At 45.8% G+C, this 142821-nt stretch overlaps 3 protein-coding genes across 5 annotated transcripts; 1 reads left to right on the plus strand and 2 right to left on the minus strand.

The window, feature by feature from the left end:
- Positions 1-4737: 4737 nt before the first annotated feature.
- CDC40 (cell division cycle 40) lies at positions 4738-42732 on the minus strand. Its single transcript, XM_054174009.1, has 15 exons — positions 42044-42732; positions 32641-32727; positions 31016-31145; positions 24619-24702; positions 22980-23119; positions 21790-21886; positions 20762-20901; positions 20530-20604; positions 19923-19968; positions 17909-18010; positions 17255-17370; positions 17037-17170; positions 9043-9119; positions 6678-6822; positions 4738-5817 (listed from the first exon to the last, which is right to left on the minus strand). Exons 1-15 carry the CDS (start codon positions 42233-42235, stop codon positions 5640-5642), a joined length of 1743 nt encoding a protein of 580 aa, XP_054029984.1. The 5' UTR covers positions 42236-42732; the 3' UTR covers positions 4738-5639.
- Positions 42733-43345: 613 nt separating this feature from the next.
- Positions 43346-105510, plus strand: WASF1 (WASP family member 1). 3 transcript variants are annotated; one of them, XM_054174133.1, is made up of 9 exons: positions 43346-43571; positions 87486-87644; positions 91324-91458; positions 98353-98506; positions 99182-99299; positions 100412-100581; positions 102427-102606; positions 103355-103992; positions 105259-105510. In XM_054174133.1, exons 2-9 carry the CDS (start codon positions 87512-87514, stop codon positions 105414-105416), a joined length of 1686 nt encoding a protein of 561 aa, XP_054030108.1. In that variant the 5' UTR covers positions 43346-43571; positions 87486-87511; the 3' UTR covers positions 105417-105510. The 3 variants fall into 3 exon arrangements, with proteins under 3 accessions (XP_054030108.1, XP_054030106.1, XP_054030107.1); XM_054174131.1 differs by having other exon boundaries at positions 43347-43571; positions 100409-100581; positions 105259-105509; XM_054174132.1 differs by lacking the exon at positions 43346-43571 and adding an exon at positions 44180-44379 and having other exon boundaries at positions 100409-100581; positions 105259-105509.
- A 19715-nt stretch (positions 105511-125225) lies between these two features.
- On the minus strand, positions 125226-126619 carry GPR6 (G protein-coupled receptor 6). The gene has a single exon (XM_054174056.1). It carries the CDS (start codon positions 126576-126578, stop codon positions 125583-125585), a length of 996 nt encoding a protein of 331 aa, XP_054030031.1. The 5' UTR covers positions 126579-126619; the 3' UTR covers positions 125226-125582.
- Between the last annotated feature and the right edge of the window lie 16202 nt (positions 126620-142821).

Genomic DNA, 142821 nt, shown 5'->3' on the forward strand with positions numbered 1-142821 from the left:
CCCTCCACTGCCTTGCAGCACTTGAAAGGAATCATCTGTGATAACCAACAGATCTCTTCCCTCAAACACAAGTCCCAGGTCACAGCACAGTTTGACCTGCCTGTTGTAAAGAGCTTCAGCTGGTTCAGAAAGACCTGTGTGCAGGGCCAGCCCGTGCTGTGTCCCTTATCCTGATGGCAGGACAAGGAACAATGGATGTAAGCTAGAACACAGGAGGTTCCACCTCAGCATGAGCAGAAACCTCTTTACTGTGAGGGTGCTGGAGCCCTGGAACAGGCTGCCTTCTCCAAAGACTGCCAAAGCCAGCCTGGATGTGTTCCTGTGTGACCTGCCCTAGGTGATCCTGCTCTGGCAGGGGGGTTGGACTCTAGTATCTCTGGAGGTCCCTTCCAGCCCCTAACAATCTATGATTCTATGACCTTACATGAGGTGAAAGTGGGAACCTGCTGTGTGCTGACTGGAAATGACAACTCCAGCATGAGGACCAGTGCAATGTCCCTGCTCTTCTCAGGGGACTGCCACCTCCCGTTTGTTTCTCAGGGGTTTCCAGCAGTGTACAAACCTTGTGCAAGCAGCTGAAATGCTCCTTCAGCCCAGCTGGAATTTTGCCTTCTATATTTGAAGTTCCCTTTCTGAATCAACCCCAAACAATCTGAGTCCCACCCTTCAGGTTGTCACCACCAGCAGCAGCAATAGCATCAGCTGTGCCCCAGGACCACCTGTGTCTCTTCCCTGAGACCAGCAGTTGTGACACTGTGTGAAGAGTGCCTAGCCCCACACTGACCTCTCCAACTGCCTTGCCAGGCAGGAAAGGCCCTGAAATGCCTTCCAGCTACTACTTCTTGGTGAAGGGAAGGAAGATTGTCCCAAGAAACAGGAGAATTTGGCATCTGAAGAAGTATTCCCAAATATTATTTTATTCTTTGAATATTGGAGGAATAACAACAAAAAGCAACAAAACCAACTCACCCCCTGCCCCAGGGTGCTCCAGAAAGGTCAGCACCAGGAGAGGAGCTGCAGAGAAGCTGTTCTGACAAACCTGCATGGGTTTGAAAGCTCCAGGGAGGAGGAATGAGCCTTGCTGCTTTTTCTTGTGGATCTCTGGCCTGAGGACTGACTTCATCCCGAGTCTGACTTACCTCTCTGTCTCCAGAGCAAGGAATATAGGAAGGGATTACCTTGTACTGAGAACACACAGAGGAGCTGAAGGAGCAAGGTGGTCTGAGGATGTGGAAGCAAAATATAAACCACTGGCCTGGGTGAGCAAAGCCACAGCTGCATGGAGAACCTCGCCTGGCGCAAGCTACGGTAGGAAGCTGAACTGGTGCAGCTCTTCTAGGACAGGGGTTTGGTTTGCCTCTTGTCTTTAAAAAGCTGCTTTGCACTGAAAAAAAGAGGCTTTTCCCCAATGAAGAGTTGAGCTGGGGAGGTAAGAGCAAGACATCAGCTGCAGGGAGATTGTGCTGGGAGAACTGGGAAGATTTCCAGCTCCCAGAACCACGTCCAGGTAACTGTCAGTGGTCTCGAAGCTCCATCAAGTTCTTATTACTGAAATGACTCCCTGCCTTTCCCAAGCCAGAGGAGAAGCAGGCTCAGTTAGTCTTGACACCCTTCAGACTAACACAAAGCCTCAAGGCCTAATGAGGGTCTCTTACTCTGCAGGACAAGCCCAACACATCTGCAGTAGCACTTCATCTCAGCAGCCTGCCGGTGCCACGAAGCACAGCAGGTTCAGAGGGGGCTCAGGCAGGCTCAGTGGCATTTCACACATTTGAAATGTTCTGTCCTCCAAACAAGGCAAGCAAGAGGTCTGAGGTCAAGCTGCCAGTACCCCTGGCAAATTTAGGAGGTCCCAGCTGAAAGTCATGGCAACTCTCTTTCTGAAAGCTTTAAACTCTGCAAGGAGCTTCTGTAAACAGCCCCCTGCCACAAGCCATTTTCGGAGTGCTGTGAGACAGCTGTGGTGTATCTGGGGTTTTATCAGCAAGCCTGACAGAAAGAAGTATCTTTTACTGCAAGGTATAAGGCTTCAGCTCTCAGTGTATGCTAATGAAATCAACCTACAGCAGCAAGTCCTGAAGTACTCTCCAGAGGAACAACCTCCCTGGCAACGAACGCTTCTGGTGTAGAGGCTCAACTGTTTCAAGTCTTCCAAGGAAAACTGCCCTCCCTCCTCAGCTCCCTGCCTGTTCCCCCTGCTGCAGGCTGCTTGTCACGTGGAGCAGGATTTTGTACTGGCCAGCTGGTACAGAAGGCAAGTACATAGTGTGTTACTGGGCTGTCAGAGCTGCAAGGCTCACTGTTTAAATCAGCCTTCAAAGAGCAGAGTGTTAAATGGTGTGTTGAACAGCTGCCTGTTGCTAGGAATTGGCTCTTTACAAGGCAATCTTGGGCTTTTCTGGATGTGCAGTCGTTCAGAGATTTGCTCCTCATAATGAGGGCAAGGACTGCACAGCTCCATCTTCCTGGGGACAATTATAAACTCCGAGCAAGACAGATGCCAAGGCCATCTGCTTCAGGAAAGAGCCTCCTTACCAGCAAGTTGCAGGAGGATCTGTGGGATGTTTCCCTCTTGCTTAGGAGAAGAAGGGGAAAAAAAAAATCCAAGAAAAAGCTGGCAGAAGGCCAAAGGAACTATCAAGTTTCCCAGGCAGAACTCCAAGAATGATGGAGACAGTTCACTTATCTGTAAAGCTACCACTGGAACAGTAATTGGTATTACTCTAAGAGGCAACAGATTGGCACATCCCTTCTGGAAGTTGCAGATGCATGATCAAGGGGAAACTAAACATTGCTGCTGTGACAGCAGCCTGCACTCCAGCTTGCATCTCCCTTCCCAGCAGTGCGCTACGCTTGCCTCCAGCCCACCCAGGAAGCTCCTTTCAGCTTCACTTTATTGCATTCTCCTCCTGAAGTTAGAGAAGAATGAATTGGGGGAGCTCAAAACAGCCTCTTCCCTGGCTCTGCTCACACACCAGACTCAGCCTTGGGGTCTCAGTTCAGACTTGCTCTGACCAACTTCTGTAGCAAGCCAAACGTGAAATGGTGACGGTAAGAAAAGGCCAGGGGAGCTGGGAGGTCCCTTCCAACCCCTACCATTCCATGGCTCTGTGATGTGATTGGGGTTAATTAGCCCAGCAAGAAACCTTTCCCCAGGTGGCTGCAGGAAAGACAAGTCTAGACTGACACCACACAGGCACAGAGGGGCTAGCCTTCTGCACAGCAGACGAGCTGACAACGTGAGCTTTGGGGTTCACATCTCTCAGGCTGACAAGGGAGAATTATCCTCAGAAAAATTTTCCCTGCAGGCTTCAGTGCAGATGTGAGAAATTCCACAAAAGATTAAGAGGGTGGCCAGCTGTGAGGGACAAAGGATTTCATCTGAAAGATTCTAGGGGGATTTTTGATTCTGGGCTTGTGGCAAACATTTAATCTCAATTCATCAGCTCCCAGCAGAATTGATTTGAGTCAAAGTTGCTTTATCTTTGTGCCCTGCAGGCAGTGTTCAGTGTATTACTACTGAAGTTGATATGTTTGGTTTCATATGTGGAATATAGACTCCTGTGCATAGCTATTTCTGCCTGGTGGGTGACACATGGGAAAACACAGGATCAACTACAGAGCCAAAACACTTGGAGCATTAGGATTTCAAGGCTGTTAAGCATTGGGGAAAGATGTTTCTGACATGGAAGCTAATAGCTAATATTTATTTCTGCAAGAAGTTTCTGTATTTGCTCTATTCCTCCTGCCCAAGTCCCCTGTACTTACAAGCTGTTAATGGCTAGGGCACACTGCCATATATCCATTTAGGAAATGGATTTGGAGGCAGAACACTTTGAAATGATTGCAGCCCCTTTTCTCCTGAAGCAGCACTCAGGGCACAGCACACACCAAAGCTCAACTCCCAGCTCAGGAGTCAAGGCCTGCCTTGTGAAAAGAACATCAGACATTCACCCTCTGAGACATGGCAGCAGCTCACTCCCCCTTGTGCCCTGAGGAGTCAAGAAACAGGAACAGCCTTTGCCCGCAGAGGGTACAGTCCTCAGGATGTGCTGGACCAGCTCTTTCTCTCTCTCCAGGCTCCAACATTTCCTACCCTTCAGTGCTCGTGTGGGTGCAAGGTCAGACAACTCTGTTAGCAGCTGTTATACAGCTTGTGAGAACAGCTTGTGGAGTTTTCCAGGCACAGGAGGCTGCTCAGGTGAGGAAGTAACAGACACTCGGTGCGGTTCCATGACTTGTGTGAATGGACACTGGAAAGACCCCGAAGCTCAGATTTAGAGTTGGTCTAAGGATGTGTAAGTTCTGTGTTCCCTCCCAAGGGCCTACCTTTAGCAAGTACCCCTTGCCTGGTTTATCAAGCAAATCAAATCTCCCCAAGCTCCCAAAAACCCCAGCAAATCACCAGCCCCTTTCCTCCCACCTACACAATTTGAGCTGCATCTCCTCTCCAGAAGCAACTCATCTTCTATCCTGCTGTCAAATTCAGGCAATTGCTCCTTTGCTCCTGTTTGGAACTGATGAGCAGATTGGATTTATGGTAAAACAATACAGGGTAAGTCAAGACTGTAATTAAAAACTAATCACTGGGATAAATCTGTTACACATTTCCATTCTATGCTCAAAAAGAGAGGGGGGAGGGAGTTAAAAGGATTTCCCCCCCCCCCCCCTCTTACTTTCAGCTTGCATTAGTTACTTTATGAACAGTGCAGGAGTGTGTCTGCCTGCTGGGACAGGGTAAGGAGTATTTTCTATGGACACTGCTAGACAAAGTGAAGGAAGAGAAGCAAAGCTTTTACAAAAGGCTTTATTAAAAATAAGTTCTGTAAAGAGGAGAAAGTGTGCCATGTATGTACAGCCAACTGTCCAAAGCTCTCTGGGGCTTATAATACAGCATATTCCAAACTGAACAAGAGACATTCACTTCTTGGTTGTTGTTTTGTCATGCTTGTTGGAACAGAGCAGCACAGGGGAAGAGGGGAAGCAACACTTGACACAACCCCTGCAAGCACAATGTTGAATCTGAGGGGTACTTCTAAAGGTGAAACTCTGTGATCAGCAGGATGCTATTAAATACAAGCAGGAACCAAGGGGTTATGAAGAGGCTTCAGTTTATACAGTTTTATCTGATGACTTCTAGCTTAATTAGTTCTTCTACTGCAAATCAACAGATCTTAGCAAGTGGAGCTGTGGTCTATAAAGACAGAACTCTCCTGGGGACAATGCAATTCAATACCACCCTGAATCCAGGTAAACAAATCATTCCCAGCTCTGCTGCAGCCGAGAGCAAAGACTTCTCCTTAGGAAGAGAGTGACAGCATTTCCAGTTCCCTCCTTTACCAGCCAGAATCACAAAAAGAAGTAAGTTGTTCTGAGAAATTGTTTTATTTTCCATGAGTGTTTTGCACAAAAGGTGACACCACAAACACTTGATGCTGCATGCTTCAGAGGACCTCACCTTCTCCTTCTCAGAGGTCTGATTTGGGACTGCATCCTTTTGGTCGTGACTTCAGAAGACTTCCCATTTTTAGTGCTATTTACAGAACTGCAGGACTGAAAGTGTCTGCCCCCCCAGCAGAACTCCCTCTGGTATCAGGTGGATGCAGGACTTGCAGCTTTAGCTCTCTGTAGCACCCTCTTTAGTCCCATAATTTAATAAGACCATCCCAGCCACACGTGATGACTTTAGATGTCTCATGTGGATGCCACACTGCACCAATACAGACTTTGTCATGTGCTTTTAATCTGCTGTAGAGTTTTGTTGTCTTCCAGTCCCAGATGTTCAGTTTCCCATCTGCATCTCCAGATATCACATAGCTATGGTAACAGGATGGAAAGAAAAGTTGGATCGTGGCTGAAGACTGCTTGGCCTATCATACTTTTTACACTGAGCAAAGGAAGAGAGCTTCACCCAATGAGCTTTGTGCCTGACAGCCTGCAAACACACCTAGCAGAGCCTCAGCATCCAGGCTGAGCTCCAAGGCACACAACTCCTGCAGAAGGTGACTGTTCAGCTGTGAGGTAAATGTGCTAAGCAAGGCCATTTTACCATGCACTGTGTCATGAGGCTGCAGAGAGCACAGCAGCAAGAGACAGTGACAGCAGCTGCTCAGAAATTTACAGACACTTTGGTTTTCCCTCCAGTGTTGCTGAGGTTTTTCCCCAGTTTAGAGTAATGAATGTCCTGTGCAGGCAGAGCACTAAAGGTATGGGCATATTACTAAGCAAACTGGAGGAAAAAGATGGTTCTTTGGACAATAAATGAGGCTACCCAGAATGGGCCATCTCCAAATCCCTCTCACTCCACACAAGTGCACATTGCAGGAACAGACCCTGTGCTGCACCACAAGGCCTGCACAAAAAAGACCCAGGTGCAGGTCAAGAAGCAAAAGCCTCCCTGTGCTGCATCAGGGTCAAGCAACAGGAGGGGACTCTGGGGCTGCAGGAGGAATAATTTTTGCAGAACAGGGAACCTGCACTACCTGGGCTGTTTCCTACGTGTTGCTCAGAGCAACCACTGAGTACAGCTTCATCTGTCAAATGGCAAGAGTAAGCTTTCTGCTTTTGGTTACAGAGCTCTGGCTGTGCTGAGTTACCAGGGAGGCTGGACTGGAGACTGCAGAGACAGTCAGAAAGAGATCTTGTGTCTGTGCCAGCTTGTTCACACATACACTCACCTCATGTCAGGTGAAAAATCCACTTGACAAGCGTAGCCAGCAACCATGTGACCCTTGAAAATCTTCTTTTTGTTTAACCTGAACCTGTTCTGAGCTCCAAAGATCAGAATTTGGTTATCCATTGACTGGCAAGCCAACCATTTCCCTGCAAATGCAAAAACCAAAGGTGTTAGCAGAGTGCTGCACCCCAAGAAACAGACTTAACTGGAATGTTTTGAGACATTTTCCTTCACTTTTCTTGCACTGCCTTAATCCTGATTTTCATTGTGTAGCAGAGTTCTGGGGAGCAGCTGATACTGCTTCTGCCTGGCTCGACTGCCAAGAGGCAAAACCTTATGTTTGACAGGATTTGAGAGACCTGTTACTACAGGATGTGCTCTGGCTCTTAACAACACTGTGCTGAGAAGTCTTCAAGCCACTGAGCAAGCTCTGCTGGTGCCCATATTCAGGCAATTCAGAGGAGGACAAAAACCCCTCTATCTAGCTGCAATTTCACCTGCTTTGTGAGTACTCTAAGATGGGACAAAGAGGTCTAAGGCAGACTCAGGAGTTGGAAAATCATATTTGTGCAACTCTTTAGTACTCTCTGCCCTAGTGGAAAGCAGTTTAGTAAAGGCACTGTAGTGAAAGAAATAACTTTCCTAATCTGAACTCCATCTCATGTTGCATCTTGGCACTGCATTAACTCCTGCCTGAGAACCCAAAGGTGCTGGTGTGCTGCAGAACACCCCAGAAAAGGGACTTCTGTCTTGAACACTGCTTATCATCACTGCCTTGACAGTGGTTTATGCAAGCAGTGATAACAAAGTGTGCTGACTTGACTGTAAATCTCATCACACTTCCAGCTACCAGCTTGGAATTTGAGGATTATTTTTTTCCAGCCTCCCAAAGAAACAAATCAAGTGTGTATCCCAAGCAGGCTCTTCTCCTCTTTAGAAGGTCTCTTTCCTGCATTGCTCAGGAAGAAAAAATTAATTGATGAGCTTCCTAAATCTCTAAGTTCCACATCAGTAAAACTTTCCATTTACTTTTCTTTAAAGGACTCATTTAACTCCAAAATGATGCATGATGTGTCTGGCACAAGCTATATGTCACCTATGTGTCAGACACAAGCACAACTATCCTGAAAGATCTCTGTGTGTGAGAGATACTGGCCTTCTGTAGGCAAAGATGATGTTAGTTAATGTGATAGGTGATGTCCTGAGCTGAAAAGATGACTACTTCATTCCTAATATCATTTACTGCATCATCTCAGTAATCAAACACTCAAATATATCTTAGAAATCAAATGCTCCAGCCAGAATGGGGTGGGGGGGGGAACAAAACCCCAAACCAAAAGAGAAATCCAGTGTAGCAATCTGGAAGAATGAGATGAGCTGAAAAACTGGCTGAGAATACAGCAAGTTGTGCCACAGCAGAAAGAGGGACTGAAAAAGGCCAGTTGGGGAAGCTTAACATTTTTACATGCAGCTACTCTTTCCTCTAGAATCTTCCTTTTTCTAGTGGCAAGCCACTTCTGTTGTTAAGAATGAAGTGTTTACACTGCAAAGCAAACACACCTTGATGCTGAGAGCTGGCTGGAAACCTCAGCTGTGCAACAAGTTGATCAGCCACTGCTCAGTGTAATGGGATTGTTAACTGTAAGTCTGGCAACACTTTAATAATGCTGACACTAAACCTGTTTAATTTTGGCCAAAACAGATAGAGATTTTGTCCTGTTGGGAGGATTTTCACTGATTACTGAGTCACTGAACCTTTATCCTCCTTCAGTTTGATTCTAATTGAAGAAAACAAACATTAACATAGAGAAACACTGAGATAATTTGGGTTATTTGGGCTAGATCCAGAACTGAAAGGTACAGCATTAACAGGTTCATCTGCAACATCAGTTGCTGTTTTAAGGACTTCTGAACTTAGAATCATAGAATCAACAAGGTTGGAGAAGACCTCAGAGATCATCCAGTCCAACCTATCACCCAACACCTCATGGCTAACTAAACCATGGCTTCAAGTGCCACATCCACAACTTGCTTACAACATTGCAGCCATCAGCAGTTCCCAGCCTTGTTTCTCTCAATGTTTTAAATACAGCAGAGAGCACATCACAGCTCTACGAAAAGAGAGTCCTTTGGCCTGGAGTGGCTGAAGCTCTACATTTAAAGTGATACAGTCATCCCGAGGTAACCCCTTCATTTGGACACGTTTGTTCTTCCTAAGGCTTTTAAATCAAAGCCAGATCTAGTCCAGTCTTGGATTTGAGGGGGTGGATAGTGTGGGGAGAGAGGAGGATGCACCATCAGAGCTATAACCAGTAAGGCATGCCTATGTAAACCAGGCTTAAGAAGGCAGAAAAGTGTTAACCTACCATTTGGAGACAAAGTCACAGCTGGCATCGAATGCATACTTGGCTCAGCTATGTACTTGAAGTCTACAGGAATGTCCCTGCAAAAGGAAGAAGTATTTGTGTTATGAAGCCATGGAGATATTCCAAAGGGCTGTCTCCAGTCAGCTGATTTACTCTGTCACTGAACTGTGGAGAATCTATGGTGGTGGCTAAAGGACACAAGAAATGCAAAAGCTCCAAAGCATTGTGAATGTCCACCCAGAGAGCTCCAGCTGTGGAGCCACCTGCAGGGTAACCTCGGACAGAGTGAATCTACCCCAAAGCCTAAAGCAGAATCAGAATTCCATCTGTTAAGGCTGTAACACACAGATACTCTGCTGCCTCCACTTCAACTGCAGCACTTAGAAGATTCTTCTATAGGTAGCAAGAACAAAGTGGTAAATGCAGGTATCTCACTGCAATGCCTTGCTGGTGGGAGTTTTGTTTTCACTAGAATATTGCTACCTTCTCAGGGTTGTGTTTATATACACAAACACCACCCAACCCCAACCCCAACCCTAAACAACCACCACCAACCCCAACCCTAAACAACCACCACCAACCCACCCCAAACCACCAACCCACCCCAACCCCACAAAACAGGGAGCTCTTGTGTGGGAGACTGACTGACAATGCTCTTTCAGGAGTCTCTTTCTCTTGTCTCTCTGACAGTGCTCTTTTCCTCCTGCTCTCCCCAAATGGGATGCCAATCAATTCCAAATGTGCTCAGCTGAACTGAACCATGAACTCCACAGTCTTGACTGAGTACAGGACTGTGTCAGTGGATGTTAGGAACAGCCTGCCCTGTACAAAGGCCTGGGGACAAGAACAAGCAGAGTCTACCCCTTGCTCTGCACAACTGTCATCTGGGTTTGACTACACAAATTGAATTACTAACGCTCTGTGCAGATTCAGTGTTCCTCATACCCCACCCCAGAAGACTGGAAAAAGGGAAGGCATGCACATGGCTTTCTCATTAAGCAAAAGAAAGCTCCAGCAGAAAATAGATTTGATTAATGTATTCAGCAGAAAAGGCATGCAAAATGTTCTGCAGCAACATTAATTAATACAAAGGGGGTGGGTAAGATTTTCATTGTCTGCTGCACAGGGTAGAAGGGCTGCTGGGGCACTGCTGGAGCAGAAAGCGTGGGTGGCTGCCTTGTGCTGGCTGGCTGAGCCTTGCTGGATGGCAACACAGGCACCATTAGCAAGGTAATTAGAATTCTGCTTTATTGTGGAGTAAGTTATTTCCTGTCATCTTGTGTTAAACAATGTGCACATGAGCAGCAGGGCAAGGAGCTGCTCTGTTGTCAGGAAGCAACACAAATGTTCCTGCGAGTGAAATGTTAAAGTGATTTACCCCTTGGAATAAGAAGGGCAATGCCTTTAACATGCTCTGTGGGTAAGAGCAGAGCTAACTGGCTTCCCAGTGGGCAGACCTAAGACTACTGTGGGACAGTACATCTGTAAAGGAACAACAGGAAGTCCATGTTATCTCTGAGGCTGACCAGCATGACAGAGAAGCTCCCTGTGCCCCATCGTACCCTTTTGCAGCTCCCAACCAGCTCCAAAACCCACAGAGACACAGAATGTCAGGGGTTGGAAGAGACCTCCAGAGATCAAAGTCTAACCCCCCCTGCCAAAGCAGGATCACCTAGGGCAGGTCACACAGGAAGGCATCCAGGCAGGTTCTCAAAGTCTCCAGAGGAGTAGACTCCACAACTTGTCTGGGCAGCCTGCCCCAGGGCTCCAGCACCCTCACTGTAAAGAAGTGTCTGCCTGTGTTGAGGGGGAAGCTCCTGTGCTCTAGCTTGTACCCATTGTTCTTGTCCTATCACTGGGCACCACTGAAAAGAGCCTGGCACCCTCATCTTGACACCCACCCCTCAGATATTTATAGACATTGCTAAGGTCCCTATCTGCAACAGGACACAAAGGCATCGCTGCAGTAAGGACAGAACGTGATCAGCTGCCACCACCCACCACTCCCACAGGCCCCCTGGAGTTCTCAATGCCAGTTAAAAGCAATCCCACTGGAAGCCCCAGTAAGAGGCAGTCTCATGGCAGAAGATGCATGTCCACTGCCTGAGTACTGCAGTGAGAAATTCATAGAATACATAGAATACATAGAATACATAGAATAAACCAGGTTGGAAGAGACCTTCAAGATCATCGCGTCCAACCCATCACCAATCCAACACCGCCCAAGCAACTAACCCACAGCACCAAGCACCCTGTCAAGTCTTCTCCTAAAAACCTCCAGTGATGGCGACTCCACCACCTCCCCAGGCAGCCCATTCCAATGTGCAATCACTCTTTCTGTATAGAACTTTTTTCTAACATCCAGCCTGAACCTCCCCTGGCGCAGCCTGAGACTGTGTCCTCTTGTTCTGGTACTGCTTGCCTGGGAGAAGAGACCAACATCTGTCTGTCTACAACCTCCCTTCAGGTAGTTGTAGAGAGTAATAAGGTCACCCCTGAGTCTCCTCTTCTCCAGGCTAAGCAACCCCAGCTCCCTCAGCCTCTCCTCGTAGGGCTTATGTTCCAAACCCCTCACCAACTTTGTTGCTCTTCTCTGGACTCGTTCCAGCAAGTCAACATCCTTCCTAAACTGAGGGCCCCAGAACTGGACACAGTACTCGAGGTGCGGCCTAACCAGTGCAGTGTACAGGGGCAGAATGACCTCCCTGCTCCTGCTGGCCACACTCTTCCTGATGCAGGCCAGGATGCCATTGGCCCTCTTAGCTGCCTGGGCACACTGCAGGCTCATGTTCAGTCTACCGTCGACCAGCACCCCCAGGTCCCTCTCAGCCTGACTGCTCTCCAGCCACTCTGACCCCAGCCTGTAGCTCTGCATGGGGTTGCTGTGGCCAATGTGCAGAACCCGGCACTTGGATGTGTTAAATCTCATGCCCTTGGACTCTGCCCAACTGCCCAGCCTGTCGAGGTCCCTCTGCAGAGCCTCTCTACCCTCCAGCAGATCAACTCCTGCACCCAGCTTGGTGTCGTCAGCAAATTTACTGATGATGGACTCGATGCCCTCGTCCAGATCATCAATAAAGATGTTAAAGAGCAAGGGGCCCAGTACTGATCCCTGGGGCACACCACTGGTGACTGCCTGCCAGCTGGATGTGGCACCATTCACCACCACTCTCTGGGCTCGGCCCTCCAGCCAGTTCCTAACCCATCGCAGTGTGCTCCCATCCAAGCCATGGGCTGACAGCTTGGCCAGGAGCTTGCTATGGGGAACGGTGTCAAAGGCCTTGCTGAGGTCCAGGTAGACTACATCCACAGGCCTCCCCACATCCACCAGGCGGGTCACCTGATCATAGAAGGAGATCAGGTTGGTCAGGCAGGACCTGCCCTTCCTAAACCCATGCTGGCTGGGCCTGATCCCTTGGCCATCCTCCAAGTGCTGTGTGATTGCACTCAGGATGACCTGCTCCATAATCTTTCCTGGTACTGAGGTCAGGCTGACAGGCCTGTAATTCCCTGGCTCATCCAACCGGCCCTTCTTGTGGATGGGTACCACGTTGGCCAGCTTCCAGTCAGCTGGGATCTCTCCAGTGAGCCAGGACTGATGAAAAATAATGGAGAGTGGTTTGGCCAGCTCATCTGCCAGCTCTCTCAGCACCCTAGGATGGATCCCATCTGGTCCCATGGACTTGTGGGGATCCAAGCTGCTGAGGAGAGCTCCTATCACTTGCTCATGGAACAAAGGGAAACCATGCAGCTCCCTGGCTCCCTCTGCCAGTTCTGCAGGCCAGCTGTCTGGTAGACGTTCTTTCCAGGTAGTAAAAACTGAGGTAAAGAAGGTGTTAAGTACCTCTGCCTTTTCCTCATCCTGTGTTACAACATTTCCTTCTATGTCAACCAAGGAGTGGAGGTTGTCCCTGCCCTTCCTCTTGCTATTAATATATTTATAGAAGGACTTTTTGTTGTCCTTCACATCAGAGGCCAGTTTAAGTTCCAAATATGCTTTTGCCTCCCTAATTTTCCTCCTACATGCCCTAGCAACCTCTTTAAACGTTCCATGGGTTGCCTCACCTTTCTTCCAAAGATGATACACCCTCTTTTTTTCCCTTAGTTCAATTAAAAGTTCATTACACAGCCAGGCTGGCCGTCTGCCCCGGCGGCTCCTCTTCCGGCACATTGGCACAGCCTGCTCCTGAGCCTTCATCAGCTCTTTCTTGAAGCAGGTCCAGCCCTCCTGGACCCCTTTATTTTTAAGGGCTTTCTCCCAAGGAACCCTCTGAATTGTTTCCTTGAGCAACCTGAAGTCCGCCCTCCGGAAGTCCAGAGTGGAGGTCTTCTTGCTGGCCCTCTTAGCTTGACTGAATACTGAAAATTCTATTATTTCATGGTCACTGGCCCCTAAACAGCCTCCGACCACCACATCACCCACCAGCCCTTCCCTGTTGGTGAAGAGGAGGTCAAGCAAAGCCTTGCCCCTGGTAGGCTCACGCAGCACCTGGGATAAGAAGCTGTCCTCCATGCAGTCTAACTGCAGTGCAGGTCGTCCTGCCTTCTCCCCCTCACCTACTGCAATTTATTCAAGACAGCTCTGTGTTAGGTTGAAGCCCAGCAGACAGGCTTGGGGCAGCTGCAGCATCTGCTGCATTAAACTAAGAGTTTAATACATTCATGTTTCACATTTGCTTCCAGCCAAGTTGCTAAATAAGTGCCATCAGCCAGCTCCCTTCAAAACAAAACCAAACCAAAAACCCTTGGAAAAAAAATCACCCAGAAAGATGCTGTGCTGGCTGCCTGGCCCCAAGACTCATGTGACACAGTGCTTGCTGACATCTTTACATGGAAAGATCTTCAAGTCCTTTCCCCACTTCACAGCATTTCAAAGGCTGAGAAGGTTTAACTATCAAAAGGACTGTCTGCTAGCCCAGGTTTAGAAAAATGTTCTAATACCACTGCTTTCCCAAGTAGGAGAGAGAAACAGGCCTTTAAGGAGAGCAGGAAAAACCCCAAACCAACCAAACCAACCCAATCCAAACCAATCTGGGGATCCACACATCATGAAGAGCTCTCTGAGAGCACGACAGCATCTCTGCCAGGAGTGAGGGAGAGATGAGGCTTGCTGAGGAGTGTAGAAGTTTACAGAGAGAAGACAAGCCTCCTAAGCCTGTCAGGACAATAACTAAGCTACCACTGCACAGCTCCTGCTTTGCTAGAGGACTTGAAGGTAAAAGGAAATAAAAGCCTCCCAGATCAATTGCCCAAGTAATTCTGCTGTTTATCCAAGTAGGAGCAGAGCCACATGAAGGAGACACAGACAAACCAGTATTTTACATTTCTAGAAAGGAAACCAGAGATTATGACACCCATGCCAACTTGACTACCCCTGCTGGGACACAATCCCATAGAATCAAAGAATTGTCAGGATTGGAAGGGACCTCAAAGATCATCCAGTTCCAACCCCCATGCCACGGCCAGGGACACCTCACACTAGAGCAGGTTGTTCAGAGCAACATCCAGCCTGGCCTTAAAAACTTCCAGGGATGAGGCTTCCATCACCTCCCTGGGCAACCTGTGCCAGTCTCTCACCACCCTCATGGGGAAGAACTTCTTCCTGACCTCCAATCTGAATCTACCCATTTCTACTTTTTTCCCCATCCCCCCCAGTCCTATCCCTCCCTGACACCCTCAAAAGCCCCTCCCCAGCTTTCTTGTAGCCCCCTTCAGATACTGGAAGGCCACAATAAGGCCTCCTCGGAGCCTACTCTTCTCCAGACTGAACAACACCAACTCCCTCAGTCTGCCCTCATAGGAGAGCAGCTCCAGCCCTCAGCTCATCCTCATGGCCTTTCTCTGGACACCTTGCAGCACCTCCAGATCCTTCCTGGAGCAGGGGCTCCAGAACTGGACGCAGTGCTCCAGGTGGGGTCTCACTCATGTGAAAGCAGACAAATGCTGATGTATGCCCATGAAGATTCCCAAAGACATCATTTCCTGCACACAGTCTGTGCTGCACTTGCAGCCCTTCACTGCACAGCAGAGTCAGATCCTCTGCACAGGATGAACTCCTGGGCTGTGAGGAAGCACGACATGGCATCCCATTACCAGCTCTGGCCAAGTCAAAAGTGTTTACAAAACATACGACACAATTCCTCTAAACAATTGAATCTAAGCAATTAGATCAGCTCTAATTACTGCCTTTGAAGGCCATACTCTGGTCACAATCAATTCTGCTTTGTTTCTGTAGGCTACTGAAGAAATACTGTGCTGGAGAACATAGGGGTGAGTTGGGCATCTTTCTTCATAAGCTGCAAATCATTTTCCTTATGAACTTAGGAAAAGAGGATTTGAGGTGCAGCATGAAATAATTGGCCATGGAAGATTTCATGCTCCAAAAGCTTCTCTATAACCTCTTTTTCATGCACTGGAAAAATCTGGATCTTGAAATTGCAGGAATATGCCTAGAGACTGATTAACCTGTACCATGGCAGGTTGTGGAGAAAGGTTTCCAAGTTGTGCCTAGGAAGACAGCCTTACATTTGTGTTTTAGAAAACCCAAATAATCCCTGCTGACTGTATTAGAAGAGACTATGGCCTACAGTTGGGTTCCCTACTATCTGAACAAGAGAAACTCTTTCTTCAGTGTACAGCAAGCTCAGGAGATAGATGTTTCCCTTTTTTTTTTTCCTTCAGAAAGAACAAAAACCTTCTGCTGCTGGAACAATCAGGTTGCAATGTTCCCATGCCAGAACCCTTTTTGCCTTTCCAGCTCTTCCCCACAGTGACTAAATCCACCCACTTTGCTATTTATTTCAGCCATCAACACAAAGCTCACAAAACAAGGGCAATCCAGTCTCAAGGAAGTAACAGATTTGTGCAAGCAAGCTCATCCTCCCACTCGCCAGGGAGGAGACATTCCTTAGCAGACATCATATTGTACAGATCTTTCTGCAAGGGGCTCAGTGGATGTATGTGCCTAATTAGGAAGTACAGAACAGAGGCTCTCTTGCAGTGACATATGGTGACAGCATTACATGTCTAGCCTAAGCCTGGGCTCCCAGACTTTGGTCATTACCACTGCTGCTACTGGCAATGATAGCAGTCGATCACAGACATGCTGAGGGCTTTGCTGGCTGCCTGGGTAGCATTTGAGGACCACAGATTGGAGTCTCTTGTCTAGGTTTGAAAAAAAACCCAACAAAACCCCAGCCAAGCTAGGAAGGAACTGATTAGTCACAGAGCTAGTGGCTGTATTGTGCAACAGCTCTGCATGTGTGAACAGCAGAAGGAAATGGATACCTAAAGGTATGGGAGTGATTACTGCAAAAAGATACTGGAAATCCCAGAGAAATCTTAAGCCCTAAGCTGAAAATCTTAGTGCCCAGACCCCATTTCAGACAGGGGAGGTTTGTTTTCTCCCCAGATTTGTTTAAACATTGGAAGCCATTTAAAATGATGTTTCTTGTGAGCTTTTCTTGGATAGACTTTCACTTTTCTGTCGTCTCTTGCTTGGATAATTGTCACTTTCCTGTTGTCTATTGTATTCACACTGTGGGTAACAATGATTGCCAACCCCCCCCACCAGACTACCAGAAAACCAGAAATAAGGCTCCACTGAAGCAGCTATTTCATACATGGGCCAAATATTATATAACAGTGTGCACATCCAAGCTCAGAGCATTCAAACCCAACACACACTGATGTAACAGAGCAGGCATTTCTTTAACAGATTAATTTTAGGGCTACTACACCCTTAGGGAAAGGGGAGAGAATAGAGATCACTAATAGAGTGCAGCAGGCATCAAGCTGACAGGGCTGTCTTATGTCTTTCTCTGAGAGAAGAGGAAATCCATGAAGTGTCTCCAGCATTAAGCCAGCTCTTCCTCAGCTAGCTAGACTCCTGTACACTCCAGAATCCTAAGTGCTATGTACACAGCCGAAAATAAACTCACTTCTCAGCTTGCTCATAACACACTTGAAATTAAAACAGGAATTTTTAAACTTACCATTCCCAGACTCTCAAGCTCTTGTCATCAGATGTACTCACAAACCTTCTGTTTTCATCCACAAACACAATGGTGTTGACAGCTCCCAAGTGCCTATCGTACTCCTGCACGATCTCGCCGCTTCGGATATCCCACTACGAATGAAAGAGTCAGAATAAGACCTTCTTTTTTCCCTAAGCATCAGAACTTTTGAAGGAGGGGATACTAAGCAGACATACCTGCACAATTTTCTTATCTGACATTCCTGCAACAAAGAGATTTTGTTTGTCTTCATCAGGATTGAACTTGACACAGTAAGGAACCTTCCTGTTTGTGAATCTTGAAATGCATTGCCCTGCAACAGAAAAGTCATTCATAGTGCATCCAGCTGGAAGCTCTTTGGGCTGATTAGTGCCAGGGGAGGTTTAGGTTGGGTATTAGGCTGTGGTGAAGTGGGTGTTGGCTTCTTCTCCCAAGGAACTAGCAATAGGACAAGGGGAATCAGCCAGGGAAGGTTTAGGCTGGGTACTAGGGAAAACGTCTTTACTGAAAGACTGGTCAGGCATTGGCACAGGCTGCCCAGGGAGGTGGTGGAATCACCATCCCTGGAGGTGTTCAAGAAATGTGTGGACATGGCACCTGGGGACATGTTTTAATGGCCATGGTGGTGGTGGGTCAATGGCTGGACTCAGTGGTCTTAGAGGTCTCTTCCAACCCAAGCAATTCTATGATTCGGGCCAAAAAGACTCTTCCTGGTGTAACGAGAAGCCTAAACACTGAACCACAAGCCAACATTATGGATAATTGAAAAGAATCTGACTGATAACATATCTTGATATTTACTGGTAATTAAACATGGTGCCAATTAACAGTGCCCACAAGTACAAGCCTACCTGTTTCAGTGTCCCAGAGCTTCAGGTAGCGATCATATGCGGCACTAAGAAACTGAGTGCCGGCATTATTGAAGCAGATGTCTCGAACAGCTTTGCTATGTCCTGCAACACAGAGACATTGTGATGACAAACTTTCATCCATCCATGCTTAGGATTAATTGAAAAAAACCCCACAACATTAATCAAGTTAAATTTGCCTGCCTTTAACAATGCAAAGAGGACAAGGAAGTTGCTCACTGAAGTTCTTTATGAGTGAAGAACGATTCAAGTGAGAAAGATAAATCAACTCCTAAGGAGCAACGAGAGTAAGCACAAACCCCTCACCCCACCCAGGCCCTGGGGAGAGAAACAACAACACTGCACAGAACCAGCCACAGTGCCTCAGTCAGAAATTGATATACAAGCAGAACTTTAAATACTATTGGCTTCAAAGGCTGTTTTGGTCACAGGTAAGAGATGCAGGAGAAGTTTAAAACACTGTAACATCAGTATCTAATGAAGAGGAGGAGAGACAAACACTACAGGAGACACACTGAAAGGAATAACTTTTGTAATTAGAAAGCTGGTGCAAAATATGGGAAATAATAGATCAGAAAATGAAGAATGCTTTCATCTGGTGTTAACTTTACTACCCCTCAACCCCAATACTTTCATCTGACCCCTGCTGTCAGACTCGTAGGAGATCTCTTTAGTTAAAATCTTGGCACACAGTAACTTAAATATAGCAGACCAGCAGGTGAGTCTGGTTGGTAATAAGGACCTTTGGAGAAGAACAGTCAAATTGTTCAGAAAGAGCAGTCTATTGAGAGGGAACCTTTTCTGAGCCATCAGCTGTCATCAGAAATATTAGGAGAAAAAAAGACTTCTTTCTTGTTACTCAACATACATTCACTGAGTGTTCCAGAAATGTTCCTGTTTCAAAGGGGGAATCAGCTGCTTTTGTTCAGCATTCAAGGCTGCTATGATGTACATATTTCTCTCTCTCTGTCTCAGGTATCTGCTTGAAAAAGCACTTGTTACACTGACAAAGAGCAGCTGAACCTCACAAAAATTTCCCAGGCTTTTGCACTAGAAGGGGCCACTTATTTTAGAGGGGATCATCAGACCATGAGATGCCCTTACTGAATACATTCAGAGAGCTGCTGCTCTCAACATGAAGATGGGACAATTTCATGTCATCATTTTGCTTTTGGAAAGGACTCCTGTGTAAAGAATTGATGACTGCAGTACACTAATGTTTTGCTTTCAGGATCATAAGGTGTTCTACATCAACATTAAATTGCCTGGAATAATGACAAAGGTTCACTAAAAATGTGCACCTTTCTTCATTCTTATTGCCAAGAACATAGAATCACAGAATCAACCAGGTTGGAAAAGACCTTAGAGATCATCAAGTCCAACCTATTACCTAATACCCAACATCATCTGACAACTAAACCATGGCTTCAAGTGCCATGTCCAATCCCCTCTTGAACACCTCCAGGAATAGTGACTCCCCCACCTCCCTGGGCAGCACATTCCCATGGTCAATTACTCTTTCTGGGAAGAACTTTCTCCTCACCTCCAGCCTAAACTTCCCCTGGTGCAGCTTGAGACTGTGTCCTCCTGTTCTGCTGCTGGTTGCTTGGGAGAAGAGACCAACCCCCACCTCTCTACAACCTCCTTTCAGGTAATTGTAGAGAGCAATAAGGTCTCCCCTGAGCTTCCAGGTTAAATAACCCCAGCTCCCTCAGCCTCTCCTCACAGGACTTGTGCTCCAGACCTCTCCCCAGCCTCGTTTCTCTGGACACATTCACGTGCCTCAATATCCTTCAATTGAGGAGCCCAGAACCAGACACAGCACTCAAGGTGTGGCCTAACCAGTGCTGAGTACATTCACATAGTGAATACCATCTGCTTTGGATGCCTCCAAGCCCACTCTATGAGAAATGAATAAGCTACCCTAAATCATATATATTCAAAACATTCCTGGAAGGATATCAATGAAAAAAGAAAAGAGAAACAAGACTCTTACCAATGAAGGTTCGTAGACACCTTCGATCACCATAAACCTCCCATAGCTTGGGGGGAAAGAAAAAGAAGTCAATTGTTAAACAACTAAACTACTGAAATGAAGTGCAAACACATACAGCAACATCTTTGAAGAAATGAATTCCAAGCACATGACACCTACTGATTAGTCACAACTATCTACCCAGAAATTCACAAGGATGCTGCCACCTTCTTGTTAGCCAAACTCCCTTTAAATCAGCTTTCTAGTATGATCTATGCTGGGCTGAAATGAGATCAGTTCAAGACCACAAATGCTTCAGTAAAACACTCCAGATGAAACCTATTGGTAGCTGTCAAAGTAGGCTTTACAGAAAATGAATTGCTGTCATAAAGGCAATAACCTGAGGAACTTGCAACCTTCTAAATGCTATTACTAAATGATTAACACTGTCCCAACGCCCACAGTCTTGTGCATGACTTCAGGCTTCCTTCCAATGAACAAAGTGAGGAAAGTAAAAGCCCCCCAGACAAAAGGCAGAAGTACCAAATGTTTAATTATTCTAAACTGCATTGTCTGTATTCAGAGAGGGGATAAAATTACATAGATTTAATCAGAAAAACAAACTCACCTTAATTTTGCAATCCATGGAGCAAGACAACAGGATGTGTCCAGAGAGGGGAAACAATCTCACTGCACTGACACCCTGTATGAGGACATCATTAAGACAGTAAGTGGAGCACCCAGGTATTTCCCTCAGTTCACTTCCCCTCTTTTCTAAGCATAAAGCTAAAGCTGATCTTTGTAAAACCTACAGATCCTGTACCTTGAAACCCACCCAGGCCCCAGACACGACTCCCTACCTTTGTGTGTCCAGACCAGACGTGGATTTGTTTCTTTGGAAGATAGCACTTCTCAGGTGGCACTGTAGAACGGAGATTAACTCCAACATCTTGAGGGACATGAAGATAGGATCTGCCCTGATAGTCATACATCTCCTTAACTGAAAAGATAAACACAGAATTCTGAGCATCCTCGAAAGGCTCAACTGCCACACGCAATCATAAAGTTTTCCTCAGCAGAGCTGCTCTGCTGCAAAGTGGAGGGAAAGAACAAAAAAGAAAGCCCCACTTCACAGGGTAGGGATGTGGAATCTTATTTGCAGCAACACATCTCATAGCCACTTCTTTACTCTATGTGAGAAAGGATGCTCCAGCTTGTGTGAGAGAGGCTGGCTGCAGAAAGTGGTTAACAAAGTGAGACTTAGTTTACCTATCTGTGCCAGGTGGTACAAGGCAAAATTCTTCTGCAATAGAAAGCTGAACTAAGTTCTCTTAAGTTTTACTTATCTGTCTTTGAAGGTACCACAGGGTATAGGCTTTTGTTATTTGATACACAATTATTCATAGTATGACAGCAAGAACATTTACATAAAGAACTGAGGAGGCAGAAAGTCCAAGTGATTTTCTAAATTGCATGCAAGTCATTACTCAAAGCACTACCTGCTGATGGAAGCACTGACAGACAGAACTGCAGCAGCTCTGAAGCTGAAACTGAGCCAAACTCACAGCTTTAAAATGCTTTAAATGCTGTGTGAAACAGGAAGGGGATAGATGCATCTGCTGACATTAAAAAATTAAATAAATAAAGCCAGTACCCTGAAGGATGACATTTCCACACTGCTCTGCACAGTATGAAGTGGAATCAGATCAAGTTTATCTCTTTCCCTGTCCTTTATGCTTATGCCTATGAGTGTTATTACCTCCAATGCAGGAACATCAAGGTGCCTGAGCAAAACTGCTGAGGCTCTCTGCCATCCTTACTAATTAACACAGCAGGCAAGAAAACACAGTGAGTAAGAAAATGAGAGCAGGCAGGATGATGCTATTACCATGTAATATAGTCTTTTCCTCTCCAGGCTTATCATCTTCTACTTTTCCTCTCTTTTGCCTCTTAGCTGTTATTTCATCCAACTCTTTCTGTTCTTCCTGGAAAAATAAAATATCACAGAATCAGTCAGGGTTGGAAGGGACCACAAGGATCATCAAGTTCCAAGCCCCCTGCCATGGGCAGGGACACCCCACACTAGATCAGGCTGGCCAGAGCCTCATCCAGCCTGGTCTTAAACACCTCCAGGGATGGGGGCTCAACCACCTCCCTGGACAACCCATTCCAGGGCTTCACCACTCTCATGGGGAAGAACTTCCTCCTCACATCCAGCCTGAATCTCCCCACCTCCAGCTTCATTCCATTCCTCCTAGTCCTATCACTACCTGAGATCCTGAGCAGTCCTTCCCCAGCCTTCCTGTAGCCCCCTTCAGATACTGGAAGGCAACAATGAGGTCACCTCGGAACCTTCTGTTCTCCAGACAGAACAGCCCTAACTCCTACAGTCTGCCCTCATAGGAGAGGTGCTCCAGCCCTCTACTCATCCTCATGGCCCTTCTCTGGGCATGTCTTTTAAACACATCTGGACACCTCTTCTAAAAATTCAGTGTTCAGAACCAGAAGGCAAAATCCAGAACTCTCCTGGATCTCCTCCACATTTGCTCACTATTAAGGGCACATTTACTTGATAGAAGAGATTAGAAATACTTCTAAGCATCAGTGAAGAGAATACCTTTAACAAAAGCATAAATAAAGAGAATACCTTTACCAAAAGAGTTTGAAAAGCTCTGCACACTGAAAAGAATTAAATGTTATCCTTTTATGCACAGACCACTGCCTGAACAGGAAGAATGGTTGGTGGTTGCAGGGCTAGGGGGTGGTGTTATTGTGGGGTTATTTTGCTTGGCTGTTTAAAAGAAGGAAAAAAACCCAAGTTTTACTTTCAGCTCTTTTCATGCTTCTAAACACCTTTTAATCAGACTCTGTACACTTCCCACAGATACAAGGAATTTTATATCCAAGCAGTTTTGGAAACAACTGAATGTAGACTATTTGGAACACCTTACTTGGACCTACCACCTGAAATGTTCTGTCATAGCATAGCATGGAGCAGAAGATCAGAAACTGCTAGCACAGCTGGATCTCTGTTAAACCCACTGCAATGTAGTAATTTGTGTCAACAGTAGTACTTACTTCTGAAGGTTTGGCTACTTCTTTTTCATCAACATACTTTGCCCATGGCCCCAGAAACCCATCAATATTGGATGCATCATTCTCCTTAAATTTCTTCCTTTTTTCAATTTTCTTTTGTCCTGTTTCAAACACTGTTAAACCTGAAGAAGGAAAGCAAGACACTGCCTAGCTGCTACCACAGCACACATCATCACAGGTCACCACATAGTCAGTTCAAAAGAAAAGACAAAATAAACCCCAAACAAACAGAAAAACCTCAATCATCCCCACCAATACACACAACAAAATGCAAAAAGCATTGGAGCAAAACTGAGCAGAGCATTGCTAACTTTTCTAGCTGCCATCACTGCTAGCTGTGCACAGTAGCAGAGGAACCACTTAAACTGTGTGTCATGCTTTGCTAGAGTATTTCAACACTAAGTCTGCAGACTCTAAGAGAGCATCAATTTTTGTACTTCAAGCAGTGCAGTGTTTGAAAGCAGAGACCTAACCATTGGCTTCTGACCCTCCCCACCTATCTCAGTTCCAAAAATCCTATCAAACCCCCAAAACAAACCCCCAAACCAAAATAAGTCTCCCACAGCCCCAACCACAACTGCATATTACAGTTCAGTAACAATTCATAGAATGGATCAGGTTGGAAGAGACCTTTAAAGGTCACCCAGTCCAAACCCCCTCCAATAAGCAGAGCTACCTTCAACTTGATCAGGTTTCTCCCCATCCAACCTGACCATGAATGTTTCCAGGGATGGGGCACCTGCCACCTCTCTGGGCAAGCTGGGACTGTGTTTTTCCACCCTTACTGTAAGACATTTCTTCCTTACAGCTACTCTGATTCTACCCTCTTTCAGCTTATTTTCTTTATGTTACTTTGAAAGACAAGAGCAATAACCTTGGATGCATTCCCTGGAAGAGGACACAGAAATAAGGAGCCTTTGCATGGATGTGTGAATAAGATGTTAAAAACAGACATGTAAGGGAAAGCATAACCATAAAGTTCACACAAGTACTACTTCCCAGGGCAAACAAGTCACTCTGAGTGTTAAGTGTCTTGTATCAAGGTATTAATTACAAACCTCATGCCTCTGGTAGTCAGTCCTCTCAGTGGCAGGCCACACCTTTCCCATTTGGCAGCCTTCCAATGCTTTTTTCTTTTCCAAATAACCCAAACAACTGTGTTAAGCAGAGATAAGGTGCAACACCCAATAGGAGTGCTAGAGCTTGCACACAGAGCGTCAGTTTGCTCCTGAGGAGCACAGTGAAGTCGATTAGCCCAACACACAGCTACCCCAATGCAGCTATGTGATACAGTTTTCACCAAGATGGAATTTAAGAGGTCCAAAAAGCTGTTTCAGCTAGACAGATCAGCTCCATTCATGCAATGGCACATGCTGGGTTCCACTTGCAAATCCCAATTTCAGATTTGACAGCCTGAAATATCTGCTACTTCAAGAAAACAAAGCACTCCAATCCCCCTCTCTTCCCTCTTCACATTGCAATTGCAACTCTGCTTTCTTCATTGTGTCTTTGGACACGGGCAAGTCTCTCACAATTCCTTATTTTGCCAATACCTATTTCCATTTCTCCTTTACCAAGTCACCAGCTGCAAGTAATTTATATCAGATCCTGAATTCATTACCTTGATTTTTTTCAGCTTCTTCTACAGAACCAATGTATTTGGTGGCGACTTCAGCATTGTCTATAGAGGGATCTAATGCATAACCTAGAACAAGAGAGGAAAGAAAATGCTGTTATTTCAAGCTGCTTAGTTTTGTACAGCTTGTATTACTCTGCCCTCCCCCTCCTCCATAAGTATTTTCCCCTCTGGCTCTCAAGGAGCTAGAGATTTCAGGAAGGGTTGTGGCATTTTGGAAATCTCATCCACATTTCACTTGGCCTGAGTGTTAAAGTTACTACAAAGGATTACCATGAGGTCCTTGAGTAAGAATTGCTGCCAGGATGCTTAAATTTGCACAAGACACAGAAGCACACAGCTGTTAACAGGCAATAGTTAAGACACAACAAGACAACAGTTACAGGAAGCAAAGTCCTGGTGGGAAGGGACCTCAGAAGGCCCCTGGCCCAATACCCTGCTCCAAGAGAGTTCAATGCAAACACTAGACTTTGAAATGCTGTAGCAGCTTCTTGTTGGAATATGGCATGAGGAAAAGACTTGCTGAAAAAAGGATATTTTAGTAATGTGATTCTCAGTAGATGCTGCTTCAGTTCAGGGCACTGCTCCTGGGTTTGTGAAGACAGTAAGGCATGCTGAAACCAGCCCATAGCTTATGGACACAAAGCCCTACAGCTTTATCAGCAACCTCTGTCCCTGCAGCCCCCTGCTTCTGCTGGGTCAAAAAGAGCATTGCCATCTCTGGCAGTCCTGGGGATGGTGATAGCTGGAAGGAAGAGGATGGAGATGGAGGGGAAAAACTCAAAAGCAAACCAACTTTTGTAGGACTTTGTGCATATTCTGTGTCCTCCAGCAGATATTTTTCCATCCTCCTCCTGCCAGAGTTGGGAAAGCTTGTTCCTTCAACTTGGAAGCCATTTAACTAGCATGGATGGTGTCAGAAGCAGCAACAATAGCCTTGAATTCTTAGGAGAATTAAGTATTCACATCTTCATTTCTTGTTTGCAGCTCTTGAGTCTTGTTTAAAAAAACCACCCCCCAAACCAACAAAACACAAACCCCAAACCTGCTGAACCCAGCCTTGAAAATAGTCTACAAACTGTATCACCATTTCATAGCTATTCAGGATGTTTACCATTTTTGATGGTGAGGTTTTCATTTTAATAAGCACATCTTGCAGTTTCCCCTCTGTTTCTCCTGCAGTGACTAGCATGATCTCACATGAATGAGACAGACAAATTCACCTAGCTTCCCAGGAACAGGTGCACTGAACGGTTGCTGACCACCATGGCTTTCTTTTGGGGAAGACTGCACCCTGCTGGACACAGCACTAATGCTTATTAAATATTATTCAGGTCATAAAATGTCCCTTGAGGACCCAGTGAGAATTGCTCTGTATCATGATGGGAAAACGAAAGCACAGGCGAAAGTAGTCACACACCCAAAAGCAAAGAAATCCCACAGCACACGATCTGACTCTGACATCTTTGTTCACAGGGACAATTATGAGCAGTGGGAGATCACTCAGTCCACCCCAGAGACCAGAGGCCCACCAAAGCACTTGAGTGCATACAAGTTGAGAATGTGTCCATAACCAAATCTATCCCAATAACCAAAGGAGATCATTTCCCTAAACATTTCTCAGGCCTAGTTCATTTCTTTTGAGATGCTGAGAAAAACAAACAAAAACCAGATATAAAAATGATTGTAATTGGTAGAGGAGCCATTCCAAGAACACAGCCAAGTGCTTCCATACAAAAGTGTTCCCAATACAAATCCCCCTGCAGAGCAGCTACAAAATCTGGTAAGACCCAGTTGTGGAACAGCATATGGCCTGATGCTCTATGACTATGATACAAGGAGAGAGATACACACCTATGTCCTCTTGTGAGCTAGAAGTTCCCATCATACCTAAACCAAACAACAAACAAAATTCTCCTAGGCTATTATTAGGATTTACTTCCACAGAGAAGCAAACTGAGCAGGCACTGGAGCTGGACTTTGCTAAGTGCCTGCTTTTATTAAGCCACTATTTCAATTAGCTCTCTCCCAAACTCAAGGGGTTTTCTGTTAACAGTAGAGAGATATTGCTTTGGATTGATGTCAAAATCAATACAGAGGTTTACTTGTCCTCCAACTGTATTGACACAGTCTCTGGGACTCTATTTGATACTTGTAAAAGAGGGACAGTATTCCTATGAATAGGGCCCCTGGGCCAAGCACAGCTTCCCGTGGAAGCGGAGGCTTCTTATAGCTGGGTTGAATTTGGTCCAGCATCATTCTCATTTGGTCTAGCATCATCCTCATAGAAAAGCTCTGAACAATTTCTACTTTCTAGTGGAGATGTGAAAGAGAATCTCTTCTTTCTGGCTGGGACTCCTCAACACAGCTGCAAAAGACAGCTTGCTTTTATCCTTCTCAGCTGGTCTGCCATCTAATGTGCCCTGGCTTCTGTCTCTCCTTCAGTTTTATTTAAGAGGCAGATATTTCATGCTACATTTTAGCAGGGAAAGGAACAACTCCACCTACATCCACAATTTCAGTAGGTCTGAAAACAGTTGGTTAAATAATCACACTTTGATGTGCATTCCAGAAAGACAGCTAATTAAAGTATGTTTACAGCATACTGTGCAATGCAGCATCCAGAGCCCCAAGACAGCTGAGGTATCTGGAAAAATACAGCTGGACTAACCCATTCTGAAGGCACTGGGCTCTGCAGAATCTAAGTCATCAGAGAATAAAGTGCCTACAGTTGTAACAGGTAACTGGAGGTGTTGCATGTAACGTGAGCAGATGACAAAAAGATGAGGAGTGTTACTGCATTTAAGATCTTAAAATAGCAGTTTGACTGCTGAAATAATCCTGCTCTAACCAAGTTACTGAACACCCAACAAAGAGCTTGGAGATTCACAGACAGAAAGTTGTCTCTTATTAAAAAGGACAGCAATTGCTTGTGAAGGACAGACTTTAAAATACAAATGCTGCATGAATGAAGCAGTTCACTTCTAGGATGAACACTGATGCTGAAACAGCTATGGAATTGGGGGAAGGGGGAAGGGGGAAGGGGGAAGGGGGAAGGGGGAAGGGGGAAGGGGGAAGGGGGAAGGGGGAAGGGGGAAGGGGGAAGGGGGAAGGGGGAAGGGGGAAGGGGGAAGGGGGAAGGGGGAAGGGGGAAGGGGGAAGGGGGAAGGGGGAAGGGGGAAGGGGGAAGGGGGAAGGGGGAAGGGGGAAGGGGGAAGGGGAAGGGGGAAGGGGGAAGGGGGAAGGGGGAAGGGGGAAGGGGGAAGGGGGAAGGGGGAAGGGGGAAGTTATAAAAAAGAAGGAAAAAAGAAAGAAAAAAAAAAAGGAAAAAAAGGAAGAAAAAATTTTAAAAAGGGTGGGAGGGAAAGGAAGTCTGAGATTTACTGCAAAGGGGAAAAAAATATAAAGCATGGAACAGTACTGGCAAGGTCTGACCTAGATCCAGCCCCTAGATCTAAACTGGTCTAATTCAGTTCTGAGCAAAGTATTTAGAAGAAAAACTTGACTAAAAAGGAAGAGCACCAGCAACACACTGCGGGGGGGAGGGAAGCCCTGGAGAAGATTGAAGAAACACACTTGTCAGTCTAGCCAGAGATGAAGGACAGAAGGCAAAAAATGATGTGCCCCAAGGCAGTGTCAATATGTGAAGCATTAGAGACAACAATGACACATGGCTTGATAGGGCTGCTGAAGGGAACATGAAAAATAGTTTGTATTTGCAGCACTGCAGGGTTGGGGTGGTAGCAGGAAAGTCTCAACGATTACACAACCAACTACAATGTTTATGTAGATTTTAAACCCATGCAAAACAGTAGGAAACCAGGAAAGCAGCAATTTTACACCATGCACTTGTACTGTGAAGCAGTCAGAGATGCACATGACAAAAAAGCCATCTGAGCATTGCAGGAAACTTGATTTTAAGACTCTTCTTTTTTTAAGGCTAGACATTTTAACAACAGCCCTAATGCACTACATATCAACCCTGTTGAGGAAGCAAAGAAAGACTGGAAGGACTCTCAGTCAATGCCAGCATGGATGCTCTGAGCTATGCAAGCACCACAGGGAAAAAGTATTTTGGATGGTAAGTATTTCCTGCAGGAGAAGTAGGTGAGAAAGACTGTTTGCCAAAAACTACTTGGGTTGGTGATGAGAGATGGAAGTTTCTCACTGCATATGTATTAACTTTCAAGATGATATATAAAGCTTTTTCTGAGCTGCTTTAGATACATGGTCTCATTTACCACCATCTCTGACTTGTACCACACTCATCCTTCACTTGTAGCCACTGCTTATCTAGATGCCAGTCACTGCAGATTTGTGTGAGACTGCCTGCCTTACAGCACAATGATGCTAAACTGCCCAACACAGGCCAGAGGTCTCAAGATCTGCAGCTTTTAATGAAGAGGTTTACTCCCTGTTCTTCAAGCATGGGGTAACATAGTCATTAAGCACATGTTGGACTTAGATTTATGCCTGGCTATTATACTTGGGGGTTTTATACTTGGTCTCTTCTGAGGAGACATTTATTTTCTCCTTCCAAATGGAAAAGAGAATATTTGACAACTTTCTGACAACTTAAAGGAGTGCTGTTTTTAACAGACCTTCTAGACAGCCAGGATATCATGCTCATTTACTGCATCCTCTAGCTTGAACTCCAGCCTCTCAGTGCTCATTCTGGCAGTTTAAATTGTCTGTCTCAGCCTTTTCATAGCTCCATTTTCACTGTACCCAGATCCTTATCCATGGAATGTTTCTGGAAAGTTGAACATGATAGCTGCACAGTTGTCAATGTTACTGGTCTTGAAAACACATTTTTACTCTCTTGTAATACAGCTTTCAAGGCAACTGCTGTACACTGATGACACAGAACAGTAACAAGCTTTGAGCAGACTTACTAATTCTGTTTTCTCCCAAACACAACATCACAGGCAAAGCCCCAAGAGCAAAGACTGTATGCCTACAGACCCTTTTCCCCAATATTTATTTTACACACCCCAAAAAATGCACAACCCACACAATGCAGCATTTCACTTCACAGAACAAAATCTAATCTGTTCAGATCCTGCACAGGCTCCTACCCACACTGTCTGTCAAATTCAAACAAAAAACCTGCAGTCAAATAAGTTAAAATTATGGTATGGAATCAAGGTTGTAGCCAGGTGGGGGGTGGTCTCTTCTCCCATAAAACCAGCACCAGAACAAGAGGACACAGTCTCAAGCTGTGCCAGGGGAGGTTTAGGCTGGATTTTTAGGAAGAAGTTCTTCATAGAAAGAGAGATTGGCCTTTGGAATGTGCTGCCCAGGGAGGTAGTGGAGTCACCACCATGGGAAGTGTTCAGGAAGAGACTGGATGAGGCACCTGGTGCCATGGTTTAGTTGATTAGATGGTGTTGGGTGATAGGTTGAACTCGATCTCAAAGGTCTTTTCCAACCTGGTTAATTCTATTCTACTCTAAAGTGACACTTCAACTGAACACAAAGATTCCTATTTGCAAGACAAGCCCTGGCAGACAAGTTTAAAAGAGAAATGAAAGTTTGAAATGAAAAGTTGTCAATGAAACCCATTAGAACAATTAACCACTGCTATATGCAATTACATGTTACACATTACTGTTATATGTAGTATATATTAGTTATATGCAATTACATGTAACAGTTTTGTCCCTTCAAACACACCCAAAAGAATGTTTAGAATCCATAGCCTTTCCATGTCTTCCCTATTAAAATTCCATTTACCTTACAATCCATAAAAAGGTCTATTTGAAACTCAAGCCTTTCCACAACTCCAATGTTTCACATTTCAAATGCAATTATTTTCAAGTGAAAGGGGCTCCTCAAGGTTAAGAAAGCAGCAACCATAATGACCACCAAGATCGAGTTCTTTGGATCTGTCTTTGCTAAGAGCATTCCAGTAATGTATTCCCACTTGTTACAATTCCTGTTCATTCAGCTTGTATCTCAAGGCAACCACCTTGAAGAATCTGACAGTAAGGATTCCTCTTGGTTATGAGAGAGCTACCTTTAGCTCAAATCACATGAAAGAGCCTATCTGCATCACAGATCTACAGCTATTTGTCACGTGAGAAGTGTGAAATTCTGATCTGTGTTGTCTACACTGATGCAACTAATGGAAGGATTAATTAAGAGGGGTTTGGTAGGAGGTCATACACTTGATTACATTTTCAAAGGGAACTACAAAATGAGGTTTCCCAAATAAGTACTATGATCTCCAGCTGCATGGGTTCTCATGCAAAGACCTTTCTCCTTTTTAGTGAGTCTACTAAAAAGCCATTTATGCAGCTTGCAGTCCTATACAGCACAACTTATTTATCCAGCTTGGAGAGAAGAAAGGTGGAGGTGAATTCCACTGTTAAGGACTTACCATAGGTTGCAAATGTTCTTCTTTGCTGTTCAAACATGAAATCATTGATGTGAGCTGGTTCTGCGTATCCAGAAAGCATATTTCTAGGTGCAGCCATTTGTTGAGTCCTAAATGGGTTTTCTGGTCCAAACTACATCAACAAGGTTAAAAGAAAGTGTATCAGAATGACTAATTTCTGAACTCTGTGTCACTCAAAACCTGTAATGCAAAATCACTTCAACTTTATATTTCTTTCTGACTCCTGAATGAGCTTCTTAGTCTGTTATTTCACACAGTAATCTCTTACACAGTTGCTTTGAATAGCTCATTTCATGACTGAGCTTTCTAGCCTGTGTTTACTGGTACAGAGGCCAAATCAATATCAACTACTTGACACTAAACACTGCCATTCAGTATGCTAGCAGTACAAGTATTCAGGTGACAAAACCACACCATTTTGTCCCTTGTAAGGGGCAGACATCAAGAAATAGATATCAGGTCCTACCAAACTCATGCCCTTAATGCAGAAATGACACTGCCAACAATACATTGGTGCAGGTAAAAAGCAACTGGGGACTTGCTGTATTATCCCAGAAAATCCACTTATGGAACCCTGCCTTCCCTTTCTTCCTGCAAGGCAACAAATGTCAGTCTTCCTGACCACACCATGGTTAGGGGAAAGAACAGTCAATACAAACAAATGCAATGCTCTGAGACTAACATCAATTAAATGGGACTGTAAACCCTATGCACACCATATCTGCAAACACCTGAGACTCTCCCAGCATTAGGCTTCCCTATGCAAAACATACAAGGTAATACTGTAGTAAGTTTACATCAGTCTTTTCACTCACACACTTCATGCCACCTTGCAAAATGCAAACTTCCTATGCAAAGGACAAATTGATGTGGTTCCACAAAAGATTTTCTGAGCATGAAGCATAACTGTGGCAGAAATTTCAGACTGATGCAGCCTCTGGCCACCTAGCACGGGAACCCCTGCTCTAACAGAAGACAAACTGTACAAAGAAGTTGAAACACTGAGAAAAAGTTAGATGGTTGAACATCTATTTTTATCTTGCAGATAGCCTGGCAGTTATAACATAATAGAAAGTGGTTCACCAGGCAGTCCAAATGCAGCCTGAAATGGTTCTCTGCTACACGCGTTCAGAATAGCTTGAGTTACTAAAATACTTGGAGGTGAATAATTCTGCTGAAGGTATTTGGATCTTAATGGTAAATCCTCCTCTTAAAAGCCATATAACCACAAGCCTGAAAACCATTCACTTAGATCAAAGTAGCCTGATGCAAAAATGTTAGACTAGTAAGAGACTAATAGAGTTCATGTTTCACTCGGTGTCTCCATAATGCCATTGTCCTAGCTTGGGTTTTCATTTCCGTAGCTATAAGCCTGGTAAACACTTTCAAGATTCTCCTTAGAACACCTTCAGGGGGAATATTGTAACTGAAGCATTAAAAATACCAACACACCTGTGCAGTATCTTTCTCCAGTCTGCCCAAACTAGGTTCCAAAACACAGCAAGCACCCAAAGGAGGAATATCTTACAGGAATTTCGTAAGAGAATGGAATCTCTGACCTTTAAGCCAAAGGCATTTCTGTGCTCAAGAGGGATAATGTTTCTTACCTCAGGTGCAAACATGGTTTCATAAGTGGGATTGTACTGAACTTCCTTGATAGCAGGATCAAGGTGGACTCCTGTTTCCACATCTTCCTGAAATAAAACAGACATATTAATAAACCACTTCTGAAGCTATGGCATTGCCCCATGTCAGACCAAACTAAGGCTGTAGTTGAAGCTGACAGTTTCAGTGTTATGAAAGGAGGAGAGTACCTTGGCCAAAGTTTCTGTCTTTAAAACATACTAATTGCAGATCCAATGCCCAGCCCTCACTGAGACATTTGTCTAAGATACTTGTGGCATTTGGCATGTGCATTATCACTTTTTTTTTTAAGACTTCATGCACACATTGTAAAACAAGCAGCAAGATTGGAGGCAAGCTTTGGGTTTCTTTTCCCCTGAGGAAGTCTGAAAAGTAGACCTTGTGAAAAAGAGCCATTTTAAATGGTCACAAATGTGATATAAAGGGGTGAAGAGTAGAGTTCTATAAAAGGCAGGAGGCACAAGTAACTGTTCTGAAAGGTAGCTGGGGGAAAAAAGTATTAGACATCATCACAGACACTTGTGTGAGTTTCAGAGAATCCAAGGAGCCCTTCTCTCCAAGTGCTTACCAAAAGGTATAAACATAATTCAGCTACAGTATTTCAACACGTTTCCAAACCTTCTGTGACTACAATTTAACTCACTAGATGAAAGGCCAAGAAAAAAGGGGCTAACCAAAAGAGTAATTTCTCAAGCAACTCCAAGAGGCACATACAGCTGAAGTGGAAGACAGAACATGGCAAAGAAAATGCCTGATTAGGTGGCAGTGCTCAAAAAGACCTTGTTTCACAGCTCTACAAAGGCTCATTTAACATGGATGCTCAACAGTCACTATCTTACCCCCCTGCCCTCCCCATTCCCCTCTCAAGGGCTCAGTCTAAGGAGGAGAATGTTATCTTGTGGTATTATGACTTGTATGGCTTCCTGCATCTTTAATGCTAGAATGAATGCATTTGAAAGGGATTAACAACATGCCAGTATATTGATAACACCCCTAGTAATTACACTGCAGAAGGTCTCTTAGCATCAGTGTTCAATTAATGCTCACCCACAGTGTTTGTCACTCACGGAAGGAAGTAGCCGCACAGCAGAGGATTAAATTTTAGCTGTCACTTCATTGATACAGAATTACCTTGACCACACTGATGTTACAGCAGCTTTCCAGTACCTGAAGGGGGCTACAAGAAAGCTGGAGAGGGACTTTTAACAAGGGCTTGGATGAGGGGCAATGGCTTTGAGCTGGAAAAGGGGAGATTTACACAAGCCCTACGAGGAGAGGCTGAGGGAGCTGGGATTGTTTAGCCTGAAGAAGAGGAGGCTCAGGGGAGACCTCATTGCTCTCTACAACTACCTGAAGGGTGGTGGTAGCCAGGAGGGATTTGGTCCCTTCTCTCAAGCAACCAGCACCAGAACAAGAGGACACAGTCTCAAGCTGCACCAGGGGAAGTTTAAGCTCAAAGTGAGGAGAAAGTTCTTCACTGAGAGAGTTGTTAGCCATTGGAATGTGCTGCCCAGGGAGGTGGTGGAGTCACCGTCCCCGGAGGTGTTCAAGAGGGGATTGGATGTGGCACTTGGTGCCATGGTCTAGTCATGAGGTCTGTGGTGACAAGTTTGACTTGATGATTTTTGAGGTCTCTTCCAACCTTGGTGATTCTGTGATGAAATTCTTTACAGTGAGTGTGGTGAGACCTTGGAACAGGTTGCCTATGAAGGTCATGGGTGCCCCCTCCCTGGAGGTGTTCAAGACCGGGTTAGATGAGTCCTTGAGCAACCTGGGCTAGTGGAAGGTGTCCCTGCCCATGCCAGTGGGGCTGGAACTAGATGATCTTCAAGGTCCCTTCCAACCCAAACCATTCTATCAGTTTATGAATTACTAATGTGGTAACATTTCTCTGATCAACTGCCAGCGATACTAAACAGTTATCAGTTTACTTGAAAGGAAGACACTGCAAAAGTGAAGATACCCAGATTTGCAAGGATGTCAGGAATTTTTCAGTGCTGCTATTTTTCCTCCTCTTTTTCTCCCTGTTAAGTCCTATGACATGCCACTCAGCAGCTGAGAAAAGAAACAGATTGTGCCATGAAAGCTGATCCTCTGCTGGATGATTATAGCAATTCTGGCTCTCCTTCGCTGCTGGTGGAACAGTGCTGAGTCACTTGGAAGCCACACAATATGCTCATTCCTAGACCACCACAGGCATCGTCTTTCTGTGTGAAAGCCACCCAGCCTTGAAATTGAAGCACATGTTACATTTATCAGAGCTGCACTCCCCAAAACCTCCAGCCTTACCCGTGCTTTCATAGATTCGGGCATCAAAGGACGCCCTGTTAATAGGCTGCCGAAGCACAACGCGGTCATCGCTTCTCTGTGCCGCTTTGCTTTAACCTACAGAATCATTTGAACCTGCCTCAACTCCCCACTTCACCTTCTTACTGTTTTACAAGCCTGGAAACCTTGGTTGGAGAATAATGAATTGACACAATATATTCTGAAATGTCAGGCTACACACAGCAGGAGTTCCAGCTGCAGCAGCCAAATGATCCCGGAGTCAACACCTAATAAATGCCATTTTGTACTGTGTTACGAGATTCTGAGAGGTGGCAAAAACATTAAAAGTATTAGCCCAGTCCATGAACCATTTCACAAACAGGCAAGCAAAATGGTTAGGTTTGGGGGGGCTGTTTGGTTTTCTTTCTTATTTGTTTGGTTGTTGGCTGGGGATGTTTTCCGGTTTGGGTTTTCTGCTTGTTTGTTTGTTTTATACAAGAGGAAAAAACTCATCCCTAACCTCTGCATGTGGTGGAGATCACTGGGGACAACTGCACACACTGCCAGAAGACCATTTCAGCAGAACTCATATTTCTAAGGCAAAGAAAGCATAAGAAAAGGAAACTTGCAGGTCTTACAACTCTGTCCCTTTATGCTGGCTGCTGTCAGCAACAGCCAACAGAACTTACCTGCATGCATTGTAGATGCATTTGCCATAGCTACAGCAAACAGGGAAAGGATCAGAGAGCAGCAGTCTGGCAGAGCTGTGGCTGAGATAAGGTAATCTAAGGGATCACATCCCTCTGCTGGGCTGCAGTTTTTCCTTTGGTCAGACATGACATGCTCTTGATTTATCTAAAAGTCTAAGGTGAGCAATCCATCATGCAGCTTTATGTCCCCAGTGTGACACAAGTGGCTCTGAAGAATGGAAGACTATCATCAGTAGCTAGGCTGAAGGACAAGGGCATCTGTGAATTCTGTGATGGGCTAAAGTGTTACCTTAAGTCACTTCCCACTCACAAAGGCATGGGAATCATAAAAAGGAGGGTTAAGAGGTTGTGAATTTAAACAGATAATAGTGCTCCTCCAGAGAAAGGTAAAAGCTCAGCTATATGACTGGCAGAGAAGCAGCTTGTGGTTGCTGCAACTTGGAAATTGTTTAACTATGGGCTCTATGGCATTATTATTATTATTAGGTAATAGCACTACTAGAAATAGTGTGGCCAGCAGGACTAGGGCAGGGATTGGCCCTTGTATTCAGCACTGGTGAGGCTGCACCTCGAATACTGGGTTCAGTTTTGAGCCTCTCATTGCAAGGAAGACACTGAAATACAGCACTGGGAACCTCATAGCAGCTACTGGAAAGGGTCCAAAAGAGAAAATAATCAATGATCAGAAGTCTAAGAAAATATGACCTGTATAGAAGAACTGAACAACCTAATTCAGCCTAAAAAAAGATACAGATTATACACCACAGCAGAAATAAGGACAGCCAAGAACTGAAATTGCTCAGTCTATAGATCCACTGAAGTTTGGTAGACAGGTTAAATGAGTTTGCCCAGACATATGCAGGTAGCACCCTTCACGCAAGGCAGAACAGAGGCAGACGATGTCTTATTATCAAGCCACTTGGTGTGTTGGCTGCCTTTTAAGCAGATGTGATGTCTACTTATTTGCAGTATCAGGTTTACAGTTCAGATCTGACTTAAGTAAAAAAATTCTTTGATAATTAAATGGTCTCCTTCTGCCTCTTTCATCCTACAGCACAGTGTCACACTCTCAGTGGAGAACGGCGCTCGGGGCTGTATCTGGAGTACTACCATTTCCTAAGGAATCTACCTTGAGACAGAAAGAAGCTTTTGATGCTAAGTATAGACAAGCAGGTGCTTCATTATAACTCCCTACAGATCACAAAATGTCTAGCTGCCTCCAAGGTATGCTCCTTTAGTCCTACCATAAAAGCCCTCTGGCCACTTGAAAAGTCAGCACAGGAAAGAACACAGGAAATAGAAAGGATTTTACACTATACATATGGTAAATCAGAGCAGCTGCCCTTCTTATGGATTCCTTAAACACAACACAGTCCTGTTATTCTTCAGAAAAAACTCCACCTGAACACCATAAACCACAACCATTACCCCCTAAGAAAAGTATTTGATTTATAGAATAGAAACTAGTTCAATAATGATGATTAAAAAAAAGAGAAAGGTTGGTTGAGGTTTTCTTTTCTATGGATGCAAGACAAAAAACATTCATGAATTAAACACAGGCCAAATCCCTGCAGTGGGCATCAAAGCAAAAACTTAAAATAAAAGAAATGAGCTGCAGCATGGACTGCAATGCTGGATGCTAATTCTGCTCCTCAGAAAGGAGATCATGTGGTTTGGGTTAAGGCAGCTCACACTCCCTTTCACCCACCATGTTTTTAACTAACAGCCAAATTCTGAAATCCCCACTGTGCTAATATGTGGCTACCTCTAAGCTTAGTGAGAGCCATTTCTGCATTGACAAGAACAACCTGACACTTGCAAACACCTGAGATTTCTGAACACAAAGTTTGTTAGAGCAAAGCAGAGCTCAGTTTTCCAGTCTCCTATAATGCAAGCAAAGAGTTGTGATGGCTTCTATGGTGTTTTTCTGGACATTATAGATAATAAACCTACAAAGTTTCCTTAGAATCATAGAATCAATAAGGTTGGAAAAGACCTCAAGGATCATCAAGTCCAACCTGTCACCCAAGACTTCATGACTACTAAACCATGACACCAAGTGCCATATCCAATCCCCTCTTGAACACCTCCAGGGGGGTTGACTCAACCACGTCCCTGGGCAGCACATTCCAACAGCTAACAACTCTCTCTGTGAAGAACTTTCTCCTCACCTCAAGCCTAAGCTTCCCCTCTCCCCAGCTAAATCCATTACTAATTAGCCAAACAGTGAGAAGGGGCAAGCTGCTTTGCATAAGATTTAATTGGTTTTAATCATCCATTAAATTAAAATGTGGTAAATTAAGACCCCCATCCCATGAGCTGCAGAGACTTAAGCAATTTGTCACTCACCAATTCTTGCATGAACCACTTGGGGTGACAAATACACAGTGCTATCTCATTCTGAGGATTTCCAGACTTATTACCAAGAGATGAATGACATTTACATTGAAGTCCCAGCATTAAGATTTGGCTGTTATCAGCTTTTAGTCATTCTACCCATTCATACTCTCTTAGTAGTAAATGGCCATCCCACTGGATTCAGTAGAATAAAAATCAACCAGCAAGGAAAGGAGATGTTAAATGCTGAAATGATGTAGCTAGAAGCCCAGCTTCTTGCAGGATGACAAGTTCTAAACATCTATTCTCAACAAGGTAGCATGTGTCAAAGAAAGCAGGAAACCCCCTGTGTTAGAGGAAACCAAACCAGTAACACCTCCCAAGTCACTACATGCTCAACACTGCTACACAACTGTCACACACTGACTTTGTGCCTTCCCCCTCTCTGAACCTGGGCAGGGATTAGACTTTAAAGAACACAGAAAGGTGACTGAAGTCTATTTCTTTCCCAGCAGCAGTATTTTTCTGGACATCTAAATAGATCCAACAGAGAAATAGAGACTCCCAATCCCTTTCCACACTGAACACAACACAAACCCTTTGGCTCCTGTACTGCAAAAAGCATCCATGGAAAACCAGTACCAAAGCACCAGGATGGTGTGTGCTTAGCCACAGCAGTTACTAAAGAGCCACAATGGGATGGATGAGCTATGCTTCATGAGCTGCTTCTGCAATTAGTGGAGGAACCTACTGTATGTTAGAGACAACAAGGAGAAAGGGCCTTTATTTTTGCCATACAGAAAACACAACTTCCAGCAGAAAGCTGACAAGAGCCTTGTCTATGTTAGTGAGTCAATGAATAGACACAAATCCTTGCAGAGGTCACAGGACCTGACTTTCCTCTGAAGGGAAGTCCACTCATGATGGAATAAACAAGTAGAAGCACCGAATCTCCACCAGCAAGTGGTGAGGACACCACAGAACTATTTCACCTTTTCTACCCCCAATGATGACCACTGCTGGAGTGAAGCTCTTTCCTAGCCCTAGCTGTTGGCAAGTAGGCTCCTTTCCCTTTTATTTACTGACACCTCTTCCTTCAATGGATCTCTTTCAAGTACTTGTCCTGAGTGTAAACTTCTTGCATACACAATATTTCATACAACATGTAGTAGGGTTAGTCCCTACTACAAGAAGAAATGTACCCTTTTGTTTGTCTGCTTTGAACTCAGCTCCTACTAGTTAGCTTGTAGCTGCTGTGCTGGAAGAGGCAGGGAGTATTCCTCCCCTTTCCATACTGTTTAATGATTTTGTAGGTCTCTGTCATGCTTTTCACCTCAAGTCATCTCCTTTTCAGTTTTGGCCTCCCATAATTCCTCATACAGAGGCATGACTCTTCTTCAGCCCTGCTGCCCTTCTCTAAGCTTCATGCATCCTTTTCTGGATGAAGGATCCAGAAGTGCACACTTCCTCCCCCACTACCTTTCCTCAGATACTGTAACGTTTTCAGCACTTTAGTGGTGCTAAAAATAGCAGCAGCAACATGCACTTTCATCTAGTCAGCTTTCCAATGTAAAACTGAAGTAGCACAACTGGATTGAAGTAACCAGTAATTATAACTCAATGTTATTTACTATGAGTAATTAACATCATGGCAGGCTTATTTTAACAGGCAGACTGTAAGAAGGTGTGACAAACACCCTGCCCTCCAGCTTGTAAACTGTAGTTACAGATCAGTACATCTTTCAATTATGGAAAAAAATATTTTCCCCAGAAATGTGATTTGATAATTTCATGTTGTGAGGCAAGAACTCAGCTGACTTCTGGAGAGTAAAGAAATACATCCTGGAGTAAGATCTTGGGGCTGTATTTGATAAGCACCTTTAAGTAAGAACAAAAAGATGAAAGGGTGCAGCTGAGTGTGCTACCAATTAGGCTTGCTAATAAAGAAGGTGAAGAACCTACTCCTCTTTGAAGTGCATGTAAATTGAACAACTGTGCAAGTTAGCAGGAACCAGAAACATGTACAATGATTAGAACTAGGATGTACAACACCAGCCACTTAAGATTTACATTCTCAACTGCCAAAAATGTACTTGTGTGCAGCTGTCATTTACATCTACTGCATGACCAACCTTTCTAGCCTCCCTTCTTACCACCAGGCTTCCTTATCCATTCCTGGTCCCTTGCGTAATGCATATCCATGAACTTAAGGAGTATTTGATCCTTAAACATGTTCAAAACACTTGCACAAGTGAAGTGATACTAATGAACTGAAACTCTGCTTGCCACCACACTCATCTGGCTGTTTTTGCAGCCCTGTACTTGGAGAATTCTTGTGGCCTACCCTCAAACACCATGTTTTTAATATTTATTCAGTACAGGCTTTCTAATCCTAAAGCATTAGGGTAAATTCCTGAGGGTGACTGGCAGCCTTTCACTGCTGATTGGTGGGGTGCTATCATTTTTAGACACAGAAGGTGTGGGGGAAATGTTGGCTATGAGATCAGCATTTCTTTCTTGAATTGTAAAAGTCTGAAAAGAAAGCCTGATACCACTCTACAAGGAAATGATCTGTAACTCCTCAAGGAAAGTTGTGGTGCTAAAAGAAGCTTCAATATGCTGCTTATTTAAGACAGCCTCAGCTTGAAATCATTATATTCTCAGTTGTATGCAGAGCATATATATCCTTAACTTAAGATACCAGACAATGTTTTAATGAAACACTTTGATACTCAGAAACCTCACTTTCATCTTGGTTAGCAGAACACCTGGGGCAGAGGCAGTCTGAGTTTTACTGATGGAGACTCCTTCCAGGGTCATAGCCTAGTGAACAGCTTTGAAAAGAACATGATGCTGACATATAACTTTTTCCTCCAGCTGCTGGCTCCCACTTGGTTCTGGGCATTTAACTGTCCTGGCATAGCATTTGTGCAGTTACATTGCAAGCCAGACCAAGAGATGGATCCAAGGACAAATACCTCACCAGAATTTTACTATTGGTTTTAAAATTCATATCAGTTCCCGGATATCAGCCACCGACCAACTGCATAAACCTTTGTATGGCATAGCAAAGGGGAAACCTGCTGCTACAGCCTGAAGAGTGGTGAAGAGCACAGCTAATGCTACCTGCCACTTTCATTCACACTCAAAAGATATTACAGATGTTAATTAGTATTGCTTTCAAGGCCTGTACAAGACAGTCTGCCAGAGGATGCAATTCAAGAAGTTAAGATATTTCTAAGACTGAGGTATAAGAAAATGCACATTTGGCCAGCATATGCAAATATGAGCAGGTGTGATAGCATAGGAGCTAACCTATGGCAACAAAATGCAAGACTCCACACACCACTTTGTCACGAAGTAGGAAACTTTTTAGAACGATTGGAAGCAACAGAATAGCACAGTGTGAAACGCCAGCTTTCGATTAGCAATTAGTTGCCCAAACTAAAATGCCCAAAGCACCCCGACACCCTCACCTTCCCCCTTCCGAAATCCCCAAAGCAAACCGGTACGATACAGAGCTTGGAAGGTTAAGGTTTCCCAAGCAACACTTAGAACGAAACCAGAAACACCGATCAGCTTTCAGATGGCTCTTTAGAACAGGAGTCAGGCATGCAGGATATAAAGCACCGATTTCACCCCAACCACCCCGACAAATCGCACAGAAACCCATCTTAATCTCGGGGGAACAGGAGACAGGAGTACCTGAGGCAGGAATATCTGAGAACTCCAAGCAAGGCATAGCTTTGAGGTACAGACAATACGCTTTTATTAGCTTATCTGCCACTGAGGGATCCATCGGCCAAGGTCCCCAGCAGAAGCCCTCCCTCCCCAACTCTGCCCCCCCGCATCGCAGGGCAGGGCAAGGCCAGGCAGCGGCAACGTCCCCCCGTTGGGCGCGTAAACACCTTCCCCGACAGCCCCCCGCTTTCCACGCCGGTTCCGCTGCCCCGCAATTGTCCCCAGCCCCAGTGTTAAAGACCGACGGTGTGGATACAGCGGCGGGCGGGCGCTGCGGACCCCAGCCCCAGCGCGGCGAAGGGACTCCTACCTTCACGGCTACTTCCGGGGCCGCGTCAACGGCCAGCGTCGGGGGGGCAGCAGGCGGTCCCCGGAGGTGCAGCACGGCGTCGCGACTGGCGAGCACCACAGCACTCTGGGAGCCGCTCTCGGCCTCGGGCTCTGAGTCGGGCTCCGAGTCGGAACCGCCGTAGGAGGCGAGCGCGGCGATCGCCGCCGACATCTTGGCGCGGTGGATGACGGGACGGGAAGGTCCTGGCAGCTCCGTGGAACTTAACCGTGTCCCTTACCACGCAGGGCGAGCAGTCTAGGGCTGTACCTTAAAAGATAGCTCAATAAAACGGCAAATGTGCTCTAAAAGACAAACTATGGTCTTCTATGGGGTACCAGGAGTTTGAGGGGGTGATCATCTCCCTTTGCTGTCGCTGGTGCTTAACCTTCCAGGACTCCCGCGCGGGACTACAAGCTCCATCGCGCAACGCGGCTCCAGCCGGTCAGGGCACAACGGGCTCCGTGGGGTGACGGCACGGCGCTATGGGTGCTATGGGGTGGTGTTGCTGTCCTGCTGCCCCGGCGAGAGAATTATACGGAGGCACTCTTGCCGAGGAAACGAGCGCGACGGGGAACTCTCAAAGAACCCGCGCCAGCTGGTGACCGGCCGTACCCGGCCCCGTTCCAGCCCATTTTGGCTGGTCATAGGCGCTTGGGGTTTCCCCTCGCATCCGCCTGCATATTAGCAAAGGAAAGCCGATAGTGGGTGGGCGCGATAGCTTCTGAGCGCCCGCCTTCTCCCGAATACAAAGGGGTTTCGCCATCTCTTCGGCAGAGAGGCAGCAACGGAGCGGGTCGCTTCGCAGCCGGAGAGCTCGGCACCGCGGAACTGCCGCCCGAACCGGGCCCTCCGACCCCCTGCGCTCACCCGCAAGCTCCCACCGCTCCGTCCCGGGCAGCCCAGGGGCGGGCTGTGCCCCGGGGAGCTCTGTCTCCGCCCGCCGATTGGCCTGCACCGAGCCGGCTTTAGTTACGTCACAATGGCGGGCCCCTCCCCTCCCGTGCTAGGGACAGGGAACCAGCGGGCCGGACTGTACCACCTGCCTCCCACGGAGTGGGGAGGGGTGAGCTTGTCTCCCTTGCACCGCTGGGTTGGGGGCGGTGGTGGCAGCGCATGGACCAGCCCGACCATCGGGCGGGGGGACCGGGTCTGGCCGCCGGGTAAACAGCGCTGCCTGCCTCCCGCCTCGGCGCGCCGGGAGAGGCCCCTCCTCCCGCGCACACACACACACACACAGAGGCACACACGCTGTCCTGTGTCTATTGTGAAGCTTTCGGGGGAGCTCCGTGCCGCCACCGGGGCCACACGCGGCTGCCGCCGCCTCCCTCTCTCCCTCGCCTCGGAGCCGCCGAGCCGGCGGCGGCGCGCACGGAATGGCTAGCGCCGTTTGAAGTTCCAGCGCCACAACGGCGGCGGAGGCAGTGCGGAGGAGAAGGCGGAGGGAGGGGCTGAGGCGAGCGGTGTGAAGGTGTGAGGCGAGGGGACGAAGCACCCGAGAGCCGGGCCGGTGAGTAAGTGCCCCGATCCCCTTTTTCGGGGTCCTTGAGGCGGGCGGGACCCGCTGCCGCCGCACCCCCACTTCCCTTCCCCGGCGCTGCGAGACGTGCCTGCCCGCTCCACAAAGGGACCGGCCCCCGCCAGGTGTGGGCCCCCTCCGCTTTGTCCGTGCCTGAGAGGGGGGCGGTGGCGGTGGGAGCGAGAAGGGAGGGACAGAAGAGCGTCGCGGCCGCGGAGCCCCTTGCCCAGTCTCTCCGCCACCCCCGCTAGCAGGGACAGGAGGGGGCGTGTTGTAAGGCGGCGGAGGGGAGGGGGCCGCACTTGTGCCGGAGCGTTGGGGGCGCTTCTCTTTCTCTCTCCTCGCCTCCCTGACCGCTCGCCCCGTGTGCCCCGTACCTGGCGAGCAGGCGGCGGGATCGGCCAGCGGGGAAGGTGGGGCCGTGCGGGGCCGGGGTCATCGGGCGAGGGGCGGTGGGGGTGACGTCAGCCGCCTGCAGGTCGGGGCTGAAGTGCGGGGCTGCCCCTTCCCCGCTGGCCGCCGCTCGGAGTGATTGGGACTGGGCAAGGCAGAGGTAGGGGCGGGCGGCGAGGTTGCCCTTCGGAAGCGAGAGGATTCGATCCCGTTGGCGGCAGATAATGTTGGCTGGAACACTGCTACCATTGTTAGGCAGGCTGGGGGGTCGCGGCGAGGCTGCGAGCAGGAGGAGCACGTAGGTTCCAACTTCTCCAGCCGGCAAAACGCCTCCCTCTGCGCTCCCTTCACCGGCAGACAGAATAAATAGAAAGTGCAGAGCGCTGGAGGCTCGCTTTAACGCCAGGTATACACATTGCATGCGCTTGCACCTGGAGCAGAACATTGCCATGACTTCCTTTCATGCTGCATGTGCTTTCGGAATTCAACTGAGCATACAGTGACATCTAATTGTGACACAGAGGCATTTAATTAGATTAAATGCTCTAGTTTGATTTTTTTTTTACATCCTTTGCAGCAGTCACAGCTTTAAAAAACAACACACCTTAGCTTGAGAGGGTAACTTGGATTATTTTGGAAAAAAAATGATAGAATAAACGTAAGGGCAGACAGAAAGTGTTTGTAGCATGGAGTGGAGCAAGGTGCTGCATTTGGATCCGTTTTATTCAACACATACCTCTTTGTATGCCACAATCGGGATTCAGGTAAAAGTCTTAGGTTTTCAGCACAGATCTTTCTTTTGTTTCCATCTCCAACAGCTGAAACATGCTACCTTTAACTAGCATTTCATATGGTAATGAGCTGACTTTTAAATATATGGATGATGAATCTATAAGTAAGGAAAGCTGTATGACGCTTCTCGTGAGTCACTGCTGGTTAATATCAAAAGTGGATCTTCCACTGCAGTCGATTTGTTTATTGGCTGTAATTGTTAACTGATTCCATATGACTGCATTCCCATTGCTCTTGGCATGCAGATGCTGGGTGCTGTCTGAAGTTGAAAGGGTGCTTCCTGAGAAGGGAAATGTTTCAAGATCTATTTGTGCAACCAGTGTGTGATATTTTATTGAGGAAAAAATGTGAACCAATTAATCCTTCTCTGTTATCTTTCAGTAGACAGTTGACAAAGATTTGGTAGTTTGCTTAAGTTATGTTCAGCCACATTGTGTCCAAGCATCCTAGGTGGCTTGCCAGTAATCCTCTGGGATTCTAGATGCTTTCTTTGTGGAGTCTATGAAAGTCACTTGCAGTTTTATATTAGCTGCTTTTCTGGTACTGTCATCTTAGTATATAAGCAAGCAGCAAGAAGGCTTTCACTGGAACACCATCTGAAGTTCCTGTGCTTAAACTGTAGCAAAGGTTAATTTGCAGCAAGTGTGCAGATGCCATTTTTTTTACTATGAAACCCTGATTTGAGTGCTTTCAAAGTGTAGATGGATCATACAGATGGTTATCTAAAATCTGGTTTCATTGGAAAAGGTGAGGAATAGCTCTTCATTTGTGTTGAGGTAATATGTTAATATGTATAGAATATATAGTGACTGATCTTGAATGTCTCTTCCAGCCTGGTCTATTCTATTCTATGCTGCTCTGTTCTATTCTATTCTAGAATTCAAGAAGGATTTGATCTGTTTTATGCAAACCAAGATAGTGATAGAGCTTTTTAAAATGTCTTGTCATTGATGCCTGTGTGCTGTAAGTACATTCTGTTTTAATCTGGTTCCAGCACACATAGTATGGAGCTGGATGCTGCTGGCTCCGAAGGCAGACTGGAGTAGCGGGTGGGAGGTGATTTGGGTTACTTGGCTTTTCTTTCCATCCAGCTTTTCCATTGCTGTTTTTTCTTGCAGTCTCTTTGCCTCTCTTGCTTTGATTTCTCCAAAGGAAGATAAAAATGTCCCACTTTGTAGAGTACTTTCACATCTTAAAAAGGGCCTCTTGGTGAATGCTGTGTCGAGTATTGCCATGTATTTCTTTCTTCCCAAGGTAGAGGAGGAAGAAGTATTTTAAAGGAGTCGTTCCTTGAGCAGCAGAAGCCTGGTTTCTTACCCTTGGTTTTTTTGGTGGTTTGGATTTGTTTGTTTTTGTTAAATGTCACATATGTAACGTGAGGTGGTTGTAATTTGGGTAGTTGTAATCCCTGTGTTGGGTTTTTTTGGGGGTTGTTACTCCTGTTTGAAACATTTACAGTCCCATCCTTCTGTGGATCATCTAACATCTAATAAAGTCTTAATGCAAAGTGCAGCCTTTCCTTTGCTCAGGACACTCAGAGCATCTTGATTTCATCTTGATTCTCAGGCAATTATGTTCAAGACCTTTTTACCCTTCTGTCAAATTTGATTGAATTCAGCCAGCCAGTTTCTAAGTGGGGGAAGCCCCTGTGCCAACACTTCCTGCATGACACTGATTTCCTTTAAAAGCTGGGGTAAAATATATCCAGCTTTAACTCAACATTTCCCAATTTTTCTTTTACAACAGGCTTTTCTTCCCTATAATAGATCATGAAATCTATTTCCCTGTGATTTTAATGTATCTTATCCTAGTTTCTTTTTTGTGTACTTTCTCTCTCAATTTTTTTCCCTTGCTTTCCATGATGAATGTGCTTTACCTCATGCCCTCTGTTTTCTGTTGATTTGTCTCCCCTGCAGAAGATGATGCATGTAATCCCAGATGTTCTAGTTTATTTATATGTATATATATATATGTGTGTGTGTTAAACAGGGAGCTTAGCCTACAGAAGAGGAGAATCGGAGGAGACCTTCTTGCTCTCTACAACTACCTGAAGGGAGGTTGTGGCCAGGAGGGGGTTGGTCTCTTCTCCCAGGCAACCAGCACTAGAACAAGAGGACACAGTCTCAAGCTGTGCCAGGGGAGGTTTAGGCTGGATGTTAGGAAGAAGTTCTTCATAGAAAGAGAGATTGGCCAGTGGAATGTGCTGCCCAGGGAAATGGTGGAGTCACCATCACTGGAGGTGTTTCAGTGGAGACTTGATAGGGAACTTGGTGCCATGGCTTAGTTGATTGGATAGTGTTGGATGATGATCTCGAAGGTGTTTTCCAACCTGGTCTGGTCTATTCTATTCTCTTCTCTTCTAACTGCTACCAGCCCACTTGAATATGCATTCACTTTTCATCCACTAAGATCTGTAAGTCTGTAGTTTGGAAGGAAGGAAAAAAAAAGGGGGGGGGAAGGAGACAGAAAAGTTAGCTACTTCCCAGGCAGAGGATTTAACTAAAATATGAGGCTCTGTTGCCTGTAGGAAATACAAGATTTGAAAGAAAACTAGGTGTTTTTTTTCCCCTTGGTTCTTACGCTTTTAGTGGTTGAGATGAGGTATCATGATGGAAGTCTTGTCAGGTTACTGTTACTGCATTCGGGTTGGACCTTGTTATAACCCTCTGCTGGTGTGTCTGATGCATGTTACTGTACTCTATTTAACTGCTTGGTGAGTAAAGCACCTTTTATAACTCATGCTTTGTTTTTTCTTCCACCTTGGAGCCTCTGACTGCTGCAAGGTTGATAATACCTCTCTCCCAGTTCGTGCTTTTCTGGCCTGTGTCCCGGATTCTCACAGATACCAAGGCGCCAGATTGAATAGGAGTGCTGTGTTCCAGTACATCTGTGAATCAGTCTCTCTAAAGTTTTTTGGGAGGGATCTTGAGGTCGTCTGACACAGATTACAAGCTATATATTTCATGTTTACAAGAAGTGGTTTCAAAGAAAAAGAAGAAAAAAAAGAAGAGATAAGACTTGAAGAACTTACTGTTGTACTTGCTTCACTTGACTTTGCAAATAAAATCATTTTTCCTGCAGAGCCAACTCCTCTCTGTGTTGCCTTTTCAAACTACCCCAGGTGCTTATCCAGTGCCGTGGCCTGCAGCTTCTAATGCAAGCTGAACAAAGGATGTGTTGGAAAAGGGTGGCAAAAGATTATCTATAGACTTCCAGGAAAACTAATTAGCATCCTTAGAAAGCCTCATCCCCTTGATACTGGATGTCTTAATTCTGTGATTAATTTTTTTTCCCCATCAGTCAAAGGGCAGAAAATGTCATCAGAACTGTATACATTCCAAAACTATTAATTTAGGTGCCTATGTTTTTGAGGAATGGGAGGCTAAACTGAATGCCAGCTTCCCTATGCTGCTGTGTTGGTGCAGCGAATTGCAAGCACACACGGAGCTGCAGAGTAACAAAGGTAGTTACAGTTTAACAAAACACTTAATGAAGAGCAGAAACAATGGAATGAATTCTTATAACTTGCTGTTGATTGACTTTTTAGTTACATGCTATGGTTGAGACAAGAATTTAGTCTTCCAGCAGCAGACTTTGCATAGAAGTAGAGCATAACTGCCTGGCACTTAAAGCTTATTAGGAAATGAATCTATTCTAAAGCCAGGTGGATTTTTTTGGCATCTAATAAAAGACATTGAATTCTCTTGAAGCATTTCTTATAGCTAGGGTATTTGTACTGTCTTTTCCCCCATTTTTTTCCCCCTGCTCTGTGGTAAGCTGCATTCATTTGCTGGGAGCATTAATAGAGTTTCTGTTCTCTATCTGGCTCATGTTTTCCCAAGTTTGGAGAGCCTCAATGTACTTAGTTCTGGGCCCCTCAGTTTAGGGTGGATCTTGACTTGCTGGAACGTGTCCAGAGAAGGGCAACAAAGTTGGTGAGGGGCTTGGAACACAAGCCCTGTTAGGAGAGGCTGAGGGAGCTGGGGTTGCTTAGCCTGGAGCAGAGGAGACTCAGGGGTGACCTTATTGCTCTCTACAACTACCTTAAGGGAGGTTGTAGACAGACGGAAGTTTGTCTCTTCTCCCAGGCAACCAGCACCAGAACAAGAGGACACAGTCTCAAGCTGTGCCAGGGGAGGTTTAGGCTGGAGGTTAGGAAGAAATTCTACACAGAGAGAATGATTACCCATTGGAATGGGCTGCCCAGGGAGGTGGTGGAGTCCCCATCATTGGAGGTGTTCAGCAGGAGACTTGATGGGGTGCTTGGTGCCATGGGTTAGTTGATTAGGTGGTGCTGGATGATAGGTTGGACTCGATGATCTTGAAGGTCTCTTCCAACCTGGTCCTATTCTATTCTAGTGCAACTTGGTAGAAATTGGCCAACAGATTTTAAGGTGCTGAAGGAGCACATCCCACAAATACTCTGCAAGTGACCTCTTACACTTGGTGCAGGAAACAAGCTCAAAAGCTGTTGGGTGCTCTTAAAGAAAAAAGCTGCAGGCATAATTCTTAGCCCTTACAGTTACAACTGCTTGTAGGTAGAAGTGTGTGATGCCAACAGAGCCTGGTGGTAGACTGAGTAGTACCAACTACCATTACTCATGTGGTTAGTACTGCTTCTGCAAAGACAGTTGTGCCTCTCTAATCTGCTAGGGGTTCTGATTGCAGTAAGAGCACAACAGATTAAATTTTAATAGGGTTCTAATTTACATACACTTGTGAAAGGTGTAATTGAAGGTTCCTCACAGCAGGCTAGTAAATAAAGAAGCCATGATGTGAGAGGTAAAATACTTTTATGGGTCACAAAAATCTCTGAGAGGAAAGAGCAGGAATAAATGTGAAGTTAGAGGAGGATTAATGTTTTGTCTCAAATCAGGAGCTGTTTGATATTTTCCCTTAATCTGCACAATTTGATTTCTAAAGTAGAAGGATTTTCCTGAGGATTCAAAACTCTGTAGCCAAACACAGAAATAGCAGAGAGGTCATGAGAGAAGCAAGCTGTGTGAGAGAGCAGCAGGGTGAGGGGAAACTTCATTGTTGGGATATGCAAAGCAGTGTGCTTTGGAGGCAGAAAATAAGATGCCATTTCTAGGTCTCAGAAGCTTCTAAACTAACAGTGTTCATGTAACAGGAAAAATCTGGGCACAGCTGCAGTTTGCTGAAGTATTGTTATCCAATTTACAGCTCTAATCAGAAGTTGGGGGGAAAAAAAAACATCAAGAAGTATTAATCTCCACAAGTTCCTTAACTCTTCTATTCAAAGTTTGTTATTAACTATCCATTAGTTTAGAGAAAGAAGGATAAATCACAGTTGTTGTGGAGGATTTGCTATTAAGGCTGTGGCAGAGTTTTTCAGAGGGTTGGAAAGATTGGAAGGATTTACCCAAGGAAATGTATTGTATTGAATAGAATAGAATAAACCAGGTTGGAAGAGACCTTCAAGATCATCGAGTCCAACCTATCATCCAACACCATCTAATCAACTAAACCATGGCACCAAGCGCCCCATCCAGTGTCCTCCTAAACACCCCCAAGGATGGCGACTCCACCACCTCCCCAGGCAGCACATTCCAATGGCCAACCACTCTCTCTATGGAGAACTTCTTCCTAACATCCAGCCTAAGCCTCCCCTGGCACAGCTTGAGAGTGTGTCCTCTTGTTCTGGGGCTGGCTGCCTGGGAGAAGAGACCAACCCCCACCTGTCTACAACCTCCCTTCAGGTAGTTGTAGAGAGCAATAAGGTCTCCCCTGAGCCTGCTCAGAAGCTATGCTTTCTTTGCAAGCAGAGGGGGACTGAGGGTTTTTCTCTGCTTGCTCTCAATGTACCTGTATTTCTCTCCATGTATGTATAGATGTAACTGTCAGTGTTAGACTAGTTCTCCTGAATACACAGAACCAGCTTAAACTCCTTGCTTTATTTGCTTCAAACCAATAGCTTGAACTTTGCTTTCTCTCACCAGAGAAGGCTGCTCAAATAAATGAATATTCTTTGGAGTGAGGTATTCTCAGTCTTCTGTGGCTGAAATGAGTGTTGTAATTTCTGGGCTTTGGAGTCATCTTCTGGCTGTTTGATGTAATGAAGGATTTTACACAAAATGAAACAGTCCACAGCAGGAGGATAATGACAGGAACTCCTACATCAATATGTTGAGTATGGAGATGGCTTGTAGCATGGATGAAAATTGATGTTTGATGAGAAGCTGTCTTAGGCAAACCCCTCAACCAGATCTATATACACACACACTGAGGGTGTATGGCAGAGGAGCATGAGCACCCTTTTTAGGCTGAAGTCATACTTGCAGATTAACCCTTTTATTTAGTATCAGCACTGTATAATAGATGATGGAAAATTGGAAGAGTGATTGACACTGAGGTACTTCACTGGTAGCACTTGGGCTCAATGCTGTATTACAGCAGCTTGTCCAGCAGTTGCCACCTCCAAAGTAATATCTGTGGAGGGGTCAAAATCAAAGTTAACAGCTGTATCTCTACAACCTGACACTGGGTTTGAGGGCCCAGCATCTTCCACCTTCAGGCACATTTGGGATGGTGATGTGGATTCAGATAGGTTATCTGCCAGATCAGCTGTGGCAGATAAGCAGGGTCACTATTGAGGAGCCATTGTTGGTGGCTGACAGCAGTCTCCCACAAAAGGTTCTTGTTATCATAAGGCAAACCAACACCCTCCATGGTGATTTTGGCACAGACCTTCAGCTCCTGAATACCAAACAGAAGAGTTTAAAAATTGGAATTTCATGTCATTTCCAGTTTGATAATCTGTGTGAACTTAAGCAGTTGAGCCAGCTCTTGTAAAAATGGCATGCAGAGTCAGCTTTTCAGTAAAAAAAGGAAATGCTTAACTTGTTAAATCTTGCTCAGCCACTAGCCACCAGCCTGTGCAGAAATGCTTAGAGAGGTCTTTTATGCTCAGCTGCTTCTGCCTTTTTGTTGATATTGTAGGAGAAGGCTGTGATTGATAAACTCAGATTGGAATTCCATGTGAGAACAAACCCAAAAAATCCAAGCTCTCAGGAACAGGGGCCTTACAAACATTAAGTCATTTGTGGGGAGGAAATTCTCACTTCTGGGCCTCCCAGCCTGCCCACTGTGGCAAATGTCAGGCTCTGCTGGTAGCACAAGACACTGATAGGACTAGGGGGAATGGAATGAAGCTGGAGGTGGGGAGATTCAGGCTGGATGTGAGGAGGAAGTTTTTCCCCATGAGAGTGGTGAAGCCCTGGAATGGGTTGTCCAGGGGGGTGGTTGAGGCCCCATCCCTGGAGGTGTTTAAGCCCAGGCTGGATGAGGCTTTGCCCAGCCTGATCTAGTGTGGGGTGTCCCTGCCCATGGCAGGGGGGTTGGAACTAGATGATCCTCGTGGTCCCTTGCAACCCTGACTGGTACTATGATATTATGATATTTATTACCTCTTAATACTCAGCAACCTGCTCTAGTTGAGTCTGCCCTAGGCAACCTCAAATGTTCTATGATTATATGGTCTTCATAGCAGGGGGGGAAAAAAAATCTTGCAAATAAATTGGGAGAAGTGATCAATGGCCTAGGCTGCTGTGGAGGTGGTAATGAAGGTTTCTGCCATTGCAGTCTGGTCTGAATTTCCTCTTCTGAAAATACATCACAAATGATACAAGAAGTATTCTGGGTTGTGGGGGATCTGCAGTGCAGCTGAGAAATGGCTTTACATGGCAGAATACACATGCCTCCCCTGGCACAGCTTGAGACTGTGTCCTCTTGTTCTGGTGCTGGTTGCCTGTGAGAAGAGACCAACCTCTGCCTGTCTACAACCTCCCTTAAGGTAGTGATGCTAAGTCAAAGAAGAAAAGGATCTCTTATGGCTTCTCAGTCCTTCCCTGGTGCTTTGTATACCAAATTCTGTTGCAGTTGAGGTAGATGGGATTGATTCTTAGCATCTACCATATTTGATAGATTCTTGAAGCAGTAATACATTTACAGGCTGCCTTCTGGTAAGCTCTGGGTTCCTCATGAGTTCACTGTCTGCTTATTCATTAGAGATTTGCTCAGTGTTGCCAAAAGATTGTTCCCTTGAAACTTGCAGAACATCCTGTGATCCCTTTGTGCATCTGTGCTTTGGTTAGCGCAGCATAGCATATTATACTTGGAATGATTTTCTTGCAGTGGATCAGCATGGCCCAGTGATGAGACAGCTTGATGACTGCAGAGTTTTGTGGCCTGGAATTTTTCTTAATTCTGAGCTGCTGACAGCAATTGAACACGTGCTCTCTGCATAGATATTAAGACATTCCCCTTGGGAAACAGCCATTGAATAATCAGGGTGTCCTAGAGCAATACTTGGTAAGAGGTTTCATGTAGAGTAACTTACTGGTAGAGAAAAATCCTTCTTATGTTGAATACTTTCAGACTCCTGCCCTGTCCCATGAAATAGAGCAAGGCAGCAAAGCTGGCGAGAGGTCTGGAGCACAGCCCTATGAGGAGAGGCTGAGGGAGCTGGGGTTGCTTAGCCTGGAGAAGAGGAGGCTCAGGGGAGACCTTACTGCTCTCTACAACTGTCTTAAGGGAGGTTGTAGCCTGGTGGGGGTTGGTCTCTTCTCCCAGGCAACCAGCATCAGAACAAGAGGACACAGTCTCAAGCTGTGCCAGGGGAGATTTAGGCTGGATGTTAGGAAGAAGTTCTTCCCAGAGATTGGCCATTGGAATGTGCTGCCCTGGGAGGTGGTGGAGTCGCCATCCCTGGAGGTGTTTAGGAAGAGACTGGATGAGGCACTTGGTGCCATGGTTTAGTTGATTAGATGGTGCTGGGTGATAGGTTGGACTCAATGATCTCAAAGATCTTTTCCAACCTGGTTAATTCTATTCTCTTCTAGTCCCTTAATTCTGTCTCTCATTGTTGCTGGGAGTACATTAAAAAGCAAAGCCATATGTGTATAGAAGCAGTCTAAATGGGTCAGCTTCTGTGTCTTTTCAGAAATGTAAGCACTTTCCCCTAGCTCAGTGCCTGCATGTGGGACACTGGCTACCAAAGCTGATTTTTGAGCACAAATGCAGCATCCAGCCCTTTTGATGTGGCAGGAAGCAAATGCTTCAGTTTTTCAGACTCCCAGGCCATATGCTTGTTGTAGATACTCTAGTCCATCCCTGATTGTAGTGAGTAAAGAAGCTCAGGGTTAGGTAGTTTTCTTTTGAACCCTTCTGTGTTATCAGAGAGAGAATCTTTTCAGAAAAAGAAAGATTAACTTTGTAAAAGTCAAGAGATAAGGATGTGATTCTAAAATGGAGACAGCTAGAAAAGAAAATCATAAGAGCTGTGTGATGCAGTCACAAAATGTGGTGGATGTTGATTTGCTGCTCTGGTTGTTGGATGGTTTTTGTTCTGAAGCATGTTAACTACAGAGCTAGGGATACTGCTTGATGCTAACCTTCTAGAAGGCTGAGAAAGCCTTTGAAGGACAAATTCCTCTCCACCTGCTTTTTGCCTCCTGTTTTTTTTTTCAGGAATTCATAAGCTCATGTTGCAACACTTTCAAATGTGCACTGTAAGAGTTTTTTCACCTTGGTTTCCCACCTTCCTCCAGTGCCTGACTTGCAGTGCAAGGCTTTTCCTGTGGGGTTCATATATTTTATTGTTTCTGACTTGCAACTTACCTTTTTGCAGTTTATGTTAATTTTCAAGGTGGTTTTGTCCCTTTAGATCCCAAGCCACATCTGTTAGCCTTATTTTTAGAGTGCTTGGCTATCTCTAAGCTTGAGTTGCAGACAAAATGATAGATGGGTTTGATTTCATGTTGGAACACCAGTAACCCTTTGGACACTGTTGTTGAAAGGATTCTGGTGGAGCCTGATTCACCTGTGCTTGAGAACAGTGCTTTGATTCAAAAGGCATACTTCAGAAGAATGTGTTGTGTCAGGACCTTGTTTCTGTAAGACTGTTGGAGTGTTCAAATATCTGGAGGCATAAAGGAAGAAAATGCATGGTCAGTGCAGTTATAGCCCTTGGAAAAGTGCAGACATTTTAGAATGGAATAGAATTAACCAGGTTGGAAAAGACCTTTGAGGTCATCAAGTCCAACCTATCAGCCAACACCATCTAAGCAACTAAACCATAGCACCAAGCACCCCATCCAGTCTCTTCTGAAACACCTCCAGTGATGGGGACTCCATCACCTCCCTGGGCAGCACATTCCAATGGCCAATCTCTCTTTCTATGAAGAACTTCTTCCTAACATCCAGCCTAAACCTCCCCTGGCACAGCTTGAGACTGTGTCCTCTTGTTCTGGTGCTGTTTGCCTGGGAGAAGAGACCAACCCCCACCTGGCTACAACCTCCCTTCAGGTAGTTGTAGAGAGGACTAAGGTCTCCTCTGAGCCTCCTCTTCTCCAGGCTAAGCAACCCCAGCTCCCTCAGGCTCTTAAGGGAAGTATGCAAGCTTTGGAGATAAGATTGAGTGAGTGACATGCAGATGTGTTTAAGAACGATAAAACCATAGCTTCATTTATGGATTTACTTGGACAAAATGATGCTAATTACTGATCTGTAATAATTTTGCTTTTGTTACTAATGCTGTGGGGCTTGCTGTATGGATGAAACCACAATTGAGAGCTTCAAATTCACTTGGCATCCAAAGTTGGTGAAAGTTTGCAGTAAAAACGAAATCTTGTGATTGTTGTGTGTTCAGAAAGCACAAATATTGCTAATGCTGTTGTTGTGCAGCTGCTATGATTTTAAAGATACATTCTGTAATTAGAAGGTACTCTGGGGAGAGGAATTAGTCTGTTAAAAATAATCAGCTAGGGTATGAAGTGGGCAGATGAGTGAATGGCATCCAGTTTGATTCTGGTCCCAGTCCAAGCCAAAGCTTGGTATTTTCAGTGGATGTGCTCATCCTCAGAACTGCTGTTAATGCTACCACAGATCAATGAGGAATCAATTGGTCTAAATCTGTGGTAGCTGCTTCTACTGCGTTGTTTCACCAACCACTTGTGGTGTTCCAAAGTTTCCCTGTCAAAAGTACAAACTGGAATGGTACTCTTGCCAAGTCTTGAGTTTCAATATTTCTTGAAGCTTGCATTTATTTTTAGCACATCAAGCTTATTAAGGAAGTGTGTTTTGAAGGAGAGCTGCATAGAAACCTCTTTAGAATAGCATGGCCTTTAACAGTCCTCTCCCCTACAGCATACACTGTGAGTTCTCCCTCAGTTTTCATGTGTCAATCACACCACAAGCTGTCTTCTGCTGATGAAGCCAGAATGAGGTCATGGTAAGAACTCCTGCATAGCAATTTTTTGTGGCCTGCTTCTGCTGGGATGCCACTCTCAGGCTTTCCTAATGATCCAAAAGTTAGTGCTCCAAAATCCCAGGTAACTGATGTGTGTTCTGTGGGAGAATGATTTTAGGCAGGTTGGATTAACGTGTGCTGAGCCTGTAGCACAACCAGCAACGGTAAGAAGACACCTTACTTGTGAGGAAACAGTTCAGATGCTTCCCTTATTGAGTATGAAAGCCAACCTAAAGCTCATTAATGTTTAGAATTCATATTTTCAGTTAAATAGCTGTGATTTGTCAAGTATTAATAGAAAATAATGTTTTGTTTTGACCTGTTTAATACACAGTGTTCTTCATTCCCTCTGCTGCAGCTTGGAGTTGTGCCAGTGACTTGCAGAAGGAAATTAATGCTTGTCAACTTGATTGAGACTTGGCTATCTTCTCATCTATCCTGAGGAACACGCATGAAAATGAGGAGAGGAGGTGGCTCAGCCTGATTTTAGTGCTAATTGAGCTATGATGTGTCCACTGTATGAGACTTTAGGACAGAAAATACAGACTTGAGGCATCTTGTTTTTCAAGAAGTGCTGGATTGCTAGCTTTCAGTCATGGAATACAGCTGCATGCTACTGATGGTGGACCTCTTCCACTTAAAAAAGGTGTTAACTGCTCGCTGCTTTGGTCTGTGGCTAACAATTGTCAGGCAAATCGTAGTATCCACCTACTTTTGTTCCTCACAAATAAAATGGAAATGACAAGGTCAAACTTCCTGAGAACATGGCTTTCTGCAGTGTGTAAGGATGTTGTCTGTGTTCTGATTTGTAACATCTTTTGTTGTAATAATAGGAAGTTAAGTGAATGACAGAAAAGCTCTCTGAAGGATGTATTGTGTCTCCTACCCACTGTCACAAGGCAATGCTTGCTCTGTTCCACCCTTTGCGCTGCCTCCAGTCTCTCCTCTCTGAGCCCTGGTGGTGTGTTGCAAACCTTCACTGATGTAAGGCAGCTAATAACAATGTCAATGCAACTTTCTCTTAAGCTAGCAGTTCTCAAACCCTTTTTTCCTTGAAGCTGCTGAGCTGTTTGCTGCAGGTTGAGAAACGCCAGGTTGCTGTACCTAGCCTTGTGTACACCCACAGAGCACAGCTGAGAGTGAGGAGTGTAGAGAGGCAATAGGTCACTATCCTCCCTCAGTGGAGAAAGGAAGATAGCTGAAACTATTCCTTTTTGAAAGGGCAGAGATGAGCTTCCCTTAAAGAATGCTGCCTAACACTTTTCTTCTCACCTCAGAACTTCACCATCCATGGTCACACCTGCCCCAAATGGGTCTAGATGGAGCCTTATCCCCTTTTACTATGCTTCAGGCCAACATTAAAAGCTCCTCAGATTGACAGCTGCTGTGAAGGAGATGTTGGCAGATGTTTCTTAAGAGCAGAAGAACCTTGAGCCACCTTAACATTCTGTTCTGCCATGCACATAATGGATAGCTCACAGAATTCCAAAGTCACTCTTTGTCAGAACATTTTGAACTTCAGGTATTAGAGCCTAATTGAAGTGAACGTTTCACTCCAGCCCTTGCTGACCTCTGCAGTCCACGTTAGGGCTTGGGATAGTGGTTGTGCTCACTTGGCCATTAAACAACTTCTAAAGCTCAGCTCTCTGATCTCAAGAGCATAGTGTTCTTAATGGGATTTTTTTACTTTCTTCCTTTCTTTCTTCCTTTTTTTGAAGCTGGCCAGAAGAAAAAGACAGCAGCTGCTGTCAGAAGTATTGAGTAGTGTGCAATGTGAGCAGGCTAGTTTAACTTGCTCCCAAATATAGTTCTTCCAGATTCTTCTGAAAATAACTCTCCTCCAAACAATAAAAATTGACATGGATTGACAGCATATTTTAAAATGCAGCTTTCTGCTTTTTGAGCTTTTAGTTAAAAAAAAAAACCAACAGAGTAAGCAAACCATGATGGGGTCAGTGTCCCTGGAAGTGTTCAAGAAATGGGTGCACATGGCACTTTGGGATGTGGTTTAATGGCTGTGGTGATGTTAGGGTGATGGTTGGACTTGATGATCCAGCTGTGATTCAGTGGAGAAGAGGAGGCTCAGGGCAGACCTTATTGCTCTCTACAACTACCTGAAGGGAGGTTGTAGCCAGGTGGGGGTTGGTCTCTTCTCCCAGGCACCCAGCACCAAAACAAGAGGACACACTCTCAAGCTGCACCAAGGAAAGTTTAGGCTGGAGGTGAGGAGAAAGTTGTTCCTAGAAAGAGTAATTGGCCATTGGGATGTGCTGCCCAGGGAGGTGGTGGAGTCACCATCCCTGGAGGTGCCCAAGAGGGGATTGGATGTGGCACTTGAAGCCATGGTTTAGTTAGTCCTGAGGTGTTGGGTGATAGGTTGGACTTGATGATCTCTGAGGCCTTTTCCAACCTTATTGATTCTATGATTCAATGATAATTTAAACTCTTCCTAAGTACATGATGTTGTGTATTACCCTGTCCTTGTTTGATTCTCGTGTCAAACACACACAACAAATAGGCATTTCATTTGACCTCTGGTATTTTTCCTCATCCCACCATTAATTTCTCCTTTTTTCTATGGGATTGTGATGTTTTACTTGCTGAGGTGGTGTCTAGGTTGAACAAGAGACACCATCCTCAGTTGTGCAAACAAGCTACTGTTCACAGTTCTTGCCTTTGTTCCTTGTTTAGTGAACCGGTAACTAGAATGCTTTGTTCTCTCCTGGTGGTGGAGGTAAGTCTTCTCTGCATGATAAAGCAGAGTGATGACATGCAGGACTTGTTTTAATGTGTAGGTGTCATACACAAGGCTGGCAGGTAAATGTATTACAGACTTTTACAGCAGGTATCAAGCTATGCTTATTCATATTGGCAGGTCACTTTAATGGGAGCATGTGGAAGGCTTAGTCATGTTTACAGCCTAATTAATGAGTTGTATATTAAAGATACTGCTTGAGGGGTTTTTTCCCCCTAATTGCTGTAAATTGTAATACCTAATTTTCCTTCTATTGTTGTTCTAGTTGTAAGGCTTAATCACCTTTTCAAATATTGTAAAGGTAGGAGTGCTAATAGGATGTGTAATGGGCTTATTTTTGTAAGCAGGAGTTCATCATTATGTACCTAAGCCAAAAACTGCATTGAATAGCAATTAAATTTTAAAGTAAAAGACAGAAATGTGTTGCAAAATCAAGGGGATAGTACAGTAATCTTGGTTTGACCAGTACAGAATGTAAAGACAATAAACATTAGGTTTATCTGTAATAACTAGTATCATTTCAAGAGCTAGGGATATGAGGAGAAGGTAAAATTTACTGTGGGAGTTTTGAATTCCTTAGAATAGAATAGAATTGACCAGGTTGGAAAAGAGCTTTGAGATCATCAAGTCCAACCTGTCACCCAACACCATCTAATCAACTAAACCATGGCACCAAGTGCTTCATCCAGGCTCTTCTTAAACACCTCCAGTGATGGTGACTCCACCACCTCCCAGGGCAGCACATTCCAATGGCCAATCTCTTCCTAACATCCAGTCTAAACCTCTTACATCACATATTAAAAACTTAATTGCTAACAACTTCCATACATATGGAGGTTTTTTTAGCATTGTTTTTACATTATGTAAAGCTTCCTCAGGAGAGAATTTTTCTTTCAAGTCACTCAAAGCATTTGTGTGTACCTGGGACTTCAGAGAACACCTTTCTAAACAAAACTTTGTAGCTGACTGCTAAACATTTTTTGCTTGTGCCTTCATTGTGATTCAAGGCAGAACTGTATGGAGAACAAAATAAACCCATAATCCTGAGTGGTTTCTGTGCTTTTTTTATTGTACCTTTTTATTAAAGCCAAAGAAACATGCCCAAGTTCAGAGAAGAGAGTCATCTTTGGTGACAGGAGGTGTGTGTGTGGAATCCTAAAGGATTTCTCTGTGAACATTGACAGCTCTGCTAAGCATAAATATCATGTGGTTGTAGCCAGGAGGGGGTTGGTCTCTTCTCCCAGGCAACCAGCACCAGAACAAGAGGACACAGTCTCAAGCTGTGCCAGGGGAAGTTTAGGCTCCAGGTGAGGAGAAAGTTCTTCACTTGAGAGAGCTGTTAGCTGTTGGAATGTGCTGCCCAGGGAGGTGGTGGGGTCACCATCCCTGGAGGTGCTCAAGAGGGGATTGGATGTGGCACTTGAAGCCATGGTTTAGTAGTCATAAGGTATTGGGTGACAGGTTGGACTTTGATGATCTTTGAGGTCTCTTCCAACCTTATTGATTCTATGATTCTGTGTAACAGCCTATGATGTTTAGAGTTCTGATAATGAAAACCAAACAGAATTCTTAGAGCTTCTCTCCTCTCCTCCAAGCCTGGGCAGCAGCGTTGCTAAGGAAGAAAACTGTTTGGGTTCACCCTATTATTGCCTCAAAACCTGAAGAAAGCAATAACTAGAAATGAGGTTTAACAGGTGAAAAAGGCATGAACAGAGAGCAGTTCCAGCATCACCTGTGGCAGTTCCATTCTGAAAGGAATCTGCTCAGCCTCCCAACTGAGTCCTAAAAACTCTGCCACCAGATTAGAGGAAACCTTGAGCATAGCAATAAGACTGTTATTGCTGGGAATTGCTAAACCACTGTTGTGACACATAATTTATGTAGGCATCTTGGGAAAACCATTTGTGAAGTACTACAGCTTCTTGGAAGCAGCCAGGTTTAGCAAAGTAAAATATGCTCTTGAAATCCACTAAGATGATGTCCCAAATAAGCTCTTTACTCATGATTTGTTCCACCTTTGTATGTCAGGTGCTGTGTTCACATGAAATCTCCTCTGTCCTGGGTGTTCTACAAAGAATGCATTCATTTTCCAATAAAATGCAGCTTAACACTTTCTTGCTGGCCCAGGGTAGTTTTGGGGTTATCTTTTGTTTCTTCCCCCCCATGGTAGGTACTAGAAAATGTCTAAGTGGAAAGTGAGGCTTTAAATCTTGTCAGCTTCCTCTTCTTTCCAACTGCAGGCTGTGGATGCAGCAGTTGTGTCACAAGCTTGAAAAAAACTCCAAAACTGAATATTAAGAGCTCCTACTGCAGTCACCACCACTTAGCTTTCCAGCATAGATGGGGATGGAGAGGGGGGGGAGTTCACAGCTCTTTCCACGTGCCTGCTGTGATAGGGCTGTGGGAAGAAGTCCGATGGCTACAAAACAAACCAAGAGGCAAGTGAGAATGTGTGGCTAGAAAAACCCAACAACAATGGTGCAGTCACATTATGGCTGCAGTAAAACCTGGCTTTTGCTCACATACTTCAAATACAATTGTTGACAGAACTTCAATTTAAAACACAAAGTGTTGTCAAAGGTGGACAGTTAATATTGTGGTTTAGTTGATTAGGTGGTGTTGGATGCGATGATCTTGAAGGTCTCTTCCAACCTGGTTTATTCTTTTCTATTCTATTGGGATTCTTTTTGGTTAACACAGTTAATATTTGGATTATTTATTACTCATACAGTTAATACTGGGAGCCTTTTTGATTCATACAGTTTAGGAAGGAGGATGACTTGCTGGAACGGGTCCAGAGAAGGGCAACAAAGCTGGGGAGGGGGTTGGAACACAAGCCCCATGAGGAGAGGGTGAGGGAACTAGGGTTGCTTAGCCTGTAGAAGAGAAGGCTCAGAGGTGACCTTATTGCTCTCTACAACTACCTGAAGGGAGGTTGTAGACAGACGGAGGTTGGTCTCTTCTCCCAGGCAATCAGCACCAGAACAAGAGGACACAGTCTCAAGCTGTGCCAGGGGAGGTTTAGGCTGGAGGTTAGGAAGAAATTCCACACAGAGGGAGTGATTGTCCATTGGAATGGGCTGCCTGGGGAGGTGGTGGAGTCATTGGAGGTATTTAGGAGGAGACCTGATAGGGTGCTTGGTTGCATGGTTTAGTTGATTAGGTGGTGTTGGATGATAGGTTGGACTCAATGATCTCGAAGGTCTCTTCCAACCTGGTTTATTCTATTGTAATACTGGGGTTCTTTCTACACAAATGAGGTCAAACTAAGCCTCTTCCTACTTTTCTATTTAGCTGTTTCTTTTGAAGATACAATTTGAACATGAAGTGGAGGAATGAGGTCTGACAGATTTGTGTGTGAAGAAATTGATTTCTGTTAATCTGTTCATTAAAAATGATAACAATAAAAAACCAACTTCAAAGTTTTCCAGCCAACCTAACCTAGTGGTTTTAATTTCAGATGTAATATTAAAAGAAGAAAAGAAAGGAAAGCATCCATAGTGGTGTGGATAAAGGAAAATATTCCTCCCAGAGCTGTTATTACAGGCTAATGTTCATCCAGGAGTAACACAGTTAATAGAGTTAATAGCAAGTAAGTTGACTAATGAGTGCACAGAAAGTTCAAGTGCCTGGGATGAAGAATGCAAGAATGTTTCTGTATGGAAAACAGATTCTCAGAGGTCCACAAAGAGAACTTTCTTGTGATTCTGATGCTTTTGTTGCTGTTTGCCAATTAAGACTGCAAGATGAAGACCTCAAGTGCTTATGTTCACTAGACGCATGACAAGCAGTGGTAGTAGTAATGCAAGCCTCCTGCCCACACACCAAATGCTATTCCTTGCTTTCAATTCATATTTAACACAGTTGCTTTAAGGATGTGAAAAGAAGCTGGGTGTTTCTTGCCTTCTTGAAGCTTAAAGGTTATTTTCCCCCTTTGAGTGCACTTTATTTTGTGTTTTAAATGGGAATTGCAGAGGTGTGAGTGGTCTCTTGCATTCTGAAACACTGCCTTTCTGAATTGGTAATACATGTAATAAATGCCCATGGCAGAGGGGTTGGAACTAGATGATCTTTAAGGTCCCTTCCAACCCAAACCATTCTATGAATCCATGTGAACTGGAAGAGAGAGAGGCCTCCTGTGATTGCTCTGCACTTCTGCTGGAAATCTGCCGTGGGTTTTAGGTCTCTGCTTTGCAACAGTAGTAGCGCCAGAAGACTAGGAAGTGTGGGGTTTGCGTTTTCTGGGCAAGAGGCTTTTTTGATTGATGCTGAAGGTTGGTTTGGTTTTTCTCAGCTGGCAATGCAGTGTCCACACGTACGAAGGCGCAGAATGGAGTGCCGAGTTCCCAGTATGCCAGCAGATCTCAAACAGAGAGCCCCAGGTGGAGTTGCTTATCCATCTCAGTTTTGTCTTGCCTGTTAATTTGCCATGAGCTGGCTAATTTAGGGCAAAACTGTAATCCCTGTAGGTATCATGACAATGCAGACAATAGTGACTCTGGAAATAGATTGTAGGACATTGTGTGCTTTTTATTTCCTTGGGTTTACTGCAAGGCAAGCAAATGCATATTCTTTTGGTCACAGTCAGTACACCTGCTGAAGTGCAGGTCCTTTCCTCAACACTATTGCTCTGTGACAAGAGCATTATTATTATGACTGGGTATTTTTTCAGTCAGAAGAGCAGTAGGAGGAATAATGCAGTGAAATATACCAAATTATATTTAATTTGTTGCTTAGCAGCCAAAGCAAATTATGGAAATCTGGGATAGATATTGCTGTAGTAAAGGGCTTTCAGATCAGCTTGTCTGGTTTTGTTGTTACTCAGTATTACACCAAAGTTCAGCTTTTGGGGGAGGGAGGAGTCTTTTCCCAGTTACTGATGCCTTCATCAGCCAAAATCATTTTAATTAAACCTGGAAGGCTATCAGGAGAAAACTGGGGAGGAGGGAAATGAGCTACAAAGGAAAACAGCTCTACCTTTTGGAATCTTAGCAGATGAGCACTTGAGTTAGGTACCTAAATGAGAAGATGTAAGATATCCCCAGCCTGGGTGTTCAGGAAGTTCTCTGGATCCTAAAGCCATCGAGGTCATCTCCTTGTGTAGTCTTGGGCACAGCTGCACAAGGCTATTTACTTATTTACTGTATACTATATTTACTATTTACTTGTTTACTGTATTTACTTATTTACTCTAATAAATGTATTATAGCAGTTTATATGATTTGGAAGTAAAAGATGGATTTATTTATTTTTTTTTTTCACATTTACAACCAGGTAGCTGAGTACACTTCAGTTGCAGACATCTATTCTCAGTGGCTTGATTGGAAACCTGAAAAGCAAAGTTTCTATGTGTTAGCAGGTATTCCTCTAAATATAGTCAGTAAGTCTGTCTGCCCATTTGCTGTATTTTTGTGCAGTGGCAGTGAATGGAATGGAGTGGAATGGAATGGAATAGAATAGAATTAACCAGACTGGAAGATCATTGAGTCCAACCTATCACCCAACATTATCTAATCAACTAAGCCATGGCACCAAGCACCCCATCAAGTCTCTTCCTAAACACCTCCAGGGATGGTGACTCCACCACCTCCCTGGGCAGCACATTCCAATGGCCAATTACTCTTTCTGTGAAGAACTTTCTCCTCACCTCCAGCCTAAGCCTCCCCTGGCACAGCTTGGGACTGTGTCCTCTTGTTCTGGTGCTGGTTGCCTGGGAGAAGAGACCAACCCCCACCTGGCTACAACCTCCCTTCAGGTAGTTGTAGAGAGCAATAAGGTCTCCCCTGAGCCTCCTCCTCTCCAGGCTAAGCAGCCCCAGCTCCCTCAGCCTCTCCTCATAGGGTTTGTTAAAATGCATTTGAAATATCAGTAGTTTTGTAGCATTCTGTCAAACTATGTAAATTCAAGACATAATTCCCCCCATACCCCCACCCCCCCCCCCCCAGTTTCTTAGTGAAGAACTCAGGAGTTGCTCATCTTTTTATTTCCACAAACAAAAAAGGTATCAAACTATATTCAGTACAGGAAAGATGAACATTTAAATATCCAGTTCTTCAGTAAGTGTGACTTTAGGCAACTTACATTGTGCACAATGTTTGTTAGTCTTAAGATTATCAAAGTAAATGGATACAGGGCATGAGAAAAAAAGGGGCTTAGAGAGTTTGGATCTGTGGATATACAGAGAATTGTGGCAGCAACAGGTGTCTTCAAAAGCACGAGCCTGTTTTCCTCTCCACTTTTTGTATTGGTCCTAAAGATGACTGCAGAAGCTCTGGCAACAGATCTCAGCCCTAAGCCTCTTTTCTGTTCCTTTGGCACTCTGGGTGAGGTAATGCATTCTCTTCACCCAGCAACATGTAGCTTTTCGGTGACGGGAAGAAGGAACATTCTGCCAGAACAGAACTGGAATGCAGAGGAGAGACAGTTACAATGATAACAAGTGTGAGAATGCATGAGGAGATAAGATTCAGAGAGAAATTTAGTATGAGGGTGTGGATGAAGGAGAAGTAAATAAATTGATCTCAGATCAGGTTCATCGTTCTCCAGACAGGCGAACACATGACATGCATCTGGGGCGAGGCAATCCCAGGCACAAATCCAGGCTGGGCAGGGACTGGCTGGAAAGCAGCCCTGAGGAGAGGGACTTGGGGGTGCTGATGGAGGAGAAGCTCAACATGAGCTCTCAATGTGCACTTGCAGCCCGGAAAGCCAACCAGATCCTGGGCTGCATCAAGAGAAGTGTGGCCAGCAGGTCAAGGGAGGTGATTCTCCCCCTCTGCTCAGCTCTGGTGAGACCCCACCTGGAGTACTGCCTCCAGTTCTGGAGCCCCTATTATAAGAGGGATATGGACGTGCTGGAAGGTGTCCAGAGAAGGGCCACGAGGATGAGCAGAGAGCTGGAGCACCTCTCCTATGAGGGCGGACTGAAGGAGTTGGGGCTGTTCAGTCTGCTAGAAGAGAAGGCTCCGAGGTGACCTAATTGTGGCCTTCCAGTATCTGAAGGGGGCCTACAAGAAGGCTGGGGAGGGACTTCTCAGGCTCTCAGGTAGTGATAGGACAAGAGGGAATGGAATGAAGCTGGAGGTGGGAAGATTCAGGCTGGACATGAGGAGGAAATTCTTTACCATGAGAGTGGTGAAGCCCTGGAATGGATTGTCCAGGGAGGTGGTTGAGGCCCCATCCCTGGAGGTTTTTAAGACCAGGCTGGATGAGGCTCTGGCCAGCCTGATCTAGTGTGGGGCAGGGGGGGTTGAAACTAGATGATCTTCAAGGTCCCTTCCAACCCAAACCATTCTGTGAAAATCAGCAAATAGTTGCATAGTTGAAGACCTGAAGCATGCAAAATTGCCTGTACAAGGGAACCATTGTTTTGAGTTGCACAAAGCGCTTCAGTCACATTTATGTGCAGTGTTAGATTTGGAAAGCAGAGGAAGAGTAGGACTTAAATGCCTCAGCACACCCAAATGTGAATGGTGGTATGGAATTTACATTCAGCTCTGTAATCAGATTTTCAAAATAGACACAAACAGAGAAACTAAGAATATTTATAGTGCCCATGTACTGGCAAGGTTTGTGGGTTTTAAGGAGAGGTAACCTGCTACAAACAAAAAAGAAAAAGCTGAATACTGTGCAGACCAAAGGTGACAGTTGTACTCCTGGTTTTGATGCTCACAACATAGTAGACACCATTAATGAAAGGCCATGCTGTTCAGCCTGAATTAGCTACTGAATTCTGGGTGAATGGCTGGGTTTTTATTTGCTTGACAGTCCTTTGAGAAGCGGAGGGATTTGAAATAGATGGGGTTTGTCTCTCTTCACAGAGAGGTGTCTCATTTGTGGGGTGGTCGTGGTTTGCTTTCAGTTCTGATTTTCAACTGACTGTGCTCCAAGACTGGAAGAAGCAGGGAGAGATGAGCAGCTGGGAGCTATGCATAGCAGGAAGAAGATGGCATTGTTCCCTGTAAGAAATGCCCGTGATTCAGTTTGGACCGCTTGTGGGAAAGACAGCGTGCTTCCATTTGATCCTGCTTCTGGTGCTTTAATACAGTTATGTGTTATGTACAGAAATACACAGGCTCACTGAGGCATAATGGAGTAAAGAAGCAAAGATGGCCCATTAAGCACCTTCCCTCCCCTACAGCCATCAGTATTTTAGTGAAAAGAGTAAAAGCAAACCAGATTTCAGACTGAACGTGTCTTCCAGCTACAAGGCTGGTGAGAGGTCTTGAGCACAAGCCCTGTGAGGAGAGGCTGAGGGAGCTGGGGGTGTTTAGCCTGGAGAAGAGGAGGCTCAGGGGAGACCTTATTGCTGTCTACAACTACCTGAAGGGAGGTTGTAGACACGTGGAGGTTTGTCTCTTCTTCCAGGCAACCGGCAACAGAACAAGAGGACACAGTTTCAAGCTGTGCCAGGGAAAGTTTCGGCTCGAGGTGAGGAGAAAGTTCTTCCTAGAAAGAGTAATTGGCCATTGGAATGTGCTGCCCAGGGAGGTGGTGGAGTCACCGTCCCTGGAGGTGTCCAAGAGGGAATTGGATGTGGCACTTGAAGCCATGGTTTAATTAGTCCTGAGGTGTTGGGTGATAGGTTGGGTTGATGACCTCTGAGGTCTTTTCCAACCTTGTTGATTCTATGGTTCTAGGGAAGCAGAGCTTCCTAGTTTCTCCTTTCTTTTCTCCTCAAAGCCAGCTTGCATTTCTTTGCCAGAACTCTTAGGAAAGTTGTTCCACAGAAGGCTGCCAGGATGTTTATGGATGGAGCAGCACCACTTCCTGAAGAAATGTTATCTTTATCCCTGGAAGCAGCTTATCAGATGCAAATATTTATTCCTTTTTCATTAACCTAGTCGATATATGCAGTGAATATATAAGACAGGTTGGTTGAAGTTTTCATTCACTGCTAATGCCTATCAAAGGGCAACTGCATTTTTGAAGTGCCTGAAAAGAACTTCCAGATTTTTTGCAGTCAAGAGGATTAAGTCAGATTTATTTTCACAGGGTATGTCCGTGCAAGTCACAAGTCAAAACTATTTATGCCTTGATCTGCACCTGCTTGGTGTTCTGTTTTCCTTCCAAATCTACTACTGCCACCAAGAAATGGTGTTTATAGATGGAGTGTTAAAAGTGAGTGATAGAAGCCAGTTTTTAATAGGAAACAAAGTGCACTGGCAATCACCTGGAAAAAAAACCATCCAAACACTAACAGAACTGCACTTGGAGAAGTGAAGAATAATTTGTGGTTTGCTTGTTTCAGGTGGTGTGGTTTTTAAGGTTCAAATGGTTCTAGAAATTTGTGTAAGTATAAGTGTCCCACAATTGCCTGGAAAGACTCACCAAACCATTGTTAAGGGCTTCAGTTCACAAGCACAGTGTTGTGTTGTGATGAGAAATCTCTCCGAGGTTGGGTATCAGGAAGAATATCTTTACAGGAAGAGTGGTCAGGCATTGAAACAGGCTGCCCAGGGAGGTGGTAGGGTCACCAACCCTGGAGGTGTTCATAAAACAAGTAGATCATAGAGTCATAGAATCAATAAGGTTGGAAAAGACCTCAAAGATCATCAAGTCCAACCTGTCACCCAACACCTCATGACTATTAAAACCGTGGCACCAAGTGCCGCATCCAATCCCCTCTTGAGCACCTTCAGGGATGGTGACTCCACCACCTCCCTGGGCAGCACATTCCAATAGCTTACAACTCTCTCTGTGAAGAACTTTCTCCATGGTCTAGTGGTCATGGAGGTGCTGGATAAAAGGTTGAAGTTGGTGATCTTAGAGGTCTTTTCCAACCTCATTTTTTCTTGGGATTCAGCCCTTTGCTTGGGTTTTAGCGCACAGTGTCTTGCAAAATGCACTGTGGGTATGTGAAGAAAACTTGCCAGGTGCAATTTGCATGCACAGTCATACAAAACTACTGCTTGTCATTCTCATGGTATTCATTATTTAATAGATGTAAAATAATTAATTATAGCCCATCAAAACCCTCCTTATAATTTGTTGTCAGATACCTCCCCAAACAGGCGTAGGCGATACTAAAGCCAGTGTTTGTCTGTGGTGTTCTGTCTCTTCTTTTCTTGTCTCCCATTGCAAGTCTCTCAGAGATACCAAGCTCAGTCAGTACAGAGGAGGTGGGAAAATGAAATCTGTAGATGAGATGGGGAAAAGCCCCATTAAATAGTGAAAGATCATGATACTACAGAGGAAAGCTTGAACAGTTCTGAAGACTGAACTGCTGAGGGTGAAAAGTCGTAGAAAGTGCCAATGTTTATGGGTAGAAGAGTGCATGAGAAAACCTGAGAAGTGCTGGCTGCCCCAGATGGTGATTGCCAAGCAAAAATGAATCTGAATCCTGTAAAAGGCACATTTGATGGTAGGCTGCATTAGGGTAAGTATTTCTGAAATAGCTAGAAATAAAATAGTGCTGCTTTACAAAGCACTGGGAAGCTCTAATGGGAAATGTTGTACTCAGGTATGATATAGAATGATTGTAATGCATGCAGCTGGGGACTAGGAGAGTGATTTAGTTGATTAACAGAGTTAAAGTTTAAAGGAGTTGTGACAAAACTCCCTCTCCTTGTGTAAGTACATCAGAGGCAAACACTAAAGGAAACTAAAGATACTAATGATGGTTCTGGTAGAAGAAGGTTAGGCATGAATTACATTTAAGTTGGAAATTAGGAGGAGTGTTTAATCATTCAGAGTTGTGTGTTCTGAAATAGCTTTCAATTCAAGTTTTATCCTTTATAGCCCTGCAGGAGATATCAACTGGAACCTGGTTAACAAAAACATCTTATGGCAGGATTGGCCACGTTGGACTTCCTTACCTAAATCTGGCTGTATGCTGCTGTTTGAGCAGCACTGTAGAGCCTTGGTCTGCAGCTGTGGCTCTGAAGCACTGCAGTTAACAGAAGGAATGATGCACATCATCCATGTTCTATAAATTCTTCCATCTGAGAGGTTTATTCTAAGCTGACTTTGTGTATAACCTGAAGAAGTTCAAGTCCTGGTTAAAATGTTCCCTTCTGCAGAGTGGTATGTCAAGGTTTGCAGTCCCAGTGTCACGCTTTGGGCCTCAGTGCTTTCTTTAACAACAAACAAATAGGCCCAAACCCAAGCAACCTTTTCTGCTTTGACCACTGGCTATTAACTTGGAAAATACAAACATTCAATGCAGCTGTTTCAAGTGGACTGGGCTTTCAGAGCAGAGAGCAGGAATTTCATCTGCTTAATTGTGTAGTGCAGGGAAAGAAAAGGAGAGGAGAGAACTGCAGCCGTGACCTGACAAATGAATGTGCTGTGGTAACATGCAGGAAATGCTTAGAAATTACAGTTCTGTTGATTTAAAAACAAAAAGGGAGAATAAATGTTCATTCTGTAAAAAGGAAGCAAGAAAACCAGAACCAAAATCCAGAGGAAAGACCATTTCAAATAAATGATTGCAGAGAAGCTATTTACTGATCTTGCCTAACTACTTAGGTTTAGTAGCTAAGCTTCAAGAGGGAAGGTCTGCATGAATGTGAGTTCAAGGACAGTGGAATGCAGTTGGAGTGCTTATCTTTTAAATATTTAAATTTATGTAGGCTTATGAGGTAGAATTGCACACACACACACACACACACACACACACACACTTATCACAGCCTTCCTGCAGTGCATTTTGCCTTAATACTCTGCAGAAAATGGTTCATCCAAACAGCCAAATAATGAAATCTGCACCACACTGTCTTGCTCAGTATTCTTCCTTCAACAGTAGCCACCAGCAGATGCCTGGAGAGCAGTGACAGTAGAAATAGCCACAGGTGATACTTCCTAATATTCTTTCAGCTTCTGAACATTTTCATCTTGAAGGTTTTATAAACTTTAAGGGATTGGTCTGTTTAGGTACCTGCAATGAATCTTTCTCACAAGTGCTTGTCAGGTTTTCCCTTGACCTCATCACATGAAGCTTCTTGCATTCAGTGCTCTGGCAGAGTCCAGGGGGCTGCAGCTCATTGTTTGAAGTCCTACCACATTTCCTACCTTTATATGATAGCCATTTGTTTGTTCTGTTGGAAGAAACCGTGAATACTTAATCTCCAAGGCGTTGCCACTACGGATTTTGCAGATCTCTGTCACAGCAGCTCCCAAACTCACATTTGTTTGCAAACAGAAGAGTCCAAATCTATTTGAGCCTCCTTGTGAGGAGGCAATTCATACTGTAGGTTGCTCTTGCCCTCTCAGAACCCTTTCCACGTCTACTATGTCCTCTGGTGAGAGCAACAGGCAAAAGGCTTTGTGCAGTGTTTACGGTCTGGAACAAACATAAGTTGATAGAATTATCTAGAATGACCTCTTCCTGATTGGTACTCGAATTTTCCTTTCCTGGTATTTACTTATTTTCATAATGCCTCTTGATTTTCCTGATTTGCCTTTTTATGGCCAAGCACCAAGCTGCTGCTTTGATGGAGTTACCTAGCATCACCCCACTCTTCTGCTCCTTAGTGTTGCTGGTCTGCTCAGAGCCTCTTGTATTATATATGAAGCTAGGATTAGTTTTCCATAGGTGTATCATTTTACATGAATCTAAATTGAATTTCACCAGCCATTTTATTACCTGATCACTGATAAGGTGGTTTTGCTGGTCTTTAAGGCACTCATCCTTACTACCTTTTAATAAGGACATACCATCAGTATGTCCTGATGTACTGCCATCCCCTTCTCCTTCCTTCTCCCTTGCCATGTTGCTTATGCATGTGTTAAACAGGACAGTTCCCAGTACAACCCCCTGTGCAAGTGTCTTCCCACCCTTGTGAGAGCTGATCCAGTATCAAAGCAATGAGAAAGGAGATGTTTCAAAATTTATATCCCAATCATACATTCAACCCACTCTCCTACAGAGAGCCAATAACCCTGGTTCCTCTATTGTAATCAGTTATTTTTCCATACCACAAGCTTTGCTTGTAAAAGCAGCAGGTTAATTTCCTGAGAGGCTTTCACTGAGGAGTTTTGTTCAAAGCCTTTTAAAAATGAGTAGGCTTTGTGTGCTTGGTCACCCCTGGGTACAAGGTTGTAACCTCTGCAGAGGGCTTCAGCAGGTAAGGTAAGACTTGCCTTTACAGAAGCTGTATTGGCTCTTCACTGATGGCTTGTAATTAGTGAGATGTTTGCCAGTTCTGTTCTTTATTGTACTTTCTATTACCAAATCTTAAGTCTTTCCACACATGCATTCACCAGAACTTTTGTTTCTCAGGCTTGGCATTGCATTTGACAGCTCCTGTGCCAAAGCAGTTTAGTCATTTGGTTACTTCATCCTGTATTTCATTAGAACTCTTGGTTGAATACCACAGAGCCTAGGCAGTATGTTAATGTGTGTGTTTGTACCACAGCTTCCTGTTGTTTTCCTCTTAGTGAATTCCTCTCTGATTGGCTCTCAGTAGGAGAGTGGGTTGAATGTATGATTGGGATATGAATTTTGAAACATCTCCTTTCTCATTGCTTTGATACTGGGATTGCTGTGCCAGCCTCTCCCACTGACTGTTGGATTGGATCATCTCAACACTAACAGAGTAACTCCAAGCAGGTGAGTTAAACCTTAGTTCATCTAAACACATCTGTGGCAAGGACCATCTCAGTCCTAACAGAATCACTCCAAGCATGTAGGAGTTGCCACGTTGAGTTAAATACTAATTAAGTAAGCTGGCATTAGTCTTTAATGATAGCCAGGAACTTAAATTGGAAAGGAAAATACAGATGACATAACCAGAAGAGGTTTATCTATGGTTATTTTTTGGCCTTTTGAAAAAGGTTTTGATTGAAAATCTTGCAGAAGAGCCAAGCAGTTGGGTTATTTTTCAGTGCATCTGTCCTTGTGGTATATAGGGTAATGCAAGGAAGTTATTTACAGCTTATTTCTTGTGTTTGCTGGGAAAACCAGGCATATTTAACTTCTTTTCAGATCATTTCAAATTAGGCAGCTTAGTGGTATAGAATTACTACCTCACTGAAATCAAGAATTTACTGCAGAGAAATATTGTTTGAATTCATTTCAGTTTGTTAGTTTTTACTGACAACAAGGCAGAAGGGTGCCTCAATTTGCTGTATGAATATCCTCACTAAGCTTTGAATGCATCATAGAACCCATGTGTTGGTTGGAAAAGGTCTTGAAGAACATCAAGTCCAGCCACTGACCCAGCCCTGCCAAGTCCCCCACTAACCCATGTCACTAAGCAGCACGTTTGTGCATCTCCTAAATACCTGCAGGGGTGGCCACTCAACCACTTCCGTGGGCAGCCTGGTATGATGCTAGACAATGGTTGTGATGATCTTATGTTTAATAATAACATGTTTTAATTATGTCAAATTGGGAAGATAGTGAAGGAAAGAAGTACAGCTGGACAGACAACTTTCTAAGAACCATGGGCAGTGAGGAGCATCTTTGTATAATGAGAAAAAGTAAAACTCACTGGAAATGCAGGGTGAGATTGCCATATTGTCTCCTGTCATCTAAGGAGGGAATTGTGCTTAAACTTAGTATTGAGGCAAGGATTTAACTAGATTTAAGATGGAGCTTGGTTAGTTTAGGTCATTAATAGGATTTTACAGCGTTGCCTTCTGCAATGCATAGGATTGGATTTGTGGTTTAAGGATGACATATCCCACCCAAAGTGCAGTTTAGCTACTTAAAATGTATACATCTCAGATGGTCAAATCTATTTATTTTCCAAGGCTGCTGAGCACCATGTGTATAAATACATTAAACCCCACCCTGCCTAGCTGAGACATTTAGCTTGAGTCACCCACACATGATTAGAGGTGCTTAATTTATCTAGGTGTCTGGACAGCCTCCTCAATTCTCTATCGTTCCCAGGAGAAACTTGAGAAGATGAGCTGAGGGTTAGATCTATGACTGATTTCATCTCATGTCAGAGTGGTCATTACTGTTCCTGACTGATGGAGCATTCAGTTTGTTATGCCATATTGCAGCACTGAGAAATATGAGTGCAGCGCTCGAGCTGGGTGATGTAAACCCATGTCTTCCCATTTCTAGGGGAGGAAGGGCTAGGCAGTAGAGGAAAAAGGCCTTCTAAGTAACCAGCACATTAAGCTGGAAGGATGCATATCAAATTTCCTAATCACTAATTCTGGAGATGGTTTTATCTAATGACAATTTTAATGTTTTTATTAACACATAATTATTTTCTTAGATGAAGAGCTGGAAACTTACTTATGCCACTGGCAGCTCATTTCTGGATAAGATTTGGCTTCTTTATTTGCTTGCTCAGTTTCAAGGGCTTTCAGATGAAAGCATTAAACCACAGAACATTTTGATTGCTGCAGTAAGGGAGGCATGAATTCATTCCTCTTAATCTGGCTTCAATCCTTTGATCGGTCTTTCTGTTCCTGAAGTGGGTTCTCCAAACAGCAGGCTGTTGTTCTGGAGGCAAGGACCATCCTTCCTTTGGCTCCTGTACTTTGAATGAAAGGCTTAATCTGAAATACATGGAGGCCTTTTAGGTTTCTTGTTGGTTTCACACATCCTTAGTAGGGAAAAAAACCCCACAACCAGGAATTGGAGTGGGTTGCTCTTGATAGGCACCTGTGATTTCTGTGGAAGTGCAGACATGGAGCCCAGGTCTGGTGAATTGCCACTACCTGTCCTCAGAGACTGCTCAAGTGACTGTCGCTGTCTTCCCAGCCATGTCCACTCCCTGCCTTGTTCTGTGCTTGAAACCAGCATTTAATAATGAGGTTTCTGCACAGTTTTATTCCAATAGTGTGTCCTAAATTCTCCAATTATCTGCAGCTGGCAAATCTTAAATGCAGAAGGAATTACTGAGTTCCTTGGTTCTTACATTGCACACCTCAGAGGCAAACAAGTATCTTTATTACTCCATAATTGTATGTACTAGTTCAAAGTCTACCAATTCTAAAGCTATCTTTTCAGAGCTCCCTGTAGAGACAGCTAAAGATAATCTCATTTCTCCATCCCGATTCAATCGTTATCAGCCCTTTGCCTATAGAGAGAAGCAGCCAAGTTTATTAACTCTTTTACAAGGTCTGCCCTTCCTCTTGGCTGACTGAGCTGACTTTTTTGCTTTATCATAGACAATAAGCAGATTCACTTGCTTTCATTTTCTTTTTCGTGTCTGCAGTCCTTTGACTCCTTCAAAGGAGTTGGCAGAGGTCTGTGTTGACTCAGTGTTTCCTTTGTCACAGAAGATGCTATGGTTGTCTCATGTCGTGGTCCTCAAGGCCATGGATGTTTTCCCTGCAGTCTGAGAACCCCTTTTTTTCACTTACAAATATTCACATGCAGGTTGGTTGGTAATAGAGGTTCAATAATGTCGATGCCATGTGTACATTTACTGTCTCTGTATGAAGAACTCTGATGTTAAGAGGAACAAGAGTCTTGAAAACAGTATTCTGGTCCCTTGAAGATGACTTCCCTCACAGAGCTTCCAAATATGTCTAGTTTGTCTCACCTTAAAACTGAAATGGCATCTCCAGTTTAGTGTCTGTAGTTCTCATTCCCATGGATTTTGTGTTTTCCTAGCCCAGATCAGAAGCTACAGGAATGTGTGGATTTCAGAATGCTCTTATTTCATCTTTGTGCCTCCAGTTACTTGAGCTGCTAGCTTGAAACAGTTGCTGCTTGAAGCATAGCACAAACCCAAGGTATTTTAAAATCAAGCTTCTAAACCTAGGGTCCAGAAGGTGAATGCAGTCACTCTTTGTTCATTTGTCTGTGATTTCTGTTTCATCCCAACAATTTCTAAACTGCTGCCTGATTTGGAGCAGTTTTCATAGGGGCACAGGTATTTGGAGCATTTTTGAAGTTGCTGCCCATATGAAAATGTATGTCTTGTGCAAATGTTATGGGCAATGGAAAGGTGAGAGGTGTTAGTTTACATGTAAACAGACACGGGAAACCAGAGAGGAGAGGCATCTTACAGCTATCCCAATTATGGGAACAGCTTTAGTTAAAGCTCACAGTAAAGCATGACACAAAAGCCTTGGGAGGAAGTGTGGGGAAGGCTGTGGATGTAGTCTACTTGGACTTCAGCAGGGCCTTTGACACTGACCACCACAGCAAACTCCTGGCCAAGCTGTCAGCCCCTGGCTTGGACAACAGCACTCTGTACTGGGATAGGAGCTGGCTGGCAGGCTCAGCCCAGAGAGTGGTGGTGAATGGTGCCACATCCAGCTGGCAGCCAGAACTAGTGGTGTTCCCCAGGGATCAGTGCTGGGTCCCATGCTCTTTAATATCTTCACTGATGATCTGGATGAGGGGATTGAGTCCATCATCAATAAATTTGTGACAGAATGAGAGGACACAGTCTCAAGCTGCACCAGGGGAGGTTTAGGCTGGATGTTAGGAAGAAGTTCTTCACAGAAAGAGAGATTGGAATGTGCTGCCCAGGGAGGTGCTGGAGTCACCATCACTGGAAGGGTTTAAAAGGAGACTGGATGAGGCACTTAATGCCATGGTTTAGTTGAGTAGATGGTGTTGGGTGATAGGTTGGACTCAGTGATCTCAAAGGTCTTTTCCAACCTGGTTAATTCTGTATTCTGTATTTAATTAGTTCCAGTGTTCACCTTATATCTTCCCTGGCAAGAGTATTTCTCAAACAAAGGCATACACAATAAAATTGAATTCTGGCCAGAATTAATCATAGTATTTAATGTCAGGGAAGAATACATGCATAAATATGAGGTCTTTCAATGCTGCTTGTGAAATGACAAGGAAGCAGAATTTTGTCTGAGAAGTAAGTTTTTCTTCACAACTTTATTTTAAGGTGTCTGAAGTTATGGCTTACAGAAATGATGAAACACTAGAACTCATTCATTAAAATAATAGCAAGTTTTAAAACTTTCTTGCAAGTAATCCCCACTTGCTCCAGAAGTTTGCTAAATGAATATTGATTCTTTTTATGAGCCAAGGGCTGCAGCCTTATTAGTCTTTTATCAGAGTGTAATGGCAGAAGGGTAATTCTTAATAAATATTGGCATGAGTAGTTTCTTCTGTGTAAAAGTTGATTTGTTCTTTGGAACTGGTAGAAATTAGGCTAATAGAAAAGAACTCCTATTGCAAGTTCTTTAATGTGGTCTTGAAAAGAATCTAATTTCAGAATACCTACTTAAGGGACCAAGAGTTTCAGAGTCTGGACTTCAGAGCTCAACCTTCAAAGGTCATCCAAACTAGAAACTTAATCGGGGGGGGGGGAAACAGAAAAACCCCCAACTCCAACTTGCAAAATTGAGTTTGTGCAGGTCCAGATTTAGAGTAGGTGATAGCAATGAATAATGATATAAATGTGCCTGAGATGTACCCTCCCCTGTGAGACTGAGGGAGTTGTGGTTGTTCAACCTGGGGAAGAGAAGGCTCAGAGGACACCTAATAGCAGCCTTCCAGTACCTGAAGGGGGTTACAAGAAAGATGGGGAGGGACTGGGACCCCTGACATCCTGTGAAGGTCTTGTAGTGCTAGGACGAGAGGGAAAGGATTGAAGCTTGAGAAGGAGAGATTTAGACTGGAGATTAGGGAGAAATTCTTTACAGTGAGGGTGGTGAGACACTGGAACAGGCTGCCCAGGTTGGTTGTGAATGCCCTCTCCCTGGAGGCGTTCAAGGCCAGGTTTCATGAGGCCTTGAGCAGCCTGGGCTGGTGGAAGGTGTCATTGCCCACGGCAGGGAGGTTGGAACTAGATGATGTTTAAGGTCCCTGCCAACCCAAACCATTCTGTAATTGAAGAGTTTATCCAAGAAACTACTGTAAAGCCTCTACCTAAAATAAAATAATGAAAATTGAATGGGAAAAATTCCTTTCCCCAACAGCACTGCAGTGGGTAGCAACTAGGCACAGCTAAGTCCTCCAGCCTTTGCTTAGCAAAGCTTTCATTCTCTCCAGTTGGGGAGTTTCTGACATAGTGAGTGAAGAATTGAAATGATCAGTTTCTAGCCTTCAACAATATAAATCATCAGTGGTTCTGGAGTGTTGAATATTTAATAACATCTCTGTTCCAAAGCAAACAGCTTTCCTGTGAATGTTAATACCTTTTTCCCCACAGCATGTCTGTTCAAACATGGTAAGTAGCATAAATGTTGTTCAGCCAGGGTTGGTGGGGTTGTTTGGTTTTTTTGCAACAAATCTTCTGAGGAATTTTATTGCTCACAAGAGGGAAAAGTTCTTCCACACAGTAGCTCAGCTAGTGATGGTGAGGTGGTGGTTACACAGCTGTACGTACCACTTGAAAGTTGGTCTGTCTTAATTCTTCTTTTAAAACTGTGAAAAAGTAAAATCAAACCCAAGAATCCTATTGTTCAGGGGTTTGGTATCCTAGCATAAAGTGCTTTTAGGTATTTGGAATCATAAAGTGCAGTGAAAATGTCATTTTTAAATGCATGGCTTCTCTCTGGCTCTTCCAGCGCTAACATCGCCTCTTCAAACACCCAGTCATGTTTTGAGAGCTACAAAAAGCTGCTGTTGACACCTGTTGGTTTACTGAGTACTAGTTAGTATGGTGTGGGTCACAGGGGGATGACTGTATGGGAGCTGCATAAGTAACTCTGCACTGTATGAGGTCTCTTAGTCACAGCCCCTCTGTGCGTTGGTCTCTTTACCAGCGCAGGTTCCCAACATACATTGCAATAGCATCCAGTGCCCTTCCCAAATTCAGGAGGGCAAGGAAAGGCTCAGCCTGTCGTATCCCCCTTCCTTCCTTTCCTCACCCCTGCACAGCCCCTCATTTCTTTCATTTTTGGCACACCATGATTCAGTATTTACCAGTTGTGGCTTAGTACCAAAGGAATAATTCTTCCTTAATCGCTCTGCCTTCAGGGGTTCTCCACTTGTGTCTGGGGAAAAAGGGCAGGCTTTGGTCACCAGGGGTGAGCGCTTGTGTGTGTTGCCTTTGTAAGGACAGCTCTGTTGTTAAGGCCAGGCACTGTGTGTTGAATTCTAATGCCTCTGTGCCAGGGCCAGCCCGTGTGGGAGCTGGCTGGCCTGGGAGGTGTTGGCTGCCATTGCTTAGTGCTGCGGCCTGGAGCTCCCTCGGCGTGGGGACTCCTGGAAGTTGGCACCGACCCACCGCTGATGGGGAACGTGGCAGCTCAGTGCCCCAGCCAGCACTTCTTCCCACTACCCACTAGGTTACTTAGCATCTGCAAAGTCCAGGTGCCTTTTCTTCAAGTATTTATCATTTACTGCCATGAGACAGTGTCCTTTCAACAGCAGCTTGTACCCCTGCAGTAGGGAGGAGTGTGTTGGCATTCACTGCACATGCGTTTGGTAAGTCTTATAAAATTCAGTTATTAAAGTGATTTGCATTTAATAGAATCATAGAATCAATAAGCTTGGAAAAGGCCTCAAAGATCATCAAGTCCAACCTGTACAGGTCTTATCCTGACCTGGTAAAGGGCCATGTAACAAAGGTAACTTCATAGAGAGGATACACAAGAAAAAAAGTGCAGAAAGCTTCCAAAGGTAGTGTGTTATGATAGCTAAAACATCAGAAGATGTACCCTTAGTTCTGGTACTAAGGTTTGGATTTTAAATTAGCACTGGATTAGTTATCTGTCTCTGTCAAGGCTATAATAGAGAGCTTTTGTTGCAATCCATCATAGGGCTTTTGTGTTCCACACTGTACGTAGGAACTGTTAACAGGCAGACTAGATTAATGCTGGGAGGAAAAAAAATGTCATCAGATAAAGCATAGGTCTCAAAAAGCAATTTCAAATCACATAGTGTGTTATGCATTGATACAGTTTTATAGCTGTGGGGGAACAGAGGAAAACTTGTAATCAAAAATTAATTTGAGCATTCTTGGCTGTACCTAAATTAGAACCCAGGATACTTCCCAAATTGTTTTTTAATCAAGTGACCTGGCAGCAGCTCGCTAAGAGAAAACTAATGAGCACAGGGTAATCTGAATAATATTTAGTGAAGATGAGCAGAAATATTGCAGCTCTCTTTTTTATGGGAAACCTTCCATGTAAAAGATTGTGTGTGTGTGCATGTATATAATGCAAATCCATTGTGCATATGGTTTATACCTTTTTTAATGAGCTTCTTCAGAAAGCTGAAGAGAAAAAAACCAGTCCAAGCAGCCCCTTTAAACTGATTAATACCCCAACAAATTGCAGTGGGGTTCCACATGACTTAAAGCTTTCTCCATTAATGCATTTAGAATAGAACAGAATAAACCAGGTTGGAAGAGACCTTCAAGATCATCGTGTCCAACCTATCACCCAACACAACCTAATCAACTAAACCATGCAACCAAGCACCCTATCAAGTCTCCTCCTAAACACTTCCAATGATGGTGACTCCACCACCTCCCCAGGCAGCCCATTCCAATGGGCAATCACTCTCTCTGTGTAGAATTTCCTCCTAACATCCAGTCTGAACCTCCCCTGGTGCAGCCTGAGACTGTGTCCTCTTGTGCTGGTGGTGGTTGCCTGAGAGAAGAGACCAACCCCTGCCTGTCTACAACCTCCCTTCAGGTAGTTGTAGAGAGGAATAAGGTCTCCCCTGAGCCTCCTCTTCTCCAGGCTAAGCAACCCCAGCTCCCTCAGCCTCTCCTCACAGGGCTGTGCTCCAGACCCCTCCCCAGCTTTGTTGCCCTTCTCTGGACAGCTTCCAGCAAGTCAGCATCCTCCCTGAGCTGAGGGGCCCAGAACTGGGCATGGACATATATCATGAATTTCATTAATCATTTTGTTGCTGTTGTTAGATGTCATTAGAGCTGATGCTTCTTTGGGCAACAAGTCTCATCTTTTCTGTGAAGTAGTCACAATGGTCTTGGTGAGGCTTCACTGTAGCTTAATCCTGTAGTTTAAACAGCTCTGTATCTTCCAGAGTTCTGATGTCCCCAGCATAAGGACACAGCTGTTGGAGCCAGTCCAGAGAACAGCCAAAGATGATCCGAGGGCTGGAGCACCTCTGCTGTGGGGATAGGCTGAGGGAGCTGGGGTTGTGGAGCTTGGAGAAGAAAAGGGAAGTCTCCTGGGGGAGGATCTTAGAGCTTCTTTCCAATACCTGAAAGGGTCCTATAGGAAGGAGGGACTTTCCGTAAGGGTGTCTAGCAGTAGGACAAGAGGGAATGGCTTGAAGCTGGGAGGAATTTCAGACAAGTGGTGAGGACCCTGAGGAAGCTCAGAGGTATGCAGTGGGTTGTAGCTGGAGTCAAACTTTAAAAGCTCTTCCCCAACAGAAGTGGAAGTGGTGTGGGATTCCCAAGCACAGGACTCAGTGGGCGCTGCATGCTGCTGTGCTTTGTTACATGCAGCTCGTTGGCTCTTCCCAGACTGCAGCGTTCCACTCACTGAAAATAGGCTGTTGCCAACTCCAAAACTTGAGGTAGCCCCTGTACTTAGGAGCTGGTGTGTCAGCTTTCTCCCCTGAAATGCTGCTGCTGGGTCCATTAATGGTGTTCTGCTTGCAGCTCTGATGCCAAGGGGCCATATTCTGCAGCGTTACCCATGTTGAGAATTCTGGAGTCATCTCTGTGACAGCAGCTATTTAAGATCTTTTTGGGAAAGCTAATTTATCACAGATAAAGCTCTTAAAAAGTCAGCATATGAATAATTAATCTTTCCATTTCTTCCCCCTCATAGCTTCCCAAAATTGTCTTCATTTTCACTCTATTATTTCATGGCAGGCACCACCAATACAAGGCTGAAAATACCAATATTCTTCCCATTGCTGCCCTTTTTGTTTAGCTGAATAAAGGTGACACTCAGACATTTTGGCAGTTGGTATTCTATAATCAAACCCATCACTTTCACATGTTTTTTTCCATGTGTTTTCAGGGTGAGTGTGCCTGTGTATGTGCATGCACAGGGGACAGGTTGTTGTCTTATGATACACATCTGGGGGAAAAGCTGGGTGGTGGAAGCTGCAAAGTCCTTTTTTTGGGCCTGCCTGTAATTATGCCTTAGAGATAGACTAGAACTAAGTCCTACCTATTTTTGTTGCTGTGTTATCTGTTTTCAGCTTATCTGATGTGACAGATGTGCTGAGGTGGTTACAGATTGTTCTATAGCAAGGGGATAATAATTGTCACAGACAATTAATACAGAAGTCAGTCAGTACCAAATGCAGGATAAAAATTTCAACTGTATTTTAAACACATTTTGTAATGGTAGGGGGCACATTGGGGGTTACAATCTGTTCATTATTACCTTGCAAATCAAAGACTTTCCTCTGCAATGATACTAAGGTGGAGACTCCACCTGACATAATAAATCCATGCCTGCATAATCTTCAGCAATCTAGGCAACATTTGAGAGACTGTTACTGGTATTGCTTCAGGAACACTGTTGCACATCTGTGACTGCAAAGAAGTATTTTATTAATGACTCTGTAGTTCAATAAACAATTAATTGGCATCTTCCAACCCCTGACATCCTGTGAACTTTGTTTATATATAATGTACATACAATAGGATAGGATAGGATAGGATAGGATAGGATAGGATAGGATAGGATAGGATAGGATAGGATAGGATAGAATAGAATAGAATAGACCAGGTTGGAAAAGACCTTTGAGGTCATCAAGTCCAACCTATCATCCAACATCATCTAATCAACTAAACCATGGCACCAAGTGCTTCATCCAGGCTCTTCTTAAACACCTCCAGTGACGGTGACTCCACCACCTCCCAGGGCAGCACATTCCAATGGCCAATCTCTCTTTCTATGAAGAACTTCTTCCTAACATCCAGCCTAAACCTCCCCTGGCACAGCTTGAGACTGTGTCCTCTTGTTCTGGTGCTGGTTGCCTGGGAGAAGAGACTGGATGGTGTGCTGGTGCTTGGTGCCATGGTTTAGTTGATCAGATGGTGTTGGGTGATAGGTTGGACTTGATGATCTCAAAGGTCTCTTCCAACCTGGTTTATTCTAGTCTATTCTGTTCTGTTCTATTCTATTCTATTCTATTCCTACTCTACTCTACTCTACTCTACTCTACTCTACTCTACTCTACTCTACTCTACTCTACTCTATTCTATTAGCACAGAATCATAGAATGGTGTGGGTTGGAAGAGACCTTAAAGATCATCTAGTTTCAGCATGTCTGAGGATTTCTCTTAGCTGCTTTCATTCTAACCCAAAGTCCATACAGTGGAGATGCACTTAGTCCATGCTTATGTAAGCAAATATAAAGCTATTGTATATTCTATTTCTGTTTCTCAGGGTGGGTGGGGGGAAGTGTTAAATTGATTGTTGCTTTTCAAACTGTGGTCTGTTCTGCCAGCAGCTAGAACATGATCAATTAAATGAGGCATATGAAAGGCATTGCTGTTGGATGTTGCTAAAGGAAAATTACAAGGAGCAGGGTAATATTAAGGCGTAAAGATGTGCTGTGGTTGGAATGAAATTTAACTCCATTTCAGCAAGGGCATTCACTTATGCTGTATTTGTACTTTATATAGAAGTTATAAATGAATGTCTTTGATGTTAAGAAAATAATGTCAAGTTTAGTAAGGGTGAAGTGGAAGGGTGGAAATAGTAAGGGTGAGAAGCATGAGATAGACTGAAGTGTGTCACCTGTAAGGTCCCTGCTAGCTGCAGAGGGCTGTGCAGCACACTCAACAACTGGCCTGTTGAAAAAGAGGTGCAGGCAGATGTCTTCTGAAAAGACATTAATTATCTTGCATTAATGCCATTGTTCTGCAGTTTTTGAAGTGACAGGAATCAAGTGAAAAAGCAACTGAAGCATCTTAGCTAGTTCCTAAGAAAGCCTGTATCAAAGCTGGGTAGATTGGTAACAGCATCCACAGCCCTCATGTAAATGTATTTGTATGCTGCACTCACAGCCTGTGTGTGTGGGATGAGGTTGTGCCAGCCTTTCTGCAACTGAAGGAGCAGAGGGGTTGGTAAAGAAGATTAGAGTTGGCTTCTCAAGTGGATTCAGAGTACTTCAAAGGATGCCTAGGAAGTGAGGGAGAAGAGTTTTCAGTGCAGCTCTCGAGTTTGAGTTTAAGATGGCTACAGAATAAAGCATTTCAAGTGTAAACTAGTGCCACTTTCTAACAGTTGCCTCAAAGATGGGTGTGGGACAGAAGGGAAGAGAAGATCTTGGTGTTTGAGCCTTGCCTTCCCTGAGTTTTGAACTGGGCAGCAGTGTGGCTGAGAGTAGGGAGAGCTCGAAGGCTGCGTGACAGGGGAACTGAAAGCCTCTGAGGAGGTGTCATGTAACCCCTCAGCCTAATGAGCTGCTTCTCTCTTCGAGCTGCTTGGGGTTATGAACAGTTTCCAGGGCTTACTTGGGAGCAGCACAGTGCCAGGATTTTATCGTCTAGGAATGCATTTTTCCTTTGCTGCCCGAGTGGCTTGGGTAATGTATAGTTTGGGGGCAGAGGGTGGGGGGTTGTGTGTTTACTTACTTTTAACCTAAAGGATATAGCAGATTATAACAATGCCTTCTTCCCTCCCCCCCACCCCCCACCCTTCCACAGCTCTAGAGCTGCACAATAAATACAGTGAGTGCAGAATTATTTTTCCAGCTTTCTTGATAAGAACTGCATGAGGAAAGACATCTTTACAAGGAGTGGAGAAATTATTTGGTGAAGTTCTGTTGGCTGATCACACCTGTGGCTCCCTGTGTTGGGATCACTAAATACAGCTGGGGAGGAATCATCTGGTGGTTTCAACAAACTACAATGGATATGTGGTCTGTAGTGGACAAATTACCAGCAGGTACTCTTGTGCTGTGCAGCAGCTTGTGGCAAAGAGTCCCACAATTAGACAGTGTGTGAAATGCCTTTCCTGTGTCTTAAGCATGTTTGGGTGCTGTTTCCCTTCATTCCTTGCTCTTGTTTCTGTGGGAAGTGGGGAAATGGTCTCTCTTCAGGCTTTGCAGAGTTTTCAAACACCATGTGTAAATTAGAAGGTGTCAGTTGCATCTTTTGTCATTTGTCTGCCTTCCAAGTTTATTCTCATTTTAAAACTATACTTTTTACCATTCTTACTGTTCCCTCTGCTGCCTCTTTGTGTGACACTGTATCTTGGGCAAGACAGTCACAACTGTGTTATTTGGATCTTGGGAAGTGGTATGTGTGGGGTTTGGGGGGCAGAACCAAGTCAAAGAGTAGATTTTCTGTGAATTCTAGGGAGGTCAAAGCCATAAAATTCCCATTGTCTTGAACAGCCTTATTCAAGTTGTACATTCTGCTGTTTGTGCTGGGCTTGGTTGAGCTGGAGTTAATTCTCCTCAAAGCATCCTTCTATTGCTGTGTTTTGCAGCAGTAGTTGGTAACACAGCAGTGTTTTGGCTACTGTTGAAGAAGTATCCAGGCTGAAGAAGTATCCAGGTACCTGAAGAACCTGTCACTTGAACATCTGAAGCATTATGATCTATGCATGCTGTAAATTGGCCAAGTTTTCTTCCTGAGTGAGTCAAAGAGGGAGAGCAATATATCATCACTTATTAACACCTTGGTTATATGAAATAAAAGCAGTGCCCTGGACACAGCAAGCTTGTATGGTTTTTATTTGCAGGTTTTAATCTTTACAACAGAGGTCTACATCTGAAAGACAGAAATAGGGATTATGTGGAATTTGCTTCAAAATGTGTTTTGTGGAAACATACCTTGACATACTTGTTTGGACCTCTTTATGAAAGACTTAACCTACTGTGCTGTTTCTACAATGGTATCATTAAAGCAGTAATCAAGAAAGGGCTTAACTCTGGGATTAATATTTAATTGCTTCTGTAGAACATTGCTCACGTATCACTTGTGTTTCTTTGACAGTGACAGAATGGTTCCTTTATTTTCTGTTGGGGAACTGTGATCATGAACCTGTAGTTAAGGGTTTCTTCAGGGTCTTGTCAGTGTGGGGAGAGGGGCTGTGCACTCCTGTGACAGCAGGAGCTCTGCTGGTAGGGCCCCGTCTGATGTTCCTTGCTTTTCGGTGCACCTGTGTCTTGTACCAGCAGGTGTAATTTAAATGACAAACACTTTGTCATTGCTTCTGCCTAACTTGGAAGATTGGGGATATTCCTAGAAAATCAGTTTCACTGAATCAACCAGGTTGGAAAAGACCTCAGAGATCATCAAGTCCAACCTATGACCTAATTTACCTCTGCCCCATGAACGCTTCCATCATTTTTTAGAGTTAATATTGAGAAAGTAAATGCCAGTGTTTTAAGAAGTGTATAATCTTTCTTCCTTAGCACAGTGACTGGAGGAATTATTTTAATAGGATTTTATCCAGCAAAACCAAAAAATACTTTAGCTTATTCTCCAGAAAATAAGGGCAGTAGGCATGCTGTTAAAATGCAATGAAGGAAGTCTCATCAGATCCTGGAAGCAGAGGTGTTCCTCAGGATCCTGCCTCAGCAATGAGCCCTGGCTTCAGTGAAAGATTATACTCCCAGGAAAAATGGCAAGGGGAAATCTAAGCAGTCTGAGAGAGGAAAATACCCCATTGCAATCATCTTTGACTCCTTTAATTGCCTGTGCCATTCTAGGTCAGCTAAATTTCAGCTCTGCCACCATGCCCTTAGTTATCCTTATCCAAAAGACATCTCTGTTTTAAGCAAGTGAAGAAAGAGTGGCTGAATGCATGCAGTAGGGAAGATGCATTCTGTGGTGCAGTATGAAGGCCTAGCTGCATCCTGGGAACATTCTGGGATAGAGCTTCTAGGCAGAGGGCAAATAAAGCTGTGACAGGCTGCTCTGGTTGAGGGGTTAGGACTGCAGATTGTGCTGGGGAAAACTGTCTGGAGAAGGTATAATCTCTTCTGCAGTGGGCAAGGAGACAAAGTTAAACCAGTACCAAGGGTATCCATTCTGTGTGTATCAGAGGGCAGTTTTGTATTGGTCATTCAGAGCTTTACATGGCATGATAATTACAGAATGTTAGGGAATCCATTTTTCATGAAGAACAGTTTTAGTAGACAGATCTTAATAAGCAGCACTAATAAGATGAAAGGCGTAAGTTGCCCCCTGGGAAACTTTCCAGTCAGTGCTGTGGGTGTGCAGAACATTAGAAGCCTTGGATTTACAGCTTGAGATTATTCTTATTTTGTCTGCAGAGCTAGGAAAGACTTCTGATTAATGGAATGTGGATTTGGGAAGGTGCAGAGGGTTAGGAGTTCTGAGTCATGGAGGTCTTTGCAATAGAAGTTTACAGAGGAGGCTTTTGCATTTGGAAGATGCCTTCTTAGCTGAACTTATTGCTAGTAATGATGTAGGTGGAAGTGAAACATCTTCTCTTACCTTGATTAGGTGTGATTTAGAAGTGACATTTAGACTAGAAGTGTGACTCCTGCTGGGAACATGACATATCATATCTGCCTTTCAGGTGGAATAGGCAACTAGTTTGACTTTGACCTCATAATGAAGGGAATTTTCTGTTGGACTTTGCCTAGCCTGAAGAAGGAAGTAGTCCATCAAGAAGCAAATCATTCTCTAGCCATTTTGTACTGCAGAGATTTCCCTGTCCTATTTCACAGGGGAAAAAAGGCCAAAAAAAGCATGTAAAAAAGTTATTTGTCACTTCACCAGCATCTTGAGTCAGGTAAAGGTTTAAAGAGAGAATTGAAATAGTCTTTCATTGGGCAAAGAAGAAGAGATTTAAGTACTCCTAGAGCAATGAATTCCATCAGCACTGGGGAGGTATTTTTATCTCGTGAGGATTAGCCAATTTAACTTCAGCCATAATCCCAGTTTGAAATATAATTACATTTCTGACAATATTTTGTCTTCTTTCTTTGCAGGTTTGCTGGTCCTCTGACATTTCAGGATGCCACTGGTAAAAAGGAACATAGACCCCAGGCACCTGTGCCACACAGCTCTGCCCCGAGGTATCAAGAATGAACTGGAATGCGTCACCAATATCTCCTTGGCAAATATCATCAGACAACTGAGTAGCCTAAGTAAGTACATTGTCCTGAGAGCTGTAGTTAGAACTAATGTATTTCACAGTCACAGCTTCTGTGGTGGAGGGAGGCAGCAACAGCTTTTCACATCCTCAGGAGAGAACTGCAGCTGAGCCTTGAATCTGCTCCTTCTGTGGTTAGTGCCTAGCATGGATTTCTGTGGAAGAAAGATAGGAGTTGTTCTAGCAGCACATCTGAAAACTCTCCAGCCATGTGTTTCTGTTACCAGTGGAATGTGACAGAAAAGGCTCTCTGGTAGTTAATGAAGTCAGTAATTGCTGACCTTAGAGCAACTCTTGAGTAGGGAATAAGATATAATGAGGAACATAGCAGTGCTTGCTTCACTCCCTTAACTCAAACCTTTGGTCATGTTGTGGTCATTCATTAAAAAATAAAGTGGTTGCCTTTATAAGTAATAACCCCAGACATTTATTTATTGCATAGTGTTTCAAGCAGCTCAAGATTTTTCTTCTTCCTTCTCCCTTCTGTCAACAATCTTTCCTTTGGTGCATTTGAGGGGAGTGAATGCTGCTCAGACTCTAGGATTCTGAAGGTGGCTTTCTGAAAAGCCTGCTTTCTGGGTGGGTTTGAGTTACAGCAACTTTAAGAAGTTGTGAGATGAATCAGCATGATAGCATTTTGAATTCCCAATGCTACAGGTGCTTTCTAACCACTAGGGCATTGTTAAGACTACCAACACATTAAATATTAAAATGTGCATCTATATACATCCACAAGGTGAAAAGTCTTTCAGCTCTGCCAGTGTAGTAGCTGATGTAGCCTAATTTGTTAATTAGATTGATTTACCTATTGGTTTGATGGTGTACTGTATGGTGACCCTCTTTTGTCAGCCTTTCAAAGCTCTTAGGATGCTATTAGGTAGAAAACTCCAACTGAGGACACTGAACTGTGTAGTTGAGACAGGAATGCTTACAACACATAAATATGAACATTAATAGGTAGAGCTGCTGCAACAGCCAGGAAAATAATTTAACTATTTAAATTCTTTTCAGTGAACCAAGAGCATATCAGATTTGGATGCAGAATAGGATCACCATCTGTGATCATTCTGCCACATATAGCACGGTTAGAAAGGTACTTTCAAGGGAATGTAACCCTAATTATATAAAATGTGATGCCTGCAGTCATAGGGATGAGCCCTGAATTAGGTGGTGTCACTTGAGAGGAGTTTCTGTCATGAACTTGTGACTCACTAGTGGCCAAGAAGGTGTTCAGTGTTGGAAATGAGAGGGAAGGGGAAAGAGGAGGGGAAATGCACTCCTTTGCTCTGCCACAGCAAGCCCAGAATGGGTAATTCAGGATTTTTGATGAGCAACTTTAACACTAATGAGCAAGACTTGTTACTTCAGTCTCTTGTTCTTCCCTCCAAATAGCATCTTAGTCTTGTAGGTTTTCTACCTGCAGTCTTTGTACTGACTGAAGTCAGTTTTTTGGTGTTTTCAGCAACATAAAACCCCCACCATTTTTTCCTCCTTTCAAAACCACTCTGAGTTCTCAGCAGCGTTAAGGATTGCTCTGCAAAAACTGAGATCCTGTGAATTATTTTTGCTTTTCTGCCTCCTTGTGCTAGCAGCAATGCAAATTCAGGCCAGAGTTAGGAGTTCTGCCATAGGAATTTTGTCTCTCCCATGCTCAACCCCAAATAACCAGCCCTCACTTCACGTGTTACCAGCCCTCTCGCTGTTACAGGTGCACAGCGAGGTCTGCTGGCGTGCAGACAGATCTTGGTAGCTGCCTGTGAGTCACAGCCAGCAGGCAGGGTTTCACAGTGGTCCCCTGGCAACCAGCTTCTCCCTAGGCCTTCCCTTTTTGTTCTCTGTGGATAATGTCTATGATTGAGAAGCAGCCTTTAAGCTGTAGACGAAACGAGGCTTCACTCAGAGTGGAAACAGAGTTCTGGTAGGGTTTAATTTCCTTTACGGTAAAGCTGCTTTGGCTTTTGACCAGAAAATGATGCAAATTTAAATGAATGGTCTTGGACCTGGTTAGCACTTTGTCATTTCTGCCTCTAAGATTTTTCAATTACAAGCCCTCAAATAGAGGGTTTAGCAGGGGGTGCTAAAGTAGGTGATCTTCAGAGGGCTTTTCCAGCCCCTGCCATTCTGTGAGCAGAGCATGTGTGCAGAAGCAATACCTACTAAATGACAGGAATTCTCCTTTCCTCTGTTTTAATAGAAAATGAAAGGAGCTTTACATCAGCTTGTCAGCAATAGCTATGTGCCTCTGTACAAATTCTCAACCCTCTCACATTTCATTTGATGTGTTCCTTTTAATTGTTCAGTTTGAAAAAAAAGTTGACCTTTAAAAGGAGTAAAGATGAAAGGGTGAAATACTTACCTCTGCTTTGAGTGATAGTCATTGCCTTTCTCCCTGGAGCATGAAAACACATCAGTCTGTCTTGATAAAACATCAAAAATTGCAAGTAAGTAATTTTTTGCACCCCCCCCATCTATTCCCAGTCTTGCCTAACATCATAAAAGGATCTGCCTTTTGACAGCTTTTCTCAGCACTGTGGCAACAGAAACTCTCTGGACAGCAGCAGCAGCTGGTTTGGTTTCCCAGCCATTCCTCCCTGTATCTCTTGCCTTCTGACTGCTTTGGAGAAGTGCTTACATTTATTTATTTTTTCCAGCAACACTGCTGATAAATTCATGCTCCAGGTCTGCCTGAGTTGGTTTATGTTATTGTATGGCAGGCTGGAGCATTCCAGCATATGTGAAGCACAACTGCTAGCACTGTGCAGCTGTGCCATTGTTAGAAGATGGATAAATAGTTCTCTTGTGTGCGTGGAGCCTCCTCACTTTGTTCACAGCTATTGACCAATCTTGGTTTTTCCTTTCATTCAGCTGTTCCCTGGGCACAGAATCTCAGTGCCACACAAGAAACCTAAGTGATGGGGTTTGTTCTTGGCCCCAGTGTCTGACACCTCCATCTGGGGAGGAGAACATTTCTCATTTTGAGTGTGTTCCTTTAATGAATATTTATGTTGCAAGGATTCAGAACAGGGCTTTTATTCAGTCATAGCAAGATGTCATCTCCCTACTTTTCCCTTCTACCTCTGGATATATATATAGAGAGAATGCTACACAACTGTTTGCTAAGCTCCAGTGCCTTTTGTGTTGGTGAAAACAGTTTTCCATTAACATTCAACCTTCAGTAGCCTTTCCCCTCTCTCTATCTTTCCTTTGTATTCTTTCCTATTCTTACCCTTTTCTCCTAGTTAGTTACTACTTCTCCTCACCCCTTACTATTTAAGTTTTCAGGAGTGAAGCCCTGGCTTTCAAGCTTATTAATTCTCCCCCTGTTTCCCCCCCCCACCTCAGATGCTTTTAACTTTTCCTTCTGTACTTTTGGCTTACCATGCCATCCCCAAAGAGGCTTTTAAACACTGCTCCTCATGTGAGTGACATTTTCACAGCTCAGGAAAACCTTGTTTGCCATGTCTTGAGGTGTTAACATTCAATAAGTGGGAAATGTTTCTCCAGCAATACTCAGCAGCAAGGTGTCTGGGCTGCAGCTAATCTTTAGAACCAGGCCTCTTCATCCTGTCTGGAGATCCTCAACACATGTGAGGCCCCGCTTAGTGAATGTGGGGCTGTCTTGTGGCCTGCTTGAATGATCTTTTAATTTACTCTATTTTATTTTCCTGTTTCAGGTAAATATGCTGAAGATATCTTTGGGGAACTTTTCAATGAAGCACACAGTTTCTCATTTAGAGTCAACTCCTTACAGGAACGTGTAGATCGCTTGTCCGTCAGCGTTACGCAGCTCGATCCAAAGGAAGAGGAATGTAAGTGACCTCCTTGCACTGAAGAGCTCTTCTTTTGGCACTCAGGCAACAGTGACCCCTGACATGGAAATAATAATAGTGTCAATTGTATTTCATAGAATCAACAAGGTTGGAAAAGACCTCAGAGATCATCAAGTCCAACCTGTCACCCAACACCTCATGACTACTAGACCATGGCACCAAGTGCCACGTCCAATCCCCTCTTGAACACCTCCAGGGATGGTGACTCCACCACTTCCTTGGGCAACACATCCCAATGGCCAATTACTCTTTCTGTGACAAACTTTCTCCTCACCTCCAGCCTAAACTTCCCCTGGCACAGCTTAAGACTGTGTCCTCTTGTTCTGGTGCTGGTTGCCTGGGAGAAGAGGCCAACCCCCACCTGGCTACGCCCTCCCTTCAGGTAGTTGTAGAGAGCAATAAGGTCTCCCCTGAGCCTCCTCTTCTCCAGGCTAAACACCCCCAGCTCCCTCAGCCTCTCCTCACAGGGCTGTGCTCCAGACCTCTCCCCAGCTTTGTTGCCCTTCTCTGGACATGTTCAAGTGTCTCAATGTCCTTAAACTGAGGGGCCCAGAACTGGGCACACAGAGCAGAGCACAGAGGGAATGGCCTGTTTCTATTTCTGCTGCTCTTTATAGCTTTGAGCAGCTTCCTGCGCTCAACCTCTTCAGGGTTGCTCCATGAATTTGCATAAAAACTACTACAGGGCTCTCAGTCACTTCAGTAGTGTTAAGTATTAGTGTTACCAACATTAATACTATATGAATGCTTGGAAATAAGTCTTTATTTCCTATTTTTTTTAACCTTTCTATTAATTCCCAAGGGACATAACCATTAGTCCAAGCAGGGCTTTTCTTGCATTTTAAACTTGTTATCATCTTATTTTTCTCTATCAAGTTACAGTTGTATAGCTCTATTTGTTGATATTATATATCCCCTTCTTTCTAAGTAGCTCTAAGCACTATCAATATTGTTGATATTTGTTGGTATTATATATCCCCTTCTTCCTAAGTAGCTCTAAGTACTGTCAGTATTGGTTAGCACTGAAAGCAAGTTCTTCCAAAAGTCACTAGGGTATGGCTCATGCCTATAAGATAGAATTTGTCTTGGATTTAAATGATGTGTGGGCTTGGTGGTGACTGCAGGAATGCTGGCCACCTAAGGAGTAAATGAAGCCTTCTTGCCTTTGCTTATATCTGTTGGTTACAGGTGGAACTATGAAAGGTCTTGTAACTCCAAACAGTTTTAGGGTGTTCTAGACTATACAGAATCATAGAATGGCCTGGGCCAGAGGGGATCTCCACAGGTCATCTAGTCTGACCTCCTCACAGTCAGCAGAGACATCCTCCATTAGATCAGGTTGATGACTGAGACCTGGAAAGTAGAGCAGCATCCAATAACTCCAAATTGTTTGTGCCATTCAGTTTTGAAGTATGGGAAACTCTTTCAGTTCTGAGTGCCTAGGTATAACAGGAGAAATGAAGTGCCAAACCAAGAGCATGGTCTCCAGGCTGTCTTTAATTTCCAGTGGTGAAATTTCACTAATAGCAAAATTAAGTTAGGAACATTTTGGTTCTGTGTTTTGTGTGGCAGCAGTTTTAGAGCAGGTTTTGAAAGGCAGCTGTTCACAGCTACCAGCAGGTTCTCCACGAGATCATTGTGACTTGCCTAGGGGAATTCTGACATTAATGGGATTTTCCAGGTCTCTTGACAACTGAGCATACATCACACCCATGCACCTCTTTTCCCAAAGAAACTCCATGTTTACTATGACTGGGTAATGACAAAAATCCATTCTGTGTACAGCAACAAGTTGTCAGCAATTGTAATCGTGTCAGAGCTGTGATACTGTGAGTGTCGTTCTGAGTTTACCCCTGGCAGGCTGGTTTTTGGTTTGAATCAGAGTGGGATGTATGTGTTGATAGGGCATGTCTAGTGTGGCAACCATTCACACTGCAGGCAAATGGAGAGACCATTTTAAATCGTTGAGGATGGGGTAAGATAGCAGGATGGAAAAAATCATAGATGGTCTGGGTTGGAAGGGACCTCCAAAGCTCATCCAGTCCGAATGGTACTTCCCTGTGTGAATGGCCTTGACAAGTCTGGCTGGAGGTTTCAGTGCTAAATATCCATGGGTGTTAGATGTTAGAGAACTGCTAGAAGTATTTTTTAATAGCATACAGTGCCAGATCAAGAGCTTTCCACACTACTGTGTCTGCTGTAGCATTTGCTAAGTGCACAGCTAAAGGAAGGGACAGACATTGCAGTTAAGGAAGACAGGACCGAGAAGAGGCCTACTCGATCAAGTCTAGAGCGACTTAGTGTGACTTGAATCTGATACCCTGGATTTATCTCTCATGCCACAGAATGGGAGTGCCTGCAAGTACTTCAGAGGAGCACATGGAGTGCCCAGTGTCAGGAACTATTAAATGACTGATTTTATTAACTTGAGAATATCCACTCCTTGAGCCGTAGCTGGTGCTCCGTTTTCACAAACATCTGCTCGTGATGAATCACCAGATGAGGACAAAGGAGATGAGAGGAAATTCAATCTTGTATTTCCTTTAAAAATTAGGGATCACAAATCTGCTTCTCCTTCAGTATCCCATTTGGGGCTTTAAATGTAGAAATTCATCACAAATAGTTTGGATTTAGCCCTGAGCTGGGCTCAGATAGCTGGAAGATGTTAATGCATGAAGGTGTGGGGAAAACATTTGGATTTACCTTTCTTAACCCTCTAGGCAAGAATTAAGCCCATTTCAGTACTTCTGCTCAGCTAACAGCATGTGTAAAATGGGCTATACTTGTAAAATGAGTCTCATTTGCCAGTTCTTTGCCAGCAGGCAGTAATACAAGATTTAATGTGTTCCTTTGGGCCTGTGCCATTACACAAGAGGAAGAAATTAAGATTCATTTAAAGCTAAGTGGCATGAACAAAACCAGCCCGAGTCAGATTCATTGAATGAGATGCAGATACTTGACAAGATGTTTCTGTTGGAATCAAAGTAACACAAAGCTCTGGATTTTATTTTTTTTTTTAATAGCTTGTGTGTTTTCTTGTTTTGAATTATTACAATCTCTCTCTGAAAGAATAAAAACCACATGGAACTATGGTCAGGACTGTGCCCTGAAAGACCTAACTCCTGATGCACAATCTGTCTCAGAGGCATTGCTGTGAAGTGAGGTTTGGTTTTAATTATGAGACTGTTTTCCAGTTCTTGCTTTCTCAGAATTATTAATTTCATGTTGAAATCAAATTTTTAGTGTAATTTATCCTTTTTATACACATGTGCTTTTTTCCCCCTCAGAAGAGATACCTCTGTATTATTTATGTAGATGTTATTTAATATCTGTTACTAGGTGTTCTTCAATTTGCTTTGTAGTTCAGCCCAGAGGAAACACAGTTATTCTATCTTAGAGAATCATAGAACTGTTTGGGTTGGAAAAGACCTCTAAGATCACCAAGTCCAACCACTGACCTAACAGCACCATGGCCAATGAACCATGTCCCAGCGTGCCATGTCCCCATATTTCTTGAATGCCTCCAGAGACAGTGAGTCCAACACCTCCCTGGGCAGCCTGGTCAAAGCCTGACCACTCTTTCAGTGAAGAAGTTTTTCCCCAATATCCAGCCTAAACCTTCCCTAGCATAATTTCAGGCCATTTCCTTTCAGTTTATCACCTGATACTAGAGAGAAGAGACCTTCCCCTGCCCAGTTCATTGTTGGTTATAAATAAAAATGGACTGGCATCTCTTGTTTCAAAGCAAAATGTACAAAAGGTTGATGGCTCAGCTTTCTGACAGAAGTAATTTCTGCTTTTGTGGGTAGTGTTGTGTACAGAGAGTTAGGCTGGCTGATGCAGTTGGGTCTTTTTGCACAACCCAAATGACAGAGTAAAGATCAGCTGCCTTTTGTTCAGATTGTTGGAGGAATGTTTGACTTCAGTTGTGAACATCTGAACATTGAAGGAAATTATTCAAGACCCCATTTTTTGTTTATTGTAGTAAGTGGTGTAACAGAGGGAGAGTCAGGCAAATGTATCCATATGAAGTTTAGGATTTGGGGCTCCAAGAAAGTTCTGGTACTACTTAGGAACTGAGCAACCGGAAGCTTAAATTTATCAGCACCAAAACAAATGCTGGCAGCATTTCCAATTCCTTCTTCAGTGCCCTGTCTCTTCTCACACCTGAATTCATACATCCAATTTGTCTGACCTGTCCTCTTGCTGTGCCAGTTTGTCCATCAGCCAAAACTAAGTGGCTGGGTGACCAGCCAGGTTTTCTCGTCCTCTCCTCCCCTGAGGTGGTAAAGCCACGCAGGGCTTCTGTTCTTCAGCCAGCTGGCAACCTGCAGCAGATGGCTTTGTTAGCCACAGTGTGCACAGCCCAGGATTACATTGTGCTTGCAACATGAGATTTACCTGATCCCCGTCTGTAGGTGAGTGAATGAATCAGTGCTATGATTCTCAGTGTTTTGTGTGCCACTTCCTTACTCCTGTTGTGCTAAGGCAGTGGTTTTGAGCAGTGTCTTGCTTTGCACTCAGTGTTGGTTATCAGATAGCAGCATGGGAAGTGCTGTTAGCTCTTGAAGTTCCACACTGGACGTTTCCTGTGAAGACCTTTGCTATGTAGCTGAGCAAGAAAGTAATTTAGGCTTCTTGTTGGGGATTGACTGATGATCCTCAGGTGTCTTATCCCCTTGTACATGTTTACAAGGAGTGGAGATTTAAACAAGAACATGGAGATTATGAATTAGGCTGGCAGTGTTTGCTCACTGAGGAGATCAAGGAATGCTAATAAAGAGTTTAGAGAACAATGCCTATCACAGTAATGTGGTGTCACAGTCTCTGTGAGCATTTTAATATCAAAACAAAGAACTGTCTCTATTTATTGGCATATTTGAATTTGTTCCATTGCCTCCAAAATGTACACAGGTTCAAAGAGAAGTATACTTTTAATATGTTGGCTTAGTCTCCAGTAAGAGACAGTTGAAAGCCCTGCAGGATTGCCAAGCCACCCTGAGGAGGTGAGATTTGTAAAGCCAACAACCCACAGGGGGAAAAAAAGAGAAGGCTCTAGTATAAAAGAATCTAAGAGTTAGGTTTTCAGATGAAATAAACTCCAGTTCTTCTGATTGTGAACTTTTGCCAGCAAGTAACAACCTGTGTTTCATGATAGGTACAAAATTATGTATGGTTATTTATGAGAGCAGAAATTAAGACTCCTGGCTGACATTCATACTTCATAGTGGTTCGTTCACATGCTCAAAAGGGCTCCTGAGCAGCTAATTAAAGGTATTAAGTTAATAAAAGACACTGCAATTAAACAGAACCTAAGGGTCAAAAGGAGGAAAGTTCTCCAGGAACACACAATCTTGCCAGCTGTAATAAACTTCAAGAGCCAAACTGAAAATCAATTAAATCCCATCTTTTGCCTAACCTAGGATACTGCCAGTGCACTTAGGTAAAAGTATAGGATGTTCCAGGAATTGCAAGCCCTCTGGAAAACATCCTGCCTTCTGCCCCTGGTCTCTGTGTGTGTTTATGTATGATTACACTTGTTACAGGAGCCAGAGTAAAATGCAGCTTTCAGCTTAAACAGATGAATGCTTTAAATTGTCGCTGAATGCCACAGTGATGGGAAGTGTCCTCTCATCTTGAGTCAGAGGGCCCCATTAGCAACCTGTTTGTGTAAAATAAACATAGTTATTGCTAGATAAAAATGCCTGTGATGAAAGAATTCTCTTGGCTAGTGTGCCTTAAAACTGTTGCCAGTACTGCTGTGTGATTTTCAGATCAATGTTGGGCTGCTGCTGTGTCTAGGGGAAGTCTAATGCTGGCTGCAGAGTTTGTCTTGAGACACACTTGGGCTTCACAGATGTAGTAACAGAAGATCAGAGAGGGAGAGGAATATGAGAGTGAACATGGACATTGCTTCCAGAACTGAAAGCTCAAGTTTCAGCAGTTGTGGTCACTTCACCATTATTAATCTTTTTCTAGATGTTAATGATTGTGGAATACAGAATTAACCAGGTTGGAATAGACCTTCAAGATCATCAAGTCCAACCTGCCACCCAACACCATCTAATCAACTAAACCATGCCTCATCCAGTCTCTTTTTAAACACTTCCAGTGATATGGGCTTTAGCAGCAGCAAGTCAATCTGTACCAAACCACTGTTTATTATGTTCACCTAGTGTTATTTTCCTTCAAATCCTACATAAAGATAATTGATTATTCCTAACTCTTGTCTTAAACCCCCAAGGTGCCTCACTGGAACTGAGCAGAGGAGTCTGTTCTCAATGAGCCTGACTAAAAAGCATTTGACCGGTTTCATGTGTTGGAACACAGTATCACCTCCCATTAAAACTCACTGATAGCAGTAGCACAAGCTTAGGTGATTTGCTGGTTTGGCATCTCAGTTGGCCTTCAGTGGAGTTTCCCCCTACCTGCAAGGAATGCAGAGTTTGGCTTGCTGATGGTATAAAGGTAACTACCTCTAGGTAAAGAGTAATCTTTGCGCACCAAAAGCATTGTGAAATGGAGTTAGTGAATGTTGTTAGGTAGTTCTGACCTACAGGATGATATTGTAGAGCTGCAGCAAGCAATTCATTGAGCTGCTTTGGAGAGACAGAGTTCTGTGCAGGTGAGCAAAAGTGTCCTCTGAAGCTGAACAGGGGCTGATGTGCTAGAACATTCCAGAGGTGGTGTTCAGCTCATCCGGCAAGACGCTGCTGTGGCAGCAGTGCTGGATGAATTTGTATTTGCTGTTACATGTCTATGAGGGGAGTAGTAATGCTTAACATTTATGTGCCAACCAGCATTAAGCAGTTCCAGATGAATCCAAAAGAACTGTCTCTGGCACTTTTTAAAGATGGCAATGTCCCCTTTCAGTGTCACTGCAGGACATTACGATGAGGAAAGCTTTCCGGAGCTCCACCATTCAAGACCAGCAGCTGTTTGACCGCAAAACTCTGCCTATTCCTTTGCAAGAAACTTATGACATTTGTGAACAGCCTCCTCCACTTAACATCCTCACCCCTTACAGGTTAGTGAAATAAAGCTACTCATGGCCAATTTCTAGCTTATTTTGTGTAATAGAAGTGTTTATTTCCTGGCAGCTTGCTCATGTCGAGTAGCACTTAAATATTTCAGGAGCCACGCTAGAAACCGGTGAAGCTGCCAGAGAATACAGGCAGCAGATGATGTTGTGTTAAAACTTCACTCACATTTTACCCCAGTGTAACAATGGTAAGAGAAAGCCCTTTTTATTCTCTGTGTTTATTAAACTGCTTTTGGATACAAAGTGAAGAAAAGAAGCAGCTAGACACGTAGGAAGAAAAGCCTTTAATGGAAACAAATGTTGTTTGCTGTCCCAAATCGATCTGCATCAGTAGTTGAACACGAGCGGCCACATAAATTTGCTCACTGTTTTAAGAGCAAGATTTGAGTCACTGGAATGGGAGCTCTCTTGATAATACTCTTTTATTATCTACTGCTTGCATTAAAGCTGCTGTTCTAAAATCAGGACCTTGAATACAAGGAAGGATAGTAAAGAATGATGGCACTGGAGGTCAATGTTTGCCTCCCTCATGTTCTTCAGTAAAATATTTCAGGATCTGAGACACAAAGTATTCCTTAATGTGTCTTTCTTTTGCCTTGCTGTTTGGATTCATGTGTTGTCAAATAACTAGCATGCACTGTTTGTCTCATTGCATCCCAGGGATGATGGAAAAGAAGGTCTGAAGTTTTACACCAATCCTTCATACTTCTTTGATCTGTGGAAGGAAAAAATGCTGCAGGACACCGAGGATAAAAGAAAAGAAAAGAGAAAGCAGAAGGTATGTGTGTCTCTCAGGAGACCTTATTGTGACCTTCCAGTATCTGAAAGGGCCTACAAGAAAGCTGGGGAGGGACATTTTAGGATGTGGGGTAGTGATAGGACTGGGGGGGAGGAAGCAAAACTAGAAGTGGGTAGATTTTGATTGGATATTAGGGAAAAGTTCTTCACCATGAGGGTGGTCAGACACTGGAACAGGTTGCCCAGGGAGGTGGTAGAAGCCTCATCCCTGGAAGTTTTTAAGGCCAGGCTGGATGTGGCTCTGAGCAACCTGATCTAGCGTGAGGTGTCCCTGCCCTGGATTATCTTTGAGATCCCTTCCAACCCTGACAATTCTACAATTCTCTGTGCGAGCTTTGTTTAGCTTCTGCTTGGTTGTTTTTGCCTGTAATGAGTTTATATGCAGTTAATAACAATCCAAGCTTTACAGTCATCCTAATTCAGCTAAAACTGAATTATTTCAGCTCCATCAGAGTCAACAAATAACACTGAATAATGATTGGAAAATACATAGAAAGGCCTAGAGCTTTTGTGCTGGCTTCATGTAACCAGCAGCAGGTTTGCCAAGGCTTGTAAGCATTCTAGCAATGGCTCAGGAGAAGAAAGAAAAGGAAGAGTACAGCAGGAGTAAAGAATTTCACTGGAACACTTCTTTATAATACAAAATTCTGACAATCTGACAGGTCAGAAGAGCCTGAATGACGTTTTAACAGATATGTTTACTCTAAACTAGAAGGAAAATAGTAGGAACAGGGCACTCTGTTGATACTTCCTTAAAAGTAAACACTTATACAAAGATAATGCAAAAATCAGAGTAAATACAAGTGTCAGAGCCATCATTTCAGTCATAGAATAACAAGCTGCTTGTACAGTTGTTTTCCTCTGTATTACTCAGCTAATTATCCACTAGACTGATGGCTCTGCCTCGTACAAATCTTCTTGCTTTATGCATCATATTTAGACTGAAAGTAAATTTTCCTGGCACTTGAATCAGAATGGGTTTTGATTCTTTTGTAGCTGATGGTAAAGTGCAATTCATTTAAAAGAAAAACCCAACCAAAACAAAACACTGTCTCAGTTGTCACTTTTCTTTGCACCACTCTCCTGCAGCAGAAAAACCTGGATCGCCCTCATGAACCAGAAAAAGTGCCAAGGGCACCTCATGACAGGCGGAGAGAGTGGCAGAAGTTGGCCCAAGGTCCGGAGCTTGCAGAAGATGATGCTAACCTCTTACATAAGCACATTGAAGTTGCAAATGGCCCAGCTTCACATTTTGAATCAAGGTTTCCTTTTATTTCTTTATCTTCTGTCCTTCCTTAAGTACAACTATTCCTACTGCATAGGGAGCGTGCCTGAGAAATGGTGGGTGGTGAGAAGCCACTGCGTGCCGTCTACAGCTACCTGAAGGGAGGTGGTAGCCAGGTGGGGGTTGGTCTCTTCTCCCCGACAACCTGTGACAGAAGGAGAGGACACAGTCTCAAGCTGAGCCAGGGGAGGTTTAGGCTGGATGTTAGGAAGAAATTCTTCACAGAAAGAGAGATTGGCTATTGGAATGTGCTGCCCAGGGAGGTGGTGGAGTCACCATCACTGGAGGTGTTTAAGAGGAGACTGGATGGGGCACTTGGTGCCATGGTTTAGTTGATGAGATGGTGTTGGGTGATAGGTTGGACTCGATGATCTCAAAGGTCTTTTCCAACCTGGGTAATTCTGTATTCTGCTTGAAATGCACTGGAAAACATTGCTTGAGCTCAAGTAAAACTGGGTTTTAAGATGCTTAGGCAGAGTGTCCTTAAAGGAGCAGTTATTCTCCTGTTATTTTTAAGAGTAGCAGCTATCTTTGGAATTCATTCTGTCTTGGAGGATGTGTTGTTGTCTGCAACTGGGAGAAGGACGGTGTGGTGTCACTGTTGCAAGCTTGCCCCCAAGCGTGTCACTGCATTCCAGCCCTGACCTACAAAATGCCCTTTATTCCAGTCTCTTGGTTTGTCTCAAGCAGGCACTGCCAAGATTATATGGTGGGTGCGATGTGAACAAACGTCCACTTGGAGCTCAAATGAGAACACTGAGCTTCTCTTTACTCTTGAGCAAGCCCCAGATTTGATTGACAGTTCTGCTTATAGTCTATTACAAACCCCAACCTGCTGGATTCTCATTTCACAGCATGCATTTGCTGGTGGCTAAAAGTAGCATTTCACATGGCAAACACCTGCTGGCTTTACGCTTCTGGTGGTTGTGCAAAACTAAGTCCCCGTTTTCCCAGCCAAGAAACATCTCACAGGAAAGAGAGCTGGCAGAGAATATTATTAGAAGGTTTGGGGGGGGGATGTTTTTTGGGAGTTGGATTTCTTACTTAATTAAATGTATTCATTTTCCTGCTCTGGCAGGGGGGTTGGACTAGATGATCTTTTGAGGTCCCTTCCAGCCCCTTACATTCTTTGATTCCTCAAAGAATAAAAAGTTCCATTTCCTTCCCCTGTCCCTCACTGGCCAAAAGTGCACCATAAGAGAGTATTTTGTTTTATCTTTGTAAGGCCTTCAAACAGACTTAATAATGACAGTGGATAATCGTGCCACTTACTTACTGCTGCTGCTCAATGTTAGGTATTTGTATTATCTTCCTTATTATCTGTTGTATAGCTACAAAGTATTAGGTCTGAAGTGGCAAGTTCTCTGTGTGTTTGGAATATAGATCCTCTGACAGAAGCTCAGCTAAATTACTCAGTTGTAAATTCTCCCATTCTAGCCTTGCTGGATGTTTCATGAATGCTATAAAAGGATATGGTTGCAGATCTGTAGGGACTGAGGAGCAGGAACAGTTACTGAGTAGCATGTGTTTCATAGCACACTCTGGTTTCCATGTACTGCTGATGGTACTGTTAGCTTTGCTGAACTCAGTGTGGCTAACAGACTCATCCTGTAGAAATGATCTGATCTATCTATCAAAACCATTAAAGCCTTGAGCTGCTGGAAGCAGTGGCACGGGAAGTGGGGTCAATTGAAAAGCCATGGAGCCCAATCTGACACATCCATGCAGTTCAGAAATCTTAATGAAGTGCAGAACAGCAGCTGAGGGCCCTGATGCTTTTTCTGAAGGTTCCACTGGATCACTTGTCACTGTTTTCCTGCAGATCCCAAGCATATGTGGACCATATGGACGGATCATACTCACTTTCTGCATTACCCTATAGCCAGATGTCTGAACTTCTGAACAGAGCCGAGGAGAGAGTGCTGGTCAGACCGCATGAGCCGCCACCACCGCCTCCCATGCATGGAGCAGGAGAGGTGAAACCTGTGCCTCCTTGTGTTAGGTATGAAGCTCTCAAAACTGTGTGTTCCTCACAGCTGCTGAATTGCAGCTAAGTTTTGGGTTGTCTTCCCCAAGTCTGGATGCGTTCCTGTGTGACCTGCCCTAAGTCATCCTGCTTTGGCAGGGAGGTTGGACTCTGGAGGTCCCTTCCAACCCCTACCATTCTATGGATTTTCTTTTCTGTGCCTTTCCAGAACTGGATGTACAATTATTGAGTAGAGTGAGGCTCTGTTTGTCACTCCCCTTTTGCTTTGTACCCCAAAATCTTACCTTTTGTTCAAGTACATACATGTTGGAGCAGAGGAGAGTTAATTCAGACAAGGTTGTTACACCAGCAAGATGTCAATCTCTTGAAAAGAACATCTCTTTGCAGTTCAGCAGGTTTAGACATAAATTTGCATCACTCTTTAGATCCATTTTTCACAACAGCTGAAATAAAACCTCCAGTGATCTTTCAGGAAGAGAATTTTGCTGTTCCCTTTTGTGTCCTGCAGCTCACCTGTTAGTGCACTGTAATGAGTATCTAGCCTATAAGAACACCTCTCTGGACATAGAATTGACGATCTTTGATACTAGCCTCACTCATCTTGGTCAGCAAACCTTAAATATGTATCTCAGATGTAGCCCATCCTCATTGCTTGTACTGTTTGGTTACATGTTCTCATGTTGCAGAAATGAATCTGTTGCTACTTCCCCCCCCCACTGACTCCCCAGCTCTAATAACTTTGTCCTGTTGTTGGATGTTTCAGTTCCACTACTGGCTTGGTAGAAAATCGTCCTCAGTCACCAGCAACGGGCAGAACACCAGTGTTTGTGAGCCCCACTCCTCCTCCTCCACCACCACCACCTCTTCCATCTGCTTTGTCGACCTCATCATTAAGAGCTGCAATGACTTCTACCCCTCCACCCCCAGTCCCACCTCCTCCACCCCCTCCCACAGCTGCTCTGCAGGCCCCTGCCGTGCCACCTCCACCAGCTCCTCTCCAGATCGCTCCTGGAGTCCTACATCCAGCTCCACCTCCAATCGCTCCTCCCCTAGCACAACCTTCTCCTCCTGTCACTAGAGCTGCCCAAGTGTGTGAAGCTGTACCAGTTCACCCAGTTCCTCCACAAGCTGAGGTACAGGGACTTCCACCACCACCTCCACCTCCTCCCCTGCCTCCTCCCGGCATTCGACCATCCTCTCCTGTGACAGTCGCAGCCCTTTCTCACCCTCCTCCCGTTCTGCACCCTCCTGCCACAACCATAGTCCCTGGCACTCATGCACCCCTAATGCCTCCATCTCCGCCGTCCCAAGTGGCTCCTGCCCCCGAACCCAAACGCCATCCTTCAACTCTTCCCGTCATCAGTGATGCTAGAAGTGTTCTACTGGAAGCCATACGGAAAGGTAAGGTTTGGCTCTGGAGGGGCAGAAAGGAGTCTCAGAAACTCACTATAAATACACATTAGCTCTGAGAGATGGAGCATTTCACATGTGCAGGAAGCTGGAATGCATCTTACATCTGTTCCTGCTTTCTATTCTCTACAGCAGATGCAATGGCAAGGAGACAGGCTGGTTTATTTTTTTTCCAGTTGGTGATTGCACTTCTCAGATGTTTAGTTTGGATGGCAACAGTGATTCTGTGGGGAAGGTAGCTTGTAGAAAGAATAAGCTCGTGTCTTTATAGCTAATCTGTGGGGGAGACCTCTTTGTTTCCCTGAAAATGTTGCTGATTCTCAGCAGTGCAGCAGCAGAGAATGTCTGCACAAAACCCCAACCAATAAAGGAGAGCCTGCTGGTATAGTTCAGGTGATTCCTGAAAAGGCTTTCAGCCAGGTTCTGCACAAGGAGCAAAGCCTGAAGTTACCACAGCTTAAATTCCACCTAAGGACCTGTGCTTGTGCTGTCTGACAAGAGAGTATTAAGCACAGGATGTAAATCACATTTAGACAGTGTTGGTCCGTGGTGTTGTGACTATAAAACCAAAATGCATCCTCTCTGTCGTGTTTCTAGCTGAGTTGTGGAGATCACTTTCTCATCCTATCAGTAGGCGGTTACTTGTCCTCTGTGTTTGATCTTGAAGTCATACTTTAACCCAAACCAGATCATTGCATGATCAAAACTGGGTTATGGGAAGTCCTGTCTTGTTAGGATGCTCCAATACAAAGACAGGCTGAGGCAGCTGGGGTTGTTCAGCATGGAGAAGAGAAGGCTCTGAGGACACCTAATAGTGGCCTTCCAGTACCTAAAGGGGGCTACAAAAGTGCAAGGCAAGGCAACTGGAGATTGGCCTGTACATATGTCTTGCCTGAGATACAACTATGGGGCAACCAAAGCCAGTACATCGTTACCCAAGGAGAAGGGGTTCTGCCAGGCTGTGGCCATAGAAGGCAGAGACATAGGCCAGGTCAGGGAGGAGCAGTGGCCGGCACACGTGCCCTTACCCCAGGAGGAAGGTGGTTTACCAGACACACATGGTCCTGTGCCCTTGGCTCCTTTTCCCGCGTCACCCCAACCTTCTGCGGGAGGGAGCGGGGAGAGGGGCACCACGTCTGGCCACAGCCCTGGGCTCGTGCTGGGGCTCCTCTGGCCCTGCCGCGACAGCCCAGCGCGGGACGCGGCACTCGCGAGCGCCGACGGGAGAGCGCGTGACGCGTCCGCGGTGCGTTCCAGGCATCCAGCTGCGCAAGGTGGAGGAGCAGCGCGAGCAGGAGGCCAAGCACGAGCGCATCGAGAACGACGTGGCCACCATCCTGTCGCGCCGCATCGCCGTCGAGTACAGCGACTCGGAGGACGACTCCGAGTTCGACGAAGTCGATTGGCTGGAGTGAGGCCCCCGGCCCCCGCGGGACCCCGGCGCTGATGTCCGTCGTGGCGCTTGTTCTTTGGCAGTTCGCTGGCCAGCCCTCCCGGGGGTCTCTCTGTATGGTCTCTCCATCCCAGGCTTCATCCATCTCGTCCTTCCGTTGGGGGGCTTTTGTTGATCCTTCTCTTGGGCTTTCTGCTGGGGTTTTTGGGTTGGGTTTGTAGCTGGGGTTCGGGTTGGGGTTTTTAGGGGTTTTGTGGTTGGTTTTTGAAGGGGGGTTGTTGGGGGGCTTGTTGTGTTTGGGGTTTTTTGGTTGTTGTGGTGGGTTTTGTTGGGTTTTGCTTGGGTCTTTTTGTTGGAGTTTTTGGTGGGGGTTTCTTTTAGTTCTGGTTGAGTTTTGGGGGGGTTTTGTTTGTGGGGTTTTAGTTGGGTTTTTTATTGGAGTTTTAGCTGGTTTTTTGGTTGGCTCTTGGGGGGGTTGTTGGGTTTTCTGTTGGGTTTGGGTTGTATTTTGTTGTTGGGTTTTTGGTTGGCTTTTGGTTGGGGCTTTTGGTTGGGGTTTTTTTGGGGGGGTTGTTTGGTTTTGGTTTGGTTTTGGGGGTTTGATTTGGGGGTTTTTTGGTTGGGTTTTGGTTGGGTCTTTTGGTTGGGTTTTGGTTGGGTCTTTTGGTTGGGTTTTTTTGGGGAGGTTGGTTTTGGTTTAGTTTTGGGGGGTTTGATTTGGGGGTTTTTTGGTTGGGTTTTGGTTGGGTCTTTTGGTTGGGGTTTTTTTGGGGGGGTTGTTTAGCTTTGGTTGAGTTTTGGGGGGAGTTATTTGGGGGGGTTGTTGGGTTTTTTGGTTGGGTTTTTTGTTGGGTTTTGGTTTGGGTCTTTTGGTTGGGTTTTTTTTTGGGGGGGTTGTTTGGGTTTGATTGAGTTTTGGGGGGTTTTATTTGGGGGGTTTTGGTTGGGTTTTTGGTTGGGTTTTGGTTTGGGTCTTTTGGTTGGGGTTTTTTTTGGGGGGGTTGCTTGGTTTTGGTTGAGTTTGCGGGGATTTTATTTGGGTTTTTTTGGTTGGGTTTTTAGCTGGTTTTTTGGTTGGGTTTTTGCAGGGGGGGGTTCTTGGGTTTGGGGGGAGGGGTTGTAGGGTTTTCTGTTGGGTTTTGGGGTTCCTGTTTTTTTGTGGTTGGGTTTTGGTTGGGTTTTTTGTTGCGTGGGTGTTGGGGGTTTTTTTGTGGCGCTGTTTTTTGTTGGGTTTTGGGTGGGTTTTTTGGTTGGGAGTTTATGGGGGTTTGTTGTTTTGGTTTGGGGGTTTTGTTGGTTGGCTTTGGGGGTTTGTTTTCTTTTTGTCTGTTTGGTTTTTTATCCTACTTTGGGGTTTACAGAACCGCTCCTAGTGCAGCTTTGGAAGCTAAATGTTTTACCCAGTGGCTTCATTTTTTTTCTTTCCCTTAACACATCTTTTCTGATGAAAGAACAAATGAAACTTTCTTCCCATAGACCACTAAGTATTAAGCATGGGCAGCTGTTGGTAGAGTAGCAGTTTTGATTCTTTGGCATATCTTTTTAACTGTGCACTTTGTGAACTTCCTTAAGTTAATGAAGGCGACCGAGGTTGACATTCCAAGGGCAGCTGTATGTACTAATGAGCCTTAGCCCACTCCTGAGAGGGGTTTCCAACACTGAACCTGGCTATCCAGATATCACTGCCTCCCTTACATCTGGACACTAGAAGTACATATAGTTAGCAGCACTGAACACACTGAAAGGAAAATGGATCTTTGGGGTGGGGGTGGGTGGGTGTTATTATTGCTTTATTGTTGTTTTTAAATACTTATGGCCTTATTTGAATGTTTAGAGAGGTCCCCTTCCCCTTCCTCCCTCCCAGGTACATATTGTGTGGTACTATTTTTGCCTGCATAAGAAAAGTCGCATTTTTTTCCCTGTGTTTGGGGGGTTTTTTTTTGTTTGGTTGGTTTTTTTGGGGGTTATTTTTGTTGTTGTTGTTGTTGTTGTTGTTGGGTTTTGTTTCTCCTCGTGAAATCTTTTGACTGAAACATGCTGTGTAACTTATGTAACTGTTCAAATAACAGTTGGGTTTAATAAATGGTTCATTTTAAATGTCCCTCCTTGTTGTTTTCAATGCAGCCTGCTTTTCCCCTGGTGTGCAGGATCACAGGAGGCACCCAGCTGGAGGAGGCCTCAAAGATCAGCCAGTCCAACCCTTGAGCCAGCACTAAACCCTGTCCCTAAGAGCCAGGCCCACACACTGCTTAAACACCTCTAAGGATGGTGATTCCACCCCTGGGCAAGACCATTCCAGTGTTTTGAGAACCCTTTCTGTGAAGAAATATTTCCTAATACCCAGCCTGAACCTCCCCTGGTGCAGCTTGAAACCATTTCCTCTAGTCCTGGTGCTTGACACCAGGGAGAAGAGGCTGCCCCCTTCTCTCCAACCTCTCTTCAGGTAGTTGTAGAGAGTGAAAAGGTCCTCCCTCAGCTGCCTCTTCTCCTAAGGGATCCTTAAATGATTTAATTTGTGATCTGCAGAGTTACAGTAAACATTCTGCACTTGCTCTAAGGACTGATGTTAAGCAAGGAAACATGTCTCATCCAATGATCTCTTACTCTGAAACCTTACTGTCATCCACTAGTTCAGAAAAGCTAAAAGTACAGAAGCAGGAGCTTGTGGCTTGGGTGTTTGAAGGTGGCTGGGGTGTTTCTGAAGAAGACTTTCCCAGCAGGGTATCCTGGGCAGAGGGGCAGGAGCAGTCACAATCCTGGTTAGTGGAAGATGACAGAGAACACAGGTGCTGCCGCAGAGGTCTTTGTACTGCCTGGTGTGATTCCCTTCTCTGCCATTCCCTTCATGTCTGAGCACACACTCAAAAGCCTATTGGGAAGGGATGCATGAGAGAGTGCAGGAGCTCTCTACTTTGTGATCTTGTTCCTGGGAGCTGGAATTGGATAATAGAAACAAGTGTTGAAAATCAAAATGTGATTTCTGACGGTGGAGATTAATTCTTCTGCAGGCTGCAGAACTGATTACAAGGGCATGTGTACAGGTGGGCCAAGGTACAATCTGGAGGTGGAATACCACACAGCAGCCCTTCCACCTCCCCTGGCACCATCTCAGCCTCCACTAGAGTTTCATACATGGCCTACCACATTCAAGACTTTTCCCACCAGAACAGCAATGCTTTTGTTGTGATTATGAAGGAGAGTGATGGTCATGGCTGTTGAGTCTGCACAGTTACAACTATGGATGCAGTTCTTCTCTCCACACTATTCTCTTTGATAGTTTTCCTCACAATAACAACCTCTGCTCTGTTCTGCCACTCTGTTACTTTCAGAGTGCATGGCCTTCCTGGTAGCTCATCATACTGTTAAAGAACAGGAACCAGAAACACCACTGCATGAATACTTGATAGTCTAAGTGCTTCCTTAGATCTCTGCAAGCCTAAATTGCCAAATCTTGCCCAGTAACTACATCTGAGATCTCATTTACACAGCTCTAAAGGGCTGAGCTCTTCAAGCCCAGGTGCAATGCACACACCTGCAGCTACCCTTTAAAGCAGGGAGCCAGACCTGCACTTCATGCAGCTGAAAGAAGAGCTGGTGCCTAAATGCCACGTCTGAGCAGTTCTGCCAGGTGAAAAACTAGACTTCAGCTGATCTTTAGACCTGTTACCTATACCTTGCTGAACTCTAAACTGATTTTCCTGGTGGACATTGCAGACAGCAACCTACAGTTAAGAGTGAGCAGCAGCAGCATGGCCGTGCCCAGGCTGTAACTGTTCAAAGGAGGGGATCTCCTCATGGCACCACTGTAGGTGTGCTCTGAGTGCAGCTGGGGGCTGTGAACTGGGAGGAATTTGCCTAAAGCAAGGAGACAAATTAGGAGGGAGGGAGGGAGGGAGGAAGGAAGGAAGAAAAGGAAAGGAAGAAAAAGAAAGGAAGAAAAAGAAAGGAAGAAAAAGAAAAGAAAGAAAGAAAGAAGGGGAGGAAAATAAATAAATAAATAAATACATAAATAAATAAATAGGAAAAAAGCCAGGGGGCCCTGAGGTGATTGCAGCTCTCACATATTGGATTTGAAGGTATAAAAATAAGCCCTTATTGACAAATGGTTGCTATTGACCTGCTTTGCTGTCCCGGTGATTAATACTATCCCTTCCAAAGGGGTGGCCAGGGCAGACAAAGCACTCATTTAATATGGCACAGTCACACCAAGTAATGAACCTTGTCTGGGAAAAGCCAAGAGTTAAATTCAGTTAACATTTCAAAGGCAGGATTCTTGGCCTTCTGCCACTCCTAGGGCTTTCTGCCATAGCAACTGGTCTCCTGACAGCGACAGCAGGATGCAGCAGCAGCCAGAGGTGATGCTTGCATTTGAATGTTTGCATTTATAGATCCCCTCTCAGGCAGGCATTTGCAGTCCCAGTGATTTGTGTCCCTTCTTAACTGTGGTCCCCAACCACCCTTTTCATTTGGTGGAATGCTGTGCAGAGGGCTGCTGGGCTGTTCATGCCTGTGATTAGCTGGTTAATAGATTATTGATTGCTTTGTCTTGGAAGGTACTACACCAAGTTTTCTGTATTGAACTGTTTGCAGAGGCTGTTGTTTACTTCTGTACGTTTACAGCAGCTGGTTAAAAGCAAAGGCTCCAAGGTTGCCACAGAACTAAAGTGTCAGTAACGGTCAGCTGGAGCAAAGAGAAACTTCGTGCTGGTCTTGAACTGTAACCTGGGACAGGTAAAAGTCATCTGCCCCTCCCCTGCTGCAAAATGGAGGGGGAAAAGGGACAAAAGGAAAAGTGTAGAAAGAAGAAACAAAAGTTACTTGGTGGCAGAACTGGAGTAGAAGGCTGGAGAGGGGCAAGGATTGGTCACTTGGAGTTTTGATCAAAGGACACAGCAGCACCAATGGCCCAGCCTCTGCGGGCAGGCCAGCAATAAACAGGGAAAGGAAGAGAGGAAGCACTGAAGAAACAAGAAGTCACAGAACTCTGGGTTGGTTTTCTTTGGTTTGGGGGTTTTGGTAGGGTTGGGTTTTTTTTGAGTGATGGGAACAGCAACCATTAAATACCAGATGTCATGAAGGGATTATGTTATCTGCCATTGAACTGGGATTACAAAAAGCAGGAGGCATTTTGGCTGAACCTCTAGTGGATAACATCCTCCTTGCTGCGTGTGGCACAGGGCTGCTCTCCTCAGCTTTCAGATGGACTCTGACACGAAGCCGTCCCCAGGCTAATGCAGAGTCAGCTTCAGAAGGTGCCTGTGGGACCTGAGCGTGCTAGCAGGTACCCACAGCCCTGGATGTGTTGCACTGGACATTCTCCAGGCTGCTGGCACCATCCTGGCGTGGGTGAAGCTGCCAGCCCTCAGCCACATCCCACTTGCTGTAGCGGTGGCCATGAGCCCTTGGCCTGCTCAGAGGACACAGAGAGCAACACTGTGTGGGCTGCCACATCTCAGTGTCCCTAGTCATGGTGGGGGTGGGGGCATGGGGGGGGTCAATACAAGCTTTGAAGTACTGCATTGTGCATTGGCACAAACCAGAGCAGTCCTAAGAGGAGATGCCAAGGCACAGCCGAGGCAGCAGCAGAGATCTGGTGGAAATTCAACTCGAGCTCCATCAAGTGCCTGCTCCCTCTCCTCACTGCAGCCTGGGGAGTTTCACTCTCACTCCCTTTTGCAGGTGGCAACATCAAACACCGAGAGAGGACTCACAAAAGGGGGCCAAGGGCAGAAATGGGCTCCTTCTGGGGGCACTCAGCTGCTTTTCCCACTTCAACAATTGTCAGGAGGTGCCTGCCCCAGGGACACCTTCTGCACACCTTTGTGGCTGCAGCCTGGGCAAACCTTCCTGATTCTGTGTACCTGAAAGATGTGTATGAAGCAGTATCAGATCTCTTCACTTGTTCCTTTGGCAACATTTTATGGACAGCTAAAATAAACAAGGGGCAAGAAATGTGGGTATTAGGAAGAAATTCTTTACTGACAGCGTGGTCAGGCACTGGCACAGGCTGCCCTGGGAGGTGGTGGAGTCACCATCCCTGGAGGTGTTCAAAAACGAGTAGATGTGGCACTTTGGTTTAGTGGGCAGGGTGTTGTTTGGCCAATGGCTGGACTTGATGAGGTGCTTTTCAACCTTAATGATTCTGTGATTCCAGAACTGCTTCTTGGGTACATCACCAGCCCTTGGCAGACTTCAGTGCCCTCCCACCTACCCTTGGGACAGCACTGCCTCACCCAGCACAGCTCTAATGAGCTGGGGCAGGTTTCAGGGCTTCAAAAGCAGCTTTCAGTCAGCTCTGGAAGCTGCTTTTTCACAGCACACAGGGAGTGCACCTGTGAGCAACTTGGCCGTGGCAAGGCTGACTTCACACCCCCTGCACCAGGAGGTGTTTTGGGGAGCACCAGGGCCAAGCCCCTGCCTCAGCAGTGACCACAGTGCCCTCTGCCACGAGGCCCTAACAGGTCTCACAGGGACACACCAATGGGGCCCTTCCTGGCTGCAGCCACACATCCCCATCACCCTACACTCATCCCAAACAAAAGTCCTGCTGGGACATCCTGCCCTCATCCCCTTCACCTCCCAGTGCAGGCATGGCCAGTGACACTACTAAGGAGGCGTTTAACAGAGGTCTGCCGGCAACAGCATCCTCCCTTCCCCAGACAGGGGTGCCTCTTTCCAGGTTCTCAGGTTTTATCAGGCCTTTCATTCCCCACAAACGTCATTAGCTGGATTGATGTGGTCACTGAGCTGCTTGATACAGTATTACAGTCACAGCAGGAAATGATTTGCCATGCTGGTGAAAATGAGTATTTCCTAGCTCTGTCAGCACAGGGAATTACATTATCAGGGAAATAATAACCAGCTGAGCTGAAGGAGGGTTTGATTCATGGTAATTACTGATTATATGCAGATTACTTTATGGCTTTAATTCTTTGCTCTCCCACTGTTTGCTTGCTAAACCTCTCAATACAATTAAAAGAGGGAGTGAGGCTGGGAGCAGCTTGTTTGGGAGGTAAATTACAGAACCTGATTTATTGATTACATCAGCACCCAGTTGACATCCCCAAGCCTGCAGCCCTCACCTGTGCTTCTGCTTGGTTTTACTGGGGCTGTTCACATGCTGCTGTTCCTTCAGCTCACACCATCAGCCTTGCTAGCAGAGATCCCCACCCTGGATGCAAGACAGGATCCTTGGGCCGTTCCCAAGTGCAACCCCACAAATGGGGCTGCTCTTTGGGGTGCTGGGGCATCTTCTGAAGCAGTCTCATCCCTGCCACAATGTCCACAGGGATGCTTTAATCTTTCTGCTCTGCAGGGCTGAATCCACCAGCAGACTTCTACCTGCCTGTCCAGGACAGCCACCCCTTGGACTCCCACACTTTCCCTTCTCCTTTTGCACCTCCCAAGCCTTTAGAAGAACAACATCCCCCACTTGCACTGCCCATCCCCATATTTACCACCTTATTTCTCTGCCTTCCTTCAGTGCAAGAGCAACAATGAAAATGCAGCCATAATGAAATAAATACAACAAACAGGGACCTGCTTTAATGTGGCTGTGTGCTGTGGAAAGGCTGCTTCTCCCCTGCCTGCCCCTCTTGTTTCCTTCACACCCACCATCAGATAGCATCTGATCAACCACCACAAGTTAGCAGCATGCAGATTAGGTGTGATTTCCATGCCCTTGGGTGCCTGGAGACAGTGTGTGTGTGGTTTTGCTTTACCACTGAGCTGGCTGCCCTGGGGTTAACCATAAACCACTCCAGGCCATGCTGGCTCTGGGCACCGGGGAACCTCAAAGGCAGTCCTCCAGACTCCTGCTGGGAGGCAGCAGCAGCTGCCATGGCCACGTCCCTTCACCGAGCTGGAGATGCACATCAAGAGGTGGCAGCATTTCCCCTCCTTGCAGAGTACTCTGTGCAAGAGACAAGACCTTTATTACTTTTGCTTTCAAGGCTTCCCATTTATCACTGGTTCCTAATTTCAGCTCTTCCCTTCTTTTCCTCCCTCCCCTTCTTTTTTTATCTTCCTTCCCCCTCCCTCCCTTTCTTTCCTTCTTATTTTTTTCTTTTCCCCTTTATTTTTCTTTTCTTTCCCTTCCCCCTTTTCTTTATTTTTTTTCCAGAGATAGGAGTTAAATAGGTAGCAAAAAAGCAGCAAGCTGTCGAATGTCAGCTGGAACAGCTTCCCAGGGTCCCACCCCAGCAGTGCTGGTCACCCCAGCCCCAGTGAGGATTGCACTGAGGGAGAGAGAGGTCCCAGGTCACCCAGGGGATGCTTGCTGCAGAACCAGGGTCCCTGCCTGCTCAAAGGGTTGGAGGCTGGATGCCTGTAGTGGAGCTCCCCTCAGCCTCCTGCTCACCTGCAACATTTTCAATAGCACAGGAAATAAATGCTCTCAGAGTCTTCTTTCCTCTTCTCTTCAAGCAAAACCATCACGAGGAGCCAGCTCTAAACCAGCACAGAGCCCCTGCAGTCAGGGGGTGCTGCTGAACAGCTTCATCAGGCTGACAGTCACGGAACAGCAAACGCTGGGGGAAAACATCAGCAAGGAAAGAGATTTCCTGTGGCACTGGGTCACACAGGACTGCTGTGTGCTTTACTAGAGGCACTTTGAAGCTGGTTGCCGGCAGCACTGGGTGTGAGCAGTGGAGGCACAGAGAGCGTGCTGCCAAAAGTGAAAGACCATCCCAGAGCCGGGTGCAAGACCCTCACCAGCCAAGATACCACCCAGAGGAGCTCAGCCCCAGTAAGGAGCCCCAGCCAGCACCTGTGGATGAGAGTGGAGTACTCATGAATTCTCTTCCTACCTAACCGGGGGGCCAGCAGGCCCCCCGGCCTTTGTTGTCACCACCACCATCACCCAGTGTGCGCCAGGGGCACTCACCAGAGACGAGAGGAGGATCCTCCAGCCCAGATGGGCTTAGCTTAGGGCTGCTGCCTTTCCTGGGAGGCATTAAATAGGGGAGTGGGTGGGGAGGGCCAAGTGGCCACACCTGGGGTGAGAGGAGACTCCAACAGAGCCCAGGTGCTCTGGGGTTTGAGGAGAAAAAGAGGGGAAATGGGGCGGGTGGGGGAGGGACTTTTAGGGTGTCAGGAAATGCTAGGACCTGGGGGAATGGGACAGAACTATAAATGAGTAGATTCAGATTGGATGTTGGGAAGAAGTTCTTCCCCATGAGGGTGGTGAGACGCTGGCACAGGTTGCCCAGGGAGGAGGTGGTGGTGGAGGAAGCCTCATCCCTGGGAGTTTTTAAGGCCAGGCTGGATGTGGTTCTGTGCAACCTGATGTAGTGTAAGGTGTCCCTGCCCAGGGCAGGGGGGTTGGAACTGAATGACCCTTGAGGTCCCCTGCAAACCCAAGAATTCTATGATTATAAAACAATTTTGCAGTTTAGGCTGCATGTTAGGAAGAAATTCATCACAGAAAGAGAGTTTGGCCATGGGAATGTGCTGCCCAGGGAGGTGATGGGAGTCACCATCCCTGGAAGTGTTTAAACTAAGACTGGATGAGGCACTTGGTGTCATGGTTTAGTTGATTAGATGGTGTTGGGTGACAGGTTGAACTTGATGATCTTGAAGGTCTTTTCCACCCTGGTTAACTTTGTAATGAGTTGAGTCCATAACCCTAGCCCAAACCCTGGCTGTGGAGCAGGACCATGTACAAGGGACTCAGTCAGCCTACTCATTGCTGAGGACACAAGGCTTGGAGTCCAGCAGCAAACTTGGTGCTGTGAACCCTGTATCCAGCTGCACACAGGGCACAAATGTCCTCTTCAGCTAACAGCCATCTCTGCCTAGGCACTTGGTGCCACATGCTGCCCTGCCTGCCCCAAAACAAGTGCCTCTGTGAGCCCTTTGCTCCATTTCCACTGCTCAGGAACCCTTCTGCTTTTCTTCATCCAGTTCTTGTGCCACTTTGCAGAGTGTGTCCATGGGATGGTCCTGAGGCTCAGACATCCTTGGAGAGACACCCCTCAGAGAGCCCAGAGACCTGAATCATTGCCTGTCTTTAACAAAGTCGACTAATTCCAATCAGCAGCGCGAGCAGATTGCTTCCCCCCAGGTTTTCTGCAAGGTTCTTTGTCAGAAGTTCCTGCATTTCAGACTAATGCCTGCTGCTGTCACCAAGCCCATAGCTCTGACAAAGGCAGCTATTGATCTGGTCGGATGTGATCTGTCCTGGATGAACACACGCAGCTCCTCACTCCTCACCTCCTTATCTGCTGCCTTATTACCTATCGATTCCCTTATTTGCTCACTGCTTACCAGCTGTAGAAGTTGGTGGGGCTGTTTGGTGGTTTGGGAGACCAGCCTTCACGAAGACTCTTTGCTTTACTCCAGTTTTCTCAGCACAGCTTGGCCAAAGTTTGTCAAAGGGATGGCATTTTGCCTGCAAGCTTCCACAGGTTCCAGCAGAACAGGACCTGGGTGAACTCTTGAGATCCTTCCCACCCTGACCTTTCTGTCAAAGCCACAAGACCTGTCCTCTGAGGTTGCACACAGAGACTTGTGCACACAGAATCACAGAATCAACCAGGCTGGAAAAGACCTCAGAGATCATTAAATCCAACTTATTACCTAACATCTCCTGACAACTAAAGCATGGCTCCAAGTGCCACATCCAAGCCTTTTTTGCACACCTCCAGGGATGGTGCCTCCACCACCTCCCTGGGCAGCACACTCCAGCAGCAAATTACTCTCTCAGTGAAGAACTTTCTCCTCACCTCCAGCCTTAACTTCCCCTGGTGCAGCTTGAGACTGTGTCCTCCTGTTCTGGTGCTGGGTGCCTGGGAGAAGAGACCAGCCCCCACCACATACCATAATTCTGCTGTCAGACACCATAACATTGTAATTACCAATTGCATCCTAATGGCATGGCCTAGAAGTTGCCCCCATTTGTTCATCCACCCCATGATGATTTAATTCAAAGTGTCTCTAGTGCCATGCCAGTTGCTGCAGAGCATGAACAACAGGCTTGAGCATCTCAAGGAGGTTTTCTTCCACCTGATGTTATTCAATTGCTGGAAGCCCTCCACTCTGCCTGGTCACACACAATCATCTTGATGGGAAAAGGCTCAGATCAGTGGTGCTGAGCAGGGGCTGGCAGTCTGATGTGAGGAGCTTGCAGTGATTCAATAACCCTTCCCTTCCATCAGCTGTAAATACAGAACATCTCCATGGAAATCACTTAACTTGGGAGAGGAAAGATGTGCTCCTCCATCTCTTTGCACAGCATCTCAAGGGAAGAGTGCTCCAGCTTCTACCTGCAGGTACAGCTCTCCTCAGACAGCTTCAGTCCTTTCTCTATAGCAACTTGGAGATCAGCTGGGTCCAATCATTACAGGAAATGTCCCAAAGCACCTCCTGTGGTGAGGGATGATTTGCAGCACTCCCTCCTGGCACTGGGCTTGCACACAAGGAAGTCCAGCAGAAGAAAACTTGATTTAAAGAAGATGTGTACATGCACATGCAGGCAAACCCCGAGCTCTGGGCTTGATTGAGGAGGTGCTGGCACTCTGCAGGAAATATTTTGGGGGGGGGGGGGGAAAATCCTGCTGTATTTATCCATAAACAATTCTGCCTGTATGGGCTCCATTCTGGTGCCTAGACACTGTGTGAAGTGGAGAAGGATTGCTGGCCCTAGGAGGATGGCAATACATAACAAAGTCATCACAAAGCCTGGCCTAGACAGAAGGGAGGGAGCTGGAGCATCTGAAGTGTCTGACCACCTGCTCCTCAAGGATTTGCAAACAGCAAATTAAAGCAGTCCCTGTGGCTGTGCCAGTGACACACTAAAGCAGTGCTGGGGGAGACCTCATGAGTTCATTTAACCTGTTGCTCAGTCTGCAGACAGACTCGTGCTCCCTGGGTTGCTCCTGGTGGATGTTTGCAATTTGCTGTGAGAGGCTTCCAGTGAGGGAGAGCCCCACAGCCTTCCTGCACAGATTGGTTTAGTTCTCCTTTATTTCTGGCAGTTTTCCAGGGTCAAGGCTGACTCTTCCTTGTTGCCATTTAAGGTCATCATTCCCTGTTCCATCATTCCTTGTTCCATCATTCCTTGTTCCATCATTCCAGCCATGGATGCTGCACGCACAACATTTTCCTCTCTTTTAACAACAGCTTCCATGTGCTGAAGGAGCTCCCTTGAGTCTTCACAAACAGCAGCATGGAGCTACTCCTCTTCAGGTGCAAGGCTCTGCACTTGCCCCTGTTGAACTTCATTATGTTGTTCCCTGCCCAGCTCTCCAGGCTGTCCAGGTCTTGCTGAACTGCAGCACAACCCGACGGTGAGTCAGCCGCTCCTCCCAGTTTGGTATCATCAGGCTGAGGGCACAATCCCTCCCTTTACCCAGGGCTTTAATGAAGATGGTTAACGACACAGAGCGTGCAAGCAGCTGCTGAGACGCGCAGCTTGCTGGGAAGCTGCACCAAGCAAGCTTTCTTCTCTCTCCTCTGCTTTCCCAGGGGTGAGCCGGGGGAACGGCCCCGGCAGGCAGAGCGGAGCGCGCAGGCTGCGGCGGATCGATGGCCCAGAGCGCTGGAGCAGCCCAGAAACGGTGGCTATGGATTTATGCAGGGCTATAAATTTTAAAGAGAGGTCACCTGAGAGCAATCTTAAGAAGCAGGAACAGCAACTTCTTTCCTATGTGGCAGCTAAGAGAGGTGAGTCCAGGACAGGCAAAGTTGTAAACATGGCATTAAAGCATTTGGGAATGGAGCAAAGGCAAGATGATGCAAAAGCTGGCTTAGGTCGTTTAAAAGGTAGCTTTATTGCCCGTGGGTGATACATTCAAGGACATAAAATGTGGATTTCTCTGTCTCAGCTTCTGATTAAGAAAGCCAGCAAGTCACAGGGCACCGCTGGAGCCCCTCTGAGAGCCAGCAAGGCAGGAGCTTTTGAAACACTTCCATCACTGGAAGTGTTTAAGAAGAGACTGGATGAGGCACTTGGTGCCATGGTTTAGCTGATTAGGTGGTGTTGGGTGAGAGGTTGGACTTGGTGATCTCAAAGGTCTTTTCCAACCTGGTTAATTCTGTATTCTGTATTCCAAAGTTAAGGAATAGGTAACCTAATTCCTTTGTTCTTCTATCCAAAGGGAGTTGTATGGATGGTTTACAGGGCAATTCATAAGATATCTCCTCTTGTGGGGGTTGGTCTCTTCTCCCAGGCAACCAGCACCAGAACAAGAGGACACAGTCTCAAGCTGTGCCAGGGGAAGTTTAGGCTGGAGGTGAGGAGAAAGTTCTTCACAGAGAGAGTAAATGGCCATTGGAATGTGCTGCCCAGGGAGGTGGTGGAGTCCCCATCCCTGGAGGTGTTCAAGAGGGGATTGGCTGTGGCGCTTGTTGCCATGGTTTAGTAGTCATGAGGTGTTGGGTGACAGGTTGGACTTGATGATCTCTGAGGTCTTTTCCAATGTTGTTGATTCTATGATTCATTAGCATAATGCCAGATCTAACTCTATCTGTGTGTTCAGTGGCAATTTCAGGTTAAAGAAAGAGCTGAGGAGGTGCTTGTAGTGGAGCTGACTGCCGCAGCTCCCCTGGGCTGTGTTGCCCTCCCTTGTCTTGCCCTCCCTTGTCTTGCCCTCCCTTGTCTTGCCCATTCTATCCCTTCCCCTTGTTGCTTCTGCCTGCAGCTGGGCAGCCAGGCTTCTGTGTCTTCATTAAAAGGGAGTCATCACCAGAAGCACTGCCATGGAGAAAGAGCCTCTGCCTCCACCAAAGTGTGGTAGTTGTAGGGTTAGGAGAAAGGGCTCATAGGATGGATTGCTCTGCCATGTCCCATGGAGCAGCTCACATCCCTGGGAGAAAGGAGTCCATCTTCAGCCAGGCCAAGCTGGGGAGCTGCTACTCCTTGATTTTACACCTGGTGCACTGGCCACACTCCATCCCCACACTCCCCCTGCAGAAGGCTTTCTGACATGTTGATTTTGACAGCGTAATTTCATCCACTTGATGGTTTTCTTTGAGCCATTTATAGAACAGAGTACAGAAAGGTGGAGCCCTTCCCTCACCTGTCTCCCATCTGCCACTGCACCATGGCATTTAACACAGGATACATCACTGCTTGCAAAAATGACAAATGCTCCAGGAAAAATCCAACCTCCTGTTGATTAAGGCAAATTAGCAGAGTATCAAAAGTCAGAGAGTGATATTGGGAAGCAGCAAGCTCCTCACATTTACTGATGCTCTCAATTTCCAATGGCAGAGACCTCTCTTGACAGCAGCTTAATATTACCCTCGATGCACTTCCTTCTATAAAAAGCAGCAGCAACCAGAAGTGACAAATGGCATCTGCCTGCAGGTATGCAATCACATCATTTCACTGTGATGCAGAGGAGGAAGTGTCACTGATTAAAAAAAACCCACCCCAAAATTCAAGTCACTCAAAGTGTGTCATAGATCTAATCACATTTTATAGGAGACTCAACCTTTAGTTCAACAATCTGTGTCTCGGAGAATGTTTTCAGAGCTTTTCCCTCCCTGAGTGCAATTGAAGAAGGACATTGAGACTCCTGAATGTGTCCAGAGAAGGGCAACGAGGCCTCGAGCACGGCCCTGTGAGGAGAGGCTGAGGGAGCTGGGGTTGCTTAGCCTGGAGAAGAGGAGGCTCAGGGGAGACCTTATTGCTCTCTACAACTACTTGAAGGGAGGTTGTAGCCAGGTGGGGGTTGGTCTCTTCCCCCAGATCTGAATTTGTTTCCTTCCCCCAGATTTGATTAGCCTCCTCCTGACTCCATCTAGCATCTGTCTGAAGCATCACAGAATCACTGTCAGGGTTGGAAGGGACCTCAAGGATCATTCCAGTTCCAACCCCCCTGCCATAGGCAGGGACACCTCACACTAGATCAGGTTGCCCAGAGCCACATCCAGCCTGGCTTTAAAAACCTCCAGGGATGAGGCTTCCATCACCTCCCTGGGCAACCTGTGCCAGTGTCTCACCACCCTCATGGGGAAGAACTTCTTCCTAACATCCAATCTGAATCTACTCATTTATAGTTTTGTTGCATTTACCCTAGTCCTATCCTTACCTGACACCCTGAGAAGTCTCTCCCCAGCTTTCATGTAGGTCCCCTTAAGATACTGGAAGGCCACAATAAGGTCACCTCAGAGCCTTCTCCAGACTGAACAGCCCCAACTCTTTCAGCCTGTCTTCGTAGCAGAGGAGCTCCAGCCCTCTGATCATCCTTGTGGCCCTTCTCTGCACACCTTCCAGCCCACTCCCAGCCTCACTGTATCACTGAGCTACAATCCCCCATGCTAGAGAGGAGCTTCCATAAGCACTGCTAAACCTTCACTGCATGCAAAGAACCTCTGCCAGTGCCCTGGGCTCAACCCTTTCCTCTGCTGGAGTGAATTTGTCTGTGGAAGCAGTGGCCAGCGCAGAGACAAAGCACCTGGATCATCTGTATCCCACGTGGTGCTCGTGTGCTTCCCTACCAACTGGAGCCAGGTGGGAAACACAGGGATAAGGACACACAGCTCCTCAATGCTCACTGAGCTGATGGGGAAAGCAGCTGGGTTATTTGCATGCTGAATTCCTGCCCTAGGGGAATGTTTTCCCTAGGAGAGCTTTCTGTGGTCCCAGGAAAGAGCTTCAACTCCAAGAGGGTAGTGAAAGGAATGTTGGGTTTCCACCCAGGGGAATTCTGTGTGGCACTGCTGAGCAAAAGGCAGCAGCTCAGGAGCTGCTCTGTGTGCTCTCAGCTGCAGCATGTCCCAGAGAGGAGGTCACTGGATGAACCAGGCAATGAGGAGACACCTCACAGCTCAGAGGGGCCCCTAGGCAAGCAAATCCACCAGGGCTTGAGGTTAAGGCCCTGGTGAGGCCACATCTGGCTTACTTGTTCTGGACTACTCAGTCCAACAGAGCTGGGGAACTACTGGAGACAGCCCAGTGGAGGGACACAATGGTCATGAGGGGACCAAAAGCATCTCTGTTACAAGGAGACACTGAGACACCTGGGGTTCTTTAGCCTGGGGAAGAGCAGACGGGGAAGGAATCTTCTCCATGCTTATCAATATCTGAAGGGTGAGGGTCATGAGAATGGAGCTGGTCTCTCTTCAGTGGTGGCCAGTGACAGAACAAGGGTACAGACTAGAACACAGGAGGTTTCACTTAAGGAAAAGTTTCTTCCCTGTGAGGCTGCTGGAGCACTGGAACAGGCTGCCCAGAGAAGTTGTGGAGTCTCCTCTGGAGACTTTCAAAACCCACCTGGATATGCTCCTGTGCAATCTGCTCTGGGTGAGCCTGCTCCAGCAGGGGGACTGGGCTAGATGACCTCCAGAGGTCCCTTCCAACCCCCACCATGCTGTGATTCTGCAGGCTTCAGATGTGCTCATCCTCTAGGCAGGGCTGAATCACATCTGCTTGGTCAGACCTTGACCTCTCAGTCACATGTCTCCACCATGAAGCAGCTGGAAGGAGGAAACCTGAGGGGTTTAATTCTCCTTTTGCATTTTTTTTCCCTTTGTAAATGACTGCCACAAAAGCCAGCTGAAGAGCTCAGGAGCAGCTGAATGACCAGGAATTATTTTTGCCTCATTAAAATAATTTCAAATGCGAGCAGCAGAATGGAGATTAGAACTTCCAGTGCTTCACTGGGTGTTACTTGGTACCTGTGGATCATTACATTGATAAAAATATGTCCAGGCTCACTTTCCAGGTTTAAAAGTGTTTTGTCCTTTTGTTTGCTTAGCTAAATACAGAGGTTTTATTTGACCTGTGATTTTGAATCCAGCTGGCTTTTTAATACCCAGTGACTCACACAAAGCAGCCTGCAGGGTCAGTCTCATTTTCACTCTTGCACCACACAGAAAACCAAGCAATGGGTGGTGGGGGACTTTCAGCCCAGCTCCTGGCCAGGTCTTCCTCACCAGAGCTGTGTTCTTCTTGTAATTGCTCCCACCAAAATGAGGGGGCTAATCAGCACAGAAAGAGGTACTCCATGCAAGCCAAATTGCCAGGAGGCACTGCAAGTCCTGTAAGATTTTCAAGGTTAGTAATAAACCATTAGTTTCTCATCAAAATTGGAGCTGGGGCCAAGGGCTTCCTGCCTCAAAATGGTAATTGTTTATAACGAGACACTGTCATTATCTTGGCTGATGTGCAATAGAGCATCCCTGGCTCTAGTGGGAGCAGGCTGGGAGCTGTCCAGATCAAGCCTGACAGTATTTCGTCTCTGGCTTATTTCAGAACAAGCCAAAGAATTGTTAAGGGTGGCAAAGGAGGAGGAAATCTCATTTCTCTTCTCAGTAAAGGCTACATATCATATGTCATTGCCAAACAGTAAAGGCTACATATCACATGTCATTCCAAACCCTGAGCCTGATCCTTGCATCTCACTCAGTGTGTGTCTTCTCCACCTCAAAGACCACACCACTGACCTAAGAACATCAGAAGCACTGAACAGATGTGCCCACAGGGACAAGGACAGATGCATGCTCAGCAGTGCTAACAGCACTTTCTATTGCAGCTCTGCAGGTTCTGTGCAGGTAAAGTTGAGTTCTGGAAACACAGGAGCAGGCAGAGCCCCTGGTGGTCCCACCAGCTGGCTCCCCACCAGGGCTGTGCAGGTGTCAGGGCAATGAGCTGGCACTAGGAGCTCCAGGAATTTTTGTCTTCCACAAACCACTTACTGACCAAGGTAAAAGTGCCACTGGAGCACTGTCTGCAGGAAACAGTAAGGGAACTGATGGCAACTCTGCCCTCAGGTCCTCACAGGAATGACAAAGATTTATTAGGCTAGAGCCCAGCAGATGGTAAGTTTTCCAGTTCTACCAGGAAGTTTTGCCAAATGTCACCAATCCGAGGCACTTGCTGATCTTTTCCCTCAGCAGTCACTCCTGTGGGTGATGCAGCATCTGTGGCTGGGGCTCTGCAGGTTACTAGAACAGGGCTAGGATGCTCCAGCCAGCAGTTTGATTCCTTGGCTCTGCAGGGGGAAAAGAGCTTAGCACTCTATGTGCACCCAGCCACAGAGCTGGACAGCAGGCTTTGGTCCATGAGGTGTAATGGACAAGATATGGGCTCATAAAGGGGGGGATGGAGAAGTCTTTCTCACTAGCTGCTTCAGAGTTTTTTATTTGAGCAGTGTTTTGACTTATTCTAAGTTCTGGTTTAAATCATATTTGTAACATAGCTGCAGCTGGTGACTCGTGTGCCCGATGCTACTCATCCATCACACTTGTGCCTGTTTGAACTGATCAAAAGATTAAGGCTAGCAGAGCCTGGAATGCAGTGAAGGTTTTAAATGAAATCATTCTGTATCAGCAATGAAATGATCCTCATCTTTCAGAGCCCTTGCACTCCCACAGACACAGCACTTGCTGAGCTTTGTTGGATCCTTGTGACCCCAGGAGCTCCAGCAAGCAAACGCTTGATGCATCGCCTTGTCAGAAGCTGGAAAACACATTAGTCCAAACTTCATGTATGGCACTGTGCACACAGAAATCATCTGCTCCAGGCCTTACACACGAATTGAAAGGATAGTGATAAGCTATAGGGGAACCAGGGTGGAAATGTAGACTGAGTATAAATAAATCAGCAGCAACAGTGGCTGTGAAATGTGCTGCCTGCGTTACTGCTCCGAATCAATCAGTCACCAGGGAGGCAGAACCTGAGCGGAGAGTTGCTTCTGAGCTCTGGGCAGCATTGACCTCTGATGGGCTCTTTGAAGCCACTAAGCCATGGGATCATCAGAAACCTGTACACTGCTCTGAGACAGGCAGACAGCAAAGATGCACTTAAATGATTTTTCTGCAGCATGCAGTCAAAAAAAAAAAAGGAGGAGGAGGAGAAACAATTCAGGTTCCTCTCTGAGCTGTGGATGGGAAGGCAAGGCAATTTACTGTGGCATTTTACAGGCTTTTAGGAAAGAAGATTGTGACCTTTTCTCCCTTTTGTCCCTTTCAGTGTTAAAGATGAACAAAAAAACCCAGCTTAGAGTTGGATTTTTTTTTCCCCCCCAGTCTGATAACTTTTTTTATGGAGCATTATCACTGAGGGCTAACTTACAACTCCGAGAGGAGAGCTACTGGAAGCCTGGAGACCAATTGCAACGAGCAGCCTGTTCGACTGGGCAGGTTGTATCTTAGGTTGCTGAAGAACAGCCTGGAGTTCGTAGAATCAATAAGGTTGGAAAAGACCTCAGAGATCATCAAGTCCAACCTATCGCCCAACACCTCATGACTACTAAACCATGGCTTCAAGTGCCACATCTAATCCCCTCTTGAACACCTCCAGGGATGGTGACTCCACCACCTCCCTGGGCAGCACATTCCAATGGCCAACAACTCTCTCTGTGAAGAACTTTCTCCTCACCTGCAGCCTAAACTTCCCCTGGTGCAGCCTGAGACTGTGTCCTCTTGTTCTGGTGCTGGTTGCCTGGGAGAAGAGACCAACCCCCAGCTGGCTACAACCTCCCTTCAGGTAGTTTGTGCTCTTTGTTGCTCTCTCTTTGCCAGAGTGAAGATGAGAACAAACAAACAAGCAAGCAAGCAAGCAGGAAGGTGCAGTGTTTCATCTCCATAGTGAATGATGAGCTCTTTAGGCAGAACGACATGAGAGAGCTCTCAGAAGTAAACAAAGGGGACTTTGCCCAAGCGGCAAAGCCTGCCAGCTCCTCTTTATTTCTGCAAGCTTCAAAAGACACCAAGTTGTAGGAGACGTCGGCTTCCTTCTTTTTATTTGTATACAAAAAAAAAAAAAAAAAAAAGGAAAAAAAAGGAGAAAAAAAAGTTATAATTTATCCACATTGTGCAGCAAAGTCTAGAGACACACACACGGACACACACACGGACACACACACCGACCCCCCCCCCTCCCCCAGCACACGCACCTACAAACACGACACAAACACAACTTTCTTTCTCCCCGCGCCCTTTCAGGAAGGCAACACTGTTTTGGCAGGTCAGCAGCTAGAAATAAGGTGCTAGAACGAAGCGGCGTCGGAATGTCGTCACTGGACAAACGTGTGGGGTGCAAACGTATTTACAAACGCCTCGGGGGCTTGCCACGGCGCCCCGGAACTCCGGACCCCGGACCACGCCCGGAGATACCGACACGTGTAAAGTGCTAATGACTGAAGCGTGTTTCCCCGCGACCTCACGATGTAGTTTGAAGTTTAGGACAGGCACTGGGCAAGATTGTCACTCGGGGTGGGACGACAGAGAGAAAAGTCACTCAGACATCGCTGGGGGACCGGGAGCGGAAGGACACTTTAGCCTGAAAGCAGCCGCAGAAGAGCACCCACATGGACCTCTGGATTTCCTGGTTCCTGTAGGCGTAAATGATGGGGTTGATCATGGAGTTGTAGGTGGCAGGGAGAAGCGTGGCGTAGGTGTAGACGGAAGGGTAGTCAGGATCCCCCACTACACAGTAGATGGCAAAAGGCAGCCAGCTGGCTCCAAAAGTCCCGAGGATTATAGCGAGGGTAGAGACTCCCTTTTTGGTGGCCACATAGTGTGAAGCAGTCAGAAAGTGCTGCTGGAGAGCTATCTGGTGGGCATGCCTGCAAACGATCTTGCAGATCTCAATGTAGAGATGGAGCATGATGAGGAAAATGAGGAAAAAAGAGGCGGACAGCAGCGTCACATTGCTCTTGGTCAAGGGTCTGACGACGCTACAGGCGGCGTGGTCATGGAGGCAGTTCCAGCCCAGGACGGGGAGCAGCCCCAGGCAGAGGGACACCCCCCAGGCACCCGCCAGCATGGTGTGGATGCAGAGCACCGTCCTCTCCGAGTAGTAGGTGAGGGCGTTGTAGAGGGAGAGGTAGCGATCCACCGTGATGGCTAGCAAGCTACTCACGGAGGCGGCGAAGGAGGCGACGAGGAAGCCCACCGTCAGCAGGCTGACCGTCTCGGAGCGGATCACGTACTGGAAAACGAAGTTGAGGATGAGGCCGAGCCCGGCCAGGAGGTCAGCCGTGGCCAGGCTGCCCACCAGCACGAACATGGGGGTGCGCAGGGCAGGCGAGTAGCAGATGATGGCCACGACCAGGGCGTTCTCGCAGGCGATGGCCGTGCCGGAGACGCAGAGCATCACATCCCAGGGGTTGAGGGCAGCGGGCGCGGGGGGTCGCGACGACAGCTCCAGCGAGGCGTTGCCGCCGCCGCCAGCCGCGGCCGGCAGCCGCGGGGCAGCCGCTGCGCTCTGGTTGATGCCGGTCGCTGCCTGCATCGCGGCGGTGCGGGGGCACAGGCGCTGGACGAGCGGAGGCGGCGGGGGCGCGCATGCCGGGCGGCGGCGCCGCGCCCGCCCTGTCTGTGGTGCTGAACACGGAGAAGTTTCCCGCCGGCCCGGCCGCCCCCCGGGCCCCGCCCCGCCCCGCCCCGGGCTCCCCCCGCCGGCGCCGTTTGGCGGGAGCAGGCGGGGGCGGCCCCCGGGGGCGGGCCGGGTTGCGCGGCGCTGGCGTCAGCGGCGGACACCGGGGAAGCTGGAGAGAGGGCACGGACGGCGGCCGTTGCTGTGCGGGGTGTGGGACAGGCAGTAGGAGCCTGGACGAGGGCTTCTGAGGGGCGCGGGGTGGCTGCTGAAGCGGGGCTGGGTGGCTCCATGGCGTTGAGGCAGGAGGGGCATTCACCGGCCGTTGCTCCCCGGCGGCGGGGCGAGCCCGGGGCGCAGCACGGCGCTGGCACCGGACACTTGTTCCGGGGTGGGAGTGGAGGAGGGAGCGAACGCTCCCGGCAGCCGGCGGCCGGAGCAGCGCTGCTCCGTCCCGCTTTCCTCTCCCACGGCTCTGCCTAGATTTTCTCGTTCTAATGGGTTCGTGGGGAGTAAAGGCAAGTTTGGTGTTGGTGCAGCACTCGCGGTAACGGCTCGGAGCCCCCCGAGCAGCTTTTGCACCACCCAAGGTAAAGGTGTCCGAGCAGCGCTACGGATCGCTGGGAAGAGCCTACTCCGTGCCTGCTCTCTGCAGGCAGCACTTGGGCTGGGTGAAGAAGCTGTTTACCACTCAGAGTACCGCACGATGTCCTGAGCTCTCCCAAAATGGTGAGGTCAAACCAGAGAAGACCCAATTGCAGGAGCAGAGAAACTACCATCTCTCTCCTCTCACCCTCGGTGTCTCGCAATGAACCCGCAGCAGATCTGTTTCCCCCTTGAAGCACAGGAACCGATGAAGCAAAGGATGCCTGGTTCATGCCAGTCCCTGCCAAACCCACTGTCAGACAAACGTGGCCAGCAGGTAGCTTCCATCTGCAGCAACGTGGCATTTCTAGGACTGAGGGGACAAGCCGCAGGGTGCCTCGTCCCCCACCTCCATCCTAGGACAGCGTGTTTGTTCTGTTGCTGCTGATCAGAAGAATGGGGGGAGGGGGGCTTGGGAAGACCTGCTGGTAATGGGAACAGCATGCAACATGTTTAGACGCTATTGTGAAGCAATCACTGGAAGAAATACGTGTTTGGTGCCTTGGGCAGTCCAAATAAAGAAGTCACGCAGGACATGCCATGGGGGGAGGTGGGCACACTGGAATTAGACTTGTCAGCATTCATTACACCCATCCCCATTCATTACATCCATCTCCATGCCTGTCCTCCTGCAGGCTAAACACTGTTCTCAGGACAAGGTGAGGACACTTTGTGTCTCTGAAGTTATTGCTTCCCAGGCTTTCTGAAACACGGGTGTCAGAGTAGTTTAATTTGGAGGCACCCGTGGAGGTTGTCTCAAAGTCCATGCCAGGTTCTTACTGAGCTCAGTCAGCAGTGGTACCACCCTCACCTCTCACATTGTTGAGTATCAAATGGCAGGGGCAGGGATCAACTCCACACTTAACTACAACGCTTAAACCTCCTTGGGAACTGCTTGTACTTCCAGAGCTATCATTAAAAGCCTTTTTTCTTCTCAGTACATCTTCTTGTATCAGTCATTCCCACAAAAGGGGAGCCATCTGGATTTCTCTTAATTTCAAGTGGTTGTGGGGAAAAGAGAATTCAAAGAGCAGATAAAGCTGGCATCTCACAGCCCCACTCATGTACCACAGCACCATAAGGAGCAGCAGAGAGAGAAGTCTCCTGCATTGCCATCAGGATGCTCCCATCTTGGCCTCCCAGCTGCAACTGGGACCACACAGGAGAGGAAAGAGCTGTGTCTCAGCAGTGCACACCTAAGCATGGTGTACAAGACAACTCAGCAATTATCTCAGCACATTTCCAAACAAAAAAATAAACCAAGCAGCAACAGGAATGAAAAAGCAGTTGCTGAAACAAATGATCTAAAAGCTCTCTGCTTGGCTTCTCCATCTGTTGCGAGAGCTGAGCAATTTCATGCTGCAGTTTCAATATGCGATTACTTAATTTTGGTTAAGTATGGATTGTTTTGATAGTGGGTGCTCTTTAATGATCAATGAGTAGGCTGAGTAGATGTGAGGCATTATTAAATGAGCTTTACATACCATGAGCTGGAACCACAAGGAAAAAGCACCTCAAAAGACATCTTTCCAGTAAGACGCCGAAAATATTGAGGAGTCATTTTTCTTCTGGCAACCTAAAGAAAAGCAGGAAGGAGGGGAAGAGAGAGAGGGGTAACACAGATGGTGAGCTAACCAGCACTGGCATTTCAGAGCTTTCTATGCAGCTGGCATTGAGAGATGCTTTAAACACATAGCAGTGCATTTAGGGTTATGAGTCCTTCTCCTCCTACTGCAGGTCAGATGAGTTTTTGATGCATCTTTGACCTCTTCAGCTTAGTCAGGCAGGGACTCTATCTTGGGAGATGTCTCTGCTGAGTGCTCACCACCAGAGACATTTTCTTTTCTCCAGGTGTTTGAGCTTTCATAAAATGTCTTGTTAGGGCCTCAGTGACTATGAGAGAGATCTACACATAGTCATCAGAGATCATAGAATAGATTGAGTTGGAAGGGACCTTAAAGATCATCAAGTTCTAACCTACTAGACCAGGTTGCTCAAAGCCTCATCTAGCCTGGTGTTAAGCACTTCCAGGGATGAGGTGTCCACAAGCTTCTCTGGGCAACCTATTCCAGTGTCTCACCACCCTCAGAGTGAAGAACTTTTCCCTCTGCTTCTCAATCTGTACATCTGTCAGCCCACTTCCACCAGCCAGCCAGGCTAAACCAGAGGACCTGGCTCAGCTTCTGAAGGAATAATGTTTGCCAGCACTGCTTGGAAGCTAAAAGAGCTGCACATGGACTTGCAGAGAGTTCATTAGAAAAGATTCCATGGTCATTTCGTACCTTTGTTTAAAAAGATAGCCTCTGGTCCACTCTGTTTCTAGAGAGTAGTGATGAACAAAGTGAAGCTGAATAGATGCATTTTTGGAGCTCTCTCTTCCTTACCTTGCTCATTCTGTTGATAGAAAGAAACAGGCAGCAGCAGAGGCCATTCAGTGTTAGATGTGTCATCAGGGGCAAAGGAACAAGTTCTTGGATTGCTTTAATTCTTTCAGACTCCTCCAAAAAAACCCAAACCCTCTCTGATCAAGTCTCTAAATGGCTCCAAACAAGCCTCTAAATTGTCCAAGGGCTTTTTTTTCCCTGCACACCTAAGTGAGGAAGCCCTGACTTTACCTAACCAATGCTTTGTTGTTGGTTTGTTTGGGGTTTTTTTCCAGCTTTGTGGACAAAGCTTCAAATTTCTTTCACATTTCTTTCTTTTGTTGTTCCACAGGATCTGTAAGTCACTGCCTGGTTACTACACAGGAGGCTGGAGATGTACTTTGTTTCATTAAAGTTAACAGCAATTTTCAGAACCATTTCCCAACACCACCTCCCCCCACCCCCCACCCCCCCAGGTACTAGAATGCAAGCTAAAAATACATTTCATTGTGGAAAAATCACTGTGCCCATCTGCCTCTCTGAAATTGCTTGCTCAGAAATTGCAAGAAGACAGCCCCATGATCACCCAGAAGCAATTTCACTGCCCACAGCACAGAACCAGCTCTGCAGGCCAGTCCCTATAAAAGGGCTTGCAGCACTACAATGCCTCCCACAAAATAACACAACAAATCTATTTCTAAGCCAGGAGTCCCAATGCCTGGGGTCCCTTGAGCAGGGAGAACTCAGAATAGGATCCCAAGGGAATAAGCTCAGGCTTGATCTCTGTGGACCTGGCCAGAGGGATGTGCTGAGGAAGCAGAGTTACAGATGTTAGGAAGAAGTTCTTCATAGAGAGAGTGATTGCCCATTGGAATGGGCTTCCCAGGGGGGTGGTGGAGTCACCACCACTAGAGGTGTTTAGGAGGAGACTTGATGGGGTGCTTGGTTGCATGGTTTAGTTGACTAAGTGGTGTTGGATGATATGTTGGATGCAATGATCTTGAAGGTCTCTTCCAACCTGGTCTGTTCCATGCTATGCTATTCTATTCTATTCTATTCAATTGTATTCTAAGAAGGATCTGCACTAGAACTCTCTCCCCAAACCTGGTGGCCATGTCCTTGCTTTAGAGAACTGAGCAAGGCTTAGTCATTCCTTTTCTTAAAGCACAGGAGAGAATGTTTGTCCAGGTACAGCCCTCCAGGTATTCACCTAATGGCTGAATGGATCCTTGTGGAAATGGAGGGGGGGGCTGGTTCTCTACTCCACATTTCCCACGGGAATAAATTAACTCCATACCCTACCAAAAGTCTGGGCCAACAGCTATATGGCATGAAGCAAGCACTGGAGGTAGTACAGAAACATCCCTTTGAGGCAGGACCAAAATCCCCATCTTTGAGCTTGTCTCATCTCCATAAGCAATCTCTTCTAGGGTTTAGCTAACCTCTGTAATTACCAGATGCTAGCCACAAGACACTGGATGGGCTTGGCTCCCTCAACTGTAAGAAACCATTGAATCCTAGAATGATTTAGGTCAGAAAAGACCTTTAAGATCAAGTCCAACAGTAAACCTAATATGGCCAAGTCCACCACTAAGCCGTGTCCCTCAGCACCCACCACATCTACACGTCTTTTAAATACCCTTAGGAATAGTGACCCAAGCACTTCCCTGAGCAGCCTGGACCACTGCTTGACAGCCCTTTTGGGGAGGGCATTTCTCCTAATGTCCAGCCTAAACCTCTCCTGCACCACTTGGGGATGTTTCCTCTGGTGCTGTCGCTCCTTACTCACCTTGCTCCAACCTCCCTTCAGGGAGCTGTAGAGAGCAGTAAGGTCTCCCCTCATCCCCTTATCAGCAGGCTGAACAAACCCAGTTCCCTCAGCTGCTCCTCACCAGATTTGTTTTCTAGACCCTTCCCCACCCTTATTGCCCTCCTGTGGATGCACTCCAGCACCTCAAAGTCTTTCTTGTAGTGAGGGAGGAGGGAAGACTGTGAACTAAAACAGCACAGAAGGTAAGAGAGGATCTTGTTTGTTAACAGTGAGAAAGTGGACGAAGAGCTACTGCAGAGAGGAAGGCTGGACCTTCAGGAGTGGGACATAACGCTGGAAGCAAGCAAGCTCCCTGCCCACCAGTGAGAATGCTGCATATATATATACACATACACACACATATACCTGCTGGGTATGTATATATAGTTAGTACTTTATATACTTTATCTGAGCCTTCCAGATACAAATACAGCTTCATATTTCTTTACATGACAGCTTGGCAACACTTAGCAAAGACATTTCTTCTAAGAGAACAAATTAAAGCATCTTCAAAACAAGCCTGTTATTGCTCAGCAGCCTGGGGCCCTGCCAGCAAGAAGCAAATTGATGATTATTTAGCTGTGGCAGTAAACCAGAAATGTAAATTCTCAGAGAAGTTTTCTTCTCCTCATATATATACATATATATATATGTATAGTGGTGTTAGCTTTAATATAAAAATAAACCAGAGGTAAAGGTGGCAAGGTAGGAGGTGTTAGCATCACAGGGTGCTTCCAGAGCAGAGTGTCGGGGCTGGGATGGTTGCATCTCCCAAAAGAGCAGGAAAAGCTGGAGAAAATGCCTCTGGCTGACCCTGCAGGGAAGCACACGTCCAGCTCAGCAGCAGCAAGTGCAGGGGCAGGGCCCAGAGGTGCAATATCCATCTGGGATGTATCCATCTGAGCTCCCTGGGAAAAAGTGCTCATCCTGATGTATATCACAGAGGAGCAGTTTTCCAGACAGCTGGGCAATTGCTTCACCTCTGCATCCCTGCAGAGGGGCCTGTTTCCTGAGGTGACCATCAGAATGGCCTTTTAATACACGTGGTCAGGCTCTCACTATTTCCAAAGAGCCCTGTGAGATAGCAGCACTGAAACCCAGAGCTGGAACAGAGAGGGCTTTAAACTCGGGCTGGTGGGGTGAGTCACTAGCCAGAAGCTGATAAAAAGAAATGAGGGAGTTTGAAGAGGCAGCAAAGTGCTCTGGGGACGGAGGGAAGGCATAAACCGCAAGCTGAGCGTCGATACTTTACTAAGGTGCTGATATATGTGCTAATTGGCAGCACCCACTTTTTATCTAATCAAGGAAGTGTGTATATGTGCCATGAAAACTAAAAATCAATTGCTTCCTGCTATGGCCACAAACACAGCAGCACGGTGCACGGCGGCTGAGCCGAGCCGAGCCTTCAGCTCCTCTTCTGGGGAACCCTGGAGTCGGGGGGCAGCCTCCCTGAGACACTGCTCCCCTCATGGAGATCAGCATTTCCACCAGGAGAAGATGCAGGAAGCATCCCTTGCCACCAGAAATCTTGGCTTTCAAGTGGCTAAAAATAGCAAGAGGGCCTTTTAATTTATTTAATCTTTTTTTTTTCCAACCCAGAAAGGGCTATATTCAGCTGGAGATAATTTGATGGTAAATCACGTTCTGACAAAGAAGAGTTAATCACTGACCTCAAAATTAGCTGTTGCCTAGGTACCCCTGGCCAGGTTCTGTTGACATTTACGTTGTGCAAACAGAATGCAGTGCCAACCACTCAGATGTATATTTAGGGCTCTGAAATTGCTGCTTTCCCAAAGTGTGAGGCAATGGCTGGGAACCTGAGTTTAATGGTGGAAATGCTGATGCCACCTGGATATCACTCAGACAGTTCTGTGGATGCTCTTGCAGGTACAGTCCCAGAAATGCTGATGCCACCTGGATATCACTCAGACAGTTCTGTGGATGCTCTTGCAGGTACAGTCCCAGAAATGTTGGGGAGAGCTCCCAATCCCCTCCCCTACACAATGCGTTTCACCGGGGAGGAGCCACCCTGGTGAAAAGCAAGTGGCCATTGGAATGGGCTGCCCAGGGAGGTGATGGAGTCACCGTCCCTGGAAGTGTTTAGAAGAAGACTGGATGAGGCACTTGGTGCCATGGTTTAGTTGATTAGATGGTGTTGGGTGACAGGTTGGACTTGGTGGTCTTGAAGGTCTTTTCCAACCTGGCTAATTCTGTGATTCTGTGAAAGCTGCAGAGGTAGCTTTGGCACCTAAGTATTACATGCTGCAAGTCTGACTAATGTGGTTTGCAGGGCTGCTGCTGCTTCAGAAGACAAATCACATGGCTTAACCTTTCCTTTCCCTCTGGGGTGGGATTTGACTCCCCTCTCTTTGACAGGAGAAACAGAAGTTTGGGTTTCTCCAAAGTGTGACAAGGTACTGTGGGACATGGTGATGTTAGAGATGACCTGGTGTCAACAAGGAGTAGGGGTCAAAATCCGCCTCCCTGGCAGCTCACAGCAGGTAGCACAACGCTGGGGCAGAGAGGAACCAAAGGCTCTTGTCTTTGCTATGTCTCCTAGTAATTATTATTATGGTTTTTTCTAAATCATTCAGGATCAGCAAACCAGAAAAATGGTAAAAAAAGCCCAGCCTTGGGGAAGCTCATAGCCAGCCCCAAGACTAGTGGTGGTGTAAAGAGCAAAAAGACAAGCTCCTGCTCTGGGAAGGGCAAGATCCTCTGTTTGAAGGATTGCCACCTGAGCAGGTGTATTTCAGTTACAATTAAAGGCCACAGGAGCCATTGGGAACAACTCACTGAAAGTCTCCCTGGAGAGCACAGCCCTGTCAAGGAAAGCTGCAGGTCACAGGAGGGTGACATTCATGATGACACAGATAGAATGACATGGGTGGCTGATAGATAAGTCTCTTCTTTGTCCTGAGAAGGACTGGCAGACCTGCCACATGAAGAAAGGCTCTGAGAGAACAGGGTTTGTTTAGCCTTGGGAAGAGAACAGTTAGGGGACACCTTATAACCATGTACCAGTACTTAAAGGGTGGCTAGCAGGACAATGGAGACTCTCTTTTTACAAGGAGTCCCACAGAGAAGACAAGGGGTGATGGGTACAAGTTACTGCTGGGGAGATTCCCACGGGACTCCAGAAGACAATTTTTCACAGTGAGGACAGCCAGACACTGGAATCCTGTCCCAGGAGGAGTGGTGGATCCCACACACTGGACAGTTTGAAGCCTCAGCTTGACAGGGTGCTGGGTCAGCTCATTTCAACTGCACTATCACCTGGAAAGGTTGGACCAGATGATCCTTGAGGTCCCTTCCAAGCTGGCATTCTGTGATTCCGTGACTGGGTTTTGGATTGGGTAGGATCCACATCTTGTGGTCATCATGAGCCTCATGTACCAAACTGACTTCTCATAGGGATCTTCTTGAAGCTCAGGGCTTGCTCATTTTCCTCTCCTCTGTGTGTGCACAATGTGCAGGTGTGTGAGTGTGTGTGCATAGAAATCAGGCTTAATAATATCATTAAATTAATTCCTCCCGTTGCTATGGGAACACACACTGTTGCATCAGGAGTGTGCAGCAGAGGCTGGTGATAAGGCTGACACCAGAGCAGATCTTTTGGGCTTCTCTCCTAAAACACATTTTCTTTTTTAGAAGCAGGCAGAGTTAAAATCAGACCAACAGCACATGAGGAAAGCCAACTTGTCCCAGCCAGGGCTGCTACACTCTCATCTTGTTAGAGCAGGCAGTCAAGGTGCTGAGGCAGGAAATATGGAACCATCTTCATCAAAGCAGCTGATCAAAACCTGCCTTTATTTTGGTTGCTTCCCCAACCTGCTGTTACCTCTTTGGCCCTGAGATTCCCCACTTGGAATTCATCCATGCTCCAAAAATATCTGGATATGGGGAGATGAGTCACCAAAAAACCCCAGCCTGAAGAATTTAAGAATGCATTTTAATTACACTTTGCATTAATTTAGTGCTACCTACAGTGCCTTTCATGAAGCAGTCATTTATTTTTAGCACCCAACCACAATGAAACAGCCTTTATTTGGGGAGGGCTTGACTGTCAGCCTATGCGAGATTCAAGAGGGAGATTCAGCTGTAGTCATCATGATGTAGCTTATGGTATTATCATTTCCCAACTCCACTTGGGTCTTGCAAGGCCACAGATGGGACACCTGTGGTTGGACTCAATGATCCCCTGAGGTGCCTTCCAAGCCCTATCATCCGGTGACCCTGTGATCTGCTGGACATCAAGAGCTGAGGACGTCAGCGCACAGAAGTGACCTCAGTTCCCCATGAGTACGAGGCAGTGCAGAGTGAAAAGGCAAAGCTGCTGGGTTGTACAAAGCTGTTTGCAGGTCACTTTAGAAAAAACAGCTCTGGTCATGGGTAGTTCCAAAAATTCTACTTTTGAACCTGATGGCTTAGCAAATAATCATCTCATATCAAATATCCCTTTCAAAGCCTTAATGCTGGGACACGCAATGCTGATATGGCTGAATATAAGCACTTAAATAAAGGTTATTATTTCCAGGTCTGGTGGGGGTGGGGGAAGGCAGCAATAGGGCAGCTGTGTTCAAAAGATGCTGAATAAACTTATTCAGTGCTAATTCTGGTCATCTGTTTCCCTCCCTTAGCTTGCTGCAAGCCCACGAATCACTCCTTGCCCCAGCGGTGCTGACAGCACCTTCCTTGACTGGCTTCAGGGGCAATCATGCCCCACTTCCAGGGATGCCACTCCACTTTGCTTACAATAGCAGGGCAGATAACATATCTAATTTACAATATATAGTAGCTGTAGAGTATCTGCAATCTATAGATATGTAAGTGGTGGATCCTGTCTTCCTTATAGCAGCCACAAACACAGAATCACAGAATTGTTAGGGTTGGAAGGGACCTCAAGGATCATCCAGTTCCAACCCCCCTGCCATGGGCAGGGACATCTCACACTAGAGCAGGGTGCTCACAGCCACAGCCAGCCCAGCTTTAAAAACTTCCAGTGTTAGGGCTTGTGCCACCTCCCTGGGCAGCCTGTTCTAGTGTCTCACCACCCTCACGGTGAAGAGCTTCCTCCTAACATCCAATCTGAACCTCCCCACTTCTAGTTTTGCTTCATTCCCCCAGTCTTATCACTCCCTGACACCCTTGTAGCCATCTTAAGATACTGGAAAGCCACAATAAGGTCTCCTTGGAGCCTTCTCTTCTCCAGTGTGAACAGCCCCAACTCTCTCAGTCTGTCTCCACAGGAGAGGTGCTCTGTGTTGAAGGCATGGCAACAGCAGCTCCAAGTGTCTTGCTGCCCTGCCATGAAAAACTCCAGCCTGAAGAGTGAAGGTCAGCAAAGGCACAGAAACCAAAACCCAGGGCTCTGGAAACAGTCAGGGAAGCACAGTGGATGTCACTGCCACCTGCTCTGCTGCTGGGAAGATAAGCTGGAAACGCAGCCACAGTGTGAGCTGCACATGTGTTGCCTCCAAGTGGTTCTTAAATGTGCACAGTCCCCTGGATACATTTCGGAGGAAAACACCCAGGGGCAGTGACAGGTTGCGTGCTCTGCTAGTTTTTATGCCTGTGTGCACCTTGTATGATGTGTGATGGGTGATGTGTCAGGTTCTGCAGGATAAACACTCTAAATGAGGCACATTTTCAGCTCAGAATGAGTGAAGGGTAAGCCAAAGCACTCAAAACACAAAGCAAACGCAAGTCAGCGCTTTCCTGAGCAATCTTACTGAGTAATCTTACAAATAAATGTCATTTCTGTCACCAACCCTTGATGAGTCATCCTTAACCCAGGCTCTTCCATCCTGGGTTTTGCTGACATTTTCCCAAATGGTCTCTGTCTGGTTGCTGCCAGGTCAACAATGCCTCTCTTCCCTGAAACTCTTTGTTAAACTATTGACCAGATCCTAGCTGCTCTGTGATTTCAAAGCCTCTGGGAGTCAATTTATCTATGCAGCCCAGGCTCAGGCTTCAGTGCTAATGGAAGTAAGTCCAGTTCAGAAGAATATACCCTCTCTTCTCCTGAAGTTAATTATTTTCTCAGATCAAAGTATGGTCTTTTGAACTCTCTGCTCTGAGAGCAAGTTAAGTTCCTGATAGCTTAAGTAGAAAGTTAGTTAGCTCATGCCTGGTAAGACTGAGCCTTGATTCATTCCACTCAGTACAGCGTTCCTGTAGTGTTGTAGTTACTGGGTAGGAAGGATGAAGTCAGAAGTTTATTGTACAGAAGTTTATTCCTGGAGTCTCCACCCATCTACACATACAATCCATCAGCAACAGCCACCTGAACCTAGGCCACCCAACTGTGAGCCAGAGACCATGCCACTCCTACAGCCCAGGTACATCAGTGTGCCCCAACACCTGCCCACCCCGCCAGCACACCCTGGCTGGGGGACACAAGGGCTCATCATCACTTGACAGAGATGTAGAGAAGAGCAGGGAGATGCTAGGACAAAAGAGTGTAAATCAGGGAATGAAAGCAAGTGTGGTGTTCACACCAGGAAAAGGAGAGGAAGCCATGGTGAAACGAGGATGGGGAGAACAATTATATCATATTCCTTCTAGAACCTGAAACCAACAGAGGATTCTCTGGGCTTGGTGCCCCTTTGCCGGGGGATACATACACATATACAGCATGGCATCGACCTGCTGGTCCTGCAGACCAATCTGCACCTCCAGCCAACCGCTCTGTGGGTTTCAGGACTTGCCTGCTAGGTCAACATTTGGTCACCTCTGTGGCGTGCCTGGTACACATCCCCCTCTCCTCAGGTGGAGAGCAGACAAGCCGGAGGCCTGGGTGGTAGCCCCGTGCTGCACTGCTTGGTTACAACAGCATGTCCTGAGGTCACTGCACAGGAGCAGCTGGAGACACTTGTTAATGACAAAGGTGACCTTTGGAAATGGAAGTGACACTTGACACATGTGCCTTCCAGCCGAGCGCTGCGACTGCCGCCGGGGTCGGTGCGGAGGCGGGGGGTGGCACACGCTGCCGGTGTGCCATGTGCTTGAGCCTGAGCCAAGCCTCCTCCCTGCCAGGGCAGCCCCAGCCCTTCTCCCCACGTGCGCCCGTGCGTGTCGGGGTGTGTGACACGCTGCGCTGGGGCTGTGTGCCACGGCTGCTCGGGCTGTGCCAAGCCGCACACCTGCCTGGCAACGTGCGAGCCAACTCCCGCGCCCGGCCGGGCTCCTGCCTCTCCTGCTCTCCCTAGCAACTGAGCCACGGCCTCCACGCCGTAGACGGCTGGGGGTTGGTCTCTTCTCCCAGGCAACCGGCGACAGAATGAGAGGACAGAGTCTCCAGCTGTGCCAGGGGACGTTTAGGCTGGAGGTGAGGAGAAAGTTCTTCACAGAACGCGTAACTGACCACTGGAATGTGCTGCCCAGGGAGGTGAAGTCACCGTCCCTGGAGGTGCTCAATAAAGGACTGGATGTGGCACTTGGAGCCATGGTTTAGTTGTCAGGTGGTGGTAGGTGATAGGTTGGACTTGGTGATCTTTGAGGTCTTTTCCAACCTGGTTGATTCTGCGATTCTGCTCAGCCCTCTACCACACTTTGGTTGTTCAAACACACCTCACTGAGGTCCTGCCCTCTGTCCTCACCCAGACAGCGCTGGCTCTTCTCTTGCTTGCCTTTTTCCCTTTGCCCCTTGCCTCACTGAGGTCCTGCCCTCTATTCTCACCCAGACAGCTCCAGCTCTTCTCTTGCCTTTTTTCCTTTGCCCCTTGCCTCACTGAGGTCCTGCCCTCTATTCTCACCCAGACAGCGCTGGCTCTTCCCTTGCTTGCCTTTCTTCCTTTCCCTTTGCCTTGCTGAGATGCTGGCTCTCGCTCACCCCTGTTTTCAAGTCCACTGTAACAGGAGGGCAAAAGGAAAAACATACCTTAAAAACTCACCTAGGCCATGCTGTGGGAAGGTTATGAGAGTTTGGGGGGAAACCAATTCTCTGCCAGATGACAGATTTAACTCCTCTTTCAATCCCTGCCTCTGTCAGGAGAGGGAGATGTCCCTCTCTTGCTGAACAGCGAGTTTGGGATCCTATGAAATGCCCTTGTGGGCTGTGGAGAAAGGAAACACAAACTCTCAAAATAGGAGGCAGGGCCTTAAAGCCAACATCAGGATTTGTAGCCTGGACTTGTGAACATCTGAGTTTGTTATCCACAGGTTTGGTCAGGGACAAACCTGGGAAGAGACAGGCACAGAGTTTTTATCATTGTTATGGGAGAAACTGCTACAGGACCTTCGGGCTGTGGAGACTGTCTGCATGCAATGAGCTGGGATTAACTTTGACTGAGAGTTGACATCTCACCACTTCCCTTAGATTCTTCTTTTCCTTTCCCTTCCTCCTTACATGACTCAGGCTGTATTTCCAGGGAAATATGTGACAAATTGAACATATTGGGGGAAAAATAATCTGATTGATGGCAACTCTGAATACATCAGGAGTAAGACAAGCAAGGGAAAGTAATAGAAATGCAGACTCAACAGCAATGTGCACACCCTGCTCTCCCAGCACCTTTGGCATGCTATCAGAACAACACTGAGCTAGGATTTTACCACAGTTAATTGTGGTGTTGGGGCCACCTGACTCAGAAATCCCAGGAGAAGTGGAAAGGGCCTCTGTGGAGATTCAGATCCCATCCATTCATAGGCTGGTGACAAAAAGAAGCAGGACCAGGCACCAGTACAGACTAGGGGGTCCTGCTGCCATCAAAGAACCTTCAGCTCAGAACTGATGGTGCCCTAAGTGATGTCTGTGCCTCCTGATGCCACAAGAACCTAAAGTCACTATTCCCCAGGTGCACCTCTTAGTGCTGTGTATTTCAGTGCAGCCTTCAAGAACACTGAAACAAACTAAGCATATTCTGGAGGGAAACCAACACATTTCTCATCAATATTTTATTTGGCCATATAGGTTAATGTTAAAGGTGAGCATTAGCACTGAAGAGTAAAAAAACCCAAAGCACCATGTCTTCAGAGCCAGCACAGCATATTTTTTTGGTGTTTATACTTACTTTACACACTTCTGCCTCAGCTTCTGGAAGGGGAATGCAGGCATTGATTCAAGACTTGTAACATGGTTAGGAACTGAACCTTCTTATCACAAGAACAGAAAACAGTAGGCAGCATGTCTGGAGTCTTTTGTACAGCTGAATTTGTTAGATGAGATATCAGCATATTTCCTTTTTACATTAACCCTTTACATGCACCAGGCAGCAGATCTGCTGGGGGAACCTTAGAGCTGCCTTCCAGTATCTGCAGGGATCCTACAGGAAGGCTGCAGAGGGACTTTTCATGAGGGTGTCTGGCAATAGGACAAGGGGGAACGGTTTGAAGCTGAGGGAGAGTTGGTTTAGACTGGATCTTAGGAAAAAGTTCTCCAGTAGGAGGGTGGTGAGACTCCAGAATAGGCTGCCCAGAGAGGTTGTGGACACTTCATCCCTTGGAGTGGTTCAAGGCCAGGCTGGATGAGGCCTTGGGCAGCCGAGTCTAGCGGAGAGGTGTCCCTGCCCATGGTGGGAAGGTTGGAGGAGATATCTCTGAGGTCCCTTCCAACCTAAACCATTCCATGATTCTATGATCTCTTCAGGTTATCATTCAGGCTGTGTCAAGCTGGGAGTCCTGGTTTGTGTGGTTTTATTTTTAAACAGTTGAGATAAGCACCCTGAAGGACCCTTAGCAGCTGCTAAGAGTACAATGGGGGTAGATCACACAAGCTCTCACCTCAGTATTAACAGGCAAGCATCTCATCAGATGAAGCAACACGTGGCTTAAACCCCTCGAAGCAGCTAGGAGGAACAAGCAGCAGTTCCTCACACTGGAAGATTCAAGGGGATGCCACACCAGGGCTGCCACTGCCCACGTTTAGAGAGAGAGTGAAAAGCCTGGCATTGTATTACAGATAATGGACTGAGATGTCATTCATCTCTCAGAACTGTGGAAACAAAACCCTTTAATCCTCTTTTCCCGAGGAGTGTTTGAAGTGCTGCAGGCTGACAGGTTTTCTCTCAGAGCTGGAGAATCAGCACAATTCCTCTATTTTGCAACAACATTAGCTGCTGAAAAGGAACCACCAGCCTTTGCCTTATCTGTGGTTAAGTGGTAATGCTTTCAAGGGCAACTTCAATGAGTTACCAGTACCCATGAACAACAAAAGGATTGAGATAGTCTGGAAGACATTCTTGGCCATAGCTTAAGTGGAGGAAGAACAGCATGCATTTGCCTCCCTAGGAGCAGGACTCCTGCTCTATGCTTTTGCAAAGCAAGCATTTATTTTTTTTTTTTTTCCAATTTATTTTTCATATTTCATAGAATTCAGTGCAGGGATTTTGTTTGAGATTAGAAACAACCAAACAAAAAGGCAGAGTTCCAATGAAGTATCATCTGAAGTGCACATTTCATTCCTGCACCTCCTGCAAGACACCCATTGCATTTTGGTGTCTGTCCTCTCAAACCAGAGGATGGACACCAACAGTTTGGTAGCTTCAGGGGCTGTGTTCTCCAGCTGCACACAAATCCCTGAACCACCCAAGCTTCTGCCACAGAAAACTTAGATCTTTTCTCTTTGCTCATCTTTTCTAGCATTGAATTCCTGACCAAAGTGCAACTTACTGCATAAAATATTCAAACATATTCAGAGTATGTTTGCAGGGTGCTGGCAGGGATCTGCAGCAGCTGTGTGTGTGCAGTGTACCACGAACACAAAGGTGTTCTTCACATCTAGTACTTGCAGTTGGCTGACATCCCTCAACAGCTATTCCAGAAAGTTCTGAGATATGGTCTGTACCAGCTTGTGGAATACCATGGTTTGCCAAGGCTGCTGCTGCTGCTGTCAGAAACCTTCAAGGCAAAGGGCTAGAAAGTAGTTGGGAAGTGTAGCTTGTAATTGCAAAGGATAGGCTCCTCCCCACCCCTTCTTCTTCTTTGAGTCTGAGAAATGCTTTCATCACAAAGCCAAATGAAACAACCCATTTCAGACACCTGCTGCCTCTCCACTCCTTACCTACTTCAGTCTTGCATAACACCACCACTGCCCCAGATGATCCCGTCTCTGTATGTCACCAATACCAATTTCCTGGGTGGTTGTAAGCTTGAAAGGATCTGACAGAAGCACAAACACAGGGATGGAAAGAGTATGCTGCAAAAAGGATAATGCCTGTCCTACAGAAAAGAGACAGGATGGTTTTGTGCCCTCTAGGAGTCTAAACCCAGTGAAGAAGATAGCACCCCTTCCTTTGCAGACAGTCAGTGAGTGGTTCACTCACATTCCTTGAAGCCCGTGGTAATTGGTCACAAAGCCATTTTCACCCTGTGTGTGGCACAGATCCTGTAGCTACTAACA

Source organism: Dryobates pubescens, chromosome 28 (assembly GCF_014839835.1).
Source record: "Dryobates pubescens isolate bDryPub1 chromosome 28, bDryPub1.pri, whole genome shotgun sequence".
In the NCBI taxonomy this organism is placed as follows: Eukaryota; Metazoa; Chordata; class Aves; order Piciformes; family Picidae; genus Dryobates; species Dryobates pubescens.

What these genes read in the sequence shown, in the direction of transcription:
- CDC40 (XM_054174009.1), bottom strand. Translation starts at nt 42,235, where the DNA reads ATGTCGGCGGCGATCGCCGCGCTCGCCTCCTACGGCGGTTCCGACTCG. An exon ending in CCATGGATTGCAAAATTAAG is followed by an intron (nt 19,969 to 20,529) that starts GTGAGTTTGTTT and finishes TTTCCCCCCAAG; the next exon opens with CTATGGGAGGTTTATGGTGA. An exon ending in TGTGACTTTGTCTCCAAATG is followed by an intron (nt 6,823 to 9,042) that starts GTAGGTTAACAC and finishes TTGCATTTGCAG; the next exon opens with GGAAATGGTTGGCTTGCCAG.
- WASF1 (XM_054174131.1), top strand. Translation starts at nt 87,512, where the DNA reads ATGCCACTGGTAAAAAGGAACATAGACCCCAGGCACCTGTGCCACACA. An exon ending in CAGACAACTGAGTAGCCTAA is followed by an intron (nt 87,645 to 91,323) that starts GTAAGTACATTG and finishes TTCCTGTTTCAG; the next exon opens with GTAAATATGCTGAAGATATC. An exon ending in ACTGGAAGCCATACGGAAAG is followed by an intron (nt 103,993 to 105,258) that starts GTAAGGTTTGGC and finishes GGTGCGTTCCAG; the next exon opens with GCATCCAGCTGCGCAAGGTG.
- GPR6 (XM_054174056.1), bottom strand. Translation starts at nt 126,578, where the DNA reads ATGCAGGCAGCGACCGGCATCAACCAGAGCGCAGCGGCTGCCCCGCGG.